The sequence below is a fragment of the Odocoileus virginianus genome, chromosome 9 (genome assembly GCF_023699985.2).
Source record: "Odocoileus virginianus isolate 20LAN1187 ecotype Illinois chromosome 9, Ovbor_1.2, whole genome shotgun sequence".
Taxonomy (NCBI): domain Eukaryota; kingdom Metazoa; phylum Chordata; class Mammalia; order Artiodactyla; family Cervidae; genus Odocoileus; species Odocoileus virginianus.
In genome coordinates, this window is record NC_069682.1 from 37,409,067 (window position 1) to 37,533,692 (window position 124,626).

The 124,626-nt window shown below is 40.7% G+C and overlaps 2 protein-coding genes and 1 long non-coding RNA gene across 5 annotated transcripts; 2 read left to right on the forward strand and 1 right to left on the reverse strand.

The window, feature by feature from the left end:
* The first annotated feature begins 1,978 nt into the window (after positions 1-1,978).
* XRN2 (5'-3' exoribonuclease 2) lies at positions 1,979-63,952 on the forward strand. 3 transcript variants are annotated; one of them, XM_020878357.2, is made up of 30 exons: positions 1,983-2,147; positions 12,422-12,549; positions 12,632-12,743; positions 14,212-14,323; positions 15,982-16,040; positions 16,117-16,206; positions 16,984-17,056; positions 17,199-17,249; positions 17,723-17,880; positions 19,051-19,125; positions 19,217-19,350; positions 19,450-19,507; positions 19,591-19,698; positions 23,836-23,880; positions 25,796-25,927; positions 28,390-28,508; positions 31,171-31,306; positions 32,452-32,559; positions 32,665-32,754; positions 33,709-33,781; positions 38,969-39,052; positions 40,137-40,234; positions 40,839-40,918; positions 41,483-41,539; positions 46,404-46,472; positions 46,572-46,703; positions 48,511-48,641; positions 55,947-56,010; positions 61,041-61,179; positions 63,404-63,952. In XM_020878357.2, the coding sequence occupies exons 1-30, from the start codon at positions 2,073-2,075 to the stop codon at positions 63,467-63,469; spliced, it is 2,856 nt and encodes a 951-aa protein (XP_020734016.2). In that variant the 5' UTR covers positions 1,983-2,072; the 3' UTR covers positions 63,470-63,952. The 3 variants fall into 3 exon arrangements, with proteins under 3 accessions (XP_070328338.1, XP_020734016.2, XP_020734027.2); XM_070472237.1 differs by lacking the exon at positions 19,591-19,698 and having other exon boundaries at positions 1,979-2,147; XM_020878368.2 differs by lacking the exons at positions 1,983-2,147; positions 12,422-12,549; positions 12,632-12,743; positions 15,982-16,040 and having other exon boundaries at positions 14,253-14,323.
* A 6,214-nt stretch (positions 63,953-70,166) lies between these two features.
* NKX2-4 (NK2 homeobox 4) lies at positions 70,167-71,619 on the reverse strand. Its single transcript, XM_070471838.1, has 2 exons — positions 71,190-71,619; positions 70,167-70,780 (listed from the first exon to the last, which is right to left on the reverse strand). Exons 1-2 carry the CDS (start codon positions 71,617-71,619, stop codon positions 70,167-70,169), a joined length of 1,044 nt encoding a protein of 347 aa, XP_070327939.1.
* Positions 71,620-73,291: 1,672 nt separating this feature from the next.
* Positions 73,292-82,678, forward strand: LOC110127927 (uncharacterized). Its single transcript, XR_002310988.2, has 3 exons — positions 73,292-74,342; positions 74,517-74,640; positions 82,582-82,678. It is a non-coding gene; the product is annotated as an uncharacterized lncRNA (long non-coding RNA).
* Positions 82,679-124,626: the final 41,948 nt, after the last annotated feature.

Sequence of the window (124,626 nt, forward strand, 5' to 3'; positions counted from 1 at the left end):
TATTTCCCAATCTCATCTTCAGCTGGGAGCCAAGTGATTGGAATCTGGTCAAATGAATGTGAGGAGAAATTATGTAAGCCACCATCAAGCCTAGCCCTTCAGAAGATCCAGGGCAGCCCTCCTGCCCTGCCTTCCTTTGGTAGTGGCTGTGGTGGTCACGTGTTGAGCTAACAGAACGGCAGGATGAAAGCAGCTGGATCCCTGAGTCACCACGTGAAGAACAAACAGCCCTGGAGGAAGCTCAACCACACTAATGGTCAGTTGATGAGATTTCAGCCATCATTTATTAACTCAGCAAAGCGTAGCTTATCCTGATATATTAGAAGAAAGAGAATATTTACAGATGTGATAAGAAAAAGGTAAGATGCAATACCATGCATTAGAAGTCAAGGAGAGCTATGGAAGACGAGAGCTGGCAGAAGCCTTGGGCTCTGTGCTGCGAAAAATTTATGGAGAAGAGGGGAAGTGGAAACACGCAGGATTTGAGTTGGCACAAAGAGTCTTTCCTGTCAAAGGAGAGGAACTTAGCTCCAAACAGCTTAGGGCAAAAGGATCATTTATTGGCACGTGGAAATAAAGGACAGGTTTACCAACCAAACTGCAGGGAGAGGGATTTAGCTGTACTCGAAACCCACTGAAACCAGGGACTAACTCTGCTTCTCTCATTGCAGACTGGCAATAAGTCCCATTCTGATCTTTCAGCCTCAACCATCGAGGAGGTGCTGCCTCACCTTCCTTATGGCTTGAAGTTGAAAAACGCTGGGCAAGGATTCTCAATGACTCAGCTTTCTCAGCTATCCATCCTCATACCAAATGCCTACCACATGTGTATGCCTATGAGAACATAGCACTGCCCAGGGAAGTCAAATACTTGAGGAAGGGCTCTTTCTAGGAGAAAGGAGGGACTTCACCACAGACATAATTCCAGGTAATAGTTTTGACTGTCCTTAGGTAAAATATGGGCTAACCATTTCTCTTATTTCCACATCAGTGGCTTAAACAAAGTGGCATCAGACCACAGAGAAGAGGGCAATGAATACTGCCAGGTGGCAGGGAGAAATGCTTCCCTGGATACCTCTTGAGGTGAGCCTTTAGGATTGAGTATGATTTGTCAAGGCGGGAGGGGATTCCAGGGAGACAGACTTCCAGACTTGAGCAAATGAATATAAATACCTCCTCTTCCACACCTCCCTTCTTATATGTTGAAAAAAAAAATGTATTTGAAGCCATCAGGAAACAAAGGATAAAAGTATCCTGTTAGTGCAAGGACAGAGTATTAAATGATCTTTACTTGGACTGAAACAGAAGCGGTGTGAATAAGTAAGTGACTTAAGCCCCCTCTATCCCGGCCTCTCATCTGTTACAGGAAGATGATTAAAGCATCCTCAGAAGGCCCAAGGGACGATCAAATTTGGTAATGCCCTAGCCAATGCTTTAGCACAGTGTAAACTTGCAAATAAGTGCTGGAAAGTGACACCAGCAATTATTTTACACTCATAAATGTAGTTGGAAGGTTGAATTACATGCTACATTGCATTTTACAACCAGTGAAAAGTGAGTTGTTTATGCAAACCAGCCGTCATCAGTGCAAAATACTTTAAAAACAAAACAACAACAACAACAAAAAAACGGTTGCTAACCTAGATTCATACTGTGGCATAAAATCGGGAGAAAGCAGGAAGCAGAAGTAACGAGTGCGTGTGGATGCTTAGATTCTACATGAATCGAGGTGGGGAGAAAACCAGTCCGCCAAGGTTCCTCTGGAGCAGCCTGGAACGCAGGGTTCCCCCCGAGGGTCGCCGGTTGCCGGGGAGGATCCGAGTCCCGCGCGGCCGAGGAAGAAAAGTCACGCGGGCGACTGCTCCTGGCCGCCTGCTCACTAGACCCGCCCCTTGCCGGCCCCGCCCCGCCCGGCCGGCACCTCCTTCCTGCTCTCCCTCGGCGGCTGCGCCATGACCTCATTTCCGGTCGCCGGGCGCACGTGGGCGGAAGTGCCGGTGCCCGCCGCGGCTCGTCTCTCTGGTTACCGCGCGTTCGCTGGCCGGGCCGCCGCCCGCAGCTGCGCCGCCGCCATGGGAGTCCCGGCCTTCTTCCGCTGGCTCAGCCGCAAGTACCCGTCCATCATTGTCAACTGCGTGGAAGAGAAGGTGAGGGGGCGCCAGGCGGCCGCCACGCCGACGCCTAGAGCACTCCCCCCGGCGCGCGTGCAGGCCGCGGTCCTCGGGGGCCCGCCGCCCGCCCGCGGGGCCCGCACCCGCTGCCTCCCCGGTAGCCGCGGGCCGACGCGCGCCGGGGGCGCGGGCGCTCGCACTCGGGGCCCGGGAGCGTCTAGGGCGGCGCAAGGGCCACCCCTGCGCTGCCCGCGGGTTCCCGGGCGGCAGACCCCGCCCACGGCTTTGTCTCCTCCCGGGGCGGCCGGCCTGAGAGGCATTCGGCTTGGGGAGAGGCAGTCCGTCGCTGTCGTGTTAGGGGGTCGCGCGGGGAGAGCAGCGCCTCGGGAAGGTCTCGGACAGCACTCAAGTCCCCGAAGGGGCCCCTCTCTTGTTGCCTGACTGCTGGGCTAAGCCTGCTTTTGACATTTTCAGGGTTCCTGGGCGCGCTCGATCGGTGCTATGCCTCTTTGCTGTTGGTTTCTTGGCGTTTCGTGTTGGTCGTTTCCGGGTTTCTCCGTCCGGTTTCAATTTGGAGGTTCAGGGAAACACACGATGCCCTGTTTTTGAATGAAGTGCCCAGCCGACATTGGGAACTTTCTGCTTAGGCTAGTGAGGGTTTTTTGGGGGGAGGGGGGAAAGGTTGTTTGTTTAGTTTTTGTTTGTTTGTTTTGGACAGGTAGATGGGTCTCCACGCTTCATTCAGTGTGAGATCTTGATCTTGTTTAGTTCCTGTCCGAGGAGAAACCGAAACTGATGGTTCTGATGAAATTTCCAGTACCGCCTGTTTTTCTCAAAGAGAAGCTGAAAACAATACTCATGTTCTTTTCGTTTAAAACTTTTATTAACTGTATATCTTACCTCCTTTCTGCTCTGCAGGGATAACTGCTTTAAACTTATTTTTGGTTCTATCTCTTGAATGTCATGGTTACGTTTGATGTATTGCTTTTGGATATATCTGCTGAATTGTAGCTGAGTTAGGAGTAGTTACTTGTACAGGCCCCCGCCCCCCTACCCCACCCACTAATCAGTGCCTTTATTCTTCTACTGATAAACTAAAGCGTTAAGTAATATTTATTATTATTTTTTTTTATTTTTCGTCTCCTTTACAGAGTACCCCTTGACTCTTCACATGCTGAGGTTAGGTATTAACTTTTCTACCCCTGCTGTCCTTACTCATCCCAAGCTTGTCAGCTGTGCTTTTTGCCTTGTTGGCATCCAGGATTAAATTGTCAGGGCTTTGGCTATACAAGTTTGTTTTAAAAGCTGAAAAATCAAGTAGGATTGGTGATTATTGTCACTGTGTAGATCTAGGTTGTGTACTAGGATTCTGTTTCTTTTCTGCTACGTTTGTCTTTTTCTTTGTTGCCTGTTTTCCACTGTACATGGTTCCCCATTCAGACTCTTATATCAGATATTCTTATCAAGTCCTCTTTCTAATTGGAGACTGCTTGAAGTCTGTATTTTTGCTGCTGTGGCACCTGGTTTTGTAGCCTTGCTGGAAAGCTGCTTCTTGATATTTTAAAAATTTCTGCAGTTGGAGGTACTGTTTTCTAATCATCTTTCTTGGGTTTTGTTCTTTCTTGAGTTCTTAAGAAGTGCTGTTGTAGTGTGTGAGTTTTCTAAGTCCATTCTTCCCTTGTAATCATGAGTAATCATTAGCTAGGCAGAGGTTGAGTTTGAAAATTGCTTTCCCTCAGAACTTGGAAAGCATTGTTCTTTTGATTTTTGTCATCCAAAAGTGTTGATGAAAAGGTGAATGTTAATGCAGTTTATTTATTTGACTAACACTTATGCAGTATTTAGTAGGTACTAGGCATTTCACAGATGAATTTATTAAATCCCCATAACAACCACATAACTATTTCTTCTCTTCCCCTTGCTGCTTATTACAGATGAGAAAACTGAAGCACAGGAGGTCTAAGTAATGTACTCATGGTCATGTGGTTAATGCATGTCAGAGCCTGTCAAAACCAGGAAGTTCATAGTCTTAATTTCTATGTTCTTTTGCTTTCAGTCTTTTGTAGTTGATATATTTTTCTTTCTGAATTTTAAAAAGAGCTTTATCCTTAATAATAAAAGCTTGTGTGACTATGTACCTAGTTACAGATTTTTTAATTTTTTTAATTTTAATTCCTTTTCATCAGTGCTTGGCTGACTGTGAGTCTGGAGGCTTGTGTTCTGTAGTTATGGGGAATGCTTTTTTATTTTTTTCCTGTTTTCCTTTTACTTTGTCCTCTGAACTCTGAATACTGGTCCTGCTAGTTGATTTATTTTTCTTTTCTCTCTCCTCCCCTGAAGTATAATTGACCTAGAACAAGCTGCACTTTTTAAAAGTGTACAATTTAATACATTTTGACATGTGTCCATGCATGGACATCATCATCACCAGAACCAAGGTAGTGAATATCACGTCTTATTTTGGAATTGTATTCTATGTTGCGCATATATTACATTTTGATTTTCATTCATCGGATTGCTTTTCATTCACATTTGGTGAACATTTGATTGGTGAACATTTGATTTATTTCCAGTTTTTGGTGAACATTTGATTTATTTCCAGTTTTTGGCTATTAAGAAAAACTGTGAACATTGGTATACACATCTTTGTGTGTGGACGTAATGCTTTCATTTCTTTAGAGAAGTGGTTGCATTGTATGTTGGTGTTTGATTATTTAAAAAGAAAAAACTAGCCAGACTGTTTTCTAAAGAGGCTGTACTGTTTCATTGCCAACAGCAATGTATGAGAGGTCTGGTTTAGCACTTCCTTGTCAGCACTGAGTGTGGTTAGTCTTTCTGGTTGTAGCCATTCTAGTGCGGTGTTATGGCAATGTGAATTCAGTTTGCATTTCCCTGATGACAAATGATGCTGAGCATCTCTTTAGGTGCTTTTTGCCTTCCATATATCTTCTTGAGTTGGGTATCTGTTCATATCTCCCCTCCCCCCCTTTTCTAAGAGCAAGGACTTTTTTTTTTTCCTTTTATGAGATTGGAGGAATCTTAGTTCCCCAACTAGGTATTGAACCCCCACACACAGCAGTGAAAGCAGAGAGTCCTACAAGGGAAGTCCCTTTTGCCCATTATTAAGTTGGATGGTTTGTCTTACCAAATTAGAGAGTTTTTTACATATTGATTTTTTTTTGGGTAAGTATTTTCTTTTAATCTGTGATTTCCTTTTTCATGCAAAAAGGAGCAAAAGTTTTTAATTTTAGTAAAGCCTGCTTTCTTTTTTCTCTGTGTTACTGCTTTTTGTGTTATGTTTAAGAAATCTTTGTCAAAGCCAAGGTCACTGAGATTTTTCTTATGTTATAGTTTTCTTATGCTATGCTTTCTCTTTTTTAGCTTTTTTTTTTTTAAAAAAAATAGTGAATCACATTGATTTTTAAATGTTAACATGAATCTGGCATTTCAGATAAATAAACCCCATGTGGTCATGGTGTACTGTTTTTTATATACGTGGGAGTTAATTTGCCAGGTTACCACTATTCATTTCTAGACATTTTTCATCATTCCAAATAGAAACTCTGTACTCACCTAAACAACAATTCTGTGCTTCCCCTGCCACTTACTTTCTGTCTTATGAATTTGCCTATTCTAAGAGCTAATGTAAGTGGAATCATATATTTGTTATTTTGTGTCTGGTGTATTTCACTTTTTCATTTTGCATAATGTTTTTAGGATTCATCCTTGTTTAGCGTGTATCAATTTTTTTTTTTCAGGACTTTGGAAACCTTTAAATGCCGTATTTATAAGCAAACTGGAGTTTCTTGTATTTCATAACCCGATTCTTAGAGTCTGTGCTCTGGTCATTTCTGTATGAGAGCTGACATAGGGCAGAGTGCTGCCTTGTTTAACATCAGTTGGGAGTGTGTGTGTGTTGGTGGACTCAAAATTTTTCCATTCTGCTTGTGTTTGTGAATGACCTCGATAGTGCAACAATATTGATTTGGGGTATAACAAAATTTTAGTGAGCAGATGAGTTCACAAATTTGGAATTCGTGAATAAAGAAGACCAGTTGTATGTACGCCACATAAGGTGGTTGTGTGGATTGAGTCAGTAAATCCAAGTTAACAGCTTCAAATAATGCCTTGCACCGATTGATAAGTTAATTTTGGTAGTTTATATATTCAAGTAAAAGTGGAGATATTTTTGTGTCTAGTTCTTAGTAGCGTTGCATCATATAGAATTGTGCTGTTTGCCTGCAGTGAAATCTAGGTTTCCCACCTTGCTTTTTTCTTTCTTGGTCAGACTTGTCAATTTTGTTGATCTTGTAAAACAACTGACTTTTGGTTTCATAGATTATTTATTTGCTTGTGGCTGCACTGGGTCTTGATGCCGCATGAGGGCTTTGCCGAGTTGTGGTGTGTGGGCTTCTCGTTGTAGTGGCTTCTGCTGTTGCAGAGCTCGGGCTTTTGGCACCTGGGCATCAGTAGCTGCAGCGCAAGGGCTCAGACTTGCAGCTTACAGGTTCTAGAGCAGAGGCTCAGTAGCTGTGGCCCACAGGCTTAGTGGCTCTGTGGCACGTGGGATCTTCCGGGATAAGGGCTCGAATTCGGGTCTCCTGGATTGGCAAGTGGGTTATCCATTGTGCCACCAGGGAAGTCTGGTTTCATAGATTTTTTTAGAAAATTGTCCTTTTTATTCTCTGTGTCATTTTCTCTCATACCTGTTTTCTATCTTCTGCTTGCTTTGGATTTGTTTTGCTCTTCCAGTGTCAAGTTGGAAGGTTAGGTAATTGACTTGAGATCTTTCTTAATACAAACATTTACAGCTATAAATTTTCCTCTGAACACTGCTTTTGGGCTTTACAATATTAGTTTTCATATGTCATATCTTGTTTTTCATTCATCTTAAATCATCTTCTGATTTCCCTTCTGATTTCTTCATTGGTTATTCCTGAGTGTGTTGCTAAATTTCCCATGTTTACAAATGTGCCAACTTTTCTCCAGTTATTGAGCTCGAATTTTATTTACTTTGTTGTGGTTGAAGAACATGCTTTGAATTACTTTCATGCTTGTAAATTTATTGAGGCTTGTTTCATGGCCCAGCTATTGGTCTATCCTAGAGAATGTTGCAGATGCAGTCAAGAATGTATACAGTCTGTTGAGTGGAGTGTTCCATAGAAGTCTGTTATAGACTAATGGAGTGACACCTGCAAGCCTTCGCCTCTGAGATTAATGTCTGATATCTATCTGTTCTAACCCCAGCTGGAGGGTGGCTCCTCCCAGCTGTCTTAAACGCCACTTCTCTCCCGCAGACAAGCAAGTCTGTGGTCTAAGCTGTATCTTCATCAGGTCCCTGGTTCTTTTCTCTGTTCTTTTTTACCACAACTTACCCCATTCTTGAGAATGCCCTTGGGTGTGAATTTCTCAACGTTCTGTCACAAATGAAGTGAGTTCTGAACTTTCAAAGGTTTTCTTGACTAGATTGCTCTTTGCCTCCAGACTGTTTCCAAAGGCTTTAAATTTAAATGCTTTTGTCTTTTTCAAAAGAGTCTCACTAGTTCAGCTGGAGAGCAGGTGAGCAGAAGTCCTCATGCCGTCATGCTGGCAGCCCAGCTCACCAGTATGCTCTCTGGGCGAGTGAAGATCAGGTTCACACATCGGCATACTGTGTGTCCCCTGTAGTTCTGGCTGTGGTCCTTGGCGCACGTTACAGGTGTTCGTTAAGTTCATGCTGAATCTAGTGAAATTGCAAGTAAGCACGCTGACATATGGCTTAAGGTACCAGCTCTGAATTCAGATGACTGAGTTCAATCCTGGTCTCTGAACTTGACAGAGTATGACTTTGGAAAACCACTTAACCCCTCTGAGCATTTGTGTTCTCATTAGTAAGTGAGATGCTCTGTACCTTACCGGGTTGTTGTGAGGAGAGAGGGAAATAATCCATGAGTAAAAGTCCTGAGAACAGCGCCTGTCCCATTTTAAGTCTTCCGTAAACTCTGGTGGTAATTAGTAATCCTTGTTGACTGACACCATATAAAAATGGAGAGCTGACAAACAACGTGAAAAAGTACTAATCACTAAAAATATGAAGTTCTATTTGGCAACTGTATCAAAATTTATGGCCTGAATTTTTAACCAGAATACGGTAATTTAAATTTTTCAGTAGCCTTGTGACCCTTTCTCCCCCAAATATCACCTGTGTTTTGTAAGTCCTTTCTGAAGTTCTGAGCTGCTTTAAGGGAAATCTAAAACCAAGTTGTCAATATCTTATCTGTCAAGAATCCACCTGCAATGCAGGAGACCCCAGTTCGATTCCTGGGTTGGGAAGATCTGCTGGAGAAGGGATAGGCTACCCACTCCAGCATTCTGGGGCTTCCCTTGGGGCTCAGCTGGTACAGAATCTTTCTGTAATGCAGGAGACCTGGGCTGGATCCCTGGGTTGGGAAGATCCCCTGGAGAAGGGATAGGCTACCCACTTCAGTATTCTTGGGCTTCTCTTGTAGCTCAGCTGATAAAGAATCTGCCTACCATGTGGGAGACCTGGGTTCAATCCCTGGTTTGGGAACATCCCCTGGAGAAGGGAACAGCTACTCACTTCAGTATTCTGGCCTGGAGAATTCCATGGACTGTATAGTCCATGGGGTCTCAAAGAGTCAGACACGACTGAGCCACTTTGACTTCACTTTCATTACACGGAGGGAGCTCTCATTGCGGTGGAACCTCAGGCACGAGTCCTGATTCTTCTGTGTGTCTGCCCATGCTGCACGCTTAGTTGCTCAGTCATGTCCGACTCTTTGTGATGCTTTGGACTGTAGCCCACCAGTCTCCTTGGCGCATGAGATTCTCCAGACCAAAAACTGAAGTTGCCATGCCCTCCTTCAGGGCATCTTGCCTACCCAGGGATCAAACCCCAGTCTCCTCTGTCTCCTGTGTTGCAGGTGGGTTCTTTATGCTGCTGTGAAATATGTGCAGGCTTACACAAAAATACATTTACTTAAATATTACTGATAGTCGGGGTTTCTACTTTACATGTGAAGAGCCAGAAAGTCGTATACGGTTGACTAGAACAACAGGTCGGTGTGGAGTTTATTTTAGGGGTTTTACATTAAAACCTGTGGAGTGTATTTTTATAGAGAGTCACTATTTGTGTGTGGACCATCTTTACTTTTTCACATACCTTCTTTAACTTGATTCTGTGGCATACTTGTGCAGAAACAGGCTTGTCTGGGATGCAGATAGCTCTTCTTCCCCCCCCCGCCCCGTGCCGTGGAGAAGTGGGCTTCCTGCGGGGTAGGACTGCCCTGACAGCCAGCCTTCCATCAGCCAGGGTGCTGACTGCCCTTTGCCGCAAGCACCCGTGTCTTTTGGAATAGCTGTCTCAAGGTGCCTGGTCTTCCTGGGGCCTGAGCCAGTGAGCAGAGGCGAGAGTACTGGGTTTGACTGGCTGGGCTGTTCGTGCTGCTGCCGCTTCTGGGTCCTCCAGAGGCTCTTACGTGAGCCCCTTTTGGGCCCGGAGCCCTCGGATTCTCCCACATCTGCGTGTTTGAGGCACGCCCTCTGATCAGATCTACTAGTTTCCCACATTTCGGCATCCCCTGTGATTTACCAGTCACCGACGGTTCTCCTCTTGGTTTCCCAGCACAGCTCTGCACTCGTGGTGGGATGTTTTTAGTCTTCTACGTGGACCAGGGATAGAAAGGGAAGGCTGCAGCATGTGCTCAGTTTGTTACTGGAAACTCCCAAAGATAACGAAAAGCTATTTGAGATGAATTGGTTTTCCTGTTCAGAGTAGCTCTCCTTGTAGCTACTCTTTGATTAAGAATCTCTCGAATCCAGCAGCAGATAAACTCCCATTGTATTTAATGGCCAGGCTCTTGAAGAGTGAGTTCCTTTGTTGAGAATCTTCTCCTGAAGAAAGAAACTCTAGGTTTATGTAATTAATGTGTTGAAGATATCTTTAGAACTCCCAAGAGGAAAATGTGTGCTTTCTTGTTGGGAATGCCTGGAGCTCTTTTCTCAAAATGAGGACCCGCCTACACCTTCTTCCCTAGGCTCTGCTTTCTAGGCAGGGGAAGTGGAAACTCATCATCTACACTCAGCATTTGTTGAAAAGCTGCAATATAGCAAGCCAGCGATCTCCTGTTTTTGTAAATAAAACTTTATTGGAACACACCTATACTCATTCAGGTCCATATTGTTTAGGGGAGCTTTAACTTTATAAAGGCAGAAATGAGTCGTTGCAACTGAGGTCATAGGTCAAGTCGAAAATACTTACTGTCTGACTTCTTGGGAAGCATAAATAAAGTGGGTCTGGATTCTCCTGCGTGTGGTGTCTGCTTGGTTCAGGAGGAAGGGAAGTGGGGACCTTGAGTGTAGAGCTAGTGGAGTGGCACAGCCTCCTGCCTTTATAGAGCTTGTTTTTGTTTGGGAGTCATCAGACGATCTTCTCTGATGGACCTCTAAAATTGACTTGCTTTCCTTCCGGTTCACTGCTTCTAATCAAGCCCCTCTTTCCTGATTCACAGGGTGTCTGCCCAGAACTCTGCCAGCCTCTTTTTTTGACACCCACTTCTCCCAATTAGAAATGCAAATTGAAGCCCAATTTCATTTCTTCCCCCTCTCAAGGATCACCACTGTCCTGAGATTGGTGTTCATCCTTCATCCGCTCTTCTCTGTGCTTTCACTACATCCCTGTTCATCCCTGAACAAGGCCTAGCACTTTGTTTATAATTTTCTGTAAGTGGTATAGAGTATGTGTTTTTCTTTACCTCGCTATTTTGGCTAAGATATATTTGTGACCATCCAGTTGGATGTTACTTTTGTGACATTTGTACTTTTTGTTACGTTTGTACATTTGGAATGTTAACTTTTGTCTGACATTCCAGTATATGGTTGTACCACAGTTTCATCAATCCTTTCTGTGGGCCTTGTTTTTTTTTTCCCTCATTAAGTTGACCTTTTGTCTTTATATCTTTTAAAAATAGCTTTATTGAGATATGTACCATATAATTCACCCATTAAAATGATAACAGTTAAGTGTGTTTTAGTATGAATGCAGTGGTACAACCGGCACCATTACCTAATTTTAAAACAGTTTGCTCATTTCCAAAAGCAGTGTTGTAACCATTTTCAGTCACTTCCTATCTCCTCCCCTCCTCTCCGCCCCCACTGCAGATTGAAGCTAATCTGTTTCTTTCTAAAGATTTGTCTGTTCTGAATCTTGTAAATAGGATCTTTTGTGGTCTTTTGTGACTGGCTTTAATTTAGCAGAATGTTTTTGAGATCCTCCATGAGGTAGCATGTATATGATGGGTTTTTAAGTTCACAATTTTTTTTAATGATACTTTGCCTGTGTTATTTTTAAAGTGCCTTTACTAAGGATAAAAACCTAGCTCTTACCATTTGCTAAAGCTCTGGCAGAAAGAAAGATAATGCTTTACCACAAAAATACAGTTGAGAGCCTCCAGGAGTGAGTATAGCATAGTCCTTACCCTTTGAAGAACTTGCAGTGTAGTTGGGGGTTAGAATGACAAACCAAGCAGAAAAACACAGAATAAGAATTGTCAGAAAAACACAGAATAAGAATTGTGAGGACATGGAAGAGGAACAGTTCATCTGTTGGGGGGATGTGTTCAAGGTGTGATAACACAGTGGCATTCGATCTGAGTCTAGACTTTGGAAAATGAATAAGATGTCAGGAGGGAGAAGGAGAAGCAGAGGTGTTGAGAGACGAAAGGGCATCTTCTGGGAACAGGGGAGGTGGGGTGGCCTGAGCAGCGTTGTGGCAGGACCGAGGGCTGGTAAGGGCCAGGCTCGTGGATCTGCACATGCTGTGGTGGCACTGGAAGACGTAGGAAAGAGAAGACACAGCCGCATTTGTACTTAAAGAAAACTGACAGCATAGAGGGTGGGCTGGAGAAAAGAGAGCCTGGAAGCTGGGCAGTCCATCCAAAGGCCAATCTTTTGGGTGAGAAGTGATGCCTGACGCTGGTAGCAGGAGTGAGAACATATGGTGTGGAGGGGCTTTTTTCAGGTTAAGTTGAAATGGGTGGTAAGGGAGAGAATTCTGGGAAGACTCCCTGGTCTCTCTCTTGCACAGGTGAAGGACTTGGGAATTTGGTCACTGTCCCCCACGTAGTCAAGAGTAACTTGTCGTGCTGGAAGCTTTAAGGAGTAAAAATAGCCTACCTTGTAACTTAAAGATGACTAAAAGTATTTTATTTCCAATTCAGAAATGAAGCACAGGTTCATAGTGAGCCTAGGATATGTCAATTTCAGACTTGAACAGTCAAACCAAACTACTATTAATTATCACTTCCTCATAGCCAAAAGAATGCAATGGTGTAAAGATTCCTGTCGATGCCAGTAAGCCTAACCCCAATGATGTGGAGTTTGATAATCTGTATTTGGATATGAATGGAATCATCCACCCCTGTACGCATCCTGAAGACAAGTACGTAACCCATTTTTGTCGCTGATAGCACAAGTCACGGAGGAGTGCTATATGATATTACACTATTTGCTTGTCATTGTAGACCAGCACCAAAAAACGAGGATGAAATGATGGTTGCGATCTTTGAGTACATCGACAGACTCTTCAGTATTGTCAGACCAAGACGGCTTCTCTACATGGCAATAGATGGAGTGGTAAGTGCTGAAGGACTTAGAATCAGTTCCCCTGTGTGTGTTTTTGCTGTGTTCCCAGTGTCTAGAATGAAAGTCAGCCAAGTGAAGAATGGTTGACGATAATGACTTTGAGAAAGAAAGCCTCATCTTTCAGTCTCTCATTCAGCTGTGTTTTGTGAGTGTGCCTGTTTTGTGCCAGAGCCCGTGAGGTCCTGGGGGTGTTGGTGGCTGCCCTGGCTTTAAAGGGCTCGCCAGTGTAGGGGCCGAGGCAGGGGTAGACGGGTAAGGTGAGTCCCCCAGGCCTTCCTGAGCAGCAGCAGCGCATGCAGGGCATTGGGGCATGGAGTGGGCAGTGCTACATGGCAGTGAGGCAAGAGAGAGGAGGGGGCCTTTGTCCCATTTATTTACTTATTTATTTTTGAAGAGTTAAGAGTAATGAATGAAATAATTTTGAAGATCCAGAAAACTTAGGGTCTAAGAAGATCAATTTTTCTATTTACTCAAGGAAAGAATCTTAGCTGCCTGAAAACTTAAGCTACAAGTAAAGTGTAGTAAAAAAAAAAAAGTAAAGGGAGCAGGAGTATATCTTCCTTGGAGCAGATTACAGCTCACATTAGCTGTTTCGTGCAGAAGCCCTTTCACTGTACTCCATTGTGCTCTTCTGCTGGGTCAAGGATAAGTTGTGTGCACATTTGAATGTTTATAGATATGTGCCCATTCTTGTCTGTAACCGGTTTTTTTTGTGTTGTTGTTGTTAAAAATATAAATGTAGATCATAGCACTTGCGCGAGTTAGATTAGGTGGTCTCACTTTACAGGTAAGGGAACTGTTTAACGAGAATATGAAATAGCTTACTTTATGCAGACAGGAAGCTTGAGAGTCCCTTCCAAACCCAATTCAGTAGTTGCAAAACCTTACAGTTCAGTTCACTTCATTCACACTTCCTCAGTGATTGAAGTTACTTTTGATTAGAGTGATATAAGATAAAGTGTTCTGTTTCTACCCGCTGTGCTTTATTATAGAGACAGGGTGATAATTATGGTCTTGTGAGTCCCGTTTGGAGACCATTCTTTCTTTTAGGTGTGTGGGCTCAGGGAAGGTCTTCCTGATCCTGGCTCTGTGGCAGCTCTGTGTGCTGAGTTTCTGAGTAAAGCGAGCTTTCCACCTGGGGTGTCTGAAAGTATTGTAGCCCAGTGGAACTGTCCTGGGCCCACCCTTGAGCCGTGCGGCCTTCAGTGCTGTGGCCTCATAGAGGGGTTGTCCTTTATTGACATGTCACTCGTTCACCTGACTGAACTGCGTTTAAGCGTTTTGGTCCAAATTTAAGCCCTCAGGTTCTACTGTATGTGGTGAAAGGATTGTTTGGACGTATTACTTAGCTTTTCCATTTGAGTGTGCTATTTTTATAAGAGTAGCTGGTTCAAAATAATGTACGGATATAGTTATAAATGTTTGAAATAGTTTGTAAATATGAAATACCCATTTTCAGGCACCACGCGCTAAAATGAATCAGCAGCGTTCAAGGAGGTTCCGAGCATCCAAAGAAGGAATGGAAGCAGCGATAGAGAAGCAGCGAGTCAGGGAAGAGATACTGGCGAAAGGTAAAGAGCACGCACCTTGGGCTTAGATGTGTTACACGAGCTGTGTGGAGAGGGGCAGGGCTGGTGCTTTCTCCTTACTAGTAGGTAGGGTTTTAATTTAATCAGGATCCAGGATATCCAGGAGAAGTTTATGTTCACTGTTGAGGAAAAGTAGTTAATAGAATCGTTTATTCCTTTAATAAGCTTGTTCGTTTCTGAACTTTGTAGTAAAAGGGAAGAGAAAGTCTCTCAGTTGTGTCCAGCTCTTGCGACCCCATGGACTATACAGTCCCTGAAATGTTCCAGGCCAGAATACTGGAGAGAGTAGCCTTTCCCTTCTCCAGGGGATCTTCCCAACCCAGGGACTGAACCCAGGTCTCCCACACTGCAGGCAGATTCTTTACCAGCTGAGCCACAAGGGAAACTTGTGGACAAAAGGAAGGAATTATGTAGGGACAGCAAATTGTCACGTTCTGTCAGGGCGAGTGCAGCCGTTCCGTTCATTTTCATCGATCTGTAAACTAGAAATATGTTGAGTGCTTCTTACTGCCTTTTGCTGCGGGGCCTGTTAGGAAGCCGCAGTTCTGTAAACGTTTTCCTCCCGGCAGTCTTGGTGGCTTGCTTGCTGCTTCTCCGTAGCACTCAGGTCTGTCTGCGGAGGCCTGGGATGACGGCACCGTGTTTCTAGGCTGTCCTGGGATCTTGCACACGCTCACTGTGGGTGGAGGTGGTAGCACTGAGGTGCCCAGGGCTCCCTCAGTTCAGGAAGGGGCTTGTGGGGTCGAATGGGGTCATCTTTGCAGTCTGTCTAAGGCCTGATTGGTCCGGAGGCGGGAGTTGGCTGTGACTCAGAGAGGAGGGAGACCAGGGTGCTGATCCCCTGGGACCGCTTCTCCCAAGACCCCTGTGGGTGAGGGGGGGTGAGGCTCGGTGCCTGCAGGGTGGCTCGATCACTGTTGTGTTACCTGAGGCAAAATGATAGATCAGGAAAGCCACCATTATTGGTTCAGGATGTTGTGTTTGGCAGGTGGAAAAAGAGGTGTAGTGTAGTCATCTGAGGCTTGTAGTTAACAGTGTGTTTAATGTTTTTTAATTTGTTGGAAGTATGCAAGTACATACATATTTTAACAGCTTGTAATTAATATTCTGATTACTGTTTGTATTTGTAACAGGTTGTCTTTGCTTCTAAAGATGTCTTTTTTTTTTTTCTTGAAGATGTTAGAAGAAGTTCAAGAAAAGTCTTTTCAGTGATACAGAGGAAAAAATAGAATTTCTAAATTGCTCTAAGTGATATAAAGCTGTGATAAACTTGGCTTTTTAGTTCTGTTTTTCTTGGGCCCCTTCATCTTAAGAACTGTTGCTGGGATTAGAGCCTCTGCCTCGTGTGTCTGTGCACGCATGCATGCGTGCCAGGTCATTAGGAAGAATGTCATTATTTTTATATAACAATAGAGTATCTTTTGTGTACCATGTGTTGTTTGACAGTCATGTTAAAGCAGCTTCATTTAATTCAAGAGGAGGAATCTTATTTTCTTCGAAAAGGGGGAACATTGTTCCTCAGGTGACAACACTTCTCTTTCTTTATACTTCAACTTTCTGTTTTTGTTGTTCTGGTCTAATATTGAGTAACTTACCTCACTGTCTATGGGGAGAACAAAGCATTGCCCCTTCTTCTCTAGGTGGCTATCTTCCTCCAGAAGAAATAAAAGAAAGATTTGACAGCAACTGTATTACACCAGTAAGTAGTCTCATACTTTGCTAGCTATTGCTAACTCTTAAATGATAGGTTAATTTATTTCTTTCTATCATTTTAGGGAACTGAGTTCATGGACAATCTTGCTAAATGCCTTCGCTATTACATAGCTGATCGTTTAAATAATGACCCTGGGTGGAAAAATTTGACAGTAAGTTTCACATTTTGGTACTTCAGGAAGATGAGGGTGACAATTTGAGTCATATCAATCAAAGTCATGTCCTTTGATAGGACTGATATTCTTTGTCTTTTTCTCGCCCCATGAAATGCTGGTTGACTGTTAAGAGGAAAGAGAAGCTTCCAGGGTTATTAGAGATGGGGTGCCTTGCATGGTCCAGTGACCGGCAGCTGAATTTTCTATCAGTGCCAATTTTGTCCTCTTAACCATCGCTGTGAAGCCGTAAGATGGGACTCATAATTTAAAATACATATATATGAAAGTAATTTCTGTTGTTAGAAATCAAAATACAGCAAGATAAAGTCATGGGGCTGCCTTTAAAGAATGGCTATGTGCTCCTGAGTATTTAAGTAAAATTTAAGCAAAATGTTTATATAATCTTGGGTATACCTATTTCCCTGTTAATTAGATGTGGTACTCTGTATTTAATGGGTATCTCTTACCGATTACTCTTAGGGTTTGTATGGCTCAGTGCTGTATTCTTGAGAGCAGCGAAGAGTAGAAACTTGTGAACTGATCTGTTTTTCTAAAGGCTAAGTTTGACCCCAAATTTCATTTTTTCTACTTCAAGTAGTCAGTTAACTAGTGAAATAATTTTGATGTCTAACACACACCTTATTAAGAAAAATTTCCAATTAGTAACACTGTCTTAATAGAATTATCCCAGTTTATTTTAAAATATTCAGTTCTGTTGATTCTTGAGCTTGAAAAATGGGAATGAGCTAAAAATGTTTAAACTATTTTTTATAGGTTATTTTATCTGATGCTAGTGCTCCTGGTGAAGGGGAACATAAAATCATGGATTACATTAGAAGACAAAGAGGTAAAATTCATATATAAATAATTGATTATATGTTCTATTAAAAAAAAAAAGACAAGCCATTGTATAGAAAATGTTCGGTAAAATGTGATATTCCTGCAGTATGAGATCTATTTACATAAATATATATTTCCCTTCTCTCTAGCCCAGCCTAACCATGACCCAAACACTCATCATTGCTTGTGTGGAGCAGATGGTACGTTTCTTCTTTGAGATCGAAGTCTCTTGGGTTAAACAGTAGTGAGTCCATGGATTGGTGTGTAGTAATGAATTATTCATAGCTGCCTGGAAATTCTAAAATGCCATGTTTATTTATGTTTGAGAGCTAACTAGTGTGGAGTTGTTCAATCTGTGGCAAATAGTCATCTATCTTAATTTCTTTTTTTACATTTTTTCAACTTTTTAATATGGTCACACATATTTTTAAAATGGAAAGTTTCCAAGTGTTGACTTCTGAGTGGCAGTTACACTCTAGGCCCATGTTTCTGGAGGTCTTGTTCTTGGCCACTAGGAAATTTTAGGCTTTTTAGCTTTGCTCTCTGTTTGTGTGATCCTTTGGGCTTTTCTTTGCCTTGCTGTCTTGTGTTATGATAATATCTTGCCTTTGGTTACAGTAAGGGTCTTATGAAAGTGCTCACTGTTTGGTATTTTGTTGTTGTTGACTGATAGCTGATCTCATTATGCTTGGCCTTGCTACACATGAGCCCAACTTTACCATTATCAGAGAAGAATTCAAACCAAACAAACCCAAACCCTGTGGTCTTTGTAATCAGTTTGGACATGATGTCAAGGACTGTGAAGGTTTGCCAAGAGAAAAGAAGGGAAAGGTAAGACTTTCAGGATGGTAGTAGCCTCATTTAATATTTTTCAGTTCTATTTTTGTGATCAAACATACATAACAGACTACCACTTTTTAGCCGTGTTTAAATGTGCAGTTCAATGGCATTAAGTATATAATTGCCTCATTTTAAAAATGGATAAAAAGAAGACTGGTCGATTTGATTTTTTTATCTACTTGCTCTGTTACCCCTCACAGAGATGCATCTTTCCAAACTCCTTAAACACACATTCACAACCTTGCATGCAGTCAGATTCTCTTTCCCGCTTTCCTAGCACAGCTTACATATACACGAGGCTGAGGTCTCATCGGTAATAATGCTCATTGTGCATGATTTGTTTGGTTATTCTTCTTAAAAAGAACTGTAAATCAAGTGCATTAAACTTCTTGATACCTTTGAGTAACTCTTAGTTTCTCCCTGTTTTGAGTTCCCTTGGTTATATCCATTTAAACCATTTATATCCATTTAAAAGGGTGTCTGTTTTAAGAATATGGTACCTGTTTAAAAGATGTGTTGAGTGAAAACTGGTAAAAAGTATACATGTTCACAGAGAAGGGTGAGGCATGTACATTAAAATGTTAATATTGGTTGGATGTAGGTCAGGGTTTGGCAAACTACAGCTCTCCAGGTTTGACCTATGAGTTAAGAGGGTCTTTTGTTCTTAAAGGGCTGTAAAAATAAAACAGAACATGAAAGAATATGCAGCAGAAACCATGCATGTCTCCCTCCGCAGGCTGAAATATTTAGTGGTCGCCCTTTGTTAAAAACGTGTGTGCTCAGTCAGTGCCTCAGTGGTGAGAATCTGCCTGCCAGTGTAGACCGCAGGAGACGCGAGTTCAATCCCTGGGTCGGGAGGGTCCCCTTGAGGAGGAAATGGCAGTCCATTCCAGTGTTCTTGCCTGGGAAATCCCATGGACAGAGGAACCTAGATAGCTCCATGGGGTCTCAAAAGACTCAGACACGACTGTGCGTCTCAATGCTCAGCCCCCGGTCCGGGTGTGATTGAGATTGTGGGTAATTTTTATTTTTAAAATGGTTTTGTAAATTCTTCTCTTAATTAATACTAAATGTTAAAATGGGTCTTGCTTTAGAAAAAGCTGTTTTATTTGTTTGGATGAAGATTTGGAGTAGATTGAGTCTTCACCCCTTTTCTTGCAGCATGATGAACTGGCAGACAGCCTTCCTTGTGGAGAAGGAGAGTTTATCTTCCTTCGTCTCAGCGTTCTCCGTGAGGTATGTGGCAGTGACCATTGGCATCGGTATGCTCATAATAAGCCAGCTGCTATTTGATGGCTTTAATGACATCTTTCCTTTTTGGTCACAGTATTTGGAAAGAGAGCTCACCATGGCCAGCCTGCCGTTCACGTTTGATGTCGAGAGAAGCATTGATGACTGGGTCTTCATGTGCTTCTTTGTGGGAAACGACTTCCTTCCTCACCTGCCATCCTTAGAGATTAGGTATGTGTGTGTGAGCTTGTGTCCTCAGGCTCCTGTTTAGCCCTCTGGCCTTTCAGTGCAGTCTGGTCCTAACGCTTGATGTTTGTTTCCTGGTGGCAGGGAAGGTGCCATTGACCGCTTGGTTAACATATACAAAAATGTGGTACACAAAACCGGGGTAAGTTCACTCTTGAATAATTTCAAAACAGAAGTGTTTGCTTTTGTAAGAAGGTCATTTTACATGTATTTTATCACTTACAGGGTTACCTTACAGAAAGTGGTTATGTCAATCTGCAGAGAGTACAGATGATCATGTTAGCAGTTGGTGAAGTTGAGGATAGCATTTTTAAAAAAAGAAAGGATGATGAGGTAAAGTGTTTCTCTTGCAGTAGCTCAATTGCTCCTGTCTCTCATAGGCTGTGATGATCCTGTGATTGTCCTTTTAACCTCTCTGAGTGCGCTGTTAAATCAATGTAGTGTATCAAATACCAGTGTAATCACGAGTGGTCAGTGCTTTGACGATTTTATAAAGGCTATGATGCTTGCTGTGTGGAATTATGTATTGCACCCTGTGTGAGTTGCATTGTACCTTCTCTCTTTTTAATCTCAAGTAAGATATAAATCCAAACACCTGCCTAATCAATGGGCCATGAAATGAGGGTTCCAAAGCTAGAAGAATGCTGGAATTGAATTGGTGGCTGCCGTGTTATAGGCACTGTGTATGCTCTGGACTTTGCAACTCCGTACTCTGGTGGCAGAATGTAGGTGATCTGGGATGGATTGACTGCATTGGCCAAGGTAGAGGATTGCAGCTGGTGTAAGAAATGTGGGCGTAAAAGAAGGAAATAAAAGCCACAGAGCATTTGGGAATTGGTTATATGGGGTATGGTGAGTGCTTAGCATGGGCAGTGGGAAGTTTGCTGGTGCCATTCACCCAGGTAGTGAGCCCTGGGGGTGGAGCGGATGGGGTGGAGATAAGGTCGAAATGAGTTTCTTTTGGGAGGTGCTGCGATTGAAGGGCCACAGGACACCTGAGAGGAGAAATCTGTGAACCAGTCAGATGGATCCATGTGGAGCTCAGGTCAGAAGTCCTTCAGAAGGAGATTTGAGAACTCTGAGCAGATGGGAGATAGCTCCTATCTTGAGCATAAACTTGACATCCCTGGGAGCTTATAAATAGGGGAAGTGCCTCCATCAGGGGTCTCTGGGAGTGTGGAGGTTTCAGGGGAAGGTAAGGCGGGGGGAAGAATCCCCTGGAGAGAGGCGAAGCTGTTGGTGTTGCCTGAGGTTGTCAGAGGGATGGATGGGCCCCTGGTCCTCAGGCTAGAGAGAGGGGCCGCATGCAGGAGGGAGGCCAGCAGTGGGTGAGAGGAGCAGAAAGGAAGCGAGGAGATCCTTCAGCTTCTTAGTCCTACAGATCTTTGTGAGCAAATGGCAACATAATATCATTACATAACTTCCTGATCTCCTCAAAGATTAAAACATGTTACTGTATCTGACAAGATTTTGTATTTTCCTCAGCTTTGCATTACTCTAGCTAATGGCCTCTTCTTTAGAAGCTTGGGTACCATTTTGTATAACAGTGGACTGTAGGCATTTTTTCAGAGCCTTTGGTACTTGGTAATCTTCACATGTGAAATTCAGATAGCAGAACTAACTCACTCTGGGATATGAAACACTTACCAGAACAGCCATTTTTAACAAGTCTTCAACCGTCACAGTGGCTCCACTCGAACTGCTGCTGTTTATGCTTAAGAAATAAACTACACACATTGTGTACTACTTGATATAAAAATCTCATGTTAGAAAAGTCTTTTTCTGTGACTTGCCTCTGTAGTATTAAATATTGATGGTATTTGGCATTAGAGTGGGATGTGTAGGATTTGATAGATACTAAAGTGCTTCAGATTTCAGTATGTCCTATGGTTTCCGGCTGGCCTGGTAGAGAGGGCATTTGACGGCTTTGGGTCTTTGTTGGTGTCTGTGACTTGTTATGATGTTTTTTGGCATGGTTGGGCATTGCCTTGGACAAATTTATGAGCCCTCAGAAATTCAACATAAAAGTATCTGGGTGTATATATTTTCCAGGAATGTGTGTCCATGGCTTTTGACAGATTTCCAAAGGAATTCGTAACAGACAAAAATATGAAATATCAGTAAGGTCCTGTCCAGGTAGACTTGATCTGCTTATGTCGCTGCCTCCCTTAAAAAGAGCAATATAGTAGAATGGGAGTCTATCAGTATTTGTTATTAAAATTGAACAGTTAGGTCAGAAATGTCTTTTTTTTTTTTTTTAATGAGCTTTGATCTTTGCCTTTTATCTTGCAAATGTTCATTTATTCAGCACACATTTCCTGTTTACAATGTGCCGGATAGTATTCTGAGGGTTAGTGATACAACAAAAAAACAAAATAAAAAATAGATGGAACTTCTGAGCTCGTGGAGCTGACATTCTTCTGGGGGAGATGGATAATTAACACAAAGCTGAAGTGTAATATGCAGGGTGTGAGAGAGTGACACGTGCCGTGAAGGAAGTAAAGCAGGGGACGGAGTGTCTGGGGAGGTCGCAGCCCTAGGAAAGGTGGCTGGAGAAGGCCTTGCTGATGTCAGGGAGTGAACCATGCAGATGTTTTCAGGAAGAGCACTGCAGATGGGGGGAATCACCCATGAAAAGGCTCTGGTCCGGAGCACGTACGGGATGTTGAGAACAGCGAGGAGCCCATGTGGGAGCAGAGGATGCAAAGGGAAGGGAATAGAAGAGGAGGTCAAAAAGGTGGTGGATGTGGTAGAACCCTCTCGATCATTGACAGAATTTCAGCTCTCAGTCTGCATCGTTGAAGCATAGTAGCGACAAAGTCTGACATTAACTGGAAAACATTAACTCAAGCTGCTGTGTGGAGGCAGAGACAGAAGCATGGAGCCCAATTAAGAGGCTCCTTTGCAGTATGCTAAGGAGCCAGCATGGTGGCAGTGAAGGTGGTGATAGATGGTTGGATTCTGAGTAGGTTTTGCAGCTAGAACCAGTGGGATCGGCTAATGGAGTAAATCCTAGGTGCGAGAGAAGGAAAGGTATCAAGCATGTCTCCAACACACTTTTTTCTGAACAACTGAAAAATGGTCTGGTCTGAATAGCTGTGATGAGAAGACTGGGAGCTGCAGAGATGGGGTGGCGAATCTCTTTTGGACATGTCAAGGTTGAGACACACAGGTGCGGGAGTTGAGTTGGGAGAGGCTCTGGTTGGAGACTCATGAGACTAGGTGATTATTATGAGAGCAGAGATGTGGGGAGGTCCAGGTGTTGGGCCCAGGGGAGCAGCAGCTTTCAGAGGGTGGGAGGAGGGCCCCGTGAAGGCAGCAGCAGGAGTGAAAGAACAGGTGAGTGTGGTGTCCTGGCAGCCAGGTGAAGAGCGTGGTTTCAAAAGGAGGAGTCAACGGCCAGATAAGAGACGGCTCATTAACTCTGTGAGCAGAGCATGGTTAGGGAAATCGGTGGTGTTCGGATCTTAGGAGATTTTAAGTGGTCAGTCAGCATGTATCTGGCATTCAGCCCCTCCTGGCAGAAAGTGCTAACCTCTCATCTTGTTAAGTGTTCTCTTGGGGTGGCAGTACTGCCTCGGAGGGTGGAAGTGCCAAGAGGAGGGTGATGGTCATTATAGTACCTGCTGTGGGCATCTCCGCTGTCATTTCAGTGCCTGGACACTCAAGCATGGGCATGGGACGGGTGCTTTCTGGGGAAGGACGCCTTTGAATGACTCAGTTAGTGGGGAGCAAGGTCAGCCCTGAATTCTGTCTAGTTGAAACCGTGGCTAGATTTCAAAAATGAGTGGAGGGAAGAATCAAGGCAGACTGGACCCTTTCCTGTGAGTTAAACTGGCCCAGAATAAGCAGTGCAGACATCTGTCTTTTCTTCCTTCTCTCATTGGGTCTATTTGGTGGGGGTGTGGGTGGGGGTGGGGGGAAGCATCTGAGTGGTAGTGTTTGCCTGGAGCCCCACTGTCCCCTTTATCACTTGTGCCACACATGTGATAGGGTAGGCACTGTCCAGCCCTTTTTAGGTAATAGAGGCTCATTATTAAATTGTCTTGTTGAATTTTTAAAATTGTCATCTTGATTATGAACTATATTCAGCTACAACTTAAAGAATTGTTTTCTTACTTATGTGTATCTTCTCTATACTGACAGCCTATTCACTCCAGGGTAAAACCAAGTGTCTTTGTCATGACTCTTACATTCTTCCCTGAAATGATATTAAAAACTGTCTGAAAAAAAAATTAAGAGGAACCATTTAAATTGTATATAAACCCAATTTAGAATGCCCTCTAGCCATGTACAGTTCTGATAAGCAGCACTTTCAACATGCAGTCTATTGCCTAGTTCCATTATGTACCTAGGTTTCTGGGGTCTTCCTTTAAAACTTTAATTGTCTCTCGAATCATTCCTGGTAATGTTTAACTCTTACATTTTTGTGTAATTATTTGACAGAATATGTGGATTTTATACTTTTAGGACAGTTTTAGAAGACGACAGAAAGAAAAAAGAAAGAGAATGAAGGTGAGTTTTAACTCATAAGACTGGCAGTGGTATAAGTTTTCAGTTTGGGAGGAAGGTGTCCATTATAGTCGCTTTTTATTCTTTACCCAGTAGGAGCTGGTTAGAGACATGCTCCCCACCCAACTGCCTTCCTGCCTGGTGTTGATTTTGAAGGAGTCCTATCTAAGCTCTGTCTGGAGTCTGAAGGGAAACACTTGATGGGCAGGAGGGGCAGGTGGTACTTAGTTATTTGAGTTTTTTACAATAATCAGTTATTATTATTGTTTTTGTAATAAAAGCAGTCAACCTTTGGTACCCCTTGAAGTCACTGTGCTCTGTCTTTAACTTCATCAGGTTAATTTTCCTAGAAGAGGATGCACATATGCTCAGTTGCATCCGATTTTTTGCAACTCTGTGGATTGTAACCACCAGGCTCCTCTTTCCATGGGATTTCCCAGGCAAGAATACTGGAGGGGGTTGCCATTCCTTTCTCCAGGGGATCTTCTTGACCCAGGGATCAAAGTCAGATCTCCTGCTTGGCAAGTGGATCCTTTACCACTGTGCCATCTGGGAAGCAGAATAGGATGGCTACCTGGAGCTTTGTTGTTTCTCTGCTCAGAAATCCGCAGTGACTGCTTAGTCCCCCTCAGAGTCCATTCTCAGTCTGGCGTCTGGTCGAGTTCCTGCCGCCAGCTCCTCCCCTCCTGTCCTCTTGATATCCTCTAAACAAGCCAGGCTGCCCCTGCCCCAAGCCTGGCCCCCGTTGGCTCCTCAGAGGTTCCCCCTCCCATCTGTGCACACCTCGCCTTCCCCATGGCCTCTCTTGCTGCCTGGCTGGTGCCTGGGTTGAGCAGGCCTTTCCTTTACCTCTGGTGATTCTTGTCCTTCCTAGATTTTAAATTCATGGATTTGAGGGACTGCCTTTTATTTTCAGATTTTATTGGATTTGAGCAATTTCAGGAACCTAGAGAGGAGAAGAGTAATTTATTGCTGAAGTAGTTCCAACCCACCTAGATATGGGGAGAATCCTGTTTGGTTACTACTTTTTTTTTCTTTTGTTAATTTTTAAAATTGAAGTATAGTTGATAACTGAAGAATACCCACTCCAGTATTCTGGCCTGGAGAATTCAGCCCATGGGGTCTCAAAGAGTCGGACCCGACTAAGCGACTTTCACTCACTCACTCACTCATAGTTGATTAATACTAAAGTTTCAGGTGTATGGCATAATGATTCATAGTTTTTAAAGGTTGTAATCTATTTACAGTTATTATGAAATGTTGGCTGTGTTCCCTGTGGTGTACAGTGTATCCTTGCAGCTTATTTATTCTATCCATAATAGTTCATACTGTGTATGATTATTTTCTTTCAGTCAGTATCTGTTTTAAAAACATCTGTCAGTCACAGCTGTCATCTATTATAGCTGTCGTCATAGCTCTGACTGGCAATAAAGAGTTAAATTCTAGCAAGGGGAAGAGTGAATAGAAGCTGTATTTCCTAAGTAGAAATCAAACCCTTGACTTTTTTTTTTTAACCATTAAGGTAAAATGTTAATGTTATTTGTTATTTTTATTTGACTAGAATTATGTCTTGAACGTGTAGAGAAATTATAAGTAAATGTAGTAGAACAGCCTGAGACTTGAATAATTCCATAGAGTGGAACTGAAGGTGATGATGGCTATTCTCAAACTTCACATGTATGTACCAGAACAGTGAATTATATGTACTTTTAGAGCAGAGTTGCTATTACAGACTGTTGTTTACAGGGTAAGTTACCATCATATCAAAATGTGAACAACCCTGAATGTTAACAGAACATTTCACCTTTTACATGCTTACAGTGGGGTCTCTTTACATTGCCCTCTTTTTTTTCCTGTCATCCAACTGTGTTGTGGTTTCATTTTAATTTCTACATTCATTTATCTCCATTTATTTTAGAGAGATCAACCATCTTTCTCTCCTGGTGGAATATTAACCCCTCACGCCCTTGGTTCAAGAAGTTCACCAGGATCTCAAGTGGCCAGTAATCCGAGACAAGCGGCTTATGAAATGAGGATGCAGAATAACTTGGTAAGGGACTCACTTTTCATGTAGCGTGAAAGGATAGTGGCTTACCAGGTGCCCCTTGTAGTTGTGTGTGAATTTGATCTTGTAGTCTGGAGGTGTTTTTGTTTTACAGTTTTTCTCAATGTCTTTTGCCTTGGGGTGTTTTAAATTCTGTTAAATGCACCTTTATCAATATGAAATGATCTAAATGTGAATATGAAATATGAAAATACCTAAATGATGTGAAAGGAAAGAAAATGCATGTAAATAAGATGACTTAGTGGCTGCAGTGTTTCTGTAATGAACATGGGCCTCAGTGCTTCCAGCTTCTCCCCAAGGCACGGTGGTGATGGTTATGGAAGCGTGAGGGGGCATCCACATGTCTCATAGCTGGGACAAGAGGGGAGGGAGGGTTTTGCTACCTAATTTCCCCTTTCTTCCAGGGATCAGTTGTGGGCATTTTGCAGAATAGTATTCCTCAGTCTGTTAAGTACAGGTGCTCATTACTGCCTAAACTCTCGCTCTCTGATTCAGTCATGGAATAGATCCAAGTATCTATTTTAAGGTAGCTCTCACTACCAAAATTCTCGTTGCTCCCTGTTTTGTAAACACAGGAACTGAATGGATTTGCCTTGTGATACCCTCCTTGTTTGAGCTTTGTAATCCAGACTGCAGGAGCAGATCATCTCAGCCGGCAAGGCTGTACTCTGCCCATTAGCTTCCTGTTGTATTGACAAAAGACCCAAGAGCCCAGAGCACATGCCAAGACAGCAAGCAGGGATGAGAGAATAGACCATGAGCTATCAGCAGATGATCAAAGCTATTGCTTATTTCAGTCTAGTAGGCATGAGAGAAAGAGTTCTGTACAGGGAAAAAAGATGCAGTTTTATTATTCCTATTAGTTATCCTGTTGATGTTCAAGTTCTTTATTATAGGGCAATCCTACATGTGGAATTTTTGCCATGTCAAGAGACTGAATTTATATTCCCATTAACTCACAATGAGAAGTTTTAGGACCTTAGATTTGAAATTGAAGAAACAAGGTTTGCATCTTCCAAGAGAAGAAGCTTGCCTTTCTGTTGTGGGTTTGTTTTTTTTTATTTTTATTTATTTTTTTTTAGTATTATTTTTATTTTATATTGGAGTATAGTTGGTTAATAGTGTGCTGGTTTCCTGTTAGATTCAGCTGTACATATACATGTATCTGTTCTTTTAGCTCTTTGTTTTCTTGTCTTATTACTTGCACCGTTAGCAGTGAGCGCGGAGGATGAGTGAAAGGGATTGCAGTGAGGCTCTTGAGTAGGACAGCAGAAACTGTTTGCCATTGAAGAGCACAGGGGCTCAGTCCCCACAGAGTGGACCTGAACGTGACTGGCAGCACCATGCTGATGATGGAGTGCTGTTTTCTTAACATCAGGGAGGCATTAGGTGTAAACTTTGTCACCTGTGACACCTGGCCATACAGTATCATGAGTAAAGTTGATACTCTACATTTTTAAAAGAAAGGGTTATAAACAACTCTATGTGAAATATAATTTTGCTTTGTTGTAACAAACTTTCTTAGCCTACGGTTTAAACTGCCTTTATGCTCAGATTTTACAGTTTCATCAAAATAGCCTCCTGAACTACTCAATTTAAAAAATTCAGTTTACTCAGAATATCTAATAGATTGTCACTAATAGAATAAAACCTTCACTGTGAAAACCTTTTCTGCTGCATATGTTTTTGGTCACTTAAAACTAAAATTGCAGAAGATTTTAATTTTTTAGTTAAATATTAAAGTACTGTAGGGTTTGCCTGTCCTCATTGAGTTAGGTACATAGAGAACACTGAGTTTAAACTGGTATCCAACTCTTTGAAATACTAATGTGTATTTTTCTAAGATGACCAGTAGATTTTTATTTGTACATTGAATTTTAAAGCAGTGTATGTAAAATATTTAATAATTTGATAGTTATCTGGCCGAGTCTTACTACTAAACTGTTGCTTTACAGAGTGGTTATACTATACTAGGTTGAACACGTACAATTTAAATTCATTTTCACCTGCTTAGCTGTTTTATATATTGTTAATTTATATATTTATCTTTTCCGCCCCTTTACAGTTTTGTTGTTTGATTAGTAGAAAGTGATTGTGAATTCGTAAGATCAGGGAATCACCAAAGAAAAGAAATATTTAAGTCATAATTTTTAAAATCTATAAAATTCAGTTTTTTCTTTTGAAGCAGTTTTTGCCCTAAGAACGTTCAAATTCATTTAAGCATAGGAAGCTTGGTACCATATTATCTTTTTGGGGAGAAGTGCAATAGGCCAAAATCAGTCTTATGCTTTCTAAATATATTCACCGTATCTATTTAACAGCTTTAAAAAATAACAGCTTTAAATAAGGTATTACCATGAAGCATGGTGGTAGAAGCAGTGGGATGTAGCTGCTTTTGTGAAATAAATAATTAAATCCTTCCTCTGTAATGTCTTAATTGTCTGCAGAGTCCTTCAGTTTCTCCTAATGCGAGTTTCACTTCTGACGGCTCCCCATCTCCGAGAGGAGGAATTAAACGAAAAGTGGAAGACAGTGACAGTGAACCTGAGCCAGAGGATAACGTCAGGTGAAGCCATTTTTTGGTAGCACTTTGTTAGCAAATTGCTGAAATAGAGGTGGTCTAATTAATGCTATTTAGCTCAGAGAAGCAGTGCCTTCAGTTGCTTGCCTGTGATCTTTTTATCCATCAGTAATTAATGTGGAGGGTTAGGATAGTCAGTAAATTCCAGTGAGATGTGTAAGCTATAGCTGTTAAACCTAAGTATCTAGATTAGTATGCGTGCAGGTTCTCATCATCCCAGCCACTTTCCCTCTGAGACCAGGCGCTAGATAGGCTAGGCATGAGGTGTTTAGCTCTGACTATGTGATCTGAATGCTACTGTGTGGGGATTAAAATTTCAAGCTGCTTAACCCAGAAAGTTCAGTAACACTTGGATACTTGATATAGTTTGCTTTAATCTTCTCAGTTGAAAAGTTTCTTCCTCAAGATGAAATATGCAGAAATTGTTTGGTTAAGAAATACGTATATTTTTAAAAACCACAAATTTGTATATGCACAGTTATATTTCATGACAGGAGTTTCCCTTTAACTGTATACTTAACATTTATGATGGGAAACTTTGATTCTTTCATTTGTCGAGATCAGAGATTAATAACCTCTCATAATTAAATCTAAGCTTGAATCCTAGACTCCCAAGTGCAAAAGACCAACAGTCTCAAAAACTGTAACTCATTAATAATTTAGCAAAATGATAGATAGTTCAAAGTTAAGCAAACAATAGTGGTCCAAAAGCATGAACAAAAGAAGCTCATGCTTCTTACATAGGTTGTGGATGGTGTGTTTGTGTTTATGATTAGAAATCTCACAAACGTCAGGTGTGGTTCTGCATTTTCCAAACAACCTTTGATGGCAGATGCTGCAGTCTGTAATGATGTGTTCTTGTGTTTTTACCTTACCTGAGTTTTTGTCCTCTGCTTCTGTAACAATGGATTTTCCTCTTTGAGTGTTTTTTGTTTTACTATGAAGTCATCATGATCTGGCTAGCTTAATAGTAAACTAATTAATGCTAGCTTAATAGTAAACTTGATTTATTTAGTACTTTATTGTTTAATTTTGGTGCCGGGAATAATCATGGTGGAAATGCTTCCATCAAGAAATGCTTGGGATTCTTAGCATTTATTTTCTTACTATCTTTTGTATAATGATGATAATCCACATCATGGACAGAGAAATTTCTCCAGATTGATGTTCTGTGAATCCTTTGTGTGCTATGAAACCTTTCATAGCTAGAATGGCATATAGTGAAGAACCAGTTACCCCAGGATGCATCTTGCTGCACAAAATAAATGGAGATCAGGCCCAGCTGCTCACAGACGCAGCTCACAGCTCTGGTGACTGATGCTCAGATGCTGAATGTGGTACCTGAGGAAGGAGCTGGTGCGGCTGCTCCCACTCCTGGGGTGCACCCTGAAAACAAACATGCTAAACAAGATTCCTACTTTGTGCCTTTTTAAAAAAAACGAAATCGTCTCTGCACTTCTTTCGCTTAGGGAAAACAGGCATTGATGGAGGTTTTTTGCACAAGCCAAGTAGTGTAAAGTGAACTTTGGAAAGGGCTTACCTGTATTCTGAAACATGACTGCAGTTAATTTGTAAGGTCTGGCACATGGTAGAAAGTGGCATTACTGTAGAAGCATCTTGAGATCTGTCCTGATGAAAAGAAAATTATTTTGGCTTCTTTGTGTTCCTTCAAGAAAATGTTTTAATCTCTCAGAGCGTGAAAAATCAGTACTTTGTGGTTCTTCTCATTGTATGTTTAGTAATTAATAACTTAGTGAATTGATTGGCCTGCTTCTAAGTTTTACCAGAACATGCATATATTCATATGTGCATGTGCATGCGTGTCCTTCCCTTTAAATCTTAGCTCTAAGAGGCCCAAGCATGAAGAGTGTAGATTAGGTATACCAAGTTTTTGCCTGGTTTCTAGATTATTCTTTTATAAATTGTGTTTTACCTTTAAAAGAATTACCCATGGCAAATCTTTTTTTTACTAAGTAGTTTAATTGACTTTCTTTGTGCAGTTTAAATATATCCTAATAAACTGAGGAACTTGAACTATATAAAAATGTATTCAGTATTTGAATCTTAAAATGTAGTTTTAGAATTATTCCACGGTCCAAAAGCATGTAAAACAGTATAAAAATTCAAGCAAACAAGACTTAACGTATCTGCGCTTAGTCACTCAGTCGTGTCCAACTCTTTACGACCCCATGGACTGTAGCCCACCAGCTCCTCTGTCCACGGGGATTCTCCAGGCAAGAATACTGGAGTGGGTAGTCTATCCCTTCTCCAAGGGAACTTCCTGATCCAAGAATCGAACCAGTGTCTCCTGCATTGCAGGCGGATTCTTTACTAGCTGAGCCTACCCAGGAAGCCCTGTTATGTATCTACTTTAGCATAAGTGATGATCCTTTTTTAAAATGTAGTTTTAGAATGATCTTACTGGAATCAGTGTTGTGAGTTTTTGATGTTTAACTATCTTTAATTTGGTAATAAATCTCGTGAAAGTGGAGTTTTTAGAAAATAGTTAAATGAACTGTGTTTGCTAGCATTACTGTTGAACTCATTTACATTTCACCTGGACGTTAAATATAAGTTGATTGGGATGATAAATAGGTGTATAGTTACCATATTGAATTAGGATAAACTGATCTTGCCTGGTTTGTAGGTTATGGGAAGCTGGTTGGAAACAGCGATACTACAAGAAAAAATTTGATGTTGATGCAGCAGATGAGAAATTCCGACGTAAAGTTGTTCAGTCTTATGTTGAAGGGCTCTGCTGGGTTCTTCGATATTATTACCAGGTACAAAGGATATTTTCCTCTAAATTTCTAGCTGATCATTTTAGAAAGATAATTTCTGTAATAGTGTGTATTATTGAGCCTAACATTTGTTTCTAAAGTTCATTAATGTATATACAGAGCTAATTTTTATTGTGTTAAAGAATTTCAGCATAAAGGAGTGTTGTTGAGTATGCTTTGTCCTGCAAATGACTTCAGTTTAGTGTTTTTTTAAATTGGAATAAAAAAAAAAACTGAATAACTAATAGTCACTAAATGAATTGGATGAAAAAAAATAACTGAGCAACTATTAGATAGTCACTAAATTACTGAACAAAAGAGAAAGCCTGGAAAATACTAGTAAGAATTGTAAAGGAATTTTGAATGATACCATTTCCTCTATGTAAAGGAACAACGGTACTTGAAGTCTGACTTTAAATTAAAGCCTTTGGTAATTGGGATGTCAGATTGGTGAGAGGTTAGGTAGACATGGGGGATGTAACTCATAGTTAGTATCTGGTTTTGTGTTTGTAGAGTGAAGCAAGTTCAGTTTGTTGTGATCTGAAATTAGTAAGTAGAAAGTAATTTAATACAAGTATCTACTATAGAATATTTTAATATAATGTTTTACTCCTATAAAGATTTTTAATCCACCAGGCACAGAGTCAAAATACATGTCATTGAATATTTTTATAAGAAAAAGAAAGTTCTCACTGAAAATCTAGGGAATTCTCAAATGAGACTTTTGCTGGTTTTGCTGTCAATCACAGTGATGTCCCTTCTCCGTCTGTAGGCTCATTGTCAGCTACACTTTTGTTCTTCATTTTAACTGGAAGCTCTAGAGTTGTAAAGAAATGCCACCAAACACATTTGAAGAACAACAGTTTCACCAAATTGTGTTTGTGAATATAAAATTTGGTGTTAACTACTGATTTTTAAAGGTGTTTTGCAGTATTTTTTTAAATAAAGGGGCCATTGATATGTAGTGAAAAGTGCAAATTGAATCAAAATAACTTTTAGGACTCATGGAAAAATTAATACATGGACTATCTACTAGAAATCATATGTTTTATAAATAGAATATTATAGATTAATAGCCTAATTTTTTTTGGTTTTCTGTGTATATCATTAACATAGATTTGTGGCTTTGCTGTTTTGAATGATTCCAGGGCTGTGCGTCCTGGAAGTGGTATTACCCATTCCATTATGCACCATTCGCTTCAGACTTTGAAGGAATTGCAGACATGCCTTCTGATTTTGAGAAGGGTACCAAACCGGTAAGCTGAGCTATTCAGAGCCATAAAATTTATAGAATTTTGGCTTAGATAAAAATTGTATGTCATATGTTAACGTTTTTTGTTTGTTTGTTTTATTTTTAATAGTTTAAACCACTGGAACAACTTATGGGGGTTTTTCCAGCTGCTAGTGGTAACTTTCTACCTCCATCATGGCGGAAGCTCATGAGTGATCCAGTGAGTCTCTCCCTACCCCACCCCCCCAAGTCTTAAACACATTTATTATTTTGCAAAATAACAGGTGCATTCTCTTTCTTAATCCTGCTAAATAAGTAAACTTCTTAATATATAAATAGTAAATTTAATTGATTGGTGTTAGTGGTGGTTTGCTTTTTTCCTTATGATACAGAAACTTTGCTGTCTGTCTTGAGAGAGTAAGATCTTTGGAGTTGTTCACAAAATCAGCCACATTTAAATTATTCTATATTATCAATATGTTACCATATTAATATTAAATTCAATATGATGTATCCGATACATTCTGATATATATTTGCCATGAGTCTTCGTGTTTTGAGTGTGTAACTGGGTTTTTGTCTCGTGTTTTACTAACACGAGTCACAATTGTATTTGCATTTCATAGTTAAGAGTGAAGTGCAGAGCAGTGCAAGTATTTGAGTTCTTCTGTATATTTTTCACTACTTCATTATTTTTTTCTGCTTCTCTTGACTATCAGTACCCTACTTAGTAAATAAAATATATTTGTATTTTGGAGAAATTCTTAAAAACAGTTATTTTGCTCTCCGTCTACCTGTAAGCCATTATTTTTGCTCCAGCCTTTGTGGTGTCCGCCAGACCTAAGACTGGCACACCTGGAATCCCTCCTAGCTGGTCTTGTGTGTGAGGAGGAGTGAGGCACAGCTGGGAAACAGAGTTCTCTGTAAATTCTTCACTCTACGCTGGATCCACAGATACTCAGTCTAAAATTCTTCTGTGTTAATATCTTTTGTTTTTATCTTTTAAAATTGTTGATTTTTTCCCCCTGGACCTGCAATTTAAAGAATACTATTTTAAAAGGAAAGCTTGTTTTCTTATCAGGCATGATAGCGTGATCAAAAGTTTTATATCAAATTTTTCATAACAGAAATGTGTGACTTCACTTTCTGAATCTTTACTTGTCTCCCTGGTATAGGATTCTAGTATAATTGACTTCTACCCTGAAGATTTTGCTATTGATTTGAATGGGAAGAAGTACGCATGGCAAGGTAAAATTTAGACAGTATTCCTTTTTGTTAAAATAATTTTCTCTTTTTGATAAAACTGTGTACTAACATGACTTATTCCAGAAAAACATCTGCTGCTTCTTTATTGACTACGCTAAAGCGACTTTGTGGTTTGCAACAAACTGTGGAAAATTCTTCAAGAGATGGGAATACCAGTCCACCTTACCTGCCTCCTGAGAAATCTGTATGCAGGCCAGAAAGCAGCAGTTACAGCCAGATGGAACAACAGTTCGTTCGAAACAGAAAGGAGTACGTCAAGGCTTTATATTGTCACCTTGCTTATTTAACTTTCATTCAGAGTACATCATGCAAAATCCTGGACTGGATGAAGCACAAGCTGGAATCAAGATTGCCGGGAGAAATATCAATAACCTCAGATATGTAGATGACACCACCCTTATGGCAGAAAGTGAAGAGGAACTAAAAAGCCTCTTTAGTGAAAGAGGAGAGTGAAAAGTGAAAGAGTGAAAAGAGGAGAGTGAATGTGAAAGAGGAGAATGAAAAAGCTGGCTTAAAACACAACATTCAGAAAATGAAGATCATGGCATCTGGTCCCATCACTTCATGGCAAATAGATGGGGAAACAGTGGAAACAATGACAGACTTTCTTTTCTTGGGCTCCAGTGATGGGCTGTACCATCACTGTAGATGGTGACTACATGAAATTAAAAGACAATTGCTCCTTGGAAGAAAAGCTATGACAAACCTAGACAGCATATTAAAAAGCAGAGACATTACTTTGCCAACAAATGTCTTTGCCAACAAAAATCAGAGCTATGGTTTTTCCACTAGTCATGAGTGGATGTGAGAGTTGGACCATAAAGAAAGCTGAGCACTGAAGAGTTGATGCTTTTTAACTGTGGTGTTGGAGAGGACTCTTGAGAATCCCTTGGACTGCATGAAGGATCAAACCAGTCAATCCTAAAGGAAATCAGTCCTGAATATTCATTGGAAGGACTGATGTGGAAGGCCACCTGATGCGAAGAACTGACTCATTTGAAAAGACCCTGATACTGGGAAAGATTGAAGGCAGGAGGAGAAGGGGACGACAAGGGATGAGATGGTTGGATGGCATCACCTACTCAGTGGACATGAGTTTGAGCAAGTTGATGATCCTATAGATGATCAGGGTGATCAGGAGTTGGTGATGAACCGGGAAGCCTGGCGTGCTGCAGTCCATGGGGTCACAAAGAGTCAGATGCGACTGAACTGAACTGAACATGACTTATGGAATGAAAGGATTTTCTGTATTTTGCCATCCAAACTGGGATTAACCATGATTAATATAATTTTAACATTCACATTATGATAAATATAAATAGCAAATCAGGTTGAGACAGATTAACCATTTTATCTTTTATCTCCTTTGGATTAATTAATGGAGCCTGGGACTTGGCTCCTGTTAGTCATTGATACCTTATGAGGTTGCTTGGTGATGTATTAATAGAAACACAAGAGTATCCTTGTGGAGATTTACTTACACTCTGTGGAAACTTTTGATAAATATATTAGAAATTTAGTTTAAATGTTTAACATTGATCGATATTTATATATTATTTTCTCATCCCTTCTGTTCACAGACTTTGTAGAAATAAGGGCAGTAAAAGTTAGTATTTTAGGTGATAATTTAACATTCAAAAAATGTGTAATAACAGTAGAACACAAGAAAGTCTCAAACACAGTAAGCCAGCTGTTGTTTCCCATCAAAGTCCCTTTCAACAAGTCATGTTAACCTCTTCTTCCACCATTATTTTTCTAAAATGATACGTGTGTTTAGTACTACCATTTTTCACACCTTTTTCCTTGATTATTCTCTGTGGTGCAGAAGATCAGTAAACTAACTTAAAGAGAATTGTGGAACAAAGGGGAATAAGTAATAATTTACCAATTGAAATAAGTATTTTATAAAATTTTAGAGTTGACTTACACAGTAACTGGAATTTTGTATTAACTTGAACAGAATGGTAGTGGGAAATGCAGCCCATTGCTTGGGGCTATGCAGGTGTAGTGCTGTGTGGGCATATTGTGTTACACGTATGGATTGGGGTTTAGGTTGCTTTTGAAGATGCCTTGAGGAGCAACAGGGAGAGGAGACATGGGAGAATAGGAAGTAGTAAATAAAAATCTAAGTGTATTTATGTGAGTGTGTGTTAAGTGACTAAGTAAATACATAGACATGCAGACAACCTGCTGTTTCTGTACTATAAATTACGCAGAGGAAAGGCCAGCCAGTGCGCATCAGTTTCTCTACATCCTTACTGAGAGCAGCTTTCTGTTTCCTTTGATAGTAGTCATCTGGATGGGTATGAAACAGTGTCTCACTGTGGTTTTTATTTTCATTTTCCTAGTGATTAGTGATACTGATCATTGTTTTCACGTGCTCATTAGCTATTCCTATATCTTTTTTGGAAAATTGTCTGTTCAGATCCTCGGCCCATTTTTGACTTAGGTTTTTGGTATTGTATTGTAGATGTCTTTTGTATGTTCTAGACTTTAAACTTTTATCAAATACATGATTTACATATTTTCTCCCATTCTGTGGGTTGTCTTTTTCTCTCTGTTGATAGTGTCCTCTGATGCACAGAACTTCTTAATTTTGGTGAAGTCCAGTTTTAGTTGGACTGTTTTGTTGTTCCTGCCTTTACTTTTGGTGTTTTAAGAAATCACTGCCTGACCCTGTGTCATTGAAGCTTCCTCTGTATGTTTTCTTCTAAAAGCTTTATAGTTCTGGCTCTTCATATTTAGGACATTTGAGCCATTTTGAGTTAGTTTTTGTGTATGATGTAACGTAAGGGTCTAGATTCTTTCTTTTGCATGTGGCTATCTGTTTTCCCAGCGCTGGTTGCTGACGAGACTGTTTTTCCCCACTCAGTGGTCTTGTGAGGGTTTATTCCTGGGCCATCTGTTCCATTCGTCAGTAAGTCGGTCTGATGCCAGTACCATGTACTGTTTTAATTACTGTACCTTTGCAGTAAGTTTTGAAATCAGAAGATTGGAGTCCTCCAACTTATTTTTCTTTGTCAAGATTGTTTTGAGTCCCTTAAGATTCCAAATGAATTTTAGAGTAGATTTGCATGCGTGCAATGCTCCGTCGTGTCCAACTCTTTGGGAGCCCCCTGGACTGTAGCCTGCCACGCTCCTCTGTCCATGGGATTCTCCTGGCAAGAACACTGGAGTGGGTTGTCATTTCCTTCTCCAGGGGATCTTCCCGACCCAGGGATCAAACCTATTTCTGCATCAATAGGCAGATTCTTTACCATTGCACCACCTGGGCAGTCCCAGCATGGGTTTAATTCGGACCTTTAATATTTTTATATCTTATATAAATATTTTCACTTATTAGACTCTGTACAAGAATATACCTTTCTTGAGGTAAAACTTACTAGTAGAAGGTATAGTTTTTTTCTCCATACATGTGTTTAAAACTTATGGAAAGTACTTATGAGCTTAAGGAAGGTACTTAGTTAAGTTCTTGCCTAAATTGAGTACATCTAAAATGATAGAAGATAAAACTTATCTGGGTACATTTCCAGCATATATTGACCATACAAATACTATATGTAATAATATAACATAGATATTTCTAATGTGTTTTGTATATGGACAGAGAATATAAGTTATTTGATGAGAGTCACACAGTGTCGGAAGTAAGATCAGAACCTGGAGAGTGTGACCACTGTTTTTACCCAAATACTGCCACCATTTGGACTGCCTCTGGGCTGTTGAAATGATTAACGAGCCATTGGATGTAGGTGCTCAGGAAAAAGTCACTGTTGTTTTTACCATCATCTCATTCTCAAGCACCACCATCTTCATACCTGGGTGCAAAGTATCCTTTCTTCCACTGGCCAGTAGGGCTTGTTACTTACTAACCATATTGCTGTCATTAGCACTGCAGATTGCTTGCTATTTGCTTCTGGAGTTGATATTGTAGGAAAGTCTCTCATAATTTGTTTAGATCCTGAATCTAGTAGGTAGAAAATGAAAGCTAGGTAGTGTTTTAGTTTTTCATGGTAACTTATTGTATGTGACTAACTAGACTCAAACAACTCTCAAGGTTTTTCTCCATCTAAGTGTTTATCAGCTTTTTGACCCTATGAAATTTACACTAGAACTTAGTTTTTAACTTAAAAAAAATAAAAAAATGTATTCTTAGTAGGTAGTACAGTTGAACACATTTCCTAACTTTGAAAATATGGCAGCTAAATCATAAATGACAACTTTGGAAACTTTCCACTTCTAATCATTTTAAAGGGAATAATCATAAATGCAGCAGTTTTGAATGGCAGTAGTTTCAAAACTGTTTAGCGTCATTTAGCATTTTTCTTTGCTATTTATCTTTAATTTTTTATTTGGCAAAGATACTATTTATACTATAGACAGCATAACTTACTATGCTTCAAAAGCTTCATATGACCGTGATGGGGAATACATGTAAATCCATGGCTAATTCATTTCAATGTATGACAAAAACCACTGCAATGATGTAAAGTAATTAGCCTCCAACTAATAAAAATAAATGGAAAAAAAAAAAAGAAAAAAAAAAAAGCTTCATATGTTTTTCTAGTAATGGATCCTGCATTCACTGGTGTGCTTCTTTGAAGATGATACACAAAGGTCTAGATAAAACAATGACCTTAATTCTGTCACACTCCAGAGAACAATTTTCAGCCTGAAAATTAACATCTCTTCTACCATCTCTGAGTTATTTAAGCAAACAAATGTCTAAAATTTTTGTGTAAGTTAATTATTAGGTTTTAAAATGTGATAGAACTTCTAAAAACTTCTGTTGAATGATCTTGTTTTATAAAAGAAGAATCCAAGGTTCTAGAATGATGAAAGGATAAGCCCAAGCTCTTTGGGGAATTGACTAACTTGCCCAAGGCCATCTCATAAGGAAGATGAGAACAGGCTGCTATCTTAAGTGTTATTTTAACTTAAAATTTTTATTATCACAGAGTTAAGATCAAAGATGGTTTTCCATATGAGCCATTTTAAGAATGGAAAATTGGAGGTTGTTTTCTTCTACATTTGAACTTTGACTAAATATTTCAATTTCAAGATGTTTTTATGTTTGTGGGAATATTCTACTAGAAATGTCCATTTGGACCAGTTGACATTTAGGTGACTCTAATACTTGGGGCGGTTGGTGTGCTTTTGTGTCCCCAGGTGTGGCCCTGTTGCCGTTTGTGGATGAGCGGAGACTGCGTGCTGCCCTGGAAGAGGTGTACCCAGACCTCACCCCTGAAGAGAGTAAGGCCATGCCCATCGGGCAGCACAGTCTGTGTGACACAGGCTTCACGTTTGCTTATGGAATTAGACCTTTTTTTTTTCATTTGTCAAATTTTTCATAAAAGGGGCATAAATCATTGATTTTACTTTGTAACAAAAATGACTTTCTTAAAATGAATACTATCTGTACATTGAGTAGTAATTAAATAGTAAATTAGATTGAAAGCTTTTAAGTTATAAAAGTGTTTGATTTCCTCCATCTCCCTTTTTGCCTTCATCTTCACCCACCCCCCAGATTATAATAATTTTGCTTGAAGGTTAAGATGAGTTGCAAGCATTTACTCTCAGATTGTTAACTTGAAATGTTATCTTTGGCAACAAGTGGGGTTTTTGTCATTATACTGATAGTTACTGATATGCTTGAAATTGCAAGGTTGGGTTCAATTGGAAAACTTAATACCAGTGTAACAAACCTATAGAAATAATTTCTCTATCAGCCATCCTTAGGATAATTTTCGTTCTCTGATGATTCAATTTGTATTCCTTGGGGAATGTTTACATCTTATAAGAAATTGAGTTCTACATAAATAAAATCTGGCAGTTCTGTGTGCAGGTATCTTTTAGTGACTTTTTTCCTAATAGTCATTGATTTGTTAAGTTTTTTTGAGATTAAAAGTTTTTTTTGATAATCATTGATTTTTGAAACCTTATTGTCAGAGTTTTTTTTCTTCTTCTGCAGAGACACTCACCTAAATTCAGGCCTCTTGTTATTTTTCACAAACTCTGTTATAATTTTTTTAGAAAGCACTCATTTATTCATTTGACTACATGGGGTCTTGGTTGCAGCATGCATTCGCTGTGGCGCTTAGGCCCTCTAGTTGTAGTGCTCAGGCTTAGTTCCCCTGCGGCCTCTGGGGGTGCTAGTTCCCCGACCAGGGATCGAGCCCGCATCCCCTGCACTGGCAGTTGGATTCTCAACCATTGGTCCACCAGGGAAGTCCCCATAATAAAGCTTTAAAAATTTAGATGCATCTTCTAATTTTGGTCTCATAATAAAAATTGCTCTTGTGGATTTAACTTTGATCTTGTCCTGCGTTCCCCGCAGCCAGAAGAAACAGTCTTGGCGGTGACGTCTTATTTGTTGGGAAACATCACCCACTGCACGACTTCATCTTAGAACTGTACAAGACAGGTTCCACAGAGGTATGGTTTCTTTTCCATCATGATGTGTTTCTTGACAGTGTGTTCATTTGATTATTTAATCAGGAATGCATTTTTACAATTTTGGCCAAATATAAACCCAATTTACCATTTGGAGCATTTTTAAGTGTGTAATTTTGTGGCATTAAGACCATTTATAAAGTTGTGCATCTTCTTGATCAGAAACTCTGTACCCACCAGACAGCATTAAACACGCCTCCCCATCCTTCCCTGCCCCCAGCCTTTCACAACCTCTCTGCTACTTGCTGATTTTATGGAGTTGCCTAATTTTGACACCTCCCCTAGATCACATCATACAGTATTTGTCCTCCTGTGTCTGGCTCACTTCATTTAGCAGAATTTTCAAGGTTCAGCCATTTTATGTCAGTGTTTCTTTTCTTTTATGGCTGAATAATACTTCATTTGTGTATACACTGCATTTCATTAGTCCACTCGCCTGTTGATGGGAACTTGCATAGTTTCTACCTTTGTGGGGGGGTGGTGTTAAGAATGGTAGTCCTGTGACCACTGGTGAACAAACGTTTAAGTCCCTGCTTTCCATTCTTTCACCTGTATAATCAGGACTGGGTTTTTTTTCCCCCCACAGTCAGTCAATGTACCACCTGAACTATGTCATGGGATCCAAGGGAAGTTTTCTTTGGATGAGGAAGCTGTCCTTCCAGATCAGTAAGCATCATTGTATATAATTGAGGGGTTGGGAGGGTGTTTAGTTAGCATTTCTATTTTGTTGCCTAAATGTTTCATATTCTAGAAATAATAAAAAACTAGTGAGAAAACAAAACAACATACAAGCCTTGGACTTGGGGTCAGAGCCCAGCTCTTAAGGCGATCCACACAAGGTCAAAATTACTTTCATAATCTTATTAAAGTGTCAGGATGTTGTGTATCTTGTTGTGTACCTGTCTCTCAGCTGTGTTCCTTATTTATGAAATACCTGTTCTATTTTTCTATTCAGTTATCTGTTCCCCCACTGCCCCCTTTTTGGTTTATAGAATATAAAGAATTCTAATATCAGAATTTTTAAGTTCTGATATAAGCCCCTTGTTCATAATTGTTTTCTATTAGTGAAATTACAAACAGGGCCCTTTTTAAAAGTTACCTATGATTATATTGTTTTTATTGGTTTAGTGATTGCTCTCTCTCAAAGCATAAGAAACGTAGCAACATTTTGTTTCCACTTTTCCCAGAGGTTACAACTTACAAACAGATGGTTCTTTTGTTTCTTTTTAGAATAGTATGTTCTCCTATTCCCATGTTAAAGGATTTGACACACAATGCTGCTATCAGGTAAGTTTCCCCAATTCCTGACATTTGCCCAGAATACAGCTCTGAACTTGCAAATAAGTTTAAGAAGACCTGTGATTCACAGGGAAATAGTAGCTATTATTCTAGCAAGTCTTTGATATTTGGAGAGTCCCTGTGTTGCAGACCTCCAAGTAGAGCCTCTTGACTTTAAATTATGTATATTGTTAAGGTTACTGACTTAACAAGCTTACATCTCTGCTTTCTGGTTTCCCCTAACAACCTCTAATTCTTCCTGGATTAGAGAGGTGGGAGGTGGAAAGTAGGAGTTTCCAAGAGTTGTGTGCTGTGTAGGTTCAAACAGACCTCTGCACCCTGGAGGCCCACATGGCTTCACTGTATTGTAACATAATAGAAATTGTATTTATATTTGTGGCCCTGTAGAGTTCAAAAACAGAGCTGTTAATATATTTTAGTTAAGATGAGATAGAATGAATTTGTGGAATATTTTTTTAATCTATAATTAGAAACTTTTAAAGGGCTGATTTCTGCTAGGTGGAAAACTCATACTTCATTTCCTCAATGGTGACAGCATTTTCTGCCAAGTATGTAAACTATAATATGGCTCTTTAGAATAAAAATCAGCAAGCTTTCTACGAATCTGTGTAACTGTTGTATGAATTCCTGATCTTGATGGCAAGGTTTATGTTGTTGTTTCCCTCACTCTTTAGATGAGAACAGGGCAAATATTTAAGTAATTCAAGAATTTTGTAAAAACTATTCCTGAATACTACTTTCCCACATGTTATTATTTCTGTCACTCTCAGGGACTATTTTGGATTTTATTTAGATTTCTCATTGTGAAGTGTAAGCATGTTTATTTTCCTATCTTTAATGGATTTAGATAGCAGCTGCCATTCTAGGAAGGCTTTCACTTATAGACATCCTTTGTGAATTTGAAAAATCTTACTAGATTAATTGCCTTCATCTCACGCCACCCCCCATTCTTAAATTTCCGGTGGATCATTTTTTTAATTAATTTGTATTAGCATATAGTTGCTTTACCCTTTATCTTTACCACAGTTTTTGTTTATCTTGGCGTATAATCTGTCCTGGCTCTTTGTCTTTGGGCTCTTTTGTTAAAGGTGGGATTCAGAACCGTAAGCCAGGTTCCTGTGTCCGCCACAGTCTTGATTCCGGCAGAGCCAGTGTGGACTGTGTTTAACCCCTGGGTCCCTGGCTTGCAGCAGACCTTCGGGCCGGTCACGCCACCAGTCCGTTCCGGATTGGCACATTTGCTCTGCTCCTCAGTGTCTCAGTTGTGTTCAAGGGTCTTCCTTCGCAGCCCCCTACAAGTAGTAAGTTCTACTTAACTTTGTAGGTAGGATAGAGACTTGCCCAAGGAAGAGTTCCAGAGTTAACAAATCCTGGAGTTTTTGTTTGTATGATTATGATTGTGATGGTGATGGTGATATCTGAGCCTGAAATGGCCTTTGGTGTTATTTGGTATCCATTGTTTTCACAAGATTATTAAATTTATAAAAGAAATCTCAAATCCAGCTGTGTATTCAGGTGTATGTTGAATAAATAACAATAAATAAATAATAAAATTTAGTTGATTTCCTGGAGATGCCTGAAAGGCCAAAGGTAACTCTTCTTACGAGGTCATTTTCAGTCTTTTCTCTGAGGGGTCATGCTGAGACTGATGCCGTTTACTTTAGCTTTTTGGATGTTTGTTTCAGGGCTTCTTCTGTATCCCAGTGTTGTTCTTGCTTTACAAACAAAAAATCTGAACATGCAACCTCCAGTGCCCCCTGCCAGTTACTCCTGTCTCTGTTGACTCCTGGCTTTTCCCCCCCTTCTCTGTGTGTGTGCATCTGGTGTTGGATTCCGTGTTTGAGAAGTTGTCTCCTTGAGTCCACTTTAGTGGACTTTCCCTCACCTCGTGTTCCCATCGCATTAGGTCTTACCTGTGTTGTTGAGGAAATATATTTTAGAAGTTATTAAAGTGTCTTAAAATTCATGGAAGGACTCTTAGAGAATACAATCAACTGTGACCTAGAAATTTTTTTTTCAATTCTGATTCCATAAATCTTTCCACATAGTAGTAGTTTAACTGTGAGTAGAACTGAGCCATTTCCCTGAATTTCTCTCATTCTTCTCTTGTTCCACCATTGTAACTTGCTTTTTACAGTAACTCTTTGCTGACTTTACATATATAAAACCTCTGTTTGAGTCTCAGTTTTCTTCGCATCTGGAGGAGCAGGTGACACCCTCCGTGTCCACACTGGCCGCTGTGTCCTGCACCCACACACACCTCCTTGCCCATCTCTCCATCTTTCCCTCGCCTCCTGTTCCCCCCATTGCCCAGACTTAGGAACTTCAGCTTCTCATGGTACGTGACTCCGTGTACTGATACCACTGCTCTGGAACCGTCTTTCTTTCCACTTATTTCTCATATCTGGCTTTTCCCAGTGAGCCTGTTTGTATTCTCGTCTCCTGGATTACTGTAGGGCTCTCCCAGCTGATTTTTTTTTTTAAATCCCACCTACCTGCCCACTGAATCTTCTCTCATCTTTCTTAACCACTGCCACCCCTCAGAGACCTCTGGTTCCTGCCATAGTTTGGTAGAGCTGTGCTCTGTATCTGGGTCCCCACAGCTCCGCAGGGACCCCTCCTTCTTGCTCTCCAGGCTGGTCCCTCTGTGAAGACCCCCCTCCCTCACATATGCGTGCATTTAGCCCACACTCACAAGGTCCCATGTGGAAGGCAAGTGACAGGCTTTGATCAGCATCTTTCTTGTGCCTGCTGTGGCCTTTTCCGCTTTCTTCCTTACTAAACTGTTTAACTTTTCCAGTCTGTCTTCCCTATTAGAAGAGGAGGAAGGCCCCATGGTTGGGCACTGTTTGTGCCTCTGCTCCCACCATGAGACCATGTACACAGTAGGCATGCTGAAAATTTGTTTGGTAAACTGCCAAAAAGGCCCGCTGACACCAAGAGAACTGCTCTGAGATACTTTAGTTGCAGGCCGTGCTTTATTACCAGTTTTCTCTGTTGGCTTTGTGTCTAGAAAGCCTCAACAAATCCACGTACCTACCACCTTATCTCTCACCCTCTGAAACCTTTCACACTGCCTGTTGTGCCTGGCCCTGCCTTGAGCTGCCTGGAGTAGAGAACATCTGAGATAAAAACAGTCATGGTGAAGAGTGAGTTTATAAGAGGAACAGATTGAGTCAATGAAGTGCCGTTCAGCTGTTCTTGAGCTTATAGCATCTTTATTATAAATGGAACCATTTTTATGTACTTAAAAAATACAGTTAACAAAAATCTCTCTATAACAGATGGGCCCTAATTATTTTAAGTGGCATTATTTGAAGAGAAAAAAAGTTAGCTATCTAAAATGTCAACCAGTTCAATAAAACCCTTTCTCACTGATTGCAACTGTAATCTGTAATCTTCAGAGGATCTTTGGAGAATATGAAAAAGCACAGAGAAGGAAAGGAAATGGTTGCGTGTACAAATAACCTTCTGGTGAACGTGTGTCTAGTCTGTTGCCTGTATTTCCCTCTTGTCATTAAGTATTTGTTACTACATTTTAAGAAATGCCAATTGAGGATACCACTTCTGTTTGTTTATTATTTAAAAAAATTGAAAATTTCTTTTTGGCTGCCCTGGGTCTTCCTTGCTGCATGTGGGTTTCTTGCTCTGGTTTCGCTGCACAAGCACCTCTCACTGAGGTGGCTTCTCTTGCTGCAGAGACCGGCCTTAGGAAGTGTGGGCTCAGCAGTGGCGCACTGGCTTGGTTGCCTCTGGCATGTGGGGTCTTCCTGGACCAGGGATGGAACCCATGTCCCCAGCATTGGCAGACTGATTCTTAACCGCTGGACCACCAGGGAAGTCTCCGAGGATACCATTGTTAGAAAGAACCATAGTTTCTTTAACCCGTCCACTCTTTGCCAATACACTTAGGTTTTACAGTTTCTCAGCATTATGAATCCTGATATTATGAGCATCCTTAGGTATAAACTAGGTGCATATCCAGAGTCCTAGAAGAGACACTGCTGTGTCAGAAGGAAGACCCGTGTGCTTTGGGTGAGACACACACAGACACCCCACCCCCGCCCCACCCACACACTCAAAAAGGCAGTTTGGCCCAGCTTGTTAAAAGTCTGAGTCTGAGTATACAGCCGTCATATCATTTCAAGTTGTGACTGTTTACTTTCTCACAGAAACACATTAGTCAAGCAGGATATGGGACTTCCAATAGGGAGGCTTTGTGTTTTTTTCCCCTGTGGATTATCTGTTCATTGTTTTTGATTTTGCAAATGTTTCTACTGTTTCTTGCAACAAGCGCTGATCTTCGTGAAGATATTCAAGGGAGGGTCTTTGCCATGGACTGAACAAAGTGAAAGGTGGTTTTTATTTTTGTTGTTGTACCGATGTCTGGTATCATACTGGAATTTCTCAAGGGTTGGGCTCGCAGTGTCTGTTCTTTTTCTGCGATCACCTACAATTAGGTGGAGCATGACTTTGCACATAAAGTTACACGAGGGCCATCCTGGGTGTTAGTGACAGTTTGGTGAGAAAGATGTATGGCCATTTGGCAGTTTGGCAGAATCTGCTGACTAAGATAATTTTGGAAGAAGACTTCTGAATTGTAGTCATTCTGTTTAAAGATCCACAGCATCTAGTTCCCTGGTGGTGTAGTGGTTAGGATTCCAGGGTTTCACTGCCATGGCTGTAGTTCGGTCTCTGGCTGGGGAACAGAGATCTGCAAGCCATGCAGAACAGCCAAAAAAAGAAAAATTAAAAAAACCTTAAAAATAGGTCACAAGTACCTGAATTTACAGGTAGTAGTCAAGCAGGCTAATCCAGTGAAATCATTAAATTGTTTCTTGTTCTCTTCTAGTATCAATTTTAAAGACCCACAGTTTGCTGAAGATTACATTTTTAAAGCTGTCATGCTTCCAGGAGCAAGGTAACAACTGAACAAACGAGAAAATATAAACTTTTCAAGTTTATTTTGTGTAAGTGAAGTCCATCCCTGTAACTAAATATTGTATTTTCAAATGGTTAGAAAACCTACACCGGTCCTAAAACCTAGCGACTGGGAGAAATCCAGCAACGGACGGCAGTGGAAACCCCAGCTTGGCTTCAACCGGGACCGGCGGCCTGTCCACCTGGATCCCGCGGCCTTCAGGGCTTTGGGGTGAGTGGTAGGTTTTTCTGTCTGTGTATTTTGGTTGTTCGGAATCTTCCATGGAGCATTAAGTCAGCACTTAAACTACAGATGTTCGAGATTATTAAATACAACTATTCTGCAGCTATTTTAATGACTTTGATTATTTTCTGCTTTTCTTCATTTTTAAAATTCAATTCTGTGTCTCTGGTTTATCTATTGCTTTGTGTTGCCTGGGAATTCCATTATTTTCTCTCAAGAGATTTTGCTGTCTCTGACCGTTATTTCAAAAGAATGAAACATGCTGTTTCCCTCAAGAGAGTTGTGACTGAGTTAACCTCTGGGTGTCACAGTCCCTCTACGAGGAGCTGCCAGCTCCTGGGCTCGTGCCCGTGTATTGAGGCCTCCATGATACCTGAATGTGTCTCCGGGCCTGTTAGTAAGGTCAAGCCTCTCGAAGTGTCTGCTGGCCTTTTGTATCTCCTCTGCTGTGAATTTCTGCTTTTTATCTTTTGCCTTCATTAGCTTCAAATTTTCTTTTTTCCTGACTATAAAAGAGGGAGCTTTGAACCAGAAAGACATAAAGCTGGGATAAAAAGAGCAAAGTACTAGGACATGTATTAATGAGTTATCATCTGTGAATTGATGTTGGTAACTCATAAATAGATATTTCCAATTCATATGAAAGCTATAAGATTCAAAGTAGGCTTTAGGCAGTAGGTTACCATTAGTAGCATGCACTTTATGCAGTGACTAGTAAGGGACAGTGGCGTCATGGGCTTTGAGTCCTGAGTGTCTAGATCAGACACCTCGTCTACCACTGGATATTTTTTGTTAAAGTTATAGAACCTCCTCTGCCTCTGTTTCCTGTGTGTGAAATGGAACTTCAGCCTCCTGAAGTTGTGGGGATTAACTGCTTGGGATAGTTTCTAAGCCACTGTGTAAATGTGAGGTATTCGGCAGGTTGCTTGGAAGTCTTCATTTAATAGTTAAAAAAAAAAGCAAATCTAAAATACTCTCTAGATTTCTTTCTTGCATTATTTCAGCCACTTTGGAAAGCAACATAGAAGTATCTCTAAGTAGAGTGTTAAGGTCTGAGGATCCTCTGAACTTTTGATCCAGATTCCTACTTCTTGGAATTTATCCTGAGAAAATATTTAGAGGAGCCTGGTTATACACCCATATCTCTAGGCATTGCTGTCTATACTACTAGTACTAACTAGTACTAAATGAGTGGACAGGTTTAGTAAAGTATGAGATACTAACATATAAGTATTCTGTAATACTTAATACACATTACACTTAGGAAGACTATGAAAAGTATAGGGAAATGTTTGATGCAATAAACTGAAAGTAGTAAAATATAGAGTAGTAGTATATACAGGTGAACCCTGAACAACTGTGGGATTAGGGACATTCACCCGCTGAAAATCTGTAGCCATGGATTGTGCAGGACTCCAGTATTTACTGTTGAAAACACTGCACGTAAAAGTGGACCTGTGCTGTTCAAGGGTCAGCTGTACAGTGATAGCAGCAGCATAGGTCTTCGAGGGCAAAACTCAATATAATGCAGAAAAAGAGAAATAGACTGAAATTTTTTTTTTAATAAAGTACTAAATATTTACATGATTATCAGGAAGCTCTGGTGTAACAAGTAAACATTTGCTGTCTCCATTATCAGGTAACATTTTGAACTTTGTTCATTTTAATTTAAACTTCACATTGTCTTGGTCAGATCTAGTAGTGATGAGATGGCTACTGGCATTTGTTTATTATAATAATGATGGGTATGTCTATGTCTAACTTGTTTTTTGGCTTGGGGGGGGTCCTTTCATAGCCACGTTATGCCGAGAGGCTCCTCCGGAACGGGTGTCTACAGCAATGCTGCACCACCGCCTGCAACTTTCCAGGGGAACATGTACCGGCCACTTTTGCGAGGACAAGCCCAGATTCCAAAGCTCATGTCAAGTATGTTTTCAGTAATGGGTTCTACCTACTAGCTCAAGTACTGTGACAAAGGGTGGTCTCTGATATGTATGCATTGCTAAAATGGTGGACCTAACAGCATAATTGCATTCATTTTAATTCATATGTCCATATAATGTTAAATTTGCGCTCCGTGGCTGTGCTCATTTTCTAGAAAATACAGGTTATGTACCAAGTTCTCAAAGCCAGTTTTCTTCATGAAGCCTTTGCATCTTCATTCCTGGTTGTCTGCTTGCTTCCAACCAGTCAGCCCCCCGGGTGGCGGGGGAAGAGGCAGTGTGGCAAGATGCTGACATTTAAGTCCAAGTGTCGTATCATTTAAGTTTTCTTCTGAATGTTTCAAAGAGTTCATAAAAATTAAATTTAGAAAAAGCAGGAGGGGCTACTCTATTGCAGAGAACCCTTAGAACTCTGTTAAAATCAATTACACCTGTCAAAGAAAGAACCAGATTAAAGCGATGATTGTTGGGAAATATTTATGCCATGTATTTAGTATTAGTTCATGCTGATTTACTCACGAAAGCATTTTTAACCTGAAGCTCTAAGAAAGGAGTTCTGACAGTCTCGTGCTCTCAGGTTTCTGTTTTCACTGTGTTCTGTCTGTCTCTCTCTCTGTGCGTCTTAGTGATAGTAAATGGAGTGTTGTTGCCTCCCTCGCAATGGACTTGAGTGGTTCTGTTCTGTTCAGTGAAGAAAGCACAGGGGGCATGGAGTTTAATAGGCTGTGGCGAGCTGCTTGGTACAGTAGTTTCTTTAGCTGCTTCCCCCCAAAACTGAGCAAATAATGTGTCTTGCCTTTTCCACTTATATCTGTGTGTGGAGTATGTATCAGGATGTACCACATACAACTGAAGCATCTAATCAGTTTGAAAGGGCTGTCTGTGCCCCGAGAGCTCACCAGCGGGTGAGGGCACCTCTGGCAGGCAGTTAAAGCCTGCTGTTCACTTACACGGTCCTCACCAGTGCCTTTCTGCTGTGGCTCTTTTCTGTTTGTGCTGGTATCACGGCTTCCCAAGAGGAGAACAAAGTGAGATGCAAATACTAGACCCAGGTGTAATCCATCTATCTCTGTGTCTTGGTTTAGTCAGTCATTCTCGAGACCACGGTTGTGGGGAATTTCGGAGGTTACTGGGTCGAGTAGATCTCTGAGGTTTGAGAAAACAAGTTTGAGTAGCACAGGTGAAAGAAAGCATGGGCTCCGTGGTAAGCAGCTTCCTTTCATCATCAGTCAATGCATTCCAGGTTTGATGTGCTTGATGTATTTTTTTCAGATATACATCAAAGTGAATACAACCACAAAGATAACAAGCTTTTTCATGGACCTCCAGAAAACCATCTTCTATATCACCTGTGATATGCAACACACTTGGGAAGTATTAGCCAGATCAGTAGTTCTTATCAGGGCATCACAGACACAAATGAGAATCTATATAAGTGGGCCAGTTCAATTCCTGGTCAGGGAACTAGATCTTATATATTGCAACTAAACATCCCACATACCCCAACTAAGATGGAAGATCCCACGTGCTGCAGCTAAGACCTGGTGTAGCCAAAATAAGATAAATAAAATTTTAAAATAAAAATTAAAAATAGGAAATAGGCTTTGTAGAGTAGGGGTTCACTTGGAGCAAGAAACACGTGGCCCTCCCTGCCTGATGCCTTGTAAACATAATTTTCCAGTTGCTTGCTTGTGTATATATATATAAAGAGTTGACTTTTGAATATTGACTGACTGTGTCACTAAAATTCATTTACTCTGAAGTCTTATCTGTATGTTCTTTTGTATTTTGCCCTTTTATTTCATGTCATTTGTGAGTAGTGACAGTTTTATGTATTCGTTTTCTGATCTTAATGCCTTTGGTCTTTTTTGCTTTATTGTACTACCTAGGACCTCTAGTGTGATGGAACATAAGTGGTGATGCTGGGCATCCTTGTTTCATTGCCAGTCTTCAGGGGAAGACCTGTAATATTTCACCATTAAATATGATATTGCTGCTGCTGCTAAGTCGCTTCAGTCGTGTCTGACTCTGTGTGACCCCATAGACGGCAGCCCACCAGGCTCCCCCATCCCTGGGATTCTCCAGGCAAGAACAAGATAACCTTTGTTAGGTCAGAGGAGTTTCCTTGTATTCCTTGTTTCTAGTGGGTATTGGATTTTATCAACTGCTTTTCCTCCATTTCTTGAGGTAGTAATGTTTGTTTCTTTGTTTTGTTTTGTTTTTTTTCTCCTTCTGTTACATGGTGAATGACACAGACTGATTTTTGACTGTTACATTTTGGCATTACTGGAATGAGCCTAATGTTGATTTATCTGTTTTTTTTGTGTGTGTATTAGCATTTTGTAGGATATTGATTCATGTCTGTGATTTGAGAGATGAGTTTACAGTTTCACACATTCTGGGCTCACAAAACAAGTGTTTCCTACATTTTTATTTCTCTAGTAAGGGTTACTGTGAGATTGTTGTCATGTCTTAATCCTTCGAAGAATTCAGTGGTTTGTATGAGTCTCTTTTTTTGTAAGAGTTTTTTAAAAGCTTCTTAAAGGAGAAAAGTGCACAGTTACATCTCATTTCTAGAACCACAGCTCGATTGTGGAAAGGCTTGGTGGTGGTTCTGGTTAGGGAGAGAGACAAAAGTCTGCACTTATCTGTGGTCACACTTATACGATAAGCACAGAAAAATGCTGCCCGCTGTCAAGAAAGGAAATTCCATGTCCTGTGAAGTTTTCCCCAATACTCTTCACACATAGCTCCAAAGATTTGGCTTTTCTTCTTTCCCTTTTTTTTAAGTTTACTGTCATTAAGATTTTTATGGCATATTTATCTCATGGCCTCTTGTGACCTCTCAATTTCTATTTATGCAGACAGACCTAATCCCTGCATATATGCCAGCCAGTCTGTCTGTCCGTCCATCCATCCATCCCTCCATCTGTATCTCTCTCTATATTTCGTGTCTGATTTGTATCTGATCCTTTACATTTCCATATCTTTTTTGAATACCAAGTGTTTTAGGGTGGTGATACTCTTTTAAGAACAACAGTGATAAGATCTTTTTTCATTTTCTCCCCACGAGTCTGTTGTCAAGATGCTCACTCCCAGAGTGCATGTGTGAAGTATGCTTGTTTGCCCTCCTGTCTTAATTAGATGTGTGTATTCTAAACTTTGAAAATACTGAAAGTAGTGTGTAGATCCCCAGTCTTGCCTCCTGGAGATCCTGAACTTCTGAGTCTTTGGTTGAGGAGGCGGCTCTCCTGGTGCTTCTGACATAAAATAACACGAGACTCACCTCGGCCAACAGCGCAAGTGCATGTGGACTGTGGAGTGACATGGTGTGGTGGGGGTGGTCCTGGCTTCCCCCCCACCCCTCGATAGCCTGTGACCTCAGGCAGGCTTTGATCAGTACTCAGCATTTCTTCATTTCTGAAATGGTACAGAGAATACCCATCTCACAAAATTCCATGGTAAATGAGTTTAAGTTATTAAGTACTTGAAATAGTACCTGGCACAGAGTATGTGCTCTGAAAGTACTAAGTGACAGATGATCCTCTATATATCGTTCCTCTTTATAGAATTTTGAACTTTAAGTTTTGGTTAGAAATAGTTTTAGTAAAATTGAGATCTAAACTGGTTAGTCAGTCTTTTAAAATATTTGTAGTGTCATAGCTGTTTGTTCATGTGGTGCTGAGCTCCGTCAAGGAGAGCCACTGGTCACAGAGCCAGTTTCTATCAAGTGTCTGCTGCAGGTGTCTCACTGTCAGTCTTTGATTTGTCTTTGATGTGTCAGGTTTTGGCTGATGGGTGATTGTCCAGGGACTGTTGGAGTCAAGTGCAGCCCTGAGTGCTCAGCATGAATAAAGCATTCGCTTCTGTAGCCTGGAGAACATGGCATGTCACTTCTCTTCATTTCAGTCCATAAACTTGTCAATTATCTGCATTTGAAAAGTGATTTTTGATTAGTGGCAATCAGTAAACACGGAATCTTTTCTGTGATTGCCACGCTGATTAGGTAAATTGTCACTTGAGGAGCTGTTGGTAAAGCCTTGGTTTCTGTGGCCATAGAGCTCTAGAAAACGGATGTATTTTTAAAGACCACGGGAAAAAATTAGCTCTCATTTTTTTCTCTCTTGTGCTGCTACCTTTCTGAAGTGCAATTCAGTATCTCAGAATTTTTTCTCCCTCTCTAATGGATCTTCTGTTAGAGCCATACAAATGAATGATAATAAGTTTGTTTTACATTCTACTTCATTACTTCTCCACCAGGAAGTATTTCCGCCTTATGAACACTTAAGGGCCATATATATTGTTTGAGCCACATGAAGAGATTTGTTTAAAGGTAGCCTTGACGTTTGGCAATCCTCATTAGTTTTCTTCTTTGATTGAGAGCAAGAGGTATTTTAATAGTCGTTTGACCGAATTTTTAAAGTCTTACAAAATTTGCTTAGGTTTTTAACAAAAAATGATAGTTTTTGCATGTGCTGAGTTTGGAAAGAACATTGTCTTGGTGGTAAGAAATAGTGAACGAGAAGCAGAGAGAAAAGCACCTGGCATACCAGAGTTGGTGGAGTAGGAACTCAGGCCGCTTTCCTGGGCGCTTATCAGGATACAGTTAGACTACTGAGAAGGGCTCTGCCTCTCCAAAGAAAACATTGTGCGCAGTGAAGTTTACATTCCAGTTTTCCTTAGAAATATTGGTGTGCTTAATTAATCTAACAATGTGGCATATTCGGATGTAGTGAATATTCTAGAATGTTGAGGACTTTCCCTCCACTTACAGTGTTCCTGGGAGGAACACTGCTTTTTTCCTGCCTTTACTTTTCACAAAACCTTAGGATAAACATTTATGAAGGCTTTTCTTAATGTGAGTGTATTTTTTTATTATCTTCATTAGATTCTCCTCGTATTAGGGGTTCTATGTGGAAGCTTCTATCAGTCCCATGGAGAGTGCATACTCTGCGATGACACCATATATAAAGAGACACCATGCAACTCGAATCGCGGAATTAAGTCTGTTAAAAAGGAGGCCTGTTTCTGGGCTGACCACAATGATTTTGGAACATGTGAAATACAGAGTTAGACAGGGGTCCGAATGAAATTTCCTGTATTTCTTTTGATTTGTTAAATTATTATTATTAATTAATTTTTTGGTTGTACTGATTCTTCCTTGCTGTGTGGGCTTCTCACCGTGGTGGCTTCGCTTATTGCAGAGCACAGGTGAGCTTCAGTAGCTGTGGTTCCCAGGCTCTCAAGCGCAGGCTTATAGTTGTGGCCCATGGGCTTAGTTGTTCCATGGTGATGTTTCTTGTATTAGCTAATTTTGTATAAGTCAGATGCTAAACTATAATGCTTCTGGGAACATTTTACCAGTTTTCACAAACTTAAGTTTGGTACAGTATCTGAATAGTAATGGACTACAAGGTTAACAAAGTAACGATCAGGAAAAGAGGCCCAAGTGTTGGTTTTGCTGTTGGTAGATGCCTTTCTCGTAATTCATTGAAAATCATAGAGTGTTTTGGTGTATGTGTGTTTTAGGTTTTTCTATAGAAATAAACCACACAGGTGAAATAAATGATTGCTGTCTTGTAAGAAGTTCTGGTTTTACTCCTCTGATTTAGATTTCCTGATGGTACATAGTGATTTGGACATTACTCCAAGCCCGGACTAGGGTTCCTGGCCCTACTTCCTGTGAATTGTGTGGTGATGAGCTTCCTGAGTTTTCATTCAGGTCTGAATATCTAATGATCACAGAGAAACATCATCAGCATTGTTCTTGGTTTGACTGCTACTGATTTGGTTTTTAGGGCTTCCCAGGTGGCTCAGTGGTAAAGAATCCCCCTGCCAGTGCAGGAGATGCAGGTTCAATTCCTGGGTTGGGAAGATACCCTAGAGAAGGAAATGGCAACCCACTCCAGTGTTCTTACCTGGAGAAACCCATGGACAAGAGGAGCTGGTAGGCTACAGTTCATGGGGTCACAAAGAGTGGGACACAACTGAGCAACTAAGCAACAGTTTGGTTTTAAAGAGATGACAGGGAGGCGTAGTTCACATTGACTGGAAATGCCATCTCTCTTTCAGTTTGGAATGGCATTCTGCTTGGGAGTGATGGAGGTGAAGGCCTCACACATGCATGCGCTATTGGCCCGGGACTGGGGGACTCCCCTAGGCTGGTTTGTCCACTTTGGAGGCTTTCTTTGGGCCAGCACCTTGGCCATGTTGCTTCCAAAGTGGAAACAGCCAGGTGTTTCCCGCTGGAACCCGTGTGAGCAGCCAGGTGCCTTTCCTTGTTCCTGATTCTCCTTGGCAGGAGGTTTTAAAGCAACGTTCTACTTCTCTTTTTATCCTCAAGTAAACCCAGATTGCATCTTTTTGGTTGCTAACCAGATAAGCTTTCATTTCTTCTTTCCTTTAAGAAAGTAATTGTGAAAAGCATGTTTCTAGTTTGTGTTTCCATTAAAATGTGAGCTTGAATACATTATGGTAAGCCTTGTTGTCCTTGGGCCTTGGGAGTCTGGAGGCCTTGCTGTCCTCACACGGAGACCTCATTAGACAACTCCTGGCACAGCTGGTCCCACTCAGACCCTGCCAGAAGGTGGCCGAGGTGACCGAGACTGGGGGCCAGGGCGGCGGACAGTTGATACCAACTGTGGGCCGCGCTGGGGGTGCCCTGCACCCCATTTACAGAGGGCCGGCAACCACTTACCTGTCCTTGTCATTCGTTCAGTGTTCCCGGCTTCGCTTCATGTTAGGGGAGGAGGTTTGACTGTCAGAAAACAGCAGGGAAGTAGGCGATCCCTCTGTGAGCACGTCCTCTGGCCTGTTTTGGAGAGACTGCTGTGTCCTGTCGACACAGCTCAGAAAGTCAGGGTGCTTTCCGGTTGACGTGTTTAAGGGGCAGATTTTAGGATTTCTATTAAAGTTACTATTTGTTCAGTTTCTGTTTATGGATAAAGCCAAAATGCCATCGTTTTGCACAACATTTAAAATATGAATGTAAAATACATACATCTTTGCATATACACACACACATAGCAGGGGAGAGAGAAACATGTGAGTTTAACGAGAAAGGCTTCTAAAACTAAAAGCTATGTTTTCTTATCAAAGGAGAAATAATTTTACAGACAAATTTGTTAACCTTGTTGATTTCACATCTTTTCACATTTCCACAGTGTGTAATTATGCTCATTATATTCAGTCTCAATTTTTCCCAAGAATTGTTATATGTGGGTAGCTGAATAATAATTACTTTAAAAAAAAAAGGCTCCTGTTTAATCCTTTCCTGTTTATCTTCCAGATATGAGGCCCCAGGACTCCTGGAGAGGTCCCCCTCCCCTTTTCCAGCAGCAAAGATTTGACAGGTAATACTAAAGCAGACATGAGTGTTCAGTAATTTTTCACACTAGCATTTGAGGTTTGAGCTTTCCCTGTACTATGAAGTGTACTTTCTCTCCTCTAAAGAGTTTCTCTTGGGCCTGTTCTTTAGGAAAATACATGGTTAACACGTTGAAGTAAAAGATTCATATTTATATAGTTTCCTGCTTTTCTTCGTTCCTGGCCTTTACTTTATTGATGCTTTTGAGGTGCCCTGAAAAATGCAACCCAGAGAGCTTAAAATTGCATTAGGTTTTGGTCAGGCTAAACAAATTTCTTTTTAGAAGAGTTGTACAGCTTAATGAGGCATAACTAATGGGGTTCCACTTTTATCATTTCTTTGCCGGCAACACAGTGTCAGTACAGACCAACCATTGATTCTTGCTGCAGACCTCTTGAAGTCCTAATCAGCTTCTTTGGTACAACTTTTTCAGAGTTGACAAGCTTATTGTAGTGCAGTGTCACTGTAGGTCAGTAGTTATTAGTTGCCACTGAAAACAGTTTCTTCAACTACTTAAGACTGAACTGAATTAAACGCAGAAGGGACTCAGAAGAGGATTATGGGATCTGCAGTCTAATAAGTACCACGGACGAGGAAGAATGTGACATGGTTTAATAACAAGGGATGTTTGACATGTGTTCTTTCATTGATAAGTTGTGCTCGCCTAAGTCAGGTGGTCTCTGCACGACAAGGCAGCCAGGCGTGTTATGAATAATTATATTAACATCTGAAGAATAATTTTTAAGGGCAGCTTTAAAGTCTGTCGTCTCATGCTGGTCTTGCCCGCATTGGTAAATGCTGAGACGAGTTTAAGCCCCCTCCTAGCACGGCTTCCTTCTTTGCCTTCCCAGTCCTGATCTGTTTTGTTCGCCTCTCCTCTGCCGTTTTAGCAGTCTGATCTGTTCACATCTGAAATGAATGAAGTGTTGTTATTTGAACAGGGTTATAACCTCTACCCCCTTTAAGAAAGTTCTTTCTTTAGAGACTCCAAAACCTCATTTCATTATTTTCTTCAAGAAGATAAAAGAAATTATGTTATTCAGTTGTTTATTAATAGTATCAGCTACTTAGTGCAAGCTGCATTTTAATTTAGAACAACTGCTCTTGCCTGTGTTTATGTTCTGTTTTCAGTGTAAGTGCTCAGGGCACATGGTATGTGCCACTTCAGCATCCTCAAAGTAGCACCATTGTTACACTAAATGAGTGAGGGGTGAATTTTTTCTAAAATACATATTATCACATTCACACTGATCTTACCTTAGATGACTGTCTTCTGCAGAACAGTTGTCACATTTGATGTGTAAGATTTGGTTTCCCCACTTTGTTGCTTGCTTTTTTCCAATGTTATTAAATAATCACCAAAGTGCCAGCACTGTGCTAATAACATGCTTTTAGAAACATGAATTCATTTATTCCTCCTGTTGCCCCTTTGAAGTAGATGTTGTTACTTTTACAGATGAGGAAACTGAAGCCCACAGTTCAGTAGCTTATCTGAGGTCTCTCTTCCATACCGTTCTTTAACCAAGAAACTTTTCACCCAAGCAAAACTCATCAGAAAACTGACTCTGAGCATTCTGTCCCATGAAGCCACAGGGACTTCAGAGAAGTCCTTCCCCTTCTGAGGCACCCTTTATTCAGTCCTACAGCTTTCCTTCCCTCTCCACATTAAGCTTCCCTAAGATCACCACTTATGTCCTGACATCCGTGGGTTTTTCTTTGATCTATGATCTGTGCCCTAGTCAAGTTGGTATCTTCCCGATTGACTCTGTGAACCCAACAGATTTGATGTGTGTTCTGTAGGAGTTTTGGTTTACTTTCAGTCAGAAACTAAAACCGTGCCATAAGGCAGAAGTTACGTGTGAGCTTAATAGAATTCTTTCTTATGTCTTAGAATGTGGTTGTTTAAGAAACACACCGTTTATTCTTAAAGAAAACAAAGTTTGAATTTAGCCTCCTAAACTTCGCCATTAGCCAGCCTTTCAGCAGATACATCACTCATTTCTGTAGCCTGTGTCAGTCACTTTTCTGACCTTACATGACACAGAGGAGAAAATACAAACTGACTTTGCTGAGATGTCACAACTGGTAAGTAGAATTCTTGCTAAAACCAGGTTTCACTGATTATTAGTTCAGTACTTTTCCACTGCACTGTTAAGTGTTTGGTTGAGAACCCTATTAGAGAAGAAAATTTTTTGTGTACTTTTTTTTTTCCTTTTTTTTTTTTTTTTACATAAACTACACTGTTTCTTGAATTAATTCCTACTTTGAGATAGTATTTATAATTCATATGTTCATTTCACTTAAATTACAACAGGAGCACCCCGCTCCCGCCTTCACCTCCCCCAAAAGGATGGCCTAGCCATCATCATGATGGTGATCAAGGTCCAGCTCGTGCCTCCTCCTCCCCGGGTGCTGCCCTATTGTCTTTTCTTGCCAGTGGGGGAGTCTCTTTTCTGGCCATATCTTTTCCAATGTGGCCATTTCATTTTTTAACTTAATGGGTGCTAAGCTCAGTTGTAGATTTTTAAAAGCTGATTTGTCATATACATATATGTGTGTGTGTGTATAAATTAAAAATATCCCAATGAGTAGTATATAGTTATGTCATACTGCCAGCTACTTTCCAAAACAGTAATTTAGAAACTTCAGAATATTGTTGTCATCCACGGTGCAGAATGCCTCAAATAAGTTGCCTCAGTCGATAGCTACTCATTAAAAAAAATTAAAATGTGTCAGCCTCAGCACTTCCATCTCAGATTTAGAATGTATTTTCCAGGGCAGATTTCAGTTTTTAAAAGTATTTGCAAACTGATATAATTAGTATAGAAATATTATAAACTTACGTAAAATAAAGGCCTTTCTGTCACTACCAAGCAGAAGAGGGTAGTTCGTACTTGTCCCTCTTACATGGCTCTTTCCATTTAATTATTTTTGTAACTGTTTAATTAAATTATTACTTTTATAAACATTTTTGTCAAAAAACATTTCAGGTAATCATTTTAAACCAAAAGGAGAACTTTGTGCTTCTACATTGTAGCCTTGTTCCTGTCTTTAGGTCATTAAATAATGTAGAAGTGCACTTATAATGTATTTTAGCCATGCCAGCTGATTTTCCACAAACTCAGTTGACTGAGTTTTACTGTTGTAAAACTGTGGAGAAAACATGGTCACAGCCCATACAGTGTGTGAGCTGCACGTGAAACAAGCGGGTTTTGCATTAGTGGCCCGATTTTCACCAGCCTCCGTGGTCACAGCGCGAATCTTAACCACTCAGCCCTGCAGAGACCGGAAGAGACCGTGTCTTCTCTGCATACAGACCTGTTCCTGCTGGACAGTTGAGCCGTTCTCACTGAAATATATTTGTATTAGTGAATTCAAAAATAATTAAAAGCCCTAAATATACGCATATTCTTTCTGAGGTACAGATATTTCATTTTATTTCGACTCACAGCAGATTATACTGTTAAGAGTTCTGGTCCCACCACTAACTGTGAAGAATAGCACTGGCCTTTCTAGAATTCTTTAGAGAGCAGTTCTTGGAGACCTCACACAAAAATAGTTATCTTTGCTGGTTTTGTTTTGTTTTGTTTTTTTTTAAAGGGCAAGGTCCAAGTGAAGGAAGGAGAGTGGGGGTGGAGAGGATGGATTCAGGCTTGAATAGCTGTGAGAAGAATGCATTACCCGGTGAGCCCGGCTTTGGGCTTTCCCCCCTAAGACCTAGGCAGTGAGATTCATATGCTGATGTGGTCATAGCTGATACCAGCTCAGTGCTTTAGCAAATTTCAGGTTTTCTTTTTCTTTCTTTTTTTTTTTTTTTTTCATTTTTTTTTCCCATTTATTTTTATTAGTTGGAGGCTAATTACTTTACAACATTGCAGTGGTTTTTGTCATACATTGAAATGAATTAGCCATGGATTTACATGTATTCCCCATCCCGGTCCCCCCTCCCACCTCCCTCTCCACCCGATCCCTCTGGGTCTTCCCAGTACACCAGGCCGGAGCACTTGTCTCATGCATCCAGCCTGGGCTGGTGATAATTTCAGGTTTTCTTATAATTCCTCCCAGTGTCTGTAACAGCCCCCAAAGCTTCTACTGCTGAAATACACTGGGGAATTTTGCTACTGTTTATTCTTGGTAGTGACTGTTGAATAAAATGGAAGTTGAGGAAAATACCTCAAGAAAGCTGTGTCATACAGGGTGATTGCCTTTAGAGGGTAAATCTTTGCTATACTGTTTATGTGACGGCTTTAAATTGTTATGATTTAATACTTCATACCTGTTGTTTTGTATCTGCAGAGTTAAAATAGGCACTTGAAAACAATTAAAACATTTCTTTTGACCAGTAATCCGGGCCAGCAAACTGGGTTATAATAGCTGTTGAATCTGTGTTCCCATGTAAACTGTACACCAGTTGCCAGTCAGTCCTTGCCAATTAGTGCTCATGTTGCTAGGTCACCATGGTCAATTCAAAGCTGCATCAATAGAACTTGAAAAGGTTTCCTCCCGATCAGACCTTCTGACATATTGAGCAGAATAATGGATGGGAAAAAACAGCCAAGTCCCCTACCCTAGATTCAAAATACTCAGCAGTAAGAATTCATTTGCAGTGTGCAATTAACTAGAAAGAATGGACTCCAAGAACGAGCCTGGACATTTTTAAAAATAAAGCCTCATTCTCTTGTCTCGTGCATGTTTACTCTTTGGATAGCATCTTAAAATGTAGCCAACTTGGTGATCTTGGGTCCAAAACTTTAGTGACTAAAAAGGAAACTTTACAATTGAAGATGAACACAAAAATTTTTTTTTAAGTCAGATCTTTCTGATTCAACTTGAGTTTTAAACAAATGCTGATATTTCATGAAATATGTTACACTACACTTGCTGTGAGGGACCTAAAGGCTACTCTGATCCTATATATCCCATACGACAAATCCAGGCACATTGGATTGTCCCAAAATTTGGAAATGATACCTGAAAGATTTTGACCTTGAATGTAAATGTGATGCTTCTCCACAGAGGTGTTGGGGCCGAACCTCTGCTACCATGGAACCGGATGCTCCAAACCCAAAATGCAGCCTTCCAGCCAAACCAGTACCAGATGCTAGCTGGGCCGGGCGGGTATCCACCCAGACGTGACGATCGTGGAGGGAGACAGGTGATGGATGTGGTGTGGGCTTTGGGGTGAAAAGCTTACTGCTCACTTTGTACTAACCGTACGTCTTAAGACTCCATGGTTGGTTGGTTGTTTTAAAAAACATCTCTGTGTAAGTACTGTTAAGAGTAGCTCGGTTGCCTTTGGATCTCTCATTAAAAATGTTTATGGGGTCAGTGCCTCACTAAATAGGTTGTACTTTGAAGATGCTGAAGAATTTTCAGACCAAAAGCCTCTTTAGCAGTCCAATATTTAGCAAAAATATGGTCCAGCACCAAAACATATTGTTTTGCCTTATGATGTTGCTTTTTGTTTTATTAGAAACTAGATCTCTCAAAATGAATGGTAATTTTCTAGAAGCTGAAAGTAATCTCTCACCTTTTCAGCTGTTACCTTTATTCCGCTTAGGAGTTTTGTGTCTTGATTTATCTGCTGTATCTTCGTGGGATGAAATCACTCCTAATTTCCCACTTTTTTTTTTTTTAAACTAAATTTAAACCAGCTATACATTGAATGAGTATAGTAATTCCTAGACAAATTCATTAAGAGGAAGCTTTCTTTCTTTCTCTTTATAACATCCAGTTGTAGCAACATTTAAGCCTGAGGTCTGTTTGCCTCAGTTTGTCCCTCAGCCATTTGACACCCTGGCCAGTATTTACATGCTCTTTAATCCAGTGCTTGCCAGAGAGAAGGGTCTGAATGCAGTGATTCAGAGTGTGTAGTATTCGTGGAGCTGGCACCTGTGGTGATGTGAAGTGGGTTTTAAATTGCTCACCTTGTGTTACCTCCGCCTTTTGCAGTGCTTCGAATATTAATTTTTTAACTCAGTTTCTTGCCGTGTGTCCCTTTGTTCTGACAACTGAGAAGAATCTCCTGCCAGCTAAGAAAAATCTTTTCTTCACTCTTTTTTTGGTGTACTCTTAAAAGTCTTAGTTCACTTTACAAGAAAATAACCATCTTAGTTGTCCTTTGAGAGAATTTTGTAACAGTTCTTTAGACGTATAATATTACTTTGCATACATACTGTCTGCCCAGAATCTCTACAGATGATATCAGCAGGTTCTCTAGATTGAGACTTTATGTTGCTAGAGTCAAGTGACACCAGGCAACCTAAACAGTGAATATTATTGAAAGGAAGGTGTACCTGCAACTAAGAAGCTCTGGAGAAATTTGAGTCCACTCCCCTCATTTTCCAAGTCAGGAGTTGAAACCTCAAATCTCAGCAGCAGAACTAGGGGCACCTGTTAACTTCTGACCCCAGTTCAGTGGCTCTCCTGCCTCCTTTAGGGGAGACCCGCTTTTTAGAGGAGCTTTCTGCTGTTTCGGGAGGTATAATTGTTACTCACTCAGGAGATCTAAGTCGTTTAGCACATTATAATTCTTTAGGACCTTTTGGAAATACATTTCTTTTTCAGCCTTTTTTCTGCAGAGATTTCTTTTTTAATTAGAATTTTGAAGCACTATTAAATTGTAGAAGTTCACTGTTAAAACCAGTAAAATTATACTTTCAGTATATTTTTAGTGGAGAACTAGTAAAGTGCTCTGAGTGACAGTATGGGGAAAGGGGTCCATTTCAGAATCCTCCCTAGAAACTAAAAGATGTGAGGCAGACACATCACATTTATCTTTAGGATGTACCAAAATGGTGTTCGGAAGCATACTCAGAAATGTTATGAAAGTTCCCAGTAATTGATTATGTAATAACCTAATGTGGTCCACTATTATTTACAGCTAAACAAACAAAAACACCTAAAATTAATAGTTCATTAGGCTTCAGCAGAGCAGCAAGCTCCTGCCTTGGTTAAGCAAAATGGCTTTCCTAGTCTTAATATATCTGAGGGTAACGTGGGCACCTTCCCACAATGTGGCCTGAAATACCATGGGGGCTGGGGGAGGGGCTGGTGGTAGGCGAGACCGACAAGTGTTTTACACAAAACACTTAACTGTCCTTCATTTGTGTACATTTTAAGCAGTTTCTTAGGCGCTTGTTAAGGCTTGATTTGGTTAGTTGTCAGTGATAGCATTTATGCTAATTTCCACTCAAGTGCAGCTTGGAAAAGGCTGAAAACCAAACACATGTATTTATGGAGACTATCCATGTGATATACCTATAAGAAATACTCCCTTTTTGATGTGTTTTTCCATCGAAAAGTAAGGTTAATTTCTTTGCAGGAATGTTAATCCACAAAGTAAACTTTTGGTTTTTTTTTTTTTTTCTTCTCTTCAGGGATATCCCAGAGAAGGAAGGAAATACCCTTTGCCACCACCCTCAGGAAGATACAGTTGGAATTAGGCTTTTGTAAAGCTTTCCCAGATCCTTTCATCATTCTACAGTTTTATGCTATTTGTGGAAAGATTTCTTTCTCAAGTAGTAGTTTTTAATAAAACTACAGTACTTTGTGTATTTCTTTTAACTGTATATTTCTACTGATTCGATCTCACTGTTTTATGTTGCTTTCCAAAGATGTGTGTTGCATAACACAGTGGATCTGAATTTATTATTGCTTGTAAAACACATTTGATGGAATAGGAATACTGGTTTTTCATTATGGTTAAAAAGCAAACCAGCTGTGGATTTCAAAACACAGTGTATTCTAGATCATCTAAGATCCATGCTGATTTTTAATGCACAAGAATTAGGTATGAACTCTTGAGCTGGAACCCTCAGCTAACTATAGAGTGTATATTGTTCAGTATTTCTTTGGGAACATTTCATTGATGTACTTGTCATATGGAAATTTCTGGACTTTAGTAAAAAACAATGCAAAACTTAGAACTCTGGTCTCTCTTGTTGTTTTTCTTTTACAGTATTTAAACTTTGAAAATCTTGGCCAAGTGTGTGGGGTTTTTTTAATCAATATATCATAATTTTCTACAATTAGATGTCCAAAAAAAAATCAATGAAGAAGTAGATTTTAAGAGGATATGGTCAGAAAGACAACCCAACTGACTCATGTATGCCTTTCCACTACTAATTTGGCAAATTATAAAATCTTCGTGAGATTATCTACATTTTACAAATTTCAGGCCATATTTGTGCTGCAGTTTTAAAGATTTGTTTTAAATCTTTGCGAATTCTCAAAGTTTGAGAAAAATCTTTGAGAAAAGTTCAGGGGGGTGGTGATGAGTGAGACGTGAGGAAGGTTGTGGTATAAATAAACTTCCAGTTACAAAATAAATGAGTCATAGGATAAAATTTACAGCATGGAGAATATAATCAATAATACTATTTTTGTATGGTGACAGATGGTAACTAGATTTATTGTGGTGATCATTTTGTAACGTATAGAAATCTGGAATCAGTCTGTGCTCCTGGAACTGACGCAGTGTTGTAGGTCGGTTATACTTTAGTTGAAAAAAAAAAAAACACGCACACACAATGGAAGAGCAGAAAGAAAGAAGAAAACTTGAAAAGTTTTGGACTTCCTTAGTGGTCCAGTGATTAAGTATCTGCCAGCCAATGTAATTCCCAGTCCGAGAAGATTCCACATGCCACGGGGTGGGTGACTAAGCCCCAGCACTGCAACTACTGAAGCCCACTTGCCCTAGAGCCTGTGCTCAACAAGGAAAACCCGCAAGCCACAACTGGAGAAGCCCGGAGTGCAGCAACGAACACCCAGCACAGCCAGAAATGAATAAATAAAGGATTTAAAAAAGAAAACCTGAGAAGTTTTAATTCCTAGGTAAATTGTGTATGCTCCTTGGTATATTTTTTATTATTTCACAATAGATTCCAATTTGTACTCATTTTTTCCTTGCTACTAAGTACACTAATTCCTTAAATTTATGCTTGCAGGTCATACACAAGCACTTCCATATCTTTTTCATTTTCCCCAACAAATTTTAGACACACGTATGAAGACTTGTCCACTTTTCCATTCTAGCCTCAGATTGTAAAATGTTTCTGTCTTTCTGACTTTTGACATTTTTGCTTTAATATTCAACCAAGGCAACTTGTTAATTTTAAATCTATTCAGGAAAAATCCCACCTTAACCTTGGATAGGAAGGTATTTTGAAGCTATTGAGTTCATTGCTGATGATGGGTGAATAGAGCAGCGTTCTTTTGTTGAGATAAAGAGTCTCTGAATTAACCGTTATATATTACCATCACAATACAGTGAAGGAACAATGCTGTTTATCTTCTGAATATTAAAAATGTGTAACACCTGACTCAAGTATTGCATATTCCAAAGGAGCCCATGTACATGTCTTAGGGTATACAGCTTCCTAAGTACCCTAGAGCCATGCTTCTACAGGACCTAGATTTTCTCAGACCTTTAATTTTGGCCTAGTTTTTTAAGTTTTCATGAGCATATCTGAAATAATTGTTTTTGACTTGGTTTTTTGCATCATTGCACGTAACTGATCAAAACACATTAAGTTTGAAAATGTTTTTTAAGTGTCATCTAAGCAAAAAAGCCTGATGGAAAATTAAGCCCCGAGCTTTCCTCTAGCAGGTGGTGAGCCCTGGCTTCCTTCTCTCTCCTCACTCTGACATCACTTTCCAACTTATCCCCACGTTTGAATCTTCCAGAAAAAGTCCCCGTTATTTCAACAAAGGCTTTTTAGAACTTTCAATGGCGCGTTTAAAGCTGTAGCTAGCCCCCTCCACACTCAGGAGTAAATGAAGCCAACGGGTGGGTTCTGTGTAGTTAACTGTACTCCAACTTACTATGCTTGAGTAGGGCCAACTTTTTCAGGGTCTCAAGTTGAAGGTTTTTAAGCATTTAAGAACCTGGGAACAGGCCGACTTTATCGCGTCGCTGAGAGCCGGTGGTGAGCATCTGTCTTCAGGGTGAGTTCGAGGGCAGCACACGGTCATCCGTCCATCCCGGAGCGCTGTCCGGCCGCGCGGCGTCGGGGAAGCCCGTGGGGAGGTGACCTGCAGGCTGACCCCGAGCCAGGGCCGGGCGGGCGGCCCAGGGGGGCGCGCGTCGGCGGCATCATCACCCGGGTTCCCTGGGTCGCGCGCCGCAGCTTCGCAGCCGGCCAGTATCGTCTCAGCTCCCCGCACAGATGCGATCGTCGGCCCTGGAAGGAGACAACGGAAAGGGTCTTCTCCGAGGCAGCTGTTTTTTCAGTTCTAAGCCTGAGGGTAAGTGAATTTCGCTTGGCTTGGAAATCAGAATGTAGTCGTTCTCCGACGTAACCTGGAAACCAGGTTCGCAGGCGGCGCGGTCCCGGGCGTGGCCTGCATCTGCCTCGTCCGGCCCCGCGGCTGCCTGGAGCAGTCCCGCTAGCCTCCGGCCCGCGAGCACCAAAACTAATCAACTAGCAAGCGGCCCATTCTCGGAGGATTTCTTCTCCACTCAGGGTGAGGTGAACGTCTGCATTGATCGTTATCTGATACCGCATATATGGCACGAGGGCCAGAGGTAACAGGCTTTAATTAGTGTGTGGGAAATGGGAATGGAACCATTTACTACCGCGGAACAGTTTGCACAGCTTAAACTTAGGCAACATTTCTGATTAAAATTTTATTAGAAATCACCTAAGCAACTACTGAAAGAGGTTACATGGAAATTTAGAAACTGAAATAAAAGGCATTTCATTCCAACATTCTAAAGCAAAAACAAAAGAAACCAAAACACCTCTCTCAGAAGCTTCCAAACCTCCGTGCTCAAAAAATAATGACATAAAAGTGATCCTAAAATCACAAAGTGATCTCAGTACTTACTGGAGCGAGCGACTCCTGACTTCAAGTCTTCTTTGAATCTTCTCCAGATGCTCACCAATTTTCACTAGCAGCAAAAGTCTACTTATTTAATTCATTTTTAATAAAATGTATCTTAGTGCCGTGTCTCATTGGATTTGAGCATGGCAAGTAGCAGTATTTTTAAAAACTGGACTTGAGTAATTAACATACAGAGTTTTATCCACATATTAATGTTAACGTTAAATAGCTGCGTGGTATCATTCATATTCTCAACTACATCTGAAACTTTTATCATCACTACACTGTGCATTATCTTATGCACAAATTCTTATCTAAAAATCCAGTCATGGGTCTTTATGTGATTATGGTTCACAAATTTAAAAGTCTTTCTAAAAGTCATCATTACGAAATGCAGCTAACAAAGCAAGTCTTTGGAAGGTGCTTGCATTTAGTGAACAGGATTGTGTCTCTGATTTGCTTTAAATTGAAAGTAAACAGTCAATAGCAGAATGGAATTTGGACACAGCATCTGTGTTGATAAAAGTCTGACTGACTTACTTGTTCTGTTAGGTTTTAGTTCTAAGCAAAGCCTCAAACAGAAGACAACTGGGTTACACTCCCTCTTCCATGTACAAAATACCCTGTATCATTCAACATTGGGTGCGCGTACACACACACACACACACACACACACACACACCCCACTTCAATTTAAATCCCAACACAGATTTCAGAAAAGTACCTGCAATCTCCGCCGTTCCTCTCTGCCACTTGGATTCTGGATTTTGGTTTCTCTGCCTCAATTGGGAAAAAATAGGTTAGAGTGCTGTAAAACCCCAAAAACCTTTAGGAAACTGTGACATCCGCAGTTAGCATTTCTCAAACCGAGTTTTGCTGTGGCCTCTGCTAAACTTTGAAGGGGCTTTGTTCCCACTTAAGACTCTGCGCCAACCTCCCTCTTGGTTGTGAAGACACTTATCCTCCTCTTCAGTTAATGAGTTTCACCTAGTCTGGCCGTTTGTGTTTTTATAAAAGATCTGCAAAGCACTAATTGCAAAAGAAGGAAAAAAAGCTTATGTTTCGCATTAATCAGAATGTGGAATTCTACAGTATAAACATTTTCTATTTTAATGTTTCAAAAACAAACCTCATCCTAATTTCTGGGTGTGCACACACAAACTCAGTACACTTCTGGGTGTAAAATGTGAAGCTCTCTGCAGCAATTACCTCTGGCCTGAGTCCCTGACTATTTAAAGGAACTCTGAAGGGAAAAAGATGCCTGTACCAAATACACTTTCAGAAAATATTGTATAAAGAAGGCTGTTTCTTCTTAATGGTCTTTTTGATTGATAGTTCAGTTAGTCTAAGGGATTTTTTTGTTCCAAAAATTATCAAGGGAAAAACTGTGCATGAAGAGTTATTTTCTTTAAATATGTTACTCGGAACCCTTAGTCCATAAGCTACTGTTTTTGTTAAGTATTGGGCTGTAAAAAAAAAAAAAAAGAAAAAGAAAAATTTACAAACCATGTGAACTTTTATAACATGTTTTCTAGAAGCAGAATTTCAGAATTTGAAGTAATCAATATAAAGAAGCATTTTAAAATCTGGCACATTAGTAATAGTTATGCTAGCCTGGCTAGCTTTTGAAAATCAATTTTATTAGCATGCAAAAACTCAAACTGGGAGAATTTTCTGAAAGTGTACTGCATCATTTTCATATTTTTTCTGCTCAAATTTTATGTAAAATGTGTTAAAAATCAGTTATCATTTTACAAAATGCATTCACAGCCCCTTGATAAAGATTGAGTCACTTGCTTCTTTAGTGTTTTTCTCTTTGTGAAAGGAACTGGAGTTTTTAATTATTATTAGTTTACTGTAGAAAATATATTTAGAGAAAGTGCAACTTTTAAAAACACTTTGCACAGTTCAGAAAAACACCCAAGCAATGAAATGAAATAAAATGTTTCATTTCAAACTATAATTCTAAAATTTCAAATGTAGAAGAGGTTTAGGGTCTCTGGGAAATGTTTTGGTCATTTGTAAAACATGCATTATCCATGTTTTTCTTCATTTTATGAGCTCACTTTCTCCAGTCTTCTTTTAGCATTTTTAATCTACTACCAATTCTTTAAATCGTGAATAAACTGAACTGTGTTGTCACATCATGCCAACTAGTGTTAAAAAAAAAAAAAAACCTATACAACTTAGTGAAAAAGAAATGATCATTTGAAATTTACCAAAAAAAAGTACTTAAATTCTTTTAAGTTATATTTAAATATCCCTTTGAAACATAGGAAATATAAATCAGCATATTAAAGAGTAAATACATTATTTGTACAGGAAACCACCAACAAAATCGGTGTGTAACCCCTATTAACTTCTAAATATGAGAAAATAATATTTTACTGATTCTTTACACACTGATTACCATTCAATAAGTCATCTTATTTTCTTCCTTCTTGACATGCTTGAAAAATAGATTAATTGATGTCTGTTTTAGCAATTTTGCTTGCTTGTTCTAGTGTTTTATCAAGGTACTTTAATTCAGATAATCAAATACCTTAGAAAGAGTAAATAACATGTCTGTAGAATAGGGTATAATTTATTTTGTCCGTTGATTTTGGGAGACCAGTTTCCATATAAAAAGTAGCTTACAATCCTTTCTTTTGATGAAATGCATCTTAGGAGGAAAAGCCTCTTTTAGGATAATATACAAACACTCATTGCCAAATCATGATCGAAACATTTAAAAAAACAGCATTAAGTTTAAAAAGCTATATCAGTTCGTATAAGCAATATTTTGATTACGTTTATTCCATTTCTCTAAATGGCAGTAACTCCTCTGCAGTAATGTTGCTATGTGCATGATCCACCTTGAGCTACAATTCACTTTCCATCAAACATTAATGAAATTGCACTTAAGCGGGGGCGGGGGGAGCGGTGGAGGAGGGGGTCGAAAGTTAATCTCCCAAGGTAAGTTCCACTTCAAGAAGAAAACCTTGTTAAAGCTGGGTTGATTTTTAGAGCTACAACCACCACCTAAGTCTCCAACGTTTAAAACTCCGAGAGCTTTGGTTAGGAACGTGGTGGTGGATGTGGACTCGGCCGGCTTTTTACACAATTTAGGAACCTCCGGAAGGAGGAAATCACCTCAAAGCTTCCTGGCCGGCGCGATCTCAGGGTTCGATCCCGGGGCTTGTCGCGTCCCCACCCGCACCGGAGGCCCGGCGCCCGTCCCTCTCCGCGATCCGTCCGTCCGCTCGCGAGCGGCGGCCCCGCCGTCGGCGCGCGCAGACCCTCGGGCGGCGGCGGGACCCCCGGCCAGCCGTGCCGTCACCACGTCCGGCCGTAGAGCAGGTTGGCGCCCAGCGCGCCGCCGCCGTAGTCCCCCGCCGCCGCCGCGTCCAGCCCCGCCAGGCCTGCCCCCGCGCCGTGCAGTGCGGGCGGGCTGGGCGACAGCTCCTCCAGCTCCGGCGTCGGCGCGGGCGGCTGCGGGCCGGCCTGGGGCGTCGGCGTGGCCGCGCCGTTCTGGCAGGGCTTGCCGTCCTTGACCAGCACGGGCACGGCCACGCGGCGCGGCGACGACGGCGGCGCCGGCGGCGGCGGGGGGCCCAGGCCGGCCTCCTGCTGCAGCTGCTGCGCCGCCTTGTCCTTGGCCTGGCGCTTCATCTTGTAGCGGTGGTTCTGGAACCAGATCTTCACCTGCGTGGGCGTCAGGTGGATCATGCTGGCCAGGTGCTCGCGCTCGGGCGCTGACAGGTACTTCTGCTGCTTGAAGCGCCTCTCCAGCTCGTACACTTGCGCCTGTGAGAACAGCACGCGGCGCTTCCTCCGCGGCGCCGCCGCAGCGTGCAGGGGCGCCAGCGACTTGGCCGCGTCCGCGATGCCCGTCAGCGACCCCATGCCGGCCACGTTCACGCCCGCCGACGGCCCCATGAACCTGGAGACTGGGGAGGGGCCCAAGGGGAAGACCTGTCAGCCGCCGCCGCCCCGCTCTCTTCACACCGCGGCGGCCGCGACGCCGGCGGGGCCGGGTGGGTCCCAGGACGCCCCGCGCGCTCGGGGTCCCAGGGTCCAAGGACGCTCCGCGCGCTCAGGGACCCAGGGTCCGAGGACGCCCCGCGCGCTCAGTTCCCAGGGTCCCAGGACGCCCCGCGCGCTCAGGGTCCCAGGATCCCAGGACTCCCCGCGCGCTCAGGGTCCCAGGACGCCCCGCGCGCTCAGGTCCCAGGGTCCCAGGACGCCCCGCGCGCTCAGTGTCTCGGGGTCCCCCAAACGCTCCCTGAGCCCCGGGCTGCGGCGGGGAACGCCCGCGCCGTCCGCAGCCCTCCGTCCCGCGCTCCTCGCCCCGCTCACTTGACGAGTAGCGCGGGTCCGGGTTGGCGCCGTACCAGCCGGTGGCCGCGGCGGCCGCGCCGCCCCGCACGCCGTCTGTGTAGGCGGGCAGCTCGCCCACGTTGCCCAGGCCGCCGTTGCAGTAGCCGCCCACGGCACCGTGCGGGAACTGCGAGACGCCGGGCGGCATGTGGTAGGTGGCGGCTGCCGCCGCTGCCGCCGCCGCCGCTGCCGCCGCCGCCGCCGCGTTGTGACCCGCCATGGCGTGCGGGGGCTGCATGCCCGCCGCAGCCGCCTGCGAGGAGGGCCCGGGCGGCGGCGCGCGGTAGGCGGCCCCCAGGCCGGGCGGCGTGCCGTCCATGGCGCCGCCAAACTTCTTGTAGGTCTCCTCGATGGGGCTCAGGATGTCGGACACGGAGAAGGGCGTCGTGTGCTTGGGGCTCAACGACATGGCTCGGCGGGCGGCCAGGTAGGGGGGCCCGGGGCGCGCGCGGGTCGCCGCCACCTCGGCCGCGGCGGCTGCGCCTGTGACCAGGAGTCGGCGGCGCGGCGAGCCCCCCGAGCTGCGGGATCTGGGGTTTATTTTAGTCCGGCGCCGGGTTTACGACAGACTCGGGGGGCGGAGCAACATCCCAAACGAGCAAACAATGGTCCTTGACATCTTTTTTCTCTCGCCAACACCCCCACCCCACCCCCATTCCCCATAGAGGAGGCAAAAAAGGTAAAGGGGGCAGTTGGATGTTTCTTGAAAGGATCACCCGCTTCGCTTTCTCCATCCTTCCTGCTTCCATCCAGACTTCCTGTCACCCTAGCCCTGGAGCATCAGAAACAGAAACTCAGGCTGGCGTCGAGGCTGGATGTGAAGGACTCCACGCCTCTGCCCGTCAGACCCCAGTTTCCTAAAGTGACTTAGTAGCAAAGTCTAAGGTGTTCGGAGATGGGGGGAAGGGCGGTGGACAGAATGGTGCTAAGTTGAGAGCGGATGGTGGTTTCGCTTAGTCCTCAGCCTCTCACTTGCTCCATCATCTAAAGTGTTAAAAAAAAAAAGCTCTTGGGTCCCGCCGTAAGAGCGCATAAAGAGATGAGGTACAATGACCGTCCTCTCCCTTTGTAGGGTTTCTAATTTATGCGTCTTTAGACTCTCAAGCATCATTTTGTGGGCAACCAACCGGGCACTTTCAAATTAGCTCAAAGTATCCAAATCCAAAGAAGAGAAAACACACAGAGACACAAATACACGGATGCTAATTTGTAAGTATTCTGTTTCTGCTCTGTGGGGATAGAGGTTAGATAAGGGAAAGAGGTTAGGTTTTCCTGTGTTCTGACGTTTCCTGTTCAGCTCGCACCTGTAGAGATCTGTACAGGTATCTTTCCCTTTTGTTTTCCTCCTGCACCCCCCCTCCCCCGAGTGAAAATATCCAACTTTGGGTTTACTGGCCTATCACTACAGTAATCAAAAAAAAAGGAAAGAACACACCCCAAAAGTCCAAAATTTCTAGCTGTTCGAAATGGGTCTTTTTATTGTTCAAAAAATATAATCTACTTAAAAATGTGAAATGGGTACAGACAGGTGAAAATGATACTTTCCCTTGAAAGATACGCAAATGTAGATAAATGTTTTTTTTAAAAAACTTTGTCATCCTTTGATTTGTCAATTTACCTGCATAGCATAGAAGAACTTAAGACATTGTGAACTTTCTTATGAATGCTGAACATGACAAAGAATAAGACAAAAGAAGTCTGTGAAGCATATTGACTAAAATTTGAAAACAGTGCTTCACTTAAAACTGCCAGAGAAACGAAGATGCAGTTTTTAAGGTTTCCTGGAGACTGGGGTAGGAGAAAGAAAAACAGGGAGAGTGCTTTCTTAAGCAAGATTTTATTGTTTAAAACAGAAGAACAGGATGTAAGAAAACAATTCCAGTTTAACCTATTAGAACATAAAATCTAATAGTACACATCTTGAAGGTAAGAACAGTTACCTATTCCTTTTCTTGTTTGGTTTCCGTACTTTGATTGGAATGTTTTCCGTGGTTTTGCTTTTATTGTTTTAATCATTGTTTTGTTCATTTCAATGAGTTTTGTAAAGAATCTAGGGGTGGGGGGGTGGGGGAGAATGGACCCACATTTACCTATGGGAAGAAAGTATCAACCAGGCAAGTGTGTAGAGTATTAGTATTTTAAAACACTGAAAGAACAAAAGACAAGGTACCGTGATTATTTGCAGATGTCGGTTATTTACTTAGCAATCAGAGTATTGCTATAATTTTAACACCATGCCATTTTTACAGGTCTTTCCTGAGCTTGAAACATTTGGGCTAGGTCTTCATCCTTACCTGCAGTTGAATTGCCTACTTAATTTTTTTTTAATTAATGAAATACAGAGAAGCATTTATGTATGTATTTAAGTAGTTGCTGGAATCTTGAAAACTGCACTTTGGTTTTTTAAGTTTTGGTTTAATTCAAAATGTATTGTTTACTTGATCCACTTAAATAAAAAATAGTAGACAGTCTTTCATTTCAAACTTTCCTCAAAGATAACAGAGTAAGTAAAAATAGTTGTTTTAGCATCCATGGACAGAAAATGTCATTTGTGAACCATTATGTTTTACTTTTAAAGTTCAAACATGTTTCAAAAATGAAACCTATTATCATAATCTTTGTATTGATTAGTTATCCAAGCTGCAAAAGTGCTTATTATTAGTTTTTTCCAGACAGTTATTATTTGCTCTGTTTTCAGGCTATATATTTCATCTCATGTAATATTTTTATAAACTTTAGGATAGCAGTTCACTTGAGTGGTTGAACTACAAGTTGTTGCTTATTTTGTTTTTCAACTGTAGTGGTTCCTGCTAGAAGTCTGATGACATCTGGAAAGCTCACACCTTTGAATAAAGAAAGCACCTTATCATGTCTGGAGGCTCTCTGTCACTTTCTGGCTGCTTGGGAACTTGATACCCTAATTAGTACTCCTTTACTAGAGGTAAACAGTTATGAAAAATATCCACAATCTTCAACAGTTCTTCCTCTCAGTTGTTTGGGTCTCATTTCAGAAATTGCATATCTTCGTGCTGAAAACACTGGATGTGTGCAGATGATTCTGAAAACATGTATTCTGGAGGATGTGTATATACAGATGCAAATTAGAATAATCCAGTTGATACTTCATTAAAGGTTTTTATCAAATTCATTTCATCATACTACTGTCTGCCTAAATTATGTATGGAAGTTAATACTCAGTAGATTGTTAAATACTGTTGACCAAACTGGATTTCACAGGAAATATATCTCTGAGAAATGTTTTCCTGTTGGTTTTTTTCTTTTCTTAAAAACAATGCTGGCACTCAGTAAAAAAAAAGAAAAAAGAAAAAAATACTACCAAAGAGAACACGGTGAAAAGAGATGGCCCTGCCTCCCCATCCTCCAGCCTTCTCTTTCCCTGCTCAGAGGCACAGTTACCTGATTCTTCTGGGTGAGTCTGTACAGCTTGAAACATGCTGCCATTTTACACATGGGAGGTGGCATGTGGTTTGATACCTTGGTTTTTTCACAGCTTAGGTTTTTGTACGTTTGTATACCACACCACTGAAAACTTAATAACTGGACTGTGGCAGACATAGAAAAATTATGTAAACAAAAAGATTCAATAGAATCTCTTGGCTTTCTGACAAAAATGTGGTATTCATTGAAAATCTCTCATGTATTAGTTAACCTTAGGGTCAAAATGATTTGGCAAAACAGTCCTGAGGTAGGAGCCTTACCCAAATAGAGGGTTTGCTGTTGTCAAACAGAAGCTCAGAGAAAGACGCCTGAGAGACTTTGCAAAACCAGTTACTTAGAGGGCAATGTTATTTTTCTAGGGTAGCAAGTAGATTTCTAGTGTGTCCTGAATTTACTTATAAAGGAAAATAATGTTTGAAAATACAACTTTCTGCTTGACATTCAAGGTCCATGCCTTTTAGAAATGAGACCCTTGCCACATTTGTGATTAGTTTAAAATAGTTGTTAATAAAATTCTTACTCTTTGGAAGTGCCTTTAAAATATTATCTTTTTAGTAGGGAAGGAACAAAAAGAATATGTCAGGATACTAATATTTTGTAACAAAATTGAGATTATAAAGAGGAAACAAAATTGCTATAGATATGAAACACAGATTTTTTAAAAATTGAAAATGTTTATGAATTTCACCAATATCTGATAATTTGGTCTCCGTTTATTCCTCCTAAAAGACTCTTTGTCTTAAATGTTCATTTCAATTATTATGAGTCTCTTGTGTTAATTTTACCCTTTGTTATTAACAGAATGACTCTGTTATTTCTACCCCACCCCCAATTCTTGTTTTCCCGACCAGGGTTCCTTCTCTTAACGCTCAGTTCTGCTCTCCCTGATGCTCTGAAATGCACCTAGGGCCCAGGACTGAGGCTCTCCTTAGGAGGATAAAAGGAAGAAGTTAGGGAACTTGAACCACCCTCCCCCCACCTCATTCTTTCATAATTTCTTCACAAATGGAAATTTCTTGCAGTTTAACTCCTCTGTTTAAAAAATTTTGAGTCACTGTTTCCTGATCATCAGATTTTTAGATTGAAAATATTCTTCTGATCAATGAATATATTTTAAATTGAAGTGGTTATTAGTACAATGTGAGAAAGAATAGTAGGTGTTAAAGATATGATTGTTGTTGGAATCCTAATAATGAGATCGATTAAATGATTCCTAAAAAAAAAAGCACACAAAAACGAAGTCTTGCCTTCTAGTGTCAAATTGTAATACTAACTTTTACAGTCTAGGTAGAAAATAAGGTTATGCTACATCAGAGGTGTAAAAATATTGGTCAGTTTTCAAAAATATGAAAATTGACCACTAGGGCACAACTCTCCTACCCTAGGATTACAAACTTTGGCTAGAAATTTAAATTTTTCTGTGTTTTAAAAATTATTTTTAGAGTAAGTATTAAATACATGATATGGGAAACAAAGGCAGGCAATATGGAATTATACTCTTTATTGCGGCAACAAGTTTACTTGTATATTTTGCTTACACAGAATGTTTAAACTTTAAAATAGCATTTCTATTGAACATTATCTGACATTTTTACATGTCTTGGAATGTAATTGAATTGTTTTATAGGAAGAAAGAATTCTTTGAATTTTAAGCAAAATTGTGTTATTTTGTGTGAGAAGCTAGTCTAAGTTCGCGCTATATCTCTACACATAACCTGAGTGATTACATACAACTTTTTAAAAAATACAGTTTTATAACTTTTATTCTCATGTGCACTCAATTTTTCCAAATCTTATAAGAAGTTCATTGAATTTACTGTAAAGTCTCTTTCTGTCCTACAAGTCCCATTAAAGATGTATCTTCTTATGTTTACAAATTAATTTGTGATTATCAAGGAACGTATCTATCTTTCCACCAGAGTCAGGTACTGGGGTATTTGTTATTGTCGCTTACTTGAAAAAGAAACTTCATTTTGGGGAATTTTGATAAACTGTTTGTTGCATTTATTAACAAAGTTTTACTATGTATATTTTTTGGACATGAATTGAATTTGAGCAACCTCTGGTAGATAGTGAAGGACAGGGAAGCCTGGCGTGCTGCAATTCATGGGGTTGTACAGAGTCGGACAAGACTGAGCGACTAAATAACAAGATGTATATTTTAGAAGAAACAACTATGACAATAATATAAGTAGAAAATGTTGCCCAATTTTGTTGTTCTGTGTACTACAAATGTTGTGGAGGTCTCTGCATTCTAGGTTGAGAATTGTGCTTGATGCAGTAGGCTGGTGTTCATGTCATAAATCAAAATCAGTTTTGGTACTTTTTAAGCAGTTTAGTTTCTGGTTCAATAATTTACAAAGCTTGATATGAAATACTTTTTATTAATGTGCTTTATATAGACACTGAGTGGCGTGAAGAGAACTAATTGATAAAAGTTGCTTGTAAGATTTTCTTAAAAAAAAAAATCTAGTGAAATGAGTCTTAAATTATAATAACCCTGTCAGATGAACTTGATAATTACTAAATATTGACTCAAAATACCCAGTTTGTAAAGTAAATTAACAATGAGGTGACTCTTCAGTAAAACTGGTGTTTATTAAGTATTTGAAAATTAAGTCCTAAATTTGATCTTGTAACTGTGTAGGGAATTACAGGGGTAATACTGGAAACAAGTATCACCAGACAAGAGCTATTGGAATTTGGCCAAAAACGCCACATAAGAGTTACTAGAGAAAATCAGTACAGCTTGAATGAAAGCAACATTGGTATACAACAAGTCTTTAAAAATAAATAAATCTCTCACATGAGAAATAAGTAAAATTTGGAATAAATCATCTCTTCCAAAATAAAAAGTATATGTGTACATGCAAAATAGTTTAAAAAGCTAATAAAACTATCTTAGCTATAGGAAAACGGCAAATTTTAGTGAGTGATTTTTTTAAATTACAAAGTAAAAGAAATTTAGAATAGAATTTTTAATTGTTTAAAGTTCACTTTTTAATGGGATAAATAAATGTTGACCTGTGAAGGGTAGTTTTTGCTTGAATGTTGTGCATAAGTCATTCTAGGAGTTAGATGATGGAACATGTGGTAATTGATTTGTGTTTTATGTACTTACCATTATAAACATATAAAATACTCTCCAAGATCTGAAAGACAACTATTTCACATATGAAATTTTAGTTTTCTGTAAATAGTCTGGTATATATGAAGATTTATTCTGGAGTTAATTCTCTTAAATGCAGTGTTTCTTTAGAATAATCTGTGGTAGTGCATATATGATTGAGCTGTCACTATGAACATAATTGATGACAGTCTGCCTGATGCAGCTCTTATGAACAATTTGCAGAGATTAAAAGGGTGATGGAGATGGTACTTTAGGAATTGCTTTCTAAAGACACCAGAGGATCGAAAAGAAACCTGGGGTTTCCAGTGCCCTCTGAAATCATTTTCACATAAAACCCAGGTTTAGTAGGTACAAGTGTTGTTTAAGTGCTCAGCTCTTGAAAAAAAATATTTATGTGGCGTAAAGAGATGATTTGGTCGTGGATCTTAAATGATCAAATCTGAGTGTCTGTTCTATACCTGTTTCAAAAGAACAAATGGAGAATCTTTTACCTATTTAGTATTCCATATGTACTTGCATTTAAGTACATAGGCAATAAACGAATATAGATAAATACTCATGAAAGTAAGAAGCTAAGATGTGGCTAAAAGAAGCATCAACTCTATGGGTCATAAAGCCTCCTGAGTTCCTATAGTGGAGCCTCAGTCTTGGTTGTAAGCTTCCTAGTGGTCAGCTGAAAAGCCAGTTAAACTTTTTTGTGTGTGTGGTGGGGGAGCAACCCCCGTCCTCTGATTCCTGAGGAAAAGAAGGACTTCCTAATAGTGTGCTCTGAAAGAAATTCCTCATGGGGGCTTCACATAGGAAACACTGAATATAAAATTATTAATAGTTCTCCAGCAGACGGAGTTATTTCCTGAAATTAGCTTGTTATAGTGGCTATTCCTCAACAATTTGAGACCTCAACACCAGCTCAACTAAGGTAACTCCAAGATGTGGGATCAAAGTAAGCAGCCTGGTCCAGATGTGTAGCCTTCTGATGGCCAAGGAATGAACTCCACACCTTTTAAAGAAGACTTCATAAAAACCACAACATTGTTATGCTTTTGCTATTACAAAGTTCTTATACTGAGGCTGTGACCCTCTAACTTGCAGGTATCAGTCCAGTTCAATACTTTGATGCCAAATTGTAGGTTTGGTTTCCTCCCTTAAAGACTTCTAAATATAAGAAGGTATTATATTAATGATATTATCATACTATGTCTCTCCTTTTCACAAAAAAAATTCCCCAGAACAAAAACATCTGTAATGAACATACACAGTTATTACCCAAGAATTTATCAAGTGATTATCAAGAGTGCCCAGAGTGCTTTAGAAAACTGGAAAGGGAACCTGTCCGGTATCAGAAAGAGGAAACTTATTTTTGTCATCCTTATCCTGATCTTGAAATGGTTCAGTTCAGTTCAGTCGCTCAGTCGTGTCTGACTCTTTGCGACCCCATGAACCGCAAATTCCAGGCCTCCCTGTCTTATCACCAGCTCCTGGAGTCTACCCAAACTCATGTCCATTGAGTTGCTAATGCCATCCAACCACCTCATCCTCTGTTGTCCCCTTCTCCTTCTGCCTTCAATCTTCCCCAGCATCAGGGTCTTTTCAAATGAGTCGGCTCTTCACATCAGGTGGCCAAAACATTGGAGTTTCAGCTTCAACATCAGTCCTGCCAATGAACACACAGGACTGATCTCCTTTAGGATGGATTGGTTGGATCTCCTTGCAGTCCAAGGGACTCTCAACAGTCTTCTCCAACACCACAGTTCAAAACCATCAATTCTTTGGCGCGCTCAGCTTTCTTCACAGTCCAACTCTCACATCCATACATGACCACTAGAAAAAACCATAGCCTTGACTAGATGGACCTTTGTTGACAAAGTAATGTCTCTGCTTTTTAATATGCTGTCTAGGTTGCTCATAACTTTCCTTCTGAGGAGCAAGAGTCTTTTAATTTCATGGCTGCAATCACCATCTACAGTGATTTTGGAGCTCAAAAAAATAAAGTCAGCCACTGTTTCCACTGTTTCCCCATCTATTTGCCATGAAGTGATGGGACCAGATGCCATGATCTTAGTTTTCTGAATGTTGAGCTTTAAGCCAACTTTTTCACTCTCCTCTTTCACTTTCATCAAGAGGCTTTTTAGTTCCTCTTTACTTTCTGCCATAAGGGTGGTGTCACCTGCGTATCTGAGGTTATTGATATTTCTCCTGGCAATCTTGATTCCAGCTGTGATTCCCCCAGCTCAGAGTTTCTCATGATGTACTCTGCATATAAGTTAAATAAGCAGGGTGACAATATACAGCCTTGATGTACTCCTTTTCCTATTTGGAACCAGTCTGTTGTTCCATGTCCAGTTCTAACTATTGCTTCCTGACCTGCATACAGGTTTCTCAAGAGGCAGGTCAGGTGGTCTGGTATTCCCATCTCTTTCAGAATTTTCCATAGTTTATTGTGATCCACACAGTCAAAGGCTTTGGCATAGTCAATAAAGCAGAAATATATGTTTTTCTGGAACTCTCTTGCTTTTTCGATGATCCAGTGGATATTGGCAATTTGATCTCTGGTTCCTCTGCCTTTTCTAAAACCAGCTTGAACATCTGGAAGTTCTTGGTTCACGTATTGCTGAAGCCTGGCTTGGAGAATTTTGAGCATTACTTTACTAGCGTGTGAGATGAGTGCAATTGTGAGGTAGTTTGAGCATTCTTTGGGATTGCCTTTCTTAGGGATTGGAATGAAAACTGACCTTTTCCTGTCCTGTGGCACTTTTAAATTATATGTACATATATGTGTATTACTTTATGTATCATTTTAAGTTTTATATATGTATGAACATATGCTTTTATATACATATATGTGTATACACACATGTATACATGCTAGGTTCTGAACAATTGACTTACTAATGAACTCTTTAGAACATATCCTACTAGTTGCTGGTGGATTCTTTACCAACTGAGCTATCAGAGAAGCCTTGTAAGGTGGAGATAAGGCTAAAATCCTAAAACTCACTAACAATCATCTTATTAATGTGCTTTGTACATGCATGAACTCCAGGTGCTTATCTCATTTGATAGTTATAGTAGAAGGGAGCTTAAAATGTGATCAACATTGACAGTGATTCAAGTGAAAAAAATACTTTTTTTCTTCCAGTTGTATAGAGATATAATTGGCACACAGCACTGTATAAGTTTGAGGTATGCAAGAAAGTGAAGTAGCTCAGTCGTGTCCGACTCTTTGCTATCCCGTGGACTGTAGCCTACCAGGCTCCTCCCTCCATGGGATTCTCCAGGCAGGAATACTGGAGTGGGTTGCCATTTCCTTCTCCAGAGGACCTTCCCAACCCAGGGATCAAACCCAGGTCTCCCACATTGCAGGCAGACGCTTTAACCTCTGAGCCACCAGGCCAAAGCACAAATCCAATCTCTTTTTCTGACTTTGTTTTTGAAGTATAATTTACCTATATCACTATGTTAGTTCCTGTTACATGACATAGTGATTTGATACTTTTATACATTTCAAGCTTATTAATAAGTCTAGCTTTGATATATTATTTAATACACACAAAGACATTACATAATTATTGACTGTATTCTCCACATTGTACATTTCATATTCATAACTCACTTATTTTGCAGTTGGAAGTTTATATATACCTCTTAGTCTCCCTCACCTATTTTTTTTCCTGCCATTACTCCCCTTAACTCTGGGAAACATCTGTTTGTTCTCTGTTTATATATTTACTGTATTGGTTCTATTTTTTTTTTTTTAGATTCCATGCGTAAATGAATAAATGTAAATGCTCATACAGTACTTGTCTTTTTCTGACTTATTTCAGTTAGCATATTACCCTCTAGTATGAACAAAGCTAGTGGAGGTGACAGAATTCCAGCTGAACTGTTTAAAATCCTAAATGATGATGCTGTTACAGTGCTGCACTCAGTATGTCAGCAAATTTAAAAAGCTCATCAGCGGTCACAGGACTGTAAAAAGTCAGTTTTCATTCCAATCCCAAAAGAGGGCAATGCCAAAGAATGTTCAAACTACCATATAATTGTGCTCATTTCACATGTTAGCAAGGTTATGCTCAAAATCCTTCAAGGCAGGCTTCAGTAGTACATGAACCGAGAACTTCCAGATATACAAGCTGCGTTTCGAAGAGGCAGAGGAACCAGACACCAAATTGCCAGCATTCTTTGGATCACAGAGAAGGCAAGGGAGTTCCAGAAAAACTTCTGCTTCGTTGACTGTGCTAAAGCCTTGACTGTGTGGATCACCGCAAACCGCTGGGAATTCTTAAAAGATGGGAATTTACCTTAACTGTCTCCTGAGAAACCTGTATGCAGGTCAAGAAGCAACAATTAGAGCTGGACATGGAACAATGGACTGGTTCCAAATTGCCAAAGGAGTATAACAAGGCTATATATTGTTACTCTGCTTATTTAATATTATTACTATATGTAGAGAAGATCATGCGAAATGCTGGGGTGGATGAAACACAAGCTGGAGTCAAGATTGCTGGGAGAAACATCAACAACCTCAGATATGCAGATGATGTGACTGTAATGGTGGAAAGTGAAGCAGAACTAAAGAGCTTCTTGTTGAGGATGAAAGGGGAGAGTGAAAGAGCTGCCTTGAAACTCACAATTATATAAAGTTTAAATTTCAGTGTTTATAAATAAAATTTTATTGAACAGAGCCACACACTTTATCAGTGGCAGAGTTGAGTACAGTAGTTGCAACAGAGACCATATGGCCCATGAGTCTAAAATATTTACTTGTTGGTGCTTTTACAGAAAATGTTGGTCAACCTCAGTGAAGGTGAAAGTGAAAGTCGTTTTTCCAAATACGCAGTCCCACAACTATCTCCAGAAGTAATCACTATGGAGGATTTTCTGGGTATGTTTTTCTAGCTGTGTATGAATACACATATATTATCTAGTTCTATTTCTTTATGTATCTATAACTTATGCATTCACACTTAAGAAATATAATGGCATCATTACATATACTGATTTCTTCACTTAACTGTGTTTTATATCAGCTTGCATATCAGTACTTTTACATACATTCCTCGTCAGTACAAATATGTGCTTTAATGGCAGAGTGTGTAGATGTTCTCTTTCTAATTACTAATATTCCATGAGAGTTTTACTGTATTTTATTTCATGGGTCCCATGTTAACGAGTATACGTTCTTCCTCTTCTCTCTGTCCCTTCCTTTCCCTTTTCACCTGTTTCTTTCTATTACAAACAGTGCTGTGGTGAATATGTGCAGATCTGTGTGTACTGGTACAAATAATTCCTCAGGATGGATTTCCAGATGTAAAATTGGATCAAAGGATAAGTTTATTATACATTTTGGGAGAAGTTGTAAAATTACCCTCCCAAAAACCTGTATCACTTTACATGTCAGCAATGTGTGATGTAACCTTTTGTCGCTTTGTCTCTCACCAACACTGGATAATTATTTAAAAGTGTGTTTTTTAACCTGTCTAGTTTTACATACATAACTTAGTATTTCCTTAATAGTCTTCTATTTCCTAAGTTACTATTGCTCATTTAAAAAACCAAAATAAGGAAAGAAAATTAACCAAGATACATATAAATTGCAAAGGGAAAGTCATTTGAAATAACATTCAGAAATAAGCACTCAAATAAACATTCAAGCTAGAAATTTTAGCTTAGGGCTCTGATATATTCATATTTTCATTCATGTTAGTTTTCTATGAGGAATATGGCATAGTAAAAAGCAATCATGCTTTAGAATTAGACTTCAGTTGATTCTTACTCTATTGAACTGTAAAATTTGATGGCAAATTTTACTAAAACTTTATGAACTCAGTTTTCCCAGCTGTAAAAATATGAAGGTTAGCTTAAATAGGTTTAAATAGTAGATGAAATCACTGATCATAGCTGTTCCCTAGAATATTTGCTTTATTTCTTGCTTCCTTTATTTTACTCTCACTCACTACTTTCTTTCTGAGAACAACAGAAAGACATATTTCCTAAAATACCATGTAGTATTGCAGAGGTTGGTAATCCACAATATGTCAAAGGAGATAGATGAGAAGTAACATTGGTATAATAACAGATACGGGCTTGTGGAGAGATTTATGTCTTTAAGGGCTGAGTATTCTCACCATATCCTGACATCTCTTCTTCAATTCTTCTCTTGTCCCATGACATTCTACAGCCAAAATGTTGAATAACATTATCCTCCCCTCCCCCCTTTAGAGAAAGCATGACTCCTCAGGCATAAAGAAAGTACTTAAATTTTTTTTTATTGAAGTATTGTTCATTTACAATGTTATGTTAGTTTCAGAAATGAAAGTAATTCAGTTATACAGACATAGATACATTTTTTTCAGGTTCTTTTCCCTTATAGGCTATTATAAAATATTTATATAGTTTCCTGTGCTATAGAGTAGGTCCTTGTTGGTTATCTGTGTTATGTATGGTAATGTATACATGTTAATCTCAAACTCCTAATTTATCCGTCCCCCACCTTTCTCCTTTAGTAACAAGTTTGTTTTCTAGGTCTGTGTGTCTACTTCTGTTCTGTATATAAATTCATTTGTATCATTTTTTAAAAGATTCTGCATATAGGTGATATCATGTGGGATTTCTTATTCTCTGGCTTACTTCAGTTAGCTTGATACCCTCTAGGTCCATCCATGTTGCTGCAAATAGCATTATATCATTCGTTTTTTATGGATGAGTATGGTTTTAGAAAAGGCAGGGGAACCACAGATCAAATTGCCAACATCCACTGGATCATCAAAAAAGCAAGAGAGTTCCAGAAAAACATCTATTTCTGCTTTATTGACTATGCCAAAGCCTTTGACTGGGTGGATCACAATAAACTGTGGAAAATTCTGAAAGAGATGGGAATACCAGACCACCTGACCTGCCTCTTGAGAAATCTGTATGCAGGTCAGGAAGCAACAGTTAGAACTGGACATGGAACAACAGACTGGTTCCAAATAGGAAAAGGAGTACATCAAGGCTGTATATTGTCACCCTGCTTATTTAACTTACATGCAGAGTAAATCATGAAAAATGCTGGGCTGGAAGAAGCACAAGCTGGAATCAAGATTGCCGGGAAAAATATCAATAACCTCAGATATGCAGATGACACCACCCTTATGGCAGAAAGTGAAGAAGAACTAAAGAGCCTCTTGATGAAAGTAAAAGAGGAGAGTGAAAAAGTTGGCTTAAAGCTCAACATTCAGAAAACTAAGATCATGACATCCGGTCCCATCACTTCATGGCAAATAGATGGGGATACAGTGGCTGACTTTATCTTTTTGAGCTCCAAAATCACTGCAGATGGTGATTGCAGCCATGAAATTAAAAAGACACTTACTCCTTGAAAGGAAAGTTATGAGCAACCTAGATAGCATATTAAAAAGCAGAGACATTACTTTGTCAACAAAGATCCGTCTAGTCAAGGCTGTGGTTTTTCCAGTGTTCGTGTATGGATGTGAGAGTTGGACTGTGAAGAAGGCTGAGCGCGCCAAAGAATTGATGGTTTTGAACTGTGGTGTTGGATAAGACTGAGAGTCCCTTGGACTTCGAGGAGATCCAACCAGTGCATCCTAAAGGAAATCAGTCCTGTGTGTTCATTGGAAGGACTGATGTTGAAGCTGAAACTCCCAATACTTTGGTCACCTGATGTGAAGAGTTGACTCATTGGAAAAGGCCCTGATGCTGGGAAGATTGAAGGTGGGAGGAGAAGGGGATGACTGAGGATGAGATGGTTGGATGGCATCACCAACTCAATAGACATGAGTTTAAGTAAACTCTGGGAGTTGGTAGTGGACAGGGAGGGCTGGCGTGCTGCAGTCTATGGGGTCGCAAAGAGTCAGACACAACTGAGCTACTGAACTGAACTGATTCTGTTCCATTGATCTTTGTGTTCATAATCTTAATGTATTGTTGGATTCAGTTTGTTAACATTTTGTTGAGGATTTTTGCACAGTGTACTTATCAGTGATATTAGCCTGTCATTTTTTTATGTGTGTGGTATCTTTGTCTGGTTTTTGGTGTCAAGGTGATGCTGGTCTCACAGGATTAGTTAGCAAGCATTCTTTCCCCTGAAATTTTTGGAATTAGTTTGAGAAGGATAGGTGCTTACTTTCTATTTCTTGCTGGTTCAGTCCTGGGGAATTGTACATTTGTAGGAATTTGTCCACTTGTTTTAGGTTGTCCATTCTGTTGACTTATGGCTATCCTTTAATAATATCTGATGATTTGTTGTATTTATGTGCTGTCAGTTGTAACTTCTCCATTTTCATTTCTTACTTTATTGATTTGAGCCCTCTCTGTTTTCTTCTTAATATGTCTGGCTAAAGATTTATCAAGTTTGTTTTATCTTTTCGAAGACCCAGCTTAACTTTGCTGATCTTTTCTATTATTTTTTAGTCTCTATTTCTGCCTTATTTTCATGAGTTCTTTCCTCCTGCTAACTTTGGGTTTTGTTTTTTTCTAGTTTCTTTAGGTATACAGTTATATTGTTTGTTTGAGATTTTTCTTATTTCATGAAGTAGACTTCCTGAGGTATACAGTTAGATTGTTTGAGATTTTTCTTATTTTGTGAAGTAGTCACTAAAAATTAATCTCTTAGAACTTCTTTTGGTGTGTACCATAGATTTTGGGATCATTGTGTTTTCATTTATTTCTTCAGATTTTTAAAAATTTCCCCTTTGATTTATTCAGTGATACGTTGGTTGTTTAGTAGCCTATTGTTTAGCCTCCACGTATTTGTGTTTTTTACATTTTTTCCTTGTACTTGATTTCTCGTCTCATAGTGTTGTGGTCAAAAATATGCTTGATGTGATTTCAGTTTTTCACATTTACTGAGACTCATTTGGTGGTCTAGCTTGTGATCTATCCTAGAGAATGTTCCATGTACACTTGAAAACAATTTGTATTCTGCTGCATTTAGATGGAATTTTCTATATATATCTTTTAAGTCCATACAGAGTCTAATATGTTATTAAGGCCAGTATTTCCTTATTGATTTCCGTTTGAATGATCTGTCCATGGATGTAAATGAAGTGTTAAAATCCTGTACTAATATTCTGCTACTGTGAATTTTTCTCTTTATATCTGTTAATGTTTGCTTTATTTATTTAGGTACTCCTGTGTTGGGTGCATATATATTTACAATTGTTATATCTTCTTCTTAGTCCATTTTGCATGATACAAATGTTGCTACCCTGGCTTTTTTTTCTATTTCCATTTTGATGATAATCTGGTTAGGAGTTGTGCTGAGTTTAATGTTTTCTGCAGTTGTGGGACACATTTCTCCAGTGTCCTTACTTTTTGTCCCTCCTGTTGTTTTAGGGCCTTATTAAGGACTTTCTTAAATAGAGCCTGTGTCTCAAAGCTCTTTCAGCTGCAATTCCACTGTTATTATACCATAATAGTTATGATGTGGTGGTCAGTCACAGGGCGGAGGAGTGTTCTATAATCTTATGATTAAATCTCAGTCTTTCAGTGGGGCTGTGTCCCTGGATGTGACCTTCACAAGTGCGTTTTAGTTCTCCCCTGCCTGCAGAGAGGCAGAAAAAGCCAGAGAGGGCTGGGGCTGGAGAAAGGCCCTTCCCTATCAATCTGCCTGACTTCAGACTCTACTACAAAGCCACAGTCATCAAGACAGTATGGTACTGGCACAAAAACAGAAATATAGATCAATGGAACAGAATAGAAAGCCCAGAGATAAATCCACGAACCTATGGTCACCTTATCTTCGACAAAGGAGGCAAGGATATACAATGGAAAAAAGATAACCTCTTTAACAAGTGGTGCTGGGAAAACTGGTCAACCACCTGTAAAAGAATGAAACTAGAACACTTTCTAACACCATACACAAAAATAAACTCAAAATGGATTAAAGATCTAAATGTAAGACCAGAAACTATCAAACTCCTAGAGGAGAACATAGGCAAAACACTCTCCGACATAGAGCAGGATCCTCTATGACCCACATCCCAGAATTTCAGAAATAAAAGCAAAAATAAACAAATGGGACCTAATGAAACTTAAAAGCTTTTACACAACAAAGGAAACTATAAGCAAGGTGAAAAGACAGCCCTCAGATTGGGAGAAAATAATAGCAAACGAAGCAACAGACAAAGGATTAATCTCAAAAATATACAAGCAACTCCTCCAGCTCAACTCCAGAAAAATAAATGACCCAATCAAAAAATGGGCCAAAGAACTCAACAGACATTTCTCCAAGGAAGACATACAGATGGCTAACAAACACATGAAAAGATGCTCAACATCACTCATTATCAGAGAAATGCAAATCAAAACCACAATGAGGTACCATTATACGCCAGTCAGGATGGCTGCTATCCAAAAGTCTACAAGCAATAAATGCTGGAGAGGGTGTAGAGAAAAGGGAACCCTCTTACACTGTTGGTGGGAATGCAAATTAGTACAGCCACTATGGAAAACAGTGTGGAGATTTCTTAAAAAGCTGGAAATAGAACTGCCATATGACCCAGCAATCCCACTTCTGGGCATACACACCAAGGAAACCAGATCTGAAAGAGACACATGCACCCCAATGTTCATCGCAGCACTGTTTATAATAGCCAGGACATGGAAGCAACCCAGATGCCCATCAGCAGACGAATGGATGAGGAAGCTGTGGTACATATACACCATGGAATATTACTCAGCCATTAAAAAGAATTCATTTGAATCAGTTCTAATGAGATGGATGAAACTGGAGCCCATTATACAGAGCGAAGTAAGCCAGAAAGATAAAGACCATTACAGTATACTAACACATATATGTGGACTTTAGAAAGATGGTAACGATAACCCTATATGCAAAACAGAAAAAGAGACTCAGATGTATGGAACAGACTTGTGGACTCTGGGAGAAGGCGAGGGTGGGATGTTTCAGGAGAACAGCATTGAAACATGTATATTATCTAGGGTGAAACAGATCACCAGCCTTGGTTGGGTGCATGAGACAAGTGCTTGGACCTGGTGCACTGGGAAGACCCAGAGGGATCGGGTGGAGAGGGAGGTGGGAGGGGGGACTGGGATGGGGAGTACATGTAAATCCATGGCTAATTCATATCAATGTATAACAAAAACTACTGTAATGATGTAAAGTAATTAGCCTCCAACTAATAAAAATTAAAAAAAAATTAAAAAAAAAAAAAAAAAAAGAAAGGCCCTTCCCTCAGGTCAGAGGCATCCCCAGTAAAGTCCCCGCCCTTGGAGGATGGGCATTTTTAGGGCGACGCTCTGGGTGCATTTCACAATGGTTACTTTCCCGTCCCCCACCATAGCCCTGGGGGATCTTTCTTGGCTTTTTACCATCAGAACCTGGGGTCCTTGGAGGTAAAACCCACAGAAGTGTGGACCCCTCTAAGGCTGAGCACCCCACGAGGTTCTCACTCTTGCGTTGCTCCAGCCTGAGCCTCCAGCGATTCATCACACTTGTCCTTTGGGCGCCCCTGTCGGCTTACGGCTCTTGCACTTCTGCTCCAGTTAGACAGATCTCAGCTATGACTCCCAGGGTTCTCCCGTCCTGCCAGATTTCAAGGTAGCAGATAGCCTTGCGTCTTCAGTTCTCTGATGGGTCTAAGAAAAGCCACTGATATTTCAGTTTGTCCGGATTTTGCTTGTTGTAAAGAAGAGAATGATGATTTCTAAGCTCTTTACATTTAGAGGTGAAATATGCTGAGCACTTAGTAGCCACTAAATAAACAGTTTATCAGACGGTGTAGTTTTGTGTATTTGTTTAAAAATTTTATTTTTTGTTCTGAAAATTACCAGCTTACATTTAAAAAGCTTAGTATAAAATTAAAGCTGTCTTAAAATAATCAGAGAGTTATAAAAGGGAGATTGGATTTGTTATCAGTAGCATCAAAAGATCTATTTGATTAATATGATATTGCTAATCAACTATACTTCAATTAAAAAAAATTTTTAAGAGCTATTGGTGGAAATTTTATATGTGTAGGCAGATCTTAATTCAACATAAGAAAATTCTGGGAAAATTATTCATCAATGTTGGGCATATAGGTGGCAGTTTATTAATTTTAAAGTCCATTCCTAATTGTGAATTGATTTGGGGGTGCCACTAAATTTTTTCTGTTCCCCCAGGTGAGAAGGTAAAAGCAGAAGTTAAATGACAACTCTTCAGGTGCTGATGATAAAAGATAAACTATCTTGGATGAGAGGGGGCGCTATGTAACTTCCAATGGGGAGATTTCTGTGTTTCTCAGACACTGTCCTTTAAAAGGGGAGAAGTCCACTTCTCTTCCAGAGTTTTGTCTAACTAGAGTTTCAGTCCGTTTAAACACGTTTAATGGTGATGGCGTAGAGGATGCTGATGTTCAGTGCCCTAAACCCCACTCCAGCTTTGCTGCTAAGGGTTGGACATGGAACCCAGCTGTGCTGGGTTGTGGTGACATTGCTCATGTTGCCTGTGAGGCAGAGGACAGAGAAAATGCACTGTGCGTGAGCTGCTATGAAGTGACTTTGCCCTTTTGCAGGAGGTTGTGTGCAGGGAAGAGAGAGGCTCAGGATGTCTTAAAGGTGATCTCCATTGCTTGTAAACTGCTGCGTGTAGCAAGCTTGCTGAAGATGCAAAGCTTATGTGCAATATAGCTATTGTGTGTTGCCTTTGCACTAAAAGCTTTATTGTTAATGACAAAAGAGAGAAAGACCTTGGTTGGTTGTTTTACTACTTACTGTTTTATTTTGAAGAAACAATCATGTTCCCAAATGTTGAAAAATAAAGCAAATCTTTTAAATGTTGTTTTCAAGGGCGGAGAAAGATCATTTTGAAATAATGATGTTTCTTAATTTTGTATAATTTATGATCTCTAGGGCTTCCCTGGTGGCTCAGAAGTTAAAGCGTCTGCCTCCAATGCAGGAGACCTGGGTTCCATCCCTGGGTTGGGAAGATCCCCTGGAGAAGGAAATGGTAACCCACTCCAGTATTCCTGCCTGGAGGATCCCATGGATGGAGGAGCCTGGTAGGCTACAGTCCACAGGGTTGGAAAGAGTCGGACACGACTGAGCGAGTTCACTTCACTCACTATGATCTCTAAATTCTATACAGTTCATGTCTTTTCCTTCTCTAATCAACCCCAGATATGTTTGTGAACATATTTATATGTTTTAGGAACCACTTAAGCTGACTTCAGTGTATTTCCTGAAGAGTTGAGCCCAGAAAATTTAGGGCTTTGCCCAAGTCACTTTTGATAGTTAGTGGCAGAGTTGATAGATATTACATAAAGTGATCCTCTCTTAGCAGTCATAATTCTAAAAAATTTTTAGTTAAGGCATAATTAAGATACCTTAAAATTCATCCTTTTTAGTGTTTAATTCTTTGAGGTTTGACAAAGGCATGTAGTCACACAGTCATGTAACCATCACTACAATAAAAATATTGAATATTTCCATTAACCAAAAAAAAAGATCAACTGCGGCCTTATAAAGATTTAGGTTTAAAAAAAAAAGATTTAGGTTTTACTTTTAGGTCTATGATACTTTTGTGAGACTATGAGGATGTGTGGATCTAATTATTTCCTTCTTCCTCCCCCTTTCTTCCCCTGTCTCTCCTTCCTCCCTCCCTCCTTCCTTTCTCTGTTCCTTTCTTTCACAAGTAGATATCCAGTTATTTGAAGACCATTTGTTGAATGGCCCTTCTGTTTTTGTTGAAAAGTAATTCACCATGTATGTATATATCTAAAATTTCTGAGCTCTCACGCCTGTTTTATTGATCTATATGAGTATAAATCTCCAAGTTTTAAAATTCATTAATGTGATTAAGATATGTCTTTGGTTCCATGATTACTTTCTAGTTTCTAGAAAATCTGTTTCAATATTAAAAGTATTCAAGAGTGAAACATTGCAAAGAGGGTAGAACTATTTCTTTCTTTGAACTCCAGTCTCTGTTTTTGTCTCACTCCGTCTTTCTGGCCTGAGTTTGGACTGCAGCGCTTGCATCAAGATATGAGGGCCCCAGCTTCTCCCCTGCCTACGTTCAAAGCAAGACTTCTTTGGTTTCTTGACAAGAGCTGTATTTCATCAGGTATTTTGTTTCTGAAGTATTCTCTCTCCAAGTCCCTATTTAGCTGTAGGTAGATTTTATCTCTGATGTTGGGGGTGGTGTGGGTGCAGAAGCAAAGGATAGAGCACCAGCCACTCAAAGCCATGCTCCGTACACCTCCCGGGTCTTGGGTCTAAGTTCGTCCTCACTCCTGGGACCCCATGTCTATTGAAGAGAGGAATGAGAGGGGAAGGGTTTTCCTCAATGGCTCTCATTCTATAATTGCCGTTGAGTGGGCTTTCTGTAACTTTGCAAACATGCCCCTCTGCCTTGACACTGGACGAGCAAGGTCACTCACAGACTGTAGGGGCCTCCCGCTCGACTCCATGCACATGGCTGAGCACCAGGTTCCAGAATGTTGCAGTTAGGCTTGCAGATAATGACGTTCACTGCCCCTTCTGTGAGTGGCACTCGGTCGCCTCCACTAAACTGTGCTGCTTCCTGCATGCCAAAGCCTGTCTCTCTCCCTTCCAGTCGGCAGTTCACAGAGCGAGCCTCCAAAGGGACTCTGCCCGGACATGTTCCCAGAAGCAAGCCATTGCCCTTTTCTCGACGTCATTTCCCCCTTCCCTGATAAAGTCAAGTCGGTAGTCTTCCTCACCATCCCCTCTGCCAAGATCAGAGCCCACTGATTAAGCCAGCCTCGGGCAGTTCACAGTGCTCCTTAGCGCTTTGCAGCACCCCCAGCTCCCAACCTCATACCCCCAGAGTTACAACAGACCCGTTCATCTCCCTTTTCTTGAGGGCAGCCTAGCCAGGCATAGCTCGCTGGGTGGTGGTCAGTGAAAATGCAGCTAAGCCTCCTGACTCAGCTGCCCAGCCTTCCCGTGCCCCCGGTCCCTTGTTTGCTGGGCCGCTGTTGGTGAACAGCACCTTCCTCTTCCCTGATGCCTCAGAACTGGGAGCAGCAGCCTTCCAGGGCTGGAGGAGCAGCAGCTGAGTTTTATCTGCAGCCTTCATCGCTCCATTTCGCGTATTCAAACTTCAGTCTTCCAGGAAGGCCCCTGTGTGAAAATGATCCCAGGGCCTCAGTCAGGCCATCTCTTGTCCTTTCCAGGACATGACCCCCAGAGTCAGACATTTTAAAATGTACTGTGTAGTCTTCTAGATTCTGTTGCGTGTTTAAAAAAAAAGCAAACAAACATGGGGTGATAGATACCTTACAGACTGCAGTCTTCTTTATTCACCCCTTTATGTGTGGCATTTTTCATGTTGTGGGCTGCATGGAATGCCAGTCTATAATCACAGCATGGTTTGCCTCTCCAGAGCCTCAGTGATGTTCACATTGACCCAATTTTCAGATATTGTGAACAACACTCCCTTGAACATCCCTGTATATACACGTCAGTGCTCCTGGACGATGACTGACTTAGGGTGTATCCTTAGAGGTGGAGCTAATAACATTTATATGTTGATACACACCACTCTTTAGAAACAGCACGACTGATGCTCTCCCCAGCAATACATAAGGGTCACTGTTCCCAGTATTGAGCTTCATCATTCTTTTTCATCTGTCTCAGACCATACCTATAACTAGGGCAAACAGAGTATTTAATTGTTTCAGTTTGCATGTCTTTGCTTATTAATGGGGTTGGTTATCGTTTCATATATGTAATAGTCAATTGCCTGTTTCTATCTTTTTTTCATCCCAGAGAAGGAAATGGCAATCCACTCCAGTATTCTTGCCTGGGAAATCCCATGGATGGGGAGCCAGGGTCACAAAGAGTCGGTCACAACTAAGTCACTAAACAACAACAGTTTTTTTTTCTACTATAGTGTTCATCTTTTTTGTTTTGATTTGTAAGAGTTCTTTATATGGTAAAGGTATTAACTCTTTGTCTTGTGTATATATTGCAGTTATCTCCCCAGTTTGTTTGTCTTTTAATTTTGATTCTAGTGTCTTTTGCTAAAAGGACTTTAAATTTGTATACAGCCAAGTGTGTCAGTATTTTCCTATGTGGCTTCTCATTTTTCACTCATTTCCTATGCAAAGATTATAAAATATGTAATTGTATTTATTGCCATTAGTGGTGTTTCCCAGGTGGTGCTAGTGGTAGAAACCTTGCTTGTCAATGCAGGAGACTTAAGGGACTCAGATTTGATCCCTGGGTCAGAAGATCTCCTGGAGGAGGGCATAAGAACCCACTCCAGTATTTTTGCCAGGAGAATCCCATGGACAGAGGAGCCTGGCAGGCTATTGTCCATAGGGTTGAAAGAGTCGGACGCGACTGAAGTGACTTAGCATTCATGCATGCATTGCCATTAACATTTAAAAAAATCTTTTAAGCATGGAGAAGCTGTTCTGTTAAAGGAAAGAATATTGTAGCATGATTTCCCAGGCTGAATGGAGGAGGGGAGTATAATGTCACTTCTTGACAGGTCTGGTGAAATGGACTCTCATGAGCTCCAGAGAAGTTGAGTAGAACCAAGAGCCCAGTTTGATGACATTGATTATGTCTAAAAGTTAATACAAGCGTCCCAAATGCTTTATAAGTAAATGAAAGGTAGAACCTATGATTCTCTTGTTATTAAGTTGAAGAAATGTTTTGTTTCCAGCCTTGACCAAATATGTACTAACTTTATAATTTTAGACCACTAACCAGTTGGCCTAGAGTTTTCTGTATAAGGGGAAAGAAACCTGGCTAAGCGATGTGTTATTAATTACTGTGCTGCCAACCATTTCATCCTCTATTGTCCCCCTCTCACCCTGTCAGATGAGATGGTTGGATGGTATCACCAACTCAATGGACATGAGTTTGAGCAAACTCCAGGAGATGGTGAAGGACAGGCAAGCCTGGCATGCTGTAGTCCATGGGGTCGCAAAGAGTCAGATATGACTGAGCAACTGAACAACACCATTGCAGCCACTCTGAGAAACAGAATGGACACTCTCTCAAAATTTTTCTCAGTTGTTAAGACTGTTGGTGGCACACACACATGAAGAGGGTATGAAAAGTTTAATTATGTCCTTAATAGGAGGTCTCTAGGGAGAGCAAGGCCAGGTAGTCAAGGAGGTCCAGATTGGCTCCAGAGCATAAAGAAAGGAGACATGTGTTTATCATGGCTGGGGTGGGGCTGGGAGGAGGGTTCCCACATGTGGGCAGGGCCTTGCCTTATTCGAGCCTTCCTCTGGAGTCAACAGAGGGAGGTTGTTTTTGTTCATTCCCTACTCTCTATGCCCCCATGGACTGCAGCACGCCAGGCTTCCCTGTTCTTCACCGTCTCCTGGAGTTTGCTCAAACACATGTCCTTTGAGTCGGTGATGCCATCCAACTGTCTCATCCACTGTCATCCCCTTCTCCTCCTGCCCTCAATCTTTCCCAGCATCAGGGTCTTTTCCAATGAGTCAGCTCTTCTCATCAGGTGGCTAAAGTATTGGAGCTTCAGCTTCAGCATCAGTCCTTCTAATCAGGTCTGTTTCCTTTAAGGTTGACTGGTTTGATCTCCTTGAAGTCTCAGGGACTCTCAAGAATTTTCTCCAACACCACAGTTCGAAGTCATCGATTCTTTGGTGCTCAGCTTGCTTTATTGTCCAGCTCTCACATCCATACATGACTACTGGAAAAACCATAACTTTGACTATATGGACCTTTGTAGGCATAGTAATGTCTCTACTTTTTAATATGCTGTTTAGGTTTGTCATTGCTTTTCTTCCAAGGATCAAGCATCTTTTAATTTCATGGCTGCAGTCACCATCTGCAGTGATTTAAACCTCAGCAGAGGGAGGGGAGTGGCTTAAAAGCTGATAGAAGACACACTCCTTATTGTAACCACCAATCTCTATATAGTTATATTTACATATCCTTAGGTTCCTGGAAGTGCTGAAAGATGGGAGCACCTTTGTGTATTCAAGAGTTCACCCCTACAAAATTCTAGTTCATATTCAGTTGTTTTCTGTAGTTACTGATAGCTGGAGATAGCCAACAAGCCAAACACCTTTAGAAAGCTAAAAATCTGTGTCTGGAACTCCAGATAATCACATTGTGGGTGTTCATCACATCTAACCTCGGGTTCCTTGATGGCCCAGACATTTCATGTTGAAACAGATTTTATTAATAAATGACTTCCTCAGCCACACTGATGTACATGACCTTCTACTCCTCTGATGATAATGCCTCAGCCCTGAGTTTTTCCATTACTTGGTGATTTAGTTACTAATATCCTATGAATCAGATATCAGCAATGCATTTATTTCTAGTATGCTGAGTATCAAAGCTTGGATAAACTATTTTCTTTTGTAAAAATTCTATTTGTTGATATGTGATTTTCTCATTTCCTCCTGAAATCACTTCATCATTGTCAGTAATTTCATTCTCCCTCTTTAGACAGCCGTTACTGCCCTTGACGACTTGTTTTTTAGATTTTCTGCTTTCTTGGTAAGCACTTTCAACAATACACACTGGCATCATGGATTATCTATTTCTTAGATATTCTTGCTTCTGTTGAGAGTATAAATGGCCATTTGATTTCAGTGGTTCTTTTATTTTGATTAGTTATGTATACATTTGTGAACATTTAGTTCTGAGGTAAATTGGGCTTTATGTCCAATACTCATTTTCAAGGCCCACATGATTGGTTGGGAAAACTGAAAAACCAAATATTACTCTCTTTTTTTCACTATTTAATGCTATGCTGTGTAATTAAGTTTTGCCTTCTGTGAAAGCTTGTCATGAATTCCATTTGCAGTTATTTGTTTTTAGAGTTTGTATCTTCTCCTTTTGTTTTTACACTACTGTATCTTCTTTAATCCTTTGATCCATGCTTTCAACTTAGGTTTTTATTGTATATACAAATAGTTTGCTTTCTTTTGAGGTTATCACTCAAGTGCCTTTCACTGCATAAGTCCTGTAAATTCCATATTTCTGCTTGTTGGAATTCTGGAGATTTATGAGAGATCAACAGGAATTTCACACTTAGATCTGAGGTGAGGGATTTTTTACTAGGCATATTTGACAAATATAGAAAGTGTTAGTATAGAAACCTCAGAAACTAAAAATAGGAAGGGTCCTTGGTCCAATTTTCCTGGAAAATGTTGAGTATTTTTTCCCTTAAAATGGAACAAAAATTTCCAGTCAAAAGAGTGATGTTTGCTCCCAGTAAACCAGAAACTTGATAGTAAAATTCAAAGAGATTGTGCTGTCAACATTAACATGGATTAGATTTGTTTCTTTAGTCAAATGGAATTAAATCACTAAGCTCTGAACTCAGAAAAATTTGAGCAAGTAAAATACAATCCTTACAGCAGTTACACTATAACATGACTAACGTAACCATTATAATCATCCCTGAAAATTACATTCAGCATAACTACACATCAATTATTGAAGGATAACTATGTCTTGTTCCCTATGAAAATAGGCATACTACTAATATGATAATGAAATAATGCTGTAAAGGTGTAATCAGAAATACCTTCCAAGAAAAGGTGTCTAAAATGTTAAACTTTAATACAATATAATAATCTTCAAATATTACTATTTGAAGTTATAGTTTATGCCTAAATTCATAAGATACTATGGCAATATTTAATATTATCTCACTCACCATTAGAATGTTTCTATTGCCTTTTAAGAGTTCTTAATAAATCATGAAGTCTTGTTTAGGGACTGCTATATTAGTAAATAATCACATATTTCTCTTGATCAGTGAATCAGATTTCAGTTTGTGATTGCATGGCTTAGTAAAGCACTTGGAGAGGCTGGAATTAGGAGTACCACGATGTTTGTATGTTTCTAGTATATGGAATCCATACTAATTCTATTCTCTTCTACTCTAAAGTTCGAAAACTCCACTGTGTGATGGTTAATTTCATGTGTCAACTTGGTGAAGCCATTGTGCCCAATTGTTTGGTCAAACTCCAGTCAAATACCTGTGGAGAGGGTGTTTTTTTATTTGATAGATATGATTAGCATTTAAATCAGTAAGCTTTTATTAAGCATTTTACTCTTTTTAATGTGGGTGAGCCTCTTTCAGTCAATTGAAAGCCTTAGAAGAAAAGACTGAAGTCATCAGAAGAAAAATATTGCCTCCAGACTGCACTCTGGCTCTGGGCTGCAACATCAACTCTTCCCTGGGTCTGCAGCCTGCCTGCCGCTTGCTCCACAGATTTCAAACTTGCCAACCCCACAATCTTGTGAGCCAATTCCTTACAATAAACTTCTCTCTCTCTCTCTCTCTCTCTATATATATATATATATATATATATGTATGTGTGTGTATATATATATATCCCAGTTGTTCTTTTCCTCTGGAGACTCTGTTAAAACTGGTAAATTTAAAATAAATAATCTAAAATATAAAAGACCTCAAGAAGAAAACACGCAGGCAATAAACTCCTTGACATTGGTTTTGGTGATACTATTTTAGACCTGGTTCCAAAAGCAAATGCAACAAAATAAAAAATAAGTGGAACTACATCCGAATAAAACACTTTTGCATAGCAAAGGATATCATAAACAAAAAGAAAAGACAGCCTACTAAATGGAGAGACAGCTGACTTATTTATGATAAGTTTTCCAGTTCATAAACATAGTATATCTCTCCATTTGTTTAGGTTTCTCAATGTTTAATAGTTTATTTTGTAAAGATTTTTGCACATATTTTGTTAGGTTTATTTCTAGGAAAATGATTTTTTAATGTATTATTTAAGGAGTATTCATATGCAGGTCAGGAAGCAACAGTTAGAACTGGACATGGAAAAACAGACTGGTTCCAAATAGGAAAAGGAGTACATCAAGGCTGTATATTGTCACCCTGCTTATTTAACTTATATGCAGAGTACATCATGAGAAACACTGGGCTGGAGGAAGCACAAGCAGGAATCAAGATTGCCGGGAGAAATATCAATAACCTCAGATATGCAGATGACACCACCCTTATGGCAGAAAGTAAAGAGGAACTAAAAAGCCTCTTGATGAAAGTGAAAGAGGAGAGTGAAAAAGTTGGCTTAAAGCTCAACATTCAGAAAACTAAGATCATGGCATCTGGTCCCATCACTTCATGGGAAATAGATGGGGAGACAGTGGAAACAGTGTCAGACTTTATTTTTTTGGGGATCCAAAATCACTGCAGATGGTGACTGCGGCCATGAAATTAAAAGATGCTTACTCCTTGGAAGGAAAGTTATGACCAACCTAGATAGCATATGAAAAAGCAGAGACATTACTTTGCCAACCAAGGTCTGTCTGGTCAAGGCTATGGTTTTTCCAGTGGTCATGTATGGATGTGAGAGTTGGACTGTGAAGAAAGCTGACTGCTGAAGCATTGATGCTTTTGAACTGTGGTGTTGGAGAAGACTCTTGAGAATCCCTTGGACTGCAAGGAGACCCAACCAGTCCATCCTAAAGGAGATCAGTCCTGGGTGTTCATTGGAAGGACTGATGCTGAAGATGAAACTCCAGTACTTTGGCCACCTCATGCAAAGAGTTGACTCATTGGAAAAGACCCTGATGCTGGGAGGGGTTGGGGGCAGGAGGAGAAGGGGACGACAGAGGACGAGATGGTTGGATGGCATCACCAACTCGATGGGCATGAGTTTGGGTAAAGTCAGGGAGTTGGTGATGGACTGGGAGGTCTGGCATGCTGCGATTCATGGGGTCGCAAAGAGTCGGACATGACTGAGCGACTGAACTGAACTGAAGGAGTATTCAAAAATTTTTATTTTCTAGTGATTGTTCATTATGTAAATATAGCTGTATAGAAATCCAACAAATTTGCTGAATATATTCTAATAATTTATTTGCAGTTATCCTTTGGTTAGCCTATATATCATAGCGTTAGAGTCAGACAGACAAACCTGGGTTCAGATCACTACTCTGATATTTACAACTGCTTGATCTTGAGCAAGTTACTTCACTTATCGAACTCTACTCTCTTAGAGTAGAGATTATTTTTAGGAGTAGTCAGAAAATGTATACACTGTGCCTGGCATATAGTAAATACTCCATAAATGACAGCCATTATTAAAACTTTATTTCACTGTCTTTTCATCTCTTTACTGTTGCCTTTTTATTGCAGCCTATTATTTCCTTACAGATTTCTGCTATCACCTCTACAGGTAATACCTTCTTGCATAGTAACAAAATATTACTAAAAGCCCCCCTTTTTTTTTCTTTCTGTATACTGAATTATGTCATTCCCAGAGAAAGAATCTTCCTCTGGACTTTTTAGAAGCAGTTTTCTTTCCCTCTCTTCATGGTATTTCTTGATAAGCTCCACGTGGGTTTGTGTATCCTTTACTTATGTTTGGACAAGGTCAGCTGTGTTCCAGTTCAATGTCCTGAAGCAGACAGCGGGGGATGCTTGCTGTAGCTTGGCCTCTGTTCTCCTCCTAAGACCTAGCCCGGGGGAAGTGGCAGATGGGCATGCACAGCTCTCAGACTGTGACTGGGCTGTGGCAGCTTTCTCCAGTGCCCTGCGCTCCAGGGAAGTAGTGTGGCTTTGTCCCACAGCCCTTGGTCCTCTGTGACTCTGAATGGATGGATGCAGAGAAACAGAAGCCCCTGACTCCTAGAAGTCCTGTTACTCAGACTCTGCCTAACTCTCCTGGGAGCTCCCCTTCTGGTTGCCACTCACCACTGCCAGCCCCAGCCTCATCATTTTCAACTGTTAACAGTAAACATAGGGTCAGACAAGAATCACCAAAGGGTACCAACTCTAGGGGAAATTTTGATGAGGAGGAGTATGTTTGTAGGATCTTAACATATCGCCTCATAGATTGCTTATCACTTAGAAGGTGAAAAGCAAACCCTATTTCAGTGAAGGAAAACGGAGAAATCAGGTAGTGCCTTGGCCATCTGTCCACCAATAAGGGACAAATCGACAGTGTTTGCCTCCAATGTGATACCCTGAGAAGGATGTGGCCTCATCCATGAGCATTCCAGCTGAGGAAAGAAAAAGTGTTAGTCATTCAGTCGTGTCCAACTCTTTGCAACCCCATGGACTGTAGCCCACCAGGCCCCTCTGTCCATAGGATTTTCCAGCCTATCCATCAATTATTCAATTTCACTGTGACACTTAGATTGGATATGCATTTAGCAGGGCAGTTTATTCCTCCCTCCCTCCCTCTTTTTCCTTCCTTCCTTCCATCCTTCCTTTCTTTCACATTGAGCACCTACCACATGGTGCACTGTCTGGTAGGTGATGCAGTGATGATGAAAAACAGGCATAGGGTAGATAAGCAATAAAGATTTACTGTATAGCACAGGGAATTATACCCAGTATCTTGTAATAACCTAAAATGGAATATAACCTCCAAAACAAAAAGGCAAATCACTATGTTATACCCCTGAAACTAACACAATATTGTAAATCAGCTATACTTCAAGAAAAACAAATGATTACAGTTAAAAAAAGATTAACCATGTGTGTGTTACCTATTCAATATACATCCATTGATTGCCCTGCCCAGATGTCCTTTGCACTTGTACCATCCCTGTATGTTGACACTATGACTTCCAAACATCAGCATCTTGACTTCTTTGCTGAAGGTTTTATTTGGCCTCCGGACAAAATAAATGGGGCTTCCCAGGTGGTGCTGGTGGTAAAGAACCTGCTTGCCAATCCTGGAGACATAAAAGATGCAGATTCCATCCCTGGGTCAGGAAGATCCCCTGGAGGAGGGCATGGCAACCCACTCCAGTATTCTTGCTTGGAGAATCCCTTGGACAGAGGAGCCTGGAGGGCTACAGAATATGTGGTCACAAAGAGTCAAACACGACTGAATCAACTTAGCACAGGACAAAAATACTGCAAGTTAATGCCTCCCCACCCCAGCTGCCCTCAAGCTACCCAGATAGGGGTGATTAATACGAAAATCTCCAAGGGGGACAAGGGTGAGGCACATGCCACACTGCATCCCAGATGTCCCCAGCAGCGCTGAACCCAGAGGCCCGTAGCGATGACCTACTCAGTAGTACACCCTCTTTTTACTTCCTTCTCTATCACTTTCCCACTCCCAGAGGTGCTTCCGGGGATCACCCCCCAATAAACCACTTGTGCTAAAATCGTCAGTTCAGGACTTCCCTTTCTGGAGGAACCCAAACAAAAATGTTTGTTAATATTGATACTTAATGGCACTTACTGGACAGTGAGGAAGACAAGTCACACCAACAGTTGGGTAATTAAACTCATACTGGGCATCATTAAACTCCCATTTGTAATTGAATGTACTCAAGTGCTGGCAAAGACATTTTAGTTTGGAAATGGTTCAGGCATTGTTTAGAAGATTTTCATTTTTGATAAAAGCAATCAGTACATGCCAAGTACAAAAGACATTTATGTAAGCTACAGGAAAGGTAGTATTAAATACCAGTGAAACTGAAAATAGTTTCTGCCTTCTTTGATTTTTGAATTCTAAAGAAGACAAAACAAATACAGATATATACAAGGTGCTGTGAATATAACATGGTTTTGTGGATTTCTTCTTAATCACTGCTTTCTGTTTGTTGTACTTTTAGGCTCAGAAAATACCTGAAAATTGTAGTTGCTTATACAATCAGACGCTTGACAACAATTCCGGGAAAATTATCCTTATCTTTCTTTTATAATGAATCCCAGGAACAATCAGGTCAATGGAGAATCTTAGGTGCTGCTGAGAACTACCAATTTTCTGACAATCATTGAAATTGTGCTGCATTAAAGCTTCTTTGAGGACACACAAACAAAGCAGGATGTAAATAACCCTCTTTATTTTTCTCATTTCAGCTTTGGTTTTTTTCCCATGTTAATCAAATCCAGTGTTATTGAAGACAATATGGCATAGAAAACTATATCTGATTTTTTTCCCAGGTGGTTATTATTTTACAATTATCTGGCAAAATAAGGACCAATATTTAGTCAGTTATCTGTGAGACATTGTCCATCCACGTTATTTACAATACATGAAAACCTACTTAGCAAACATAGAGAAATATAATATATTCAGCAATCAAACACTGGAACATGATTGCCTGGTATTAAATAGATGAGCCAGGGCTGTGAAATGGCTTTTTATGGGAAGACTGTTTCATAATCATGAGTGATGGTAGGTAAACCTCTTCCCAGATGCAAACTGGGGAAAGCTGTGCCCTCAAAAGACTGCTGCCAACTGCCTAGATGCCCTTAGCTGAGTCTGTTTCTGAGTCTCAATTTCCTTATCTGCATGTTGAAGGGCTTCTACCAGATGCTCCGTGAGGTCTTGCTGGAAGCTTAAAGTCAATGTCTGTTTAACCCAGAGTGACCCAAAGCAGAACACAGCTCACTTGTCAGGGGCTGGGTTATGGGGACAAAAGAATACAGTGAAAGCCTCTGAAGAGAATTGCATGGTTACTTCTGTGCATCCTTCCAGGTCAAATTATAACCCCACCTCTTCCAGAAGCTCAGGTTCCAGAGAAGAGGGTAGGAAAGAGGGAGATGCGACATCAGGACATGTGGGCCATCAACCTGACTGATATTCAGGGCAGGGGTAGGAGCTAGAGTGGAAGCCAAGGATTATGCCTGGAGCCAAAATGAGCAGCAGGGAAAGGAGTGAGGAGCTGTAGTTAATTGACTAACAGGCTCCCAACAAAGGTGCTTCAAAGTAAGATCCACGGATGTTTGTTAGAGACGTTCTCAGGGCAGCTACCATCATCGCAGCAAGCAGGCCTGCGAGTCCATGTCAACACTGGTGGGGGGCCTACCGTGGGCTTGGGAGTTCCTGGAAACCAAAAGTGAATTACATGTGGCCTGGTCTCCTGGGAGTTTAGAATGTGCATGGACAGATACGTATACCACCAATCAGCAATACTTTAGTTTGCAGGTGGCACTAAAGCAAGCATCTAATCAAGTTCTGTGGGAGCTCAGAGAATTAAATCTGGTTCAACCAAACTGGGAGGGATAGAGGAAGGCTTTGTAATGGATCTGGTATTGAAACTGGCCTTTCCTTGGCAGGTGAGTATGATCCTCAGGTGGAAACTTAGGGAAGAGAAGAAAAATTGGCACGAGAAGAGGGGTGAAGGAACGAGATGATGTGATGTGCCTGGTCCCAGTGAGAGGCCGAGTGTAGCTGAGGAAGGAGGGCTGTGGCGGTGGGAGCGGATGAAGCTGGAAGAGAGGCTGACCTGAGCTGGGAAGTGCTTTGACTCTCATGCTAAGGGATCTGGGCCACAACCAGCTGCTCCATCAGGTGGCTAGGTGGCCAAAGCCAGCTGCTGTAAGTGGCCACAGGAGAGGAGCAAATGAGGGACCCAAGAGAGGAAGGGAAAGAGAAGTTACAGCCACCTTGGCGTTCCAAGTGAGATGAAGTGCTTAGGAATGTTAGTGACTGAGACATGGGCTGCAGAAGAAGGTTTGAAGAGAGAGATAATAAATTCAATTTGGTGAAGTCTGGAACATCCATGAGAAGCTCATGGTCTGTTGATAACGTGGTTCTGAAATTTGGGAGACAGCCAGGGCTGGATTAACTGCTTAGGAGGAGGCAGTGAGAGTAGATGACATTTCAATGTAGATTTCTTATGAATAAGGACATTACTTTCCATTACAATAGTAAAGTGACTAGAATAAGAATTTTATACATTCCATATTCAAATTTCAGGAACTATCTTAAGAAGTCCAATTGTAGTTATTTTTTCTTCATTTGGATCCAAGCCGGGATTGTGTATTTCATTGAGTTGTCTTGTCTCTTTGGTTTCCTTGAAATGAAACAGTTCTTATGCCTTTCCTTATCTTGCATGATATTAACATTTTTTAAAGAGTACGGACTGCTTATTATATAGAATGTCATTCAGTGTGGATTTGATTATGCTTCCTCAAGACTTGATTAAGCTTTCTAATTTTTTTAGGATGGCCCCAGAAGCGATGTGTCTTTCTCACAACATCCTATCAGGAGGTACACGACGTTGTCTTATTCCCTTATCAGGGACAGAATCTTTGATCACTTGATAATGCAGTGTCTGCCATGTTTCTCCCCTGTGAAGTAGCTATTTTCCTTTTAAAATCACTAATTTATGAAAAGATACTTTGAGACTATGTAAATATCCTACTACAGAAATGATATGGACCTAACAGAAGCAGAAGATACTAAGAAGAGGTGGCAAGAATACACAGAAGAACTATGCAAAAAAGATCTTCACGACGCAGATAATCACGATGGTGTGATCACTCACCTAGAGCCAGACATCTTGGAATGTGAAGTCAAGTGGGCCTTAGGAAGTATCACTACGAACAAAGTTAGTGGAGGTGATGGAATTCCAGTTGAGCTATTTCAAATCCTAAAAGATGATGCTATGAAAGTGCTGCACTCAATATGTCAGCAAATTTGGAAAACTCAGCAGTGGCCCCAGGACTGGAAAAGGTCAGTTTTCATTCCAATCCCAAAGAAAGGCAATGCCAAAGAATGCTCAAACTACCTCACAGTTGCACTCATCTCACACTAGTAAAGTAATGATCAAAATTCTCCAAGCCAGGCTTCAGCAATACATGAACTGTGAACTTCCAGATGTTCAAGCTGGTTTTAGAAAAGGCAGAGGAACCAGAGATCAAATTGCCAATATTCGCTGGATCATCGAAAAAGCAAGAGAGTTCCAGAAAAACATCTGCTTTATTGTCTATGCCAAAGCCTTCGACTGGGTGGATCACAATAAACTGTGGAAAATTCTGAAAGAGATGGGAATACCAGACCACCTGACCTGCCTCTTGAGAAATCTGTATGCAGGTCAGGAAGCGACAGTTAGAACAGCAGACTGGTTTCAAATAGGAAAAGGAGTACATCAAGGCTGTATACTGTCACCCTCTTATTTAACTTCTATGCAGAGCACATCATGAGAAATGCTGGGCTGGAAGAAGCACAAGCTGGAATCAGGATTGCCAGGAGAAATATCAATAACCTCAGATATGCAGATGACACCAGCCTTATGGCAGAAAGTGAAGAACTAAAGAGCCTCTTGATGAAAGTGAAAGAAGAGAGTGAAAAGTTGGCTTAAAGCTCAACATCAGAAAATTAGGATCATGGCATCCGGTCCCATCACTTCATGGCAAATAGATGGGGAAACAGTGGAAATAGTGTCTGCCTTTATTTTTTTGAGCTCCAAAATCACTGCAGATGATGATTGCAGTCATGAAATTAAAAGGCGCTTACTCCTTGAAAGGAAAGTTATGAGCAACCTAGATAGCATATTAAAAAGCAGAGACATTACTTTGCCAACAAAGGTCCGTCTGGTCAAGGCTATGGTTTTTCCAGTAGTCATGTATGGATGTGAGAGTTGGACTATAAAGAAAGCTGAGCGCCAAAGAGTTGATGGTTTTGAACTGTGGTGTTGGAGAAGACTGTTGAGAGTCCCTTGGACTGCAAGGAGATCCAACCAGTCCATCCTAAAGGAAATCAGTCCTGGGTGTTCATTGGGAGGACTGATGTTGAAGCTGAAACTCAGATATTTTGGCTACCTGATGCGAAGAGCTGACCCATTTGAAAATACCCTGATGTTGGGAAAGATTGAAGGCAGGAGGAGAAGGGGACAACAGAGGATGAAATGGTTGGATGGCATCACCGACTCAATGGACGTGAGTTTGGGTAAAATCCAGGAGTTGGTGATGGACGGAGGCCTGGCGTGCTGTGGTTCTTGGGGTCACAAAGAGTTGGACATGACTTAGCGACTGAACTGAACAGAGCTGATGATATTTTAAAGAAATATTTATTTATTTATTTATTTTTGGCTGTGCTGGGTCTTCCTTCCTGCGCCGGGGCTTTCTCTAGTTGCAGCGAGCCGGGCTTAATCTTTGTTGCCGCATGTGGGCTGCTTATTGCTGTTCTCTTGTTGTGAGCACAGGCTCTAGGGCGTGGGCTCAGTAGCTGCCCCTCTCCATGTGGAAACATCCTGGACCAAGGATGGAATCCATGTCCCCAGCATTGACAGGGGGATTGTTTGCCACTGGACCACCAGAGAAGCCCCTCATTGATGACTTTTGCCTGTATCAGTTATTACTATGATGGTTATAAAATGTGATTTTTTTTTCCCTAAAAAACATATTCCTTCTGCATTTATTGGTTGGTTTATTACTATAAAGAAGAGCTCCTATTAATTTATTTATATCAGTGTGGATAAAGAAGGTTTTTAAAAAGAAGGTGGGCAGACATGAATTTTCTTAGAGATGGAATGAAAAGACCCAATAGGTAACATAGGGAATAATGGGTAATTTAAGCCATCGAGTCTGAAGAAGGAGTGGGATGAAAATGCAGATTGAAGAAGCTGGTCCTAGGCAGGTGTGGGAACTCAGCAGTGTGAAACCAGAAGGGAAGGGAAGGTGGGGGGGGGGTGGGGGTGGTGCTGCGTCAGGAAGTTCAGGGACTCATTCCTGATGCCCCTCACTGGGGACATGAGGGATGTGGTGACGTCAGCCACACATGTCCCTGGTTCTTGTTAGAGGAACTGCAGGTGGCTGGCAGGATGTGTGGTAACAACTACTGTTAATCCCAAACACTGTGGCGAGCACTAGGTACAGGTCCGCAATCCATCATCTGAAATCACTGAGGCCAGAGGTGCTATGGAGTTCAGAACGCAGGGCAGCATGGTGCATACACTATGTGTCATGGAACTCTCCCAGCAGAATCTGGGGCAGCACGTGGTAATCACCCCTGTTTCTATTCCTAAAGCGAAGCCAACATTTCTAAAGAGAAAGGTAACATTTCACACTGACTATAAATGACAGTCTTATGTCTGCTCAGATTAGGTGAGGCCACCAAGAAAAGTCTGCATGGAAGTTATCAGAAGAAGTTTAGGGTTTTCAAAGTATTTTACATTTCTGAACTGTGAATAAAGGAATGGTAGGGGGCACTTATGTAAACAGTTCTGTGAGAGCAAATCCTCCCAACTCAAGGAGTCGAGGCTGGCTCTGCACCTGAGCGGGGCCTTGAGGAAGGTATAGGCTTTGATTAGCAGAAACTGGGGGTTAGAGGTAGGAGAGACGAAACGGACATTCCAAACAGAGGGACGGATTGAAGCAGAAGCATGGAGCCAGGGAAGCCCCTGTCCCGTCTGGGTGATTATTGGTAATTTCGGGTCACTAGACCTGAGGCTGGCAGGAGGAGTGGCGGAAAATCCAACAGGAAACGTGGGTTGGAACCTGAACACACAGCTCTGAAGGGCATCCTCAGGGTCTGAAACCTGATTCTGTCATCAGTGGGGAGTGACACGTCACATCTCTGCCTTTGTTAAGCAGAACTTGGGCTGCCTGCATCCTTGCTTTGTGCCCATGCAGAGGATTAACTCAAGTCAGGGGACACTGAGGCAGGAGGCAGTAGCAGCCATACAAGAGATTTGTTGAGAGCTAGGGTGAGTCCAGCAAGGGGAGGATGATTTGAGAGCTAGGTTAGACTCCATTGGCCTTGAGTAATTAAGGAGAGGGGGCGGAGGAAAGGGAGATTCAAAGCTTGGCTGCTGGCTGAACCTCAAGGACAGAGAGCTGGCCAGTGTATATGTGATGAAGACTGAGGACTCAGGTATTCACCCACCTGGAACTATGTCCCACCTCCAGCTTCCTACCTGCCAGAAATGCAGCCAAGAGCTCAACCTTTCTCCCATCTGCAAAATGGAAATAATAATAGCATCTTCCTGAAAGGATAATAGTGTGGCTTAAATGAGTTAATCCATATAAATACTAACCATAGGGCCTGGCACATAGAAAACATACCACAGATGTCTGTGAGTCTTGTTGATGGTTTTGATGATGATGACATTGAGTGAGAAAGAGATCTCAAAAGATGTTTTCATTCTGGAATTGTATATAGATTGACTTGCAGTTATAAGGTCATTTGAGGAAATGACTATTGACTATTTAATAGTCCCAGCTTCTTCAAAAACATTTATGTAGAATAAAACAAAAACCTGTTAATATTATTCAAGACATATCAGGCCCTGTGGTTAGTATTGATATATGAATCAATTCATTTAAGCCAGGCTATTATCCTATCAGGAAGATGCTATTATTAGAGAACTGTTTCCTGGCCTTAAGATAGCATGCATACTCTATACCCTTGTCTATTATGTGTACTTTAAAAAAATTATTTTAATTGGAGGATAATTACTTTACAATATTGTGATGGTTTTTGCCATACATCAGCATGAATTGGCCACAGGTATACATGTGTCCCACCCAACCCTGAACCCTCCTCTCACTTCCATCCCCACCCTATCTATCCCTTTGGGTTGTCCCAGAGCACTAGCTTTGGGAGCCCTGCTTCATGCATGGAACTTGCCCTGGCCATCTACCAAACACTAATATTTATTGGAAAGAAATTTTTCTAGAGGGGGTGGTTGCTGTAGACTCTAAGGTGATGGTGCAGTGGAAGAAAATGAACTAATAGATTTTCAACAAGAGAACTAGTCACAGATACTCAAAATGGTATTAGCAGTATGACCAATGTAGAAAGATGACTTGGAATTTCAGTGTGACTGGAGAGCTGCCTCCACAAGAAGACCTTTGTGTCTTGGACTCTAAGATTCTTTGAGAGAATTGCTTAGCCTTCTGGATAAAAAGTACCATCATTGGACTCACCCCTATGGGGCAGCATCCAGATCTCCTGAGTTTGGGTCAATGACCTTGATGTTCAGCCATCTCTGGAGCAGAGATGTGATCGAGCCTTGTGAATGTCCTCCAGAAAACATTGCAGGGAAGCGGGGAGAGTTGATACAGACGTCTTTCGAGGTGTGTCTGAAGTGGAAACTTAAGCCAACTATTAAAAAACTTCAAGTCATTCCCCACAATCAAGCACTGAAGAAAGAGTTGCGATTGCTGCAACTCGAGGTAGAAAATTCAAGTGCAGATTAAGAGACGCGTGGGAGCATGGTCCTGGAGCAGTTAAACTCCATTTATATTGAGTTACACAAACTTATGAACATGTGGAATGAAAAACCAGTGTTATCTATAAAACACTTTCTCTTATGTGCCATCATCTTTAGCAAAATGGAAGGTGTTCTGCATTTGGAAATCAGTTTCTTCTATCTACAGGATGGAAGTTTTCTGATATATAAAAAAACATTATTATATTCTCTTGAGTTAAAAATTGTTTGAGGGGCTTCCCTGGGGGGGGATTTGCTTCCCTGAAGCAAAATTATTTGGGGGGGACTATGAATACAGTGTGGTAATGGCAAGTATATAATACAATGTTATATTTCCACATGGACCCCTGCATTTTGGAAGAAATGTGTTCTTCAGTGACTTTAATATTAGAGAGTCCAATTAACTCAGACTTGTCTCAGTCAGCTCAAATAAGGCAAAACCCAAATGATTTTTTAAACTTTGTGGTTAGGAATTATTTTCAGGAACCTAAAGCCATCAGAAGAAAAGTTATGTTCAACAAGCACTTGGAACATTTAACTTTGTATTAAATGATATTCTACACAGACGAATGAATATTAAGCTAGAAAAATCACTGCAAAGTTAAATAGTCTATCTTTTTTTCTATTTTTTGCCACACGGCTTGTCTTGCAGGATCTTAGTTCCCTGAACAGGGATTGAATGCAGGCCATGGCAATAAAAGCCTGGAGTCTCAACCACTGAACCCTGGAGGAATTCCAGTACTGTATCTTTGAATAAGCTTTGTCTATGTATGGAAAGTTAAGTCAAGACCTGTACCAATGATCCAGTTGAAACAAGCTGCACTCTCTTTCCCTTTTATCTGAAATATCCATGCAAATTTTCTTTTGGTTTTCAATTTGCTTCTTTACTATATTTTGCCTGTATAGATAGAACCCAAAAGAGATGATTAGAGGTTTACATTATTGAAATTAATATGGAAGCACACACATGCAAGCCAACCAGGAAAAAATCATTTTACCCTTTAAAGCTTCAAGCCTATTTACATAACATCTAATTTGAAAACATTGCAGATAATGGGATTAGTGTACTTAATTTTCAAAATAAATCTCTAATCTTAACAAGAAATCTCGGTAATGAAAAGGAAATGTAAAAAAAGCTTCAGATAAATGAAGACACTGTTTCTGAGAAGGATGGCTAATGGCCATGAGTAATGAAACTTAATTCTTCTCAAATTAGATCTTTTATTTACGGTGATTTAAGGTCTGTTTTTCAGGATCTTGAGGAAGTAACACTACAGTTTATCTGAAAGAGATAAAAAGGCAGATATTGTCAAGCCAGTGATTGGAGATCCCATATAAAAGTGTGTGTTAAAGCTATGCTATTTGAAACAGAGTGGTTAAGGCGTTCAAATAGACGAGTCTAGCAGAACAGCTAGCTGCATGATTGTAACTGTACATGAAAACAACATTTGATAAGAGAAGCATCATGGATCAATAGGTATAAGAAGAATAATTCAATAAGTGGTTTGAAAAAGTTGACAAACTATTTGCAGAAATAGCAAAGGAAAATATAGATTCTCCTTCTCTGCCAAAACTTTATGTATAAATTTCAGATAAATTTAGAATTAAATATATACGAAAAGTAATAGTATTTGAAAAAAATCGATAAATATGTAATTGATCTTTAGAAGAAAAGACCATTTGCTAAACATAATGAAAAATCACAAGGGAAAATATCAGTATTTTTGAGTTTATAAATTTTTATCTCTATGCTTAAGAAATGATAAAATACTAAAAGTAAGCAAAATGTATGAAAAAATATGACTTTCAAATATGATGACTTTAAATTATAAAAAGTTCATCCATTAGAATCTCAATAAATTCATGGCTAAAGAACAAGAATAGATAATATTGAAAAATAAAAGTAAAAAATAAATTTGTGAAAAAATTCAGACTCATCTGTAATGAAATGTCAATCAAAACATCTATGAGATACCATTTTGCTGATGAAATTATGAAAGACTGAAAATCAATGATGTTATTGAGGCTGTGTTAAGACTGGGGCTTCCCTGGTGGCTCAGAGGGTAAAACGTCTGCCTGCCATGTGGGAGACGCAGATTCGATCCCCGGGTCAGGACGTTTCCCTGGAGAAGGAAACGGAACCCACTCCAGTACTCTTATCTGGAAAATTCCATGGACGGAAGAGCCTGGTAAGCTACAGTCCATGGGATTGCAAAGACTCTCACATGACTGAGCAGCTTCACTTAAGATTGGGGCTTTCATAATGGCTGGTGGGAGTGTGAATTGGTACAAATAATCTGGAAAAGAATTTGGCAATGAACCCAGAGTAGAATTACTGACAAATTATCCAAAATTCAGTCAGAAATACAGGGTTGTTCACTGCATTATCATCATTATTGTTGTCATAGCAGCAAGTGTCATGATTTGGTTTATTAGAAATGCAGCACATTATATTTGCATTTTATCAAATGCCAAATATAAAAAATCTGAAATTGTCATTGACAATGAAATTTCAATAGAATTATATGTACTGAATTCAATAACTAGAAGCAATTGGGAAAGGTTTTTTTCAATTGAGATATAATTAACATAGAATTTGTATAAATTTAAGGTGCATGATGCATTGATTTCATCCATTTATATATTGTAACATGACTGCCATTGTAGCTTCAACTAAACATCTCCATCACATTACATAATTATCATTTTTTGGGAGGGAGAACATTTAAGATCTAGCTTCTTAGCAGCTCTGAAGAATGCTGACTCATTGGAAAGGACCCTGATGCTGGGAAAGACTGAAGGCAGGAGGAGAAGGGGATGACAGAGGATGAGATGGTTGGATGGCATCACCAACTTGATGGACATGAGTTTGAGTAAGCTCTGGGAGTTGGTGATAGACAGGGAGTCCTGGTGTGCTGCAGTCCATGGTTCGCAAAGAGTTGGACATGACTGAGCAACTGAACTGAACTGAACTGAACTGATAATTACAATACTGTTATTCCTCTTATATTTGGAAGTTTGAGTCTTTGAACCATATCGCCTCAAATCCCCCACACCACCTTCAGCTCCTGGTAGCACCATTCGACTCTGTTTCTGTAAGTTTGGCTTTTTTAGACTCCACAAATTTAGTTCTTGTTAAGATCTCCACATATAAGGGAGATCATACAGTATTTGTCTTTCTTGGTCTGACTTAACTCACTTAACATAATGCCCTCAACATGCATCCATGTTTTTGCAAATAGCAGCCTATTCTTTTCCACTGTGTACATATGTATTGGAACTTCCCAGGTGGCACTGGTGGCAAAGAACCTGCCTGCCAATGCAGGAGACATAGGAGACTCAGGTTTGATCCCTGGGTTGGGAAGATCCCCTGGAGGAGGGCATGGGAACCCACTCCAGTGTCTTGCCTGGAGAATTCCATGGACAAGAAAGCCTTGTGGGCCACAGTCTACTGGGTCGCAAAGAGTCAGACACCACTGAAGTGACCTAGCACGCACATACACATATGTGTGTGAGTGCAGTTACACACCTTGAAATCATTATGCTGTGTATCTCGTCTTCTTTATTCATCTTCTTTATTCGTCTGTTGACAGACACTTCAGTCGTTTCCATATCTTGGCTGTTGTGAATAAAGCAGCAATAAACATGGGAATGCAGATATCTTTTCTATATCCTGTTATTTCCCTTGGATATATACCCAGAGTGAGACTTTGGATCATATGGTAGTTCTATTTTTAATTCTTTGAAGAACCTTCATACTGTTTTCCATGGTGGCTGGACTAGGAAAATTTTGTGATGGACTGAAGACATTAAGGACCAGAATAGGGGCATCTGATGCAGCCTGGTTGGAAGCAGAGACTGGATAAAAAACAATTTCTCTCCATGACCTACGAGTAGGGACAACTTCATCGTCAATGACTCATGTATCATAGCCCTCCACCAGATTTTAAGGTGCTTGAGGGCAGGGAGTGATCCTAATGCTTTTGAAGCAGCCAGAGGCCAGTTCTGTGCTGGACACAGAAGAGGACCTTCAGACATGTGCTTTCTGGAGGAGAGATTCTCCAGCTGGGTGCTGCCCACCTTCTTTCTGGGCTGTATTTCATTTCTACTTAGTCTGTTGCTGATGCAGGTTTTGTTTGTTCATTTTAAACTAGGGTCTGATTTCTGAGGTGGGGGAGATTATCATAAAACAAATACATCTTTCAGCTAAACTATTTACAGTACCTGACACTGGCAACAACAACAAGAAGTAAGCTACTTTATAATTTTAGAAGATTATGTTTGACTCGGAGCCTTGTCATCTCTGAGCCCACAGATATTCTGTCACTGGTGCTCCTTGCAGCCATGATAACGGTTAGGGCTGATGGGTGTCAGGAGTTTTTGTAGTGAGCAGTCTGGAGGCCTTTCCCCCCCTCTTTTAAATTATGCATTTATTTATTTTTGGCTGTGCCGGTCTTCATGCCCAGGCTTCCTCTAGTTGCAGTGAGCGGGGGCCACTCTCCCTGTGGTGCATGGGCCCCTCCTTGTGGGGGCTTCCCTTGTGGCATGGGCTTTCGAGTGCAGACCCAGCAGCTATGGCTAATGGGCTTCGTCACCCTGAGGCATGTGGGATCTTCTCAGACCAGGGATCGAACCTGTGTCTCCTGCATTGGTAGGCAGATTTTTATCCACTGTGCTGCCAGGGAAATCCCCTGGAAGTCTTATTAATCTCTTCAATTAACCAACCTCTCTATTTAGAATGCTGAAAGGGATTGCAAGGTGGAAAGGTCCTTATTATTGAGTAGAGAGTGCAATTACACACCTTGAAATCATTATGCTGAGGAATAAATTAGATGAAACCGTGCAAGACAGCTTACTGCCTCAGCCCGCCTGTGCTCAGTCCCTCAGTGGTGTCCGACTCTCTGCAACGCCATGGACTGTAGCCCTCCAGGCTCCTCGGTCCATGGGATTTTCCTGGCAAGAATACTAGAGGTTTCCATGCCCTCCTTCAGGGCATCTTCCCGACCCAGGGATCAAACATGTGTCTGCTGCATTGCAGACGGATTGTTTACCAATGAACCATCAGGGAAGCCTTTATTCTGCGACTCTTGGATGTTTTCCTTGGGAAAAGGATGGAGGGACTTCTACACGCTCCCCTCCAAGTCACGAGAAGAAACAAATGTGCTGTTTTTTAGTGCTGAATTAGTGCTAATACAAACATTTCTCCTTTGTTTACACTATGATCTAACAAACAATCTGAAAATACGGCCACTGGGAGAAGTCTTGCCAGGAACGACAATAAAGTAGTTTAATATGCAGAAAACTGTTTCTAAGATGGATACTAGCTGGTGCTTACTGAGGACAATAATTTCTCTTAAGATTGCACCCTGCTTCCTTTCTATATCTTTCTTGGTTTTACAAGAATGTTTATCTTAATGGTATATTTCCCTAGAGTCTTTTTTTGTATTCACATTTTACAAGGCTGTCAATCATCATATATATGCAATTTTTCATTTTTAATTAATTTAACATCTGGCATAAATATTTTCATGTTACTCATTTTGATGTCCATAATTGTAATTGATGTAAAATAATTTGTTGGGTAATTTAGTGTAATTTATTAAATATAACCTAATGTAAGGATTTGGAGTTGCTTCCAATTTTAATATTATAAAAACGCCACTTTTGCTGTGGTAAAAATGTATTGTTGTGATATGTCTTTTTATTATTTTAAATTATTTAAAATTAGATTCCCAGAAGTGAAGTTTTGGGGCACAATGTTTGAAGTTTTGTTTTGTTTTTTTTTACTGAAGTATAGTGATTTACAATATTATATTAGTTTCAGGTATATGACAGTGGTTCAATAGCTTTATAAACTGAAGTCTTTTTGCTTCTTGATAAAATTGCCAAATTTCTTTCCAAAGTATATAAGTCTACCATCTACAGCCTTCTTTTGTTGGTTTCATAAAAGTCTCCTTTTATTTACTGAGAAAAGAGTGAAAGCAACTTGTTTGATGATATGCATGATACGTCCCCCAGAGAAGCCCCCAAATAAAAATGGAATTTGTACATATCTGTAGAGAGAAGAAAAGGTGGAGAAGTTTGGTGGATTTCACAACAAAAGAAAAAGTGGACATCACAACAGTGTCCACATACGTGCATGGCGGGCAGTGTGGAGAGCTGGGGCTTAATGTACCTAACAAGCGGGTACTCTTCTGCCTGAAAAACAGGCTCAGCTGACCAGATGGTGAGTGAGATGAAGTCACTTTCCTGCTATTGTGCTCAAGATTTCTGGGTATTTGTCATGACTCTGTCCTTAGCTAGTGAAGTCAATGGAGATGCCTCCCTGCAAATGGCAGGAGGCAAACCCCATTTCCGCTCTAATTTGTCATCATTTGCCCGGGACCTATTCATTTAGACTTTTGTTTTTAATACATGTATACTCCTTTGGCAGTGCTATTAATGCCTTTCTTCCCCCGTTGGTCTCTCTCTGCTCTAATCACGACGAACGCAAATGTAATGGGCGTAGTATTCCTTCATTTGAGTCTCGCTTTTATTCTTTTAATTCTCAACTGCTGCCCTTCCTGAAGGAGGACTGTGTTACAAAAGAATGGAATTTTCCCAACAATGTTTAGTACATAATAGTTTTAAGAGGCTTCATGTTTGCAAGAGACAAATTAAGCAGCCTCCTCTAATATGTAGACAACATCTGTTACACAAAGTCACCATTAATGATAACACCAGGATCTCCTTTGTAGCTGATTTTCACCCAGCTGCACCGACCCATAAAAGGCGCCAGCAAAGAGGGCTACATATTCATCTCTCAGCTCAGAATGACTTTGGAAAATGGCACATAAACCCAAAGCCAATCTTTGTTAACCTCTGAAGTCGGAGCTTCCATAAACCACTGCTGAGGACAGCTTCTAACCTCCTCACAGCCAACTCATCGTGTCCATTTGGTGTTTTATGATTTGCTCCAAATTTCAAATTGATAAACCAGAGGAAATCCAAACGAGAAAGGGAGCCGTATGGGACCCTCCCATAAAGGGATCAACACGCCCCTTGGTCTGTCAGTTACAAGTTGATACCCTAAACCTTTATTCAGACAACATTCCCATTTGTACCAGAAAGTCTATCACTCAATAAAAACCTTGCAGAATCCTTGAGAGGGCTAGTCAGCTACAGCTAATAGTTTGATTTAATGAATTGTCCTTATTTTCTTTGATATTAAACATTGAAATTCTTAAAGGAAAACCATCCAGAAGACTAGTAGGGAGGGTTCCACTTTCTTCATAAAAATGAGTTATATTAATGCTCTCTCTTATGATTTGGTTGTGGAATGTATTCCGGTATGTTTTCTCTTGGTTTCTCTGTGGATGTGTAACTTACAGGGTAATACATCAAATTACTCATTTAATGCCGACTGGGTGCTTGCTCTCTCAGGCTTGTTGCTGGATGCCAAGAATGCATGGGGAACAGGATAAAGGCTCTGCCCTCTGGTCGTCTGACCCCCAGATGGAGAGAGAAGCAATGAATGACTAGACTTATAAATAAGGCAGGAGTGATTGAGAGATGGCACTTTAAATGAAGCATTTAGAGACAGACTCTATTCAGCATCTTAAATGAAGCAGGGGAGTGCTTCATTTAGCGTGGATCTGCAGGAAACACATGGTCCAGGCAGAGGGAACGTCAACTGCACAGGTCTCAGGCTTGGCAGGTGCAGGAGATAGGATGGAAGGCTGTGTGGCTGGTTGTAGGGAGGACTGGAGATGAAGGTAAGGCTGTGAGGTGGGCACATATCAGCTCTGGGAGGCCCTGAGGCCCACAGGGATGGGTGGGATTTCACACCCTGTGAAGGAACGCCCCGGAGGCTTTAAGGCAAATCCAAACAACTGCACCTATTTTACACCAGCTGAAAGATCTCTCTGAAGCATAAAGAAATCATAATGTAACTCAGTTTGCCCATCTGTCACAAGAGAAGGTTTCCTTAACAAATGACTTAAAATGAAATTTTGAATCAGTTCAGTTCAGTCCCTCAGTCGTGTCTGACTCTTTGTGACCCCATGGATTGCAGCATGCTAGGCCTCCCCGTCCATCACCAACTCCCAGAGTTTACTCAAACTCATGTCCATCAAGTTGGTGATGCCATCCAACCATCTCATCCTCTGTTGTCCCTTTTTCCTCCTGCCTTCAATCTTTGCCAGCATCAGGGTCTTTTCCAATGAGTTGGTTCTTCACATCAGATGGTCAAAGTATATTGGAGTTTCAGCTTCAGCATCAGTCCTTCCAATGAATATTCAGGACTGATTTCCTTTAGGTTGACTGGTTTGATCTGGTTAAAAATACAATTTTAACCAAGGCTTATGGATGTCCAGGGGCTTACAGATGGTTTTCATATAGTCCCCAGAAGGTTTACAAAGGGTTATATGTTGTTACGCACGTGTAAGAAGAATCCAGACCCAAAGAATGCAAAGAACCACTGGTTTAGATGACCCTAAATTAATGGAGTTCCAGCTCTATATTACATGACCTTCTAAGTCCTAAATGTAGCTGCCAGTCTTCTATCAGTAATTTTTTTTAAAATGCGGGACTTCACTTTTCATTTCCTTTCTTTGTCATTAATCAGGTGTGTCTTTTCCAGTCTCTTTGTCCTCTCTGGTACATTATATTCCTTTCTTTATCCTCTTTTGTTTCCATGTTCTTCACCATGTAACTCTGCAGGGCAGGACGTACTTCTGTATATCTTGGCTCTGGTCAGGTGACTTGCTTTGGCCAATGGGACATCAGGAGACCTAATACAAGCAAACTCGTGGACAGCACTCGTGAGCTCTTGCTCTTTTGCATCCGCTATCATCAGGAGAAGGAACTGCGTGGGCTAACCTGCCAGTCCCCAGGGAGAGAAAGAGAGTCCTGTAGGAAGCTGAGTCATCTAGCCACACCCAGGCTAGACTGGTTGATGCAGATCTGTGAGCTAAATGAGTGCTTCTTTATGCCACTGAGACTTCCCTGAGAACACTTATTACACAGTAAGAGTTAACTGATATTGCCACCATACTTGTAGTCTCCTTTTAGAAACACCAGATTGGACATCCTGAAAGTCATGTTCATTTGTACCCATTTGGGGTCCTGATTCAAAACCCATTTTCAAATTTCATAACCGTGTTAATCAACTCTGGTTGTTTGCGCTTCCTTCCTGGCACCCTCTCTGGCTTTGCCTTCAAAAACTGGCACAGCTGCTCTCAGAGGCCAAGTACTAGAGGGCTCCACTGGTGGCAGAAGGGCGAAGTTTGCAGCCCTAATCTCATAATACTGTGACACAGCCTGGCGGCGGCGTCTGCCACAGCTTCCTAGCTGGGTACAGGATGCTAATGAAGGCTACAAATCCCCCTTCCGAGAGGGGTGTAAGCTGCAGAACCTTGCTAAATGCCTGTCATTAATGTAAAATGCAGCATACCAGCTGAACCTTGGGATATGCTTAATTGCCCAGGGTGGCTTAATCTTCAGCCCTGCCAGTTGCAGAAGGATTACTTGTCTTTGGTGAACTCAGTTGAGAGTTGAAAGTAAATTTGCTTAAATAGTAGAGTTTAGAAGAATAACAGAAGAATCATAAATAACTGCTACTGGAAAGTAAATTACAGCTAACTCTAACCAAGGGCTGCCTTCCAGAGAAAAGCATCATAAACTCTTGATTTAGGCTTTTGTTCAACTACCATATGAGTAACAAGGATAAAATGGGTTCTGGTTAAAGTCATGCTTGGGTGCATGCTGAGTCGCTTCAGTCTTGTCTGACTCTGTGTAACTATGGACTGCAGCCCGCCAGGTTCTTCTGTCCATGGGATTCTCCAGGCAAGAATACTGCAGGGGGTTGTCATGCCCTCCTCCAGGGGGTCTTCCCAACCCAGGGATTGAACCTCTCTCTTATGTCTCCTGAATTAGCAGGCGGGTTCTTTACCAAGAGTGCCACTTTACCACTAGCGCCACCAGCTAAAGCCATAGTCATGACCAAAGCAATATTCAGTTCAGTTCAGTTCAGTCGCTCAGTCATGTCCAACTCTTTGCGACCCCATGAATTGCAGCACGCCAGGCCTCCCTGTCCATTACCAACTCCCAGAGCCTACCCAAACCCATGCCCATCGAGTTGGTGATGCCATCCAGCCATCTCATCCTCTGTCGTCCCCTTCTCCTCCTGCCCCCAATCCCTCCCAGCATCAGGGTCTTCTCCAATGAGTCAACTCTTCGCATGAGGTAGCCAAAGTATTGGAGTTTCAGCTTCAGCATCAGTCCTTCCAATGTATATTCAGGACTGATCTCCTTTAGGATGGATTGGTTGGATCTCCTTGAAGTCCAAGGGATTCTCAACAGTCTTCTCCAATACCACAGTTCAAAACCATCAATTTTTCGGTGCTCAGCTTTCTTCACAGTCCAACTCTCACATCCATACATGACCACTGGAAAAACCATAGCCTTGACCAGACGGACCTTTGTTGTCAAAGTAATGTCTCTGCTTTTTAATATGCTGTCTAGGTTGCTCATAACTTTCCTTCCAAGGAGTAAGCGTCTTTTAATTTCATGGCTGCAGTCACCATCTACAGTGATTTTCTAGCCCCAAAAAGTAAAATCTGACACTGTGTCCACTTGTCTCCCCATCTATTTCCCATGAGGTGATGGGACCAGATGCCATGATCTTAGTTTTCTGAATGTTAAGCTTTAAGCCAACTTTTTAACTCTCACCTTTCACTTTCACCAAGAGGCTTTTTAGTTCCTCTTCACTTTCTGCCATAAGGGTGGTGTCATTGCATATCTGAGGTTATTGACATTTCTCCCGGCAATCTTGATTCCAGCTTGTGATTCCCCCAGCTCAGTGTTTCTCATGATGTACTCTGCATGTAAATTAAATAAGCAGGGTGACAATATACAGCCTTGACGTACTCCTTTCCCGATTTGGAACCAGTCTGTTGTTCCATGTCCAGTTCTAACTGTTGCTTCCTGACCTGCATACAGATTTCTCAAGAGGCAGGTCAGGTGGTCTGGTATCCCCATCTCTTTCAGAATTTTCCACAGTTTATTGTGATCCACACAGTCAAAGGCTTTGGCATAGTCAATAAAGCAGAAATAGATGTTTTTCTGGAACTCTCTTGCTTTTTTGATGATCCAGCAGATATTGGCAATTTGACCTCTGGTTACTCTGCCTTTCCTAAAACCAGCTTGAACATCTGGAAGTTCTTGGTTCACGTATTGCTGAAGCCTGGCTTGGAGAATTTTGAGCATTACTTTACTAGCGTGTGAGATGAGTGCAATTGTGCGGTAGTTTGAGCATTCTTTGGGATTGCCTTTCTTAGGGATTGGAATGAAAACTGACCTTTTCCAGTCCTGTGGCCACTGCTGAGTTTTCCAAATTTGCTGGCATATTGAATGCAGCACTTTCACAGCATCATCTTTCAGGATTTGAAATAGCTCAGCTGGAATTCCATCACCTCCTCTAGCTTTGTTTGTAGTGATGCTTCCTAAGGCCCACTTGACTTCACATTCTAGGATGTCTGGCTCTAGGTGAGTGATCACACCATCGTGATTATCTGGGTTGTGAAGATCTTTTTTGTATAGTTCTGTGTATTCTTGCCACCTCTTCTTAATATCTTCTGCTTCTGTTAGGTCTATACCATTTCTGTCCTTTATTGAACCCATCTTTGCATGAAATGTTCCCTTGGTATCTCTAATTTTCTTGAAGAGATTTCTAGTCTTTCCCATTCTGTTGTTTTCCTCTATTTCTTTGCATTGATCACTGAGGAAGGCTTTCTTATCTCTCCTGGCTATTGGGAACTCTGCATTCAAATGGGAATATTTTTCCTTTTCTCCTTTGCTTTTTGCTTCTCTTCTTTTCACAGCTATTTGCAATGCCTCCTCAGACAACCATTTTGCCTGTTTGCATTTCTTTTCCATGGGGATGGTCTTGATCCCTGTCTCCTGTACAATGTCACGAACCTCCGTCCATAGTTCATCAGGCTCTCTGTCTATCAGATCTAGTCCCTTAAATCTATTCTCGCTTCCACTGTATAGTCATAAGGGATTTGATTTAGGTCATAACTGAATGGTCTAGTGGTTTTCCCTACTTTCTTCAATTTAAGTCTGAATTTGGCGATAAGGAGTTCATGATCTGAGCCACAGTCAGCTCCTGGTCTTGTTTTTGCTGACTGTATAGAGCTTCTCCATCTTTGGCTGCAAAGAATATAATCAATCTGATTTCAGTGTTGACCATCTGGTGATGTCCATGTGTAGCAATATTACCTTAATCTCAAAGCTACATTTCCCTGCATGAACCTTTGACAGTAAAGGGATATAAGGGTTTTGCTGATTCTGAGCTTCACTGTTATCAGTACTGTTATGAAGACAATTCCCTAGCTTCAACTCTACAGACTCGGTTTAAGAGCAAAACAATTATGAGCATCTTTTCCAAACAGAGCTGTCATAAAGAGGTCTTTCTTTAAAAAAAATATAATTCTATTAGTATTGATAAATATGTGTTGAGGATAAAATTGTTGTAAACTCTTCATACATGTTGACTTCTGCAGACAGCTGCTGTTTACCTACCACTGACCTCTTCTTTCCTTCCCTCTTTATAATAGAAGCTCAGTTTTACTTAGGACAAACAAGTGATCTGCTGAAAGTTGATGTTTTTCAGCTTCCCAGATGGGCATGGCCATATGACTTTGTTTGGGCCAATGAGTTGAAAGTAAAAGTGTTGTGTGAGGTCTCTTCAAGAGCAGAGGCATGTCTTTCTCTTCCTTGCTTTGTCAGTGGGCCTGATAGATGGCCTTCCAGCAGCCACCTTGGATCATGAGGTCTAGGATCATTATAGGGACAGAAGGACAGAGAACTCCAAAAAGCCTGGGCTCCCAAGGACTGTGCAGAGCAGCCCTGCCATCATGTACTATCTGCCTCCAGATTTATTTCATGAGGGAGAAAAAGAAATCTCTATCTGATACAAGCTACTGTCATTTGGAATTCTCTGTCCTTCCCAGACAAACCTACTTTTGGTTGTTATGTTTCCATATTGCTTCTGAGCCTCTGAAGCAGAAGCAACAAATACTTTCAAGGCACCTCTTTTGGGCTCAGGCAGCATTAGAGAGCACCGTCACCTCAGAGCCAATATGACTTACACTCAGAGACTGCAAGGATAAATTTCAGATGGTGAGGTAGGGAGTATGAATGAAAATTCCTTTTCTTTTTCCTTTTTGGCCACTTGGCAAATGGCATTGCTGTGTTTGCCCTGCCATTACCGATGGAGGGGTTTGTGAGGCCAGTGTTTTCCTAGGGTGGCTTCCCCGATGACTCAGTGGGTAAAGAATCTGCATGCAGTGCAAGAGGCACAGTAGACTCAGGTTCGATCCCTGGGTTGGGAAGAGTCCCTAGAGGAGGAAAATGGCAACAGACGACAGTATTCTTGGCTGAAAAATCCCAAGGGCGGAGGAGCCTAGGGGGTTACAGTCCAAAGGGTTGCAAAGACTTGGACACGACTGAGTGACTAAGCATGCAAAAAAAAAAAAAAAAAAAAGCACAGGTTTCATAGTAGCTTTATCAGTCTTCAAAGTAGTCCTTGTTTCAAGAACTCGCTCTGTACTCAGGATGTGGACGGCCACTGCAGAGGCTGAGCAAGGACTCATTTCTGGGTCTTGCTCTTTCATTTTTCGTTTTATCCTTTCTCCCTCCGTCCGTCTCTCCCTCTGAGTCCTTTGCCCCTACCCTGTCCCTGCCCTGCTTTCTCCATTCCTTCTTTCCTTTCTGGAGCAGAAGTGTTTATTTGTGTGAAATATAATCTTGTTGGGAAAATTGGGGACTTTCTTTTCTTAACAGAAAATATCACCTACCTCATAAACATTGCCCCTCATAAATCAAAGGGGGTCATTTACCAAAAGGAATATTTAGTGAACATTCTCCACTCATCTCCCCTTTCCCAGTCCCCATATTTTCCTCCCCACAGCCCAGTACTCTTATCCGTGTCTTGTGTGGACCTGACATATTTGTTGTTCAGTCTCTCAGTTGTGTCCAACTCTTTGTGACCCCATGGATTGCAGCATGCCAGGCTTCCCTGTCCCTCACCATCTCCCGGTGTTTGCTCAAACTCATGTCCATTGCATTAGTGATGACCTGATATATAAATTCAAACACATATTACATCTTCCTTCTGTGATGTCCTTCAACTTGCATTTTTACACTTCATTGTGTGTCCTACAGATTTCCCATGTTAATTCACAGGGAGCCTCTTCATTCTTATTTTTTAAAGCAGTGTAATAGTCCATTTTAAGGAGCTGTCCATGGTCCTGCTGGTGAGCGCTGTGATTGTTCTTAACACCACTGCTGCTGAGAACAGCCTTACACAGGTGTTGCATTTAGAAGGGAGGTGGTAGTATCATCTTCCGGGTGAACGTCTGGAGATGAGTGGAACTGACGGACCACAGCCACGTGTAACTATGCAGATCAAGATCACAGTTAAATCTTTTTTTTTTTTTTAAATCAAACCTGTGCTCCCTGCAGTGAAAGCATGGAGTGCTAACCACTGGACCATCAGGGAATCCCCCACAATTATAATCTTGAGTGGAAGAAGCCAGACACAGGAAAATACACACTGTATTATTCTATTTATATAAAGTACAAAACTGGGCAAGACTAATCTTTGCTGTTATATGTCAAGATAGTGGGCACACTTGGGTGGGTAGTGACTGAGAGGGCCCAGGGAGCTTGCAGGGATGCTGGGAATGTTCCCTTTGTTGATTGGATACTGGTTTCATTGATGTGTTCACCTCATAGAAATTCATCAAATCATACACTTACCATGTGTCTTTTTTTATTGTTGAGGAAACCCATGTGCCTTTTTTATATAACATATACATATGTATATAACATATACATATATTTGTGCTTCTATAGATGCAGTTTCAATTCCTGGGTCAGGAAGATCCCCTGGAGAAAGGAATGGCAACC

Excerpts from the sequence above, each read along its gene's own strand:
- XRN2 (XM_020878357.2), top strand. The coding sequence starts at position 2,073 with ATGGGAGTCCCGGCCTTCTTCCGCTGGCTCAGCCGCAAGTACCCGTCC. Across the intron at positions 28,509-31,170 it reads GAGCCAGAGGATAACGTCAG|GTTATGGGAAGCTGGTTGGA; the intron begins GTGAAGCCATTT and ends CCTGGTTTGTAG. Across the intron at positions 33,782-38,968 it reads GAAGAAGTACGCATGGCAAG|GTGTGGCCCTGTTGCCGTTT; the intron begins GTAAAATTTAGA and ends TTGTGTCCCCAG.
- NKX2-4 (XM_070471838.1), bottom strand. The coding sequence starts at position 71,619 with ATGTCGTTGAGCCCCAAGCACACGACGCCCTTCTCCGTGTCCGACATC. Across the intron at positions 70,781-71,189 it reads GGACCCGCGCTACTCGTCAA|TCTCCAGGTTCATGGGGCCG; the intron begins GTGAGCGGGGCG and ends GCCCCTCCCCAG.